We start from the raw sequence: 142,430 nt of genomic DNA, 5'->3' as shown, positions 1-142,430 counted from the left end.
CAAGGGCTCAGCGGCCGCGGGTCCCATCTGCGTGCCTCTACTCCCACCTACTGCTAAGAGGCTGCCACTTCCCCGGTGCTGGCTCCTCCCTGCCCGCCCCACGGCTTGGGGAGCAGGCATGGCTGCGGCCTCGGGCGTCCCTTCCCCAGGACGCCTCCCGTCTCCCGGCCAAGCAGGCGTGTGTGTCCTCAGCATAAACACCAGCGCTCTGTTTTCCTGTTATTTACTTCCCTTTTGACAAGCAAAGACAATTATCACTTCACTTCGTTTCCTTCTCATTGAGAAGGATGTCAGCTTAATCAGGGAAAATAAATCGCACATTTTGGGGTGCTTTTCAAAGCACACTGTTTCTCTCTGTGTGTTGCTAACGACCAGGCTCTTCTTCTCGCTTTGTTTAGGGGTTGGGGCTTTTGGTTTCCCTTTTGTTTTATGAATCACAAAGGGCCGTCTTCCCAGGGGTGAACAGAGGGTGGGCAGGGCAGCCAACCAGGGGCTTATGAAGACCTCCGGCTCCAGCAGAGCACTCCCAGGGTCCCCCACCCCACCTCTGGGAGGGTCGGGGTTCTGCTGGGACAAAACAGGGCTTGTAACCCCGGGGAGTCACCTCATGAGCCTGCCCGAGCGGGAGTGACGTGGACGAGGAATTCGAGCAAGCGCTGGTCAGCGTCGCCATTTCCGCCACGGGCACCGTTTCTTCACCCTCTGATCACAAGCCGGAACAGAAGCCGGAACAGAAGCCGGCTCACCCTTACGTGTGGTCTCCAGGGTTAGCTCATCTGGGAGAAACCCAATGTCCATTTCTTCTTCGTTCATCACAGGTCTGTAATCCACGTCGGGGCACCGTCTCCCCACTGAGGACCCCCAGCAAACGCTGCCCCAGAAACGAGACACCCATCTTCCCCTTCCCTGTGCTAATTAAATCCCAGTCGGTCCCCCGCCAGCCTCGGAGAGACGGGGACGGCAGAACTGCCCCAAAGGGGGCTCCGTTACGGAGAAGGGTCCGGAACGAGGCCTGTGGGAATTACCGGGCGGCGGAACAGCCCACGGACGCAGTGGACTCCGGGCGCCCAGCACGGTGCGGGGAGACCAGCGGGCCCTCTGGGGGACAGCAAGGGGGAGCCCGTGGAAGGAGCTCAGGCCCCGGGGATGGGGTGCATGCACCCGCTCTCCCACCCCAAAGCTCTGTGACTTGTTCCAGTGACGGGGACATTGCATGCTATGCTAGGGGACCTTCCCTAGGTCAACTGCAGGAGTCTACGAAGGAATGGAGAGTTGATAGATGGGAGGGGATTCTACCCCATCCCAGAGAGGGAGGGAGACAGGCCCCAGAACTCGGCCACCCCCAGCTCAGGCTGCGGGTTCCTCTGCACATGCGGGACCTTCCGATGACAAAGTGCGTCTCTTTCACACGTCACACCCTGCTCATGGCAAGTCAGCTGCCTTATCAGCTGACGAGACAATGGTTGACTCCAAGGCAGGAGCTGGCGTGTGCTGTCGGGACTCACGGGCAGTCTGCCATGTTGGCCTCCCCTGCAGTGACCCCCTGCAGGGATCTCAGGGTCACCTGACGCTATGGCGTTTCTACTCTCCAGACTCTGGGACCCAGCACCCACGGAAGCTGCTTCTCCACTACCCCCAGCTCTCTAAGGCCCCCTAAGTCAGAGGTTGGAGAGGCACAGTCCTGTCGGGAGGGAACGGGGAGGCCCAAGCAACACCTGCCGCGCGCTGGCTTCATTCACGGGGAAGAAGAGCCGACGCGGTCCAGCACCTGCCCCTCGTTCGCCGCCCCTACGCTACGCACCACGGTCCCCTCCCACCTCACCCCTCACAGGAGGTGCCATTATTACTCCTGACTATAAATGAGGAAAGAGAGCCCGTAGAAAACGCACCCCTAGACCCCCAAGTTGGGAGCGGTGGGCCTGACATTAAACCTACTCTTTTAACCACCGTACAGCAGGAATCTGCTTTTGAGTCAAGCATCCGTTACCCCATTTCCCCACTTGGTTGGGTCTGGGCCAAGAGGAGTCGCACGCTTTAGTCCTGTAAGAGGAAGTCGCGAGCGTCTCTGGCTTCACGGGGTGGACCGAGCACACTCCTTTACACTCGCGCCCGCAAAAACTCCCAAAGGAAGTGCAGTATCGATGTGTGGAAGGAAATAAATTCAGGGCCGGGTTAAGAAAATACGGGTGGAATGGTAAGGCATGCAGCAAAATAAAAACTTTAAGGGAGATTCTAAGAGGCAGAAAATAGCTCAAATTAAAACTGATTTCTCTCACACATAAACGCACACGCACACGCGTGCACACACGCACAGCGGAAGGTCCCACCTGCCCTAACAAGCACAGAAGACAACCAGAGGAGCAGTCAGAGCCAGCTCTCCGGAGCTGGGGAAACTCAAGGAGCAGAAGGAAAAGCAGGCGAGGGAGAAGGGGGCAGGGGGACCGGCGGCCCCCCACGAACACAGGGCCTTCCCTGCTCAACTTCTAGGTCACCGGCAGCAAGTACATGCTTGGCCCGGAGAGAGTGAAGGCTCCTGAGGTGGGCGATGCGTCTCCACGGGGAACCCCCGCGCCCACCCCACTGCAGGACGAGGAGGAGCCGGTGGTTACTGCTGAGGTCCTAGGTAAGGTCTGGCTAATGGAAGCAGAATGACACTTGACCATAAGAAATGCCCCATGGCCGTGAAGATCACAAACTTGGAGACACTCGCTCAACATGCTAGAGGGATGGCTTGATGGAGACATGGAAAACGGTTACCCCAAACCCCCCGACAGCAGCCAGCCTTGGCCTGTCATTGCAGCACCGCCGGGACCCATGAGGCCGGGCAAGCGGAGCTCAGTCAAGGGTCTGCTGGGGGAGACCCGTGTCAGGTGCATCTCCCGACTCCAAGGCCGGCGAGCACAGCAGGAGCATGGAGTCAGCCCCCGAGGGACCCCCGCCCCACAGAAACAAGCGCCGCCGTACCCCAGAAAGCTTCTTCCTGAACACGCACCCCCATGTACCACCGCCTTGGACCCACAGTCGCAGCCATTTTCCACATGGCCTCGTGAAACTGAGTTTGCAGGGCCTCGCTGGCTTCACCTGAGACACTGGCCTGTCTGTCACTGGGCCCCAGTGCGCTGGGCCACATGCTGCCAGGCGCCGGATGCTGTCCGATGACTAGCACTCATGTCCACCACAACCCCCAGGAAAAAGCTCTAACGTCCTGGGAAGGGACGCAGAAATGCCTCCACGGCACGCCCGCCACCCTGGCCGCCCTGCGTCGCTGGCTGTGGGCTGAGACTTGCATGGGCTTCGGCACCCCCCACCAGCTCCGGGAGGGACGGCCGACCACCCTCTATAGATAAGTGCTTTCCGTGCAGCGTAAGGCAACTCACTGACCTGAGGTTCCCTTCTGCTTTGTTTTCTTCAAAATGGTGGTTCAGTGCAGCGCTCCAGGCTCACGGTCCAATTAATACGCTGTTACCTTCTGCATCGCTCAACAAGCATTTCGGAAGGGAAGCCCTACTCAAACCAACTGCAATACCTTCTGTGATTCAGAGGGGTACTGCTCCCTCCCTCTGTGGCGTTCTCTTGGCCCTCTTGTGTTTCGGCTCACCCCCTGTTCTCCAACGCCTTTATCCGTTCTTCAAGGAGTTGTGGCTTTGCTTGATCATCGTAACTCACAGGGAACAGCCAGGTGTCCTCTGGGCCGTCTGTCCCAGATGAGGGTCATATTTTACGAAGGGCACTGACAAGCATCACGTGTCTGACTCGAACAGGGCGAATGGGCGGTCCGGCTGCCCTCCAGGGTTGCCCAAGGGAAAGGGAGACTAGTGACTGTATGCTGAGGACCTACTACGTGCTAGAGACCGTGGCAGACACTTCCTATAAGTCGTCCACTCATTCATTCGAAACGGCAAGGGTGGCTATGATGGTATTCAAAACCAGTCCCCGGGTATTTAAAGTTGTCGGCACTGCCATGTGATAATGCCAAGACCTGGGCGCGCAGAGGCCACTTGGGTCAGTAAACATGAAAGAAAACGAGACACGAAGAACAACTTGTTGTGTTCCAGGCCACAAACTGGAAGTTCAGAAAAGATAAAAGTAGATGTCCATCTACTTTTAAATACCTGTCTGATGTGTCTGAACAATTTATAAATATTCACCTGTGCCACTGGCCTTCCAAGACTTTCCATAACCACTTCTGCTGAAATCTTGGTTTACTTTTTAATGGTGCTTAGAGTCACTTACATTTCTTTCTTACGATCCACACGTATAGATCGCTTTTCTGCGCGTTTTCACACCCAACCCTGCAGGAGGAGGGGAGCAAGACTTTCCAGCTGTCCAGTTTGTCGGACTGATGGCCACGTTGGTCATGAGGGCTGTCCCCAAGCACTCTGGTCGCTGCCTCCTTCTGGTCACTGGGAAGACAGGCGTGTCGTAGGCCTCATTTTGTCCAGCGTCCACAGACATCCACGTGTCTCTTTGGGCAAAGCTTTACGAAGGAGGCACTGCTCTCTGAGCTCCACCCCTGCCGCCTGAGCAGTCACGAGGGCTAGTGTCACGGTGTGGCTCCCTCAGCCTGGGGCTCCAAGTGACCTCCGATGGGCAGAGGCGCCTGCTGAGCCGGAGGTCAGTAGGACAAGGGGAATGAAGCTCTGGTGGCCGTAAGTGACTAAGAGCGGGCTGCTTTGTTACCTCGGCATAACCCAGCCTACCCTGACGGACCCAGCAGCACGTGATGTCTGACCCCTTCAGAGGCGACCTCTGAACCGACCGCCTGCGTTACTGAGTGGAGGCGCTGGGGCTGTCCTGGGAGAGTGGTCCTGCAGGGCTAAGCAAGCGATGTGGATCCAGGGGCCCCCTTCTACGCTGAGAGCGTGAGACGCGAGAAGAAAGACACGCAGCAGAGGGGACTATATTTCCCTTCAAGGAGTGCAACTGTCTGTCCCCGGCACTCATTGGGCAGAAAAACCCAGTAATTTGCCACTGCAGCACTCTCTGGTCTCCCAAGAGCGAAGCGGAGGGCTCACTTTCTAGAAAAATATCGACCTTTTCTATCACGCAGACAGGGCAGTCACAATTTAACAATGATTCCTGTAGTTCATCCCCCGGGACATCGGCCGTGCAAGGGAGAATATTGATTTTTATCTTTTTAAAAAAGAAACTTGCTAAAATGAGCACAGCAGTGATGGTACTTTTAAATGTAGAAGCAGGTTGAATTAAAAAAATAATAAACAGTGAGTTATGGCCTCAGGGTTATAAGAAAGGGGAAGAAATGCTGAGCTGTCCGAGGGCAAACGCACCAAGAACTCACCAGCACCTCACCCCTGTGCTCTGGGACAGCCGGTGCTCCAACTACGGGTGCACCTCGGTCTCTCTTAATGAACTTGGCACCTGCCTCTCAGGGCAGGGGTGCTGCTGGGAAAAGAGGCCATCGGGCAGCTTGGAGGGACCACGGCCCACGCACAGCCGGTCACGGGGGCAGCAGAGGCAGGGGTCGCTGTGGCCCGGGAAGAGTTCAAGCGGAAAAGGCGCATCCAGGCGACAGAGGTCTCGCTACAGGGGTCTCTAAGTGAGCCTGCCCCTGCCCCCTGCTTTAGTCCATGCGTACAAATCCCAGTCAAGGACCGGCTCTAAATACGACGGTCGTTTCTGACGTTACTGCTTTCTCACGCCTCACTATGTTTTATTCTAGTTCATTCCAAAAAAAAGTACCATTTTCCAGGCCACGAGAATGTTACCTGGAATCTCTTACGGAGTCTGAGTGGTTACTCGCCTTTAGTATCTACCCCCTCAGTGGTTATTCACCTTGAATATCTGTTCTGTGTCAGGGGCCCCACAAATGCCAGTTGAATGAATGAGACACAGGACAAAAATGCATAGAAAAAGATAGCCACTCATTCAGAAATTCAGTGCATTTTTCATGGCTGCCTCCAATGCTGCAGCACCCGGGTTTCAGAAGTATCAACACTGTGCACTCCCCCATCCAAGGGACTACCAGCGAGGTGCCAGCATCCGTTAGCTCTCGCTTAGGGGTGGCCATTAAAGCGCCGGCTGACCCCTGAGTGGGACAGCCCCGGGCTGGTCATCCCTTCCTCATGTCTCCACATGGCCACCACACTGTATTCTATATCCACTCGCCGACCCTGAGGTTCCTAAGAGCAAGGACCATCTCTGACGCACCTTCCCATTCCCGGAGCTCCGTGTCCGTATGGCCCAGGACGCAGCGGGTGCCCAGTGCGTACCGGATGGATGCACAGATAATCAATCAGTGAACACGTCCTGCCAAGTGACTCCCACGGAGCAGAAGCTGAGAGGAGATGGGAAAGGAGAGGGGACGACCACAGTGCTGCTCAAACCTGCGTGGCATCCGAAGTCCCCGGAGGGCTTCTGAGGATGCAGCACGCTGGCCTCCAAACCCTGTCCCTGGTTCTGGAGGCCGGGGACAGGCCTGGGGATGGCCGTTCCTCCGCTCCCGGGGCATGCTGATGCTGCAGATCCTGCGGCCGGCTGAGAACTGCAGATCCAAAGGAAGAATTCGCCGTGGCTCTTCTGATGCCAGGCTGCTAGCTCACTGTGACCACGTGCTGACGCAGGGGAAACAAGGAGAAAGAACAAGAAAGAACAGCGAGAGGGCGCACGACAACCCGCCTAGCTACATCCCCAAACTGTGGGGTGGAGGCCGTAAAGATGGCGGCTATCAAGGCTGACTTCGTTACCACTCTTCAAAGAGAAGGATACAGGTTCTCAGGAGCTGAATGATTTGTCAGAGGTCAAATCCCAAGTGAGCCGGACAAGCACCATAGAAATGCTTGCACGTGAGCATTCCGGAACATGCACAAAATGTCCACTTCCGCTTTCATCATGGGCTCGCACAGGACACAACCAGGGCCCACCAGCAGGAAGACGAGTAAGTAAGTTGGTATATATTCCTATCAAGAAATGCTACAGGGCAATTGTTAAAGAAGAACTGCAGCTAGAAGCAGCCACACTGATGAATGACGCCAATGCTGAGTGAGAGGAGTCAGGCCACAAGGACACATTTGTGTGAGTGTGTTCGTACAAACTTCAGAGAGATAAAACTAACCTATCTTGGAGGTCAGAAGAGTTACTTCTGGGGAACAAGAAAAGCAACTGGGGGGACCCTACAGCAGTTTCTGGGGTGCTGTTGGTATTCTACTGCTTGACATAGGTCGGGGTTACAAAGTGTGCTCTTTAGTATTTTTGCGTTTTTCACCCCGGCCAAGTGGCTCAGTCAGTTGGTGCGTCATCTCGTAAACCAAAAGGTTGCAGGTTCGACTCCCCGTTGGGGCACATACGGGAGGCAACCGATCCATGAGTCTCTCTGACACCAATGTTTCTCTCTCTCCCTCCCTCCTCCTTCCTCTCTAAAAATCAATAAACATACCCTGTGTGTGTGTTTTGCATTTTTCCACATTATACTTCAAAATACAAGGTATTTTTGTCTGTTTGTTTTCAGTGGTTGAAAGGAAGAGACGGAAGTGGAGCCAAGCCTGAGCCGAGCTCCTGTGACAGGAGCTGGCACAGAAGCCCTTTGAGAACCCACAAAAAGGGGTGGCCAGCTCTCCGGTGGGCAGAAGGAACAGGGTCCCCCCCAAAGGCTTGTTCCAAACCCGCTTCCCAGGCACAACCGGCGGAGCGTGCACATCACCTTCCGAGGGCGATGCCAGAGCGCGTCGGTTATGAGAACCACGGAGCGGGAACACACCGGGACAGCACTGCCCTTCAGAAGATTTTATAGCAACATGTCTTAGGAGCTTCTCAGATAAAGCGGCTCAGTGTTCATCTCCACTGGGAGGTGGGCTAGGTGGGCGGGGGCGCGTCTTTCGGCTGAACGTCCTCTATAAAAACGTTTTCTCTTCGCATCTGTAACGTTTCTCACCACTCGGGAAGACTTAGGTCCGGACTCAGAAGAGAACGGATTCTTCTCCTAACCCCCCTTGTTCTGAAACGTTCTCACAAACTACGAGGAAACCCGACGGACCCAGGAGTGCTGGTGCCGAACCCATTCTCGGGAGGCGCTGTGCCGGCCCCGCACGGTTCTGCACACCCCGCAGCCCGCCGGCCCCGCGGGCCTCCGGGAACCTCTGGCGGCCGAGAAACCCAGCCTCCTGCCTGGTCTGTGGCTGTCAGTGGTCTAGACGGCAGGACTAGGGCACGTCCCTTTCCTACACTTCGTAAACCGGCACCTCAGCGCAGGTGAAGGCGGTCGTAAATATAAAAACCACCCGAGCGGAATGGCCTTTGATTCTTTGTTGATCACAGGCTAATTAAAGCACAAGCTGAACATAACTCAGTTCTTTAATGGAGGCGACCAGATGTGTTATTACGTGACCCTGCTCGGTATGAAGTCCGCGCGTAATAACTATAATTTTTTACTTAGCGCAGCAGCCCTGCTATACTTAAGGGTGTGGCTTTCTTTTGATTACAAGGCCCGCATTTTAAGGCAGGGGAAGAGGACGGCTGACTACTGAGGACATGGGCTCTGGGCCCCGAAACTATGATTAATACAAGCCCTGTCCGGGAGGGAATTCTCGGGGGCCCTGCATGCTGTAGTTACGCGCTGGGCCAGAGACACGTTTTCACTGCAAGTATAATTACTGACTTTTAAAAGTCACCTTTCATCCTGGCGAACCCCAGCTCTCCCTAACACGCCAGAGAGCCATTACAAATTACAGTTAGAGTAACAGCTCTGACCATGCCGCCATCACGGAAGAGGGACTGCGGAGACGGGAGCAGGGGGGTCAGCCTTGCAGGGGCCGCCCCCTCAGTCGGGAGGCCAGGGCGGACTCTCTGCCGTGGTGGGGGGTGCCCTGGTCAGCTGCCCTGGACCTGAGCACCTGGAACTGGCCACACGTTCCTGGGTGGTGCGTTTAGCAAGCACCGCGTACACGTGGGCATCCGATAGGCACAGTCCCCAGGGTCATTCAGTGCCACCAGCTCGGGGACAGCAGCTCTCCCGTGCCGTCCCCCAGCTTGGGACCCTTGCAGGACTCCCCTGAACTGCAGACTCATTCCCATTACCTATCTGCTTAGATGCCCCGGCCCACCCCGAGCACCTTCAATTCGGCATTTCAAAAACGAGATTTACCCGACTTCCGGGAGAGCCGCTGCCCTGGCCTCCACCCAGGAATCACAGTGCCCACCACGTCTGTGTTCGCCAGGTCGCCAGGCCTGTGCGTCACCTGCCAGTCCCCCCTCCGTCTCCTAGTCAGCGGCCACCGTTCTGCTGCTGCCCCTGGCCCACACCCTTCATCAGATTATCTCGTTCCACAAGACAAGGGTTCTCAGCCAGTGTCCATTACACGCGCGCACACGCACACGTACATGCCAGGGGACATGCAGTGATTTCTGGAGACACTGTGTGCGTGTCTCAGCTGGAGGCTGAGGTGGCACTACCAACAGCTACTTGACAGAGCCCAAGGGTGCTGCAAACACCCTACAAGGCACAACCCTGCCCCACCCCCCGCGACGAAGAATGGTGAGCCCCGAGTCAGCAGGGCCAGGCTGAGGAACCTGCCCTCACATCTCCCGTGAAGCGTGGTCTCAGCACGCACTGTCCTGCTGAGCCCCTCAGGTGTCCCTGCTCCCAGGACACCAGCCCTGAGCCACAGCCATCCCCAGGCAGGTCCTCACACCCCGGGGTCTCAGATTCTCTTACACGTAAAAAGGGGGACTCAGCACTGAGCTCCCCGTGAATCCGCGCTCCCTGACTCTACGATTACCGTGCTCTCAGCTGCAGGCACAAGGGCTGGTGACATCGTGTCTCTGGGGAATGCGAGGGGATAAATACAGCAGGTCTGCATTGATGGACAGCTGTTTGCAAACTGGCATTCAGTGTTTGATACTGTCTGGGGAAGTTAAAATATGATTTCATTTGTCAGACCATCTGAGTTTCCAAAACCTCAACTTCAATTTAACTGTCCATCATTTTCCCTTTTTTTCTCCAGGTGAGGCTCTGAGGCCTGCATGTTCTGCACATGTGCTCCTCTCCCTGTGCTGGGGCTGTGGGGACAGAGGGGACAAGGCGTCTTCTCAGGCTCACACAGTGACAGCGAAGACAAAACTCTCCCCAAAACAACACTCCTATTTGCAGGCCCACGGGGCAACCATCCCCACGCCTTCTGGCCCCACCTGGAAATCAGAACGATGCGGAACTGCCTGTCTTATGATGTCTGCATCCCCTCTCATTGGTAAACAAGCCAAGGAAGGCAAGAGTAAACGAATGAATGAATGAACGAACGAATGAGTGACGCACATGAGACACAGCAGCACAGCCCTGACAACTCGCGCTGGCCGTGAAAACACCGTCACTGACTGACTCAGTCACTAGCTAGTCAGTAAGGACGCAATGACGCAGGGAGACCACAGTGCGAACCCCGACTCTTCCACTTAACACAAGGGGCCGGGACGGACGTAAAGATCACACACTCCGCGTACAGAACGTCTCCTAAGGGTAAGAAGTAGCTTTGGTTTTTAAGTGGAAGCCTGAAGTTTGGCTGGAACCCAGGTGCTTTAGCCGATGTGGATTTAAAGACTGAATCTCTCCTAAGATAGAATTAACAGGTCTCCAACATTTCTTCTGCGTCTGCTTAGGCCATCTGAGGAATCTAGCTGCTGGAGAGAAAAATGTAGCCCGAGGCTTTGAGAACAAGCCAGCCGCATCATCTCATGTGTCCATTTGTCTCTTTGCGAGAAAACCCGCCGGCAGGCGGAGGGTTAAGCCGTATCCCTGCCACGTTTGCCCTGAACTTGCCCAGTCAAATTGCAACCGCATGGGCCTCCGTAATTATCTAATTGTTGGTGGTGTGCCTTTACGTAATTTATGATGCAGCATTAAAGGCTGACCCAGGTTTGAAATGCAGCGCAGTACTGCTGACACCCAAGCCCAAATGAGCAGGTAAGCACCCAATTAATGACTACGCTGCACGGCTTTCATTTCCACCTGACCACACTGCTACGCTAATCAGTTTTCTAAGCCTCCCACCTTCGCCATAACTGACAGGCATTTCTTCTGCATCCTTGTGGATAGCTCTCCACAACGACTGCCTTTCAGGCGGCTGCCCAGACCGAAGGTCAGCTGGATGGATTCCCGCCTCCCTGTTCCAAAGAGAGCGACCTCTGCAGCATGCCACGCTTCCATGGACAACTCTCCCCGTTCCCTCCGCCCATCGGCAGCTCCACCTGAACAGCAGCAGCTGAGCAGCAATATCAGAGTGTGTTTAGAGACTCCGATGTCATTACTTTGACTTCAGGACCATACATAGAAGACATTTAATATGTGGACACACTAATAAGCATCATCAGGGGAAGTGACTTGCTAATTGCCACATGTGGGAGCAACTGCCGTGCCTGACCCGGGCCTGCTGCCTCTCTAGGGCCTGCTTCCCTCGGCACGTGGACGCCAAGGCATCTGGGCCCCTCCCAGCCCCACCTCCTAAAGTCAGGTAGGAGCTGCAGATTCCTGCCAAGTACCCACACTCCAACCGAACTTGGACTCCTCATAACTACTTTCCCTAATATCTTCCCTAATTATACACCCACACTGGCCTCCTATTCTGGGTCACCAACCTTTGTACACGATGCAGACCTTCCTGTCCAAGTTATTATCGTGCTAATCATAAAGCCACCGAGAACCTATTCAACATCACTGGCTTTCAGATCTGAGCCCCAGATGCTTGTTTTTGTTTTTTTGTTTCTAATTCAACTTAATCATTAATCCAATATAAAAATCGCAATAAGAAGAGGGGAGACACCCTGGCTGCTGTGGGTCAGTGGACTGAGCATCGGCCTGTGAGCCAAGTGTCACTGGTTCGATTCCCAGTCAGGGCACATGACTAGGTTGCACGTCAGGTCCCCAGCTGGGGGCACGAGTGAGAGGCAACCACACAGTGATGTTTCTCTCCCTCTCTTTCTCCTTTCTCTCTCTCTAAAAATAAAATAAACAAATAAATTTTAAAAAATTAAAAAAAAAAGAAGAAGAGGGGAGAAAATGATGAGCAGCCCGAGCACAGAGGATTTTTAGGGCAGTAAGAACACTCTGTGTGGTACTGGAATGGCAAGGACATGTCATTACCCAGAGAAGGCACAACCCCAAGAGTGAACCCTAACATGAACCATGGGCTTGGGGTGAATATGTGTCCATGAAGGTCTATCGGTTGTACCCCATACACCAGCCTGGTGGGGGATGTTAATACTAGGGGGGGGTATGGGTATGGGCAGGGGGTACACGAGAAATCGCTGTACCTTCCTCTCCATTTTTCTGTGAACCTTAAACTTCTTAAAATAATACCTTAATTTAAAAATCTCACTATGAAAAATGGGGAAAAACAGAGCTCTTCTGGCAAGAACGGGGCTAAGCCCGTCACCACTTGGGGGCCAGTCAAGGGTGGACTGGCACCCACAGTTTGAAAGTCGCTGCCCTAAGGCAAACTCGGGTGGAGCAGGGGTCTGAGGAAAACAGCTTTGATTTCCTTCATGTCTCCTTTCCTTCTTAGGTGTCCAAAGTGGTTTCCCATTCCCTGAGTACTATTTTTACTTTTATTAACGTTTTGAGATAAGTAGGAGGAAGGCACCCTTGTCTGCTTTCTCGTGGGTGCTCCACAATCCAGCACCAGCTACATGGGAACATTCAGACGAGAACTTGACCCCCAGGCTCAGCCACTTCTGCTTCCACGGTACCACACGGTCTCACGGTGCGCATCTCGAGTCACGGAGATGCGCGTCAAACCACACACGACTGAGCCGCAGGGCTGCAGCCCCCTCATTGGACCTAACGCGTGGCCGTGTGAGTTACGGAGGAGGGGCTGCCATCCAGCCCAACTCCAGGAGACACCTGCTGGCTGGCTTCGCCTCTGACCAGAATGGCGTATGCATGCAGATATTTTAAAGAGTAAAATCGCCCAAGAAATCAAATTCCTTCCAAACTTAGTGGTAAAGAGATGCAGATAAACACAATCCTGGAAAAACACCGGCACAGCAGGGGCCCGTTCTCCCTGGCCATGGCCCACACAGAAAAGCACAAAAGTGCATACGCGAAGGAAGGACGTTTCCGTCCCAGGCTGTGTACATGCACCTGCTGGTCCATAAGGAAAGGCTTGTTTACTTCCCTTGCTTGCTTGCTAAAGATTTGTGGCAGAAACAAGACTACTGAACTTGCCCATGAGCCGTCATTAGGAAATCAAGCGCTTTCAAACTAGGAAGATGCAGAGTCCTATGCCAGCTGCCCCCACGCTAACAGAACCTGGCCAAGCTGCTGGGCTTGGCCCGAGGCCCCAAATCCTCACTGTACGGTGGGGTCTCAAGGCCCATCTCACTGCATACTTTGAGGACTTCATGAGAGGGTGGAAATAACTCACCGCGGTGTGACTTAGATCGTCCTAGAGCCTGACGCTGGAGGGAAGCTAGCACTTCAGGGGACAGAGCCCGCCCCCAACGCGGCAGTAACACGCCCAGAAGTCAACCCGCCACCCGTCACCCGTCACCCGTCACTGGTCCTCTGGCCAGCGTGCACCTGGCAGCCTCCCTCTTTTCTGCCCGTCGAGGCCCCTCATGATTCCCAACAGCTGCTTCTCACAAGTGCCAGCATCCCGCACACCTGCCTCCTACTGACACACGTTTGCCTAATCTGTAAAATCAGAATGTGTCCCTTCACACTATGGTCAAAAACTGCGGGTGAACGAATGATCCCTGGGGGTCACGGCATCTCTGGGCTCTGCTCCTCCAGCACATGACTTAGCGAGGCAGGGGTCCTAAGGGAAAGGGTGATTTAATCTGTATTGCTCTTTAATCCCAGGGCATCTTCTGACCTCCTGGCTGGCGAGAGAAAGTGCATTTTTCCTGGTAGAGTGGTCTACCGGGCCTCCATTAATCTACCACGTTTTACTATCCATTAGCGAGCATTAATCTAAAGGGGTGGATATGGGGCACACAGCCCACTGCTCTTGTCTTTTCTAATTTTCAATCATCAGAGGAAGTCTCCCCACCCCCCAAATGAAGCTTCGAAGAGTATAAAATGAACTGAAGAATGTCCGTCTATCTGTCCACATGGACAGACTGCTATTTGTGCCACTCCAGCTGGATGTGAAGTTGCTTCTCGGATTTTCCGTGCCACGTGCACAGCACAAGCTTAACCTCATCCTAGACAAACAGGGCCGTAACCCCCTTCCTGCCTCGCTGCCCATCCGCACGCCCCTCGTTTGGGATTCCCTCCTCCCTCCCCACGTGTTCTTGCCGGTTCCCACACTGACGCTCCGCCCCACAGCTCGTTGTTCCCTAAAGAACACAGAATCACAGTATTTACAAACCAGTTACATTGTGTTAGGCGATGTAAATAATCTAGAGATACCTTAAAGCGTATGAGAGGCTGTGTGTAGGTTCTAATGCAGATACGACACCGTTTTATCTAAGGCACTTGAGCACCAGCGGATTTTAGTAACCAAGGAGGGCCTTGCAGCCAATGCCCGGCAGACACCTCGGGTCTGTATGGCTTCAGTCAGCACATCCAAGGGGAGGGACCAGGTAGGCCAGGGCTGGGAGGCCTAGGACAAGGCCCATTTACCCAGGCGGGGAAGTCTGTCAACACCGTGACAGTGCATGTGGCTGCGCAGGTGCAGCCCAGCAGCCGAGCCCTGACTCCTCGGTGAGGAGAACGCCACCACCCGCGTGCTCGGGAAGGCGTCTGATGAGACAGAATGGTCCTCGGAAGCAAGATCTGGGACTCATTTCTCCGTGCAGCTCCCCCCAAGCCTGGGGCAGGGCCTTCTGCATTACAGAAGCATCATAAAAATTAGTTCCAAGAAGGAAATAATAAACAATCCTCTCCTCTTCTCCTGGTGCAAGAGGCACCCTTGGGCCACACCTCCATGTAAATTCAGAGAGATGACACCGTTGTCCTTGAGGTCATTCATCACGACGGTTAAAACCAAACCGAGCAAAGGGCCCTGGGATGCAGGCACCTCCTGCTGAACGGGTTGTATGTAAAATGATGCTGAACAGCAGCATCTGCCTTTGATGATTGTAAGATACACTATATTTAAGAACAAGGAAGGAACGTAACCGTTGAATATTCATGCATGGGAAGCCTTAATTAAATGAAAAGTCAATCTCCGATGGGACTTGTTTCCTTCGCAAACATGGCACCTCTTTCAGGATCTCTTCCTGCACGGGCTGCAAGGGAGAGAAGCCAGCTTTGTCCCCGGAGCCCCTGCGTCCTCGGCTCGGGGTCAGGGGTCGGGACTAGGATGCCGACACCGTGCTTTGAAAGGCACCTGAGTTAGACAAGAAGGGAGGGCAAGACGCAGCCAGGCAGTGCCCGGTGGTCCTGACAGTCCCTGGCACACTGGGCGCCACAGAGACCCCACTGCTCAGCGGACGTGGCCACTCCGCAGTGGGACGTCTCTGCGCAAAGAGTAGTCCAGGAAAGCGAGACCGGGAGAGGGTCTGTGTCAGCCTGGCTCTCCCAGCTCCCGTCTCCCTGGGTCCAGCCCACTGCCCAGCACTCCTGAGCTGCATCATCCAGTCCCCCATTGGCCCGTCTGTGGTCCAGACCCCACGCCCTGCAGGTGCCGTTCACCCAAAGCTGAGAATGGAGGGGTGGCTGTGAGGGGCGGAGACTCAGAGAGAGGGAGAGGGAGCAGCCAGGCCTTTGGGGAACATGCCCAGGCTCTAGCTCCAACCCACTCCATGCCCGCTGGTCCTGGAGACCAGTGGGACGCCTGCCCCGGGAAGGGCACAGAGCACGGAGTCCTCAGACCCTGCTGGGGCGATACAAGGCTGTCCCTGTGTCTGCCGGTCAGCGAGGCTGGGGCGGAGTGCGGATGGAAGAAGCAGCGGGTACTCGGGAGAAACGACCTGGGGTTCTGAAAAGGACTCACACCTTGTAGCCAGAGAAATCTTGATGTTATTAGCTGTGCAGCTTCGGGCAAATCACTTACCTTCTCTGAGTGAAGCGTCTTAAACGGGGATAAAAACAACTGGGGTAAAGAGATGTCATGCCAATATAGCACGTGGCCTGGCACACAGCTCTGGCCCCTTGTCAAACGTGGGTTCCTGCATGCTCCCGAGAGGGCGCACTGAATATCTGTTGGCCTGGGAAGCTAGGAGCCCGAAAGCAAAGCCCCCGCCGTCGAAGAGCATGGCACTGCCTATAATGACATGAAGCGCCCGCGAGAGCACGCAGGCACGTCCGTCAGGTCCTGCGCCCACCTTGCCAGTACGTGGGATGTCCCCCCACAGCACCCCTCGGCTGCGGAAGGCCTCAGAAACTCAGTGTGAGGACAAGCGGCCCTCCTCCCTCCTGCATCTCAAGGACAAACGTGACAGAAATGTAGGACCGGCGCGGATGCGTCAACGGCCCGCGTGACAGTAAAGCCTTCAGCCCGGCCATGAAGGACAGACTTTATGACGACACCCCCTGCACAGATGAGCCCTCAAATTAGTGTGGGGGCCGGGAGCCGCTGGGCTCCAAGGGGAGAGCGGCCGCCCCTCTGCCGCCGCCGCCGGCCGCGCCGCGAGGGCATCCATCACGGTAAGTGCCAGGGAACAGCGGCTCTGATGCCTCTTCATCGGGCCACCAGCAACCGAGGCCCTAGATTAGGGCTGACACGTGCTCAGTGCAAGCCGAGCTGGGCCGGCGTAATTAATTGGAGCGTCGCCAGCTTGACAAATTGGGGATGATGGATCTATCGGGTATGAATAGGGAAAAGATGCATAATCAGTCAAGGATTTAGTTAAGACAGCTTTCGTCTGCCTCCCTGCCATCGCTAAATCCATTAAGGCGCGGAAACACCAACTTTCAAAGGAGGCAATGCCCTTCCTGTGTTCAATTTATATCTTTTTGTTCTTGAATTTATGGGAGAAGTCAACGCAGACTCGCCTGACTTTAAAGGGAGAAGCGGTTTCTCTGGTGAGTTGAAAAGATAATTTGTGCCCCACGTCCTTTAGTTCAGTGGGAAATATGTGTGAGCAGACTTCGGGGGGACTGCATTATTAATTCTTTAAGGCATTTTAATGGGAGTTGAACCAAACAGGCCACTTTGCCTCTGCAGAGATGATTTAATGTCAAATATAAAAAGAACACAAAAACTTTCTCATCTCTCCCTGCTTTTTCAGGCCGCCACTTGGAGACTGACAGACCCAGCAGTAGGTGGGCGAGGTCTGCTTTCTTTTGTAATTGGCAAGAGGAATCATTTTATAACTCCTTCTGCATTCAAGGTGGGTCCGCTTGTGAAGTGAAAAGTACCAATTACGTGATTATCCAGCAAATTTGACAAACAATTAAAAAAAAAATCGAAGATAAATCAGGCCTCCCATTTAAAAAACAAAAAACCCTTTTGAATTGCTGACTGGGTTACCACGTGGTCGCGCCCCGGGCATTGCTGCCAAGAAGAAAGAGGGAGCAGGTTCATGGGCTCCCGCTGCCTGACCTGCAGGCATCAATTAGTTTGTGGTCCTTAAATCTCGGGATCTGTTAAAGTTTGATGTGAGTGTCAGGAATACTGCTCTCCCCTCCTACTAAGTAAGGAAGCCGTTCTGTTTGTTTGCTCCTGCTGTTTGGGGAACAGAAGCTGTCTGCGGCTTTCGCCGCCCAGGGCCCGCAAACGCTGAGAGCGGACTCTATCTCCACCCGTCCGTGGTCCCTCGTCACTGCTCGCAGAACAGAAGACTAACCCCAGACTCAGGTTACAATGTCATAAACAGCAGCACCTCAGGGGCGATCCCCCAGACAACTGAGCACACACACTGTGCTCACCCCCACTGAGGGGCACCCTTCTGGGCGCCCACGGGTCCCGGTCACCGGTGCGTGCTCCGGTGGGAGCGTCCAGGGGTAAGTGGACTGCAGCCCATTCAGAAAGCGCACCCACGTTTTCGGTAAGGCGTGGAGGGGCGGGATCAAAGGGAAGAGCGGACGGACCGGGCTGCCCCGAGAACAGGGTACAGGGGCAATGATCAGAGAGCTCCTCCGTCTGCCGCTTTTTCTGCCAGTTTGCTCCAGAAGACTCAGCCTATAAAAAAGATCCCTGTGAAACTCGCTAAATACCACTTTGGAAACGGGCTCTGTCATCCTGTAATTTAAATCACACCTGAGCTTCAAGTGGCAAAATGCCTTTCTCGCTTCCCATAAAAAACTTTTAATGTTCGATGAAACCTAAGAAGTAGGAAGTGTGGGAAAGGTGCTTGATTTCCCTTTTGCAGGTCTTTTTAAAAAAAGAATGTAGTCTTTTTCAAAGAATGAAGAGGCGGTCGCAGGCAGATGGGTTGTTTTACTGGGGTACAGGAGAGGGGGGTCCCCTCAGGAGACCCTTCAAGAAACAATTAACAAAGGAGAAGATGATTTCCCAGAGGCACCAAAGTTTACACTTACAAGGAAACTCACTAAGCAAATTGAGACCACCTTGGTCAAAACTTTACCTCCAGGTCTTTTCAAAATCTCTCTTTTTTTAAATTTGATAGTGTGGTTGCTGGGTTGCAATCTTTTGATTATTCTACAACCTGTTCCTTCCATTTTTGCCTCCACTAGCCTCATCTTCCCAGCCATTATAGGACAGGAAAGCTTCCTGTGTGACAGGAATCTTCATTTCTAATTAATGTGTCATCGTATATTAGCTCAATTAGTCCTTCTCATCGCCATAGGGCCAGACCCGATTTTTAAAACAGGGTCAGGGGAAGGTAGGAGATACAACCCAAACGTTGTAGCTCTGGGTGTGCAGCTGGGATTCAAACCCAGGTGCCCGGTGGGACCGAGCAGGAGAAAGCCCCCTCAGGCCCTCCACACGGACGCTGCCCGGACCACCCGCTCCCTCTGCCCGCTGCTGGAGAGCCGTCCCAGGTTTCTGGGTTTGGCAGAGACCCCTGCCCCACTGACTCTCGCACTGCCCTGGCTGACACAGAGCCTGTCCGCGCAGGAGCGGACCGGGGGGCAGTCACAGCCACGGCCCCCCGCGGCCCAGACAGTGGCCTCCTGCGGCCCCCAGGCCCCAGCTGGGATCCTTCTCCCGCCGGCAGCAGCCACCCAAACCTTCGTGTCCTAAAGCAGGCTCTGAACCAACCCATAAACGTTTTATCACTGTTACTGTTCTTGCGCCTTCAGATGGTTCTCCATGAAACCGGGGTTAAAAAAAAAAATACGTAACTCCATCGCGAATGGCTTGCGCATGGGGTCAGAGAGACCCTGTGACCTTGGGCCATCTACCCACACCATCTAAGCCCCTGTTTTCATGGGCTAACCCCAGGCTGACAATGACACCTTAGGGACCTCTAGTGGACATAAGTCACACAGCACTGCTCCAGCAACGTTTCAGGGGCTCCATGCATGTTCATCGCGCTCCACATCGCACATCTGTCCACATCCTATTGCAATCCCTCGCTCCGAGTGAAGGCGGCCAAGCATGCGCAACCGCACAGCCTCGGTCTTGCTGGGAGAGAGTGCTCAGCGTTCCTAGTGCCAAGCCCGTTCAGCATGATGACCCCAGCTGTCCCGGGCTCCCAGGAGCTGCGCGTGTGCCTTTTGGGGGGGGCTGTCTAGCTCCCTTCCTTTGGGTAGAAGAGAGCCCCCCAGCATCACACAGGTGCGACACAAGCAAAGGTGTCAGCCGCTTCGCACGTGACGTGCAGGCCGGCCAACCTGTGCTGCAGCTTCTGCGCAGTTTCTCACCTGACAGCCGCGCGTTTGGCAGGCCACGGGGCTCTGTTTTATTACCGGCCATTGAAAAGAATTAGTTAGTGACCCAGAAAACTGATATATAAGGTCCTTTTAATCACCAATATGGCTTTCAATTATACAGCGTAAACTTATTAACCTTTTTACTGCTGAGGCTTGATTTATGGAACGGATCTGCGTGGCCATTATGAGCAGAGACAGAACGCGTATTACGGGAGGTGCTGGCAGGAATGGTAAAAGACTGCTCTTCCCCCCACGGAGGCATACGTGGCGATGGCAGCCCCCTGCTCGGCCTCTAGGGATGCACTTTTTATCCACCACCGTTGGGTCATGCTTGAGTGAGGAACCCCCGCATGTCTGCGTGACCTTGTGACAAAGCCCCTCAGCAAGGCCCCGCCCCGAATGGACCCGCACCCAGACTCGCCCAGCTCCCTCTCCTCTCAGCTTCTATCATCAGACAGTCCCCCAGTGCTCACGACAGTAACGCAGACCCGCCGCTCAGGTGCGCTTTGCATCGGGGCAGCGCGGGGAGGCAAGGTGAGCAAGCAGGAGCTTTAGGGAACAGAGGCCAAAAGTTCTCCAGACCTGTCCTGGGACAGCCAGGGGGCTCCTGGGGGGGGGGGCCCGAAGAGGCCCGACAAGTCTCCAGCCTGAAGTGGGGAGGAGGCGCCCACTTCAACCAGAGACGGCCTGCTTTCGTCTGTCCCCCACAGCAGGATCTGCATGGTTTCTTTCGAAGAAAGACTGACAATGCCAAAATCGAAATGCGCTTGCATCTTGAATTCAACCCTACGCCTTCGTTCTGCAGGTGAGAAAAGCCAACATGCTCCGCCAAGGTCATTGGCGGGAGAGCACCCGAGCGGAGCAGCCCCTTCCCGTGGGGCCTCCCAGAGCACCCGCAGGGGCAGCCGGAGAGCCGGGGACCACACAGAGCCTTCGCGCTCAGGCCGAGCTGCCACGCACCCTCGCCCCAGGGGTCGGCCTGTCTGGGAAAACTGCTTCCATGCAAACAACAGACAAGTGCAGTTACTTGGTTTGCTGGCTGTTTGCCTCACGGAACCACTGCGTGCCCAGTTTTCCGGCAGCTTTTTCCCCTAAACACACCATTTGCTCCCCCTGCTTACAAGAATCCCGCCGCATGAGCCGTCCTGTGGGGTGACAAGAGGCCCGGCCCGTCACGCCCGAAGCCTACAGGGTCTGAGCTCGGCCCCAGCTCGGCCTGGCCTCTGCTGCCCAGCTGAGCGACTAAGACGGACAGCGACAGGTTCAGCGACCGCGCGGTGCCAGTGAGGTCACGGATGGGAGGCAGTTGCATTAACGAGGAGTCTGGGTCCCAGTAAGCGCTCAGTAAGGTTTTGCCGTCATTGCTACTACACAAGTCGCTCCCCCTATAATCCCCCCGGCCATTAACAATGACCCCAACAGGGACGACTGGGGTGATCCTTAAAGATATTTCACAAAACAACAGCAATAAAAAAAACCAAGAGCCTGCACAAAGCTTCACTCACAAATCAACATCTGTAAGGCAGGGAAATTATGGACTATCTGAAAATAATACAGTAAAGACAGTCAATGACAATTAAAGCCGAAAGAGTCTAACAGAGACTTGGAGATAAATCTGGGATCCTCTATGCTACTAATATCCATTTATTACAAAAAAATCCTGGAACCACTTTAGCCTAAGTGGACATCATTTAGTGCTGGATTACACGGAAATTCCACTGGAAGTATATATTAAATGCAGAACATCTACGTTAATACCAGGAGAATTTGGGAAGATTGATGTCATCGCAATGAATGCCAGATGAATATCAAACATGTCGCCTCAACCGCCTGCGTCCTTGGGCACAGCCGCCCCAGGCTCCTATCATGGCCATCACGGAGGATTTGCCACGGGGGCAGGAGTGCACCGCCAAGTCCGTTTTTATTCACTTAGGATGTACCATAAGCTGCACAGCTCCCCAACGCCGACTAATGAAGACACCCCACCACCACCGCAGAAAGCAGTTCCTTTGCCACAGGGCTCTAGAGCTTGGTAATGGGAAAGTCTGTAGAAGGAGGTAATTTCAGATTTCAGACGAAGCGCTGAAAGACATTTTAATAGCTCCAACATGGGGTGAACTTACTGGAGCAAAGAACTCGCAGGTGAAGAATTAGGACCCGCCCCATTCAAGTGCGGGGCTGCTAATGGCTCAGGAGTGGGCTATGTAGGGCAAAGGAGCTTTCTGTTAACACCCTATTCCAACACAAGTTAGCTGAGCTGGACATGAACTTCTCCTGGGGTCCCTTTCTATGCTAATTAAGAAAATACGGCGCTTCCTTTACAGGACTACGAGTAGATGTAAGGCCAAAGGCCCACTCTAAAATCTGGGGTCATCAAGAGCAGGGCGAAGGCATGGCTTTCCTGCTGTTCGTCATTTGGTCTTTGCGGGCATCACCCTGAGCCCAGGGTCGCCTGCCTCCCTACCAGGTGATGCTGATTCAGGTCGCCCGCTTACTGGCCACAGAAACTCTTGGACCTCCAGCGTCATCTTCTGTCAAACGGCGGTAACGACCTCCTGGGGTGGCTGTGTGGGTTAAATGAGATACAGCCTGTGGAAGCTCCTAGGACAAGTGTCCTCCTCACCGGGGACACAGCCGGGCTGCCTGGGCCTCTTCTGCTGGGGTTGCAGGTGCCTGCTCCATTGGACTCTCCTATGGCCTCAACACATCCAGAGAAATTGCTCCAGACGCGACCACCACGCTGGGCCAGCATGCCCGCCTCCAGTCCATGGCTTCTGCACAGGTTCTGACCCAGCATGTCCCCAGCGGGCCAGCCCCAGCCGTGCGCTTTCACGACAAAGGTCCCGGTTCACCAGGCAGGGAATCCAGACCAAAGTCGTCCACTGGACAAGGATGGGTAACGAGAAAAGCTGAAGGGGACCCTGAAGGAAGTCTGCCCCTTGAAGTGGGTCCCACCACCCATGACAGGCAGTGCCCCCTCCAGGGCGCCCCTGGGGCCTCAGAGGCCGGCCCACGGCCCTCCCCACATGTGGGTGCAATTCCCGTCATCACTAACAGAAGCCTGGTGGCTTGGCAAATATGAACCCCTGCCTAATCCTTCTAGCACAGTGAAGCGCAGTGAAGCCACAGTCACGGCAATGTGACAGCGAGAACCCACGGGGCGAAACCATGAAAATGCGCTGCGTCCCCAGAGAAGAGTGCGACCTGAGGTGCACAGCACGCCTGCCTGGTTTAAAGCCTGGATGAAAGACGAGGACGCCACACGACAGACGCCACAGCTGTATTCCTGAGGGAACAGCCTGGCAGGTGGGGACGGAGGGAGCAGGTGGACGTGGGCTGTAAATATACTATAACTTAAGAAACAACGGGGTGTTTTCCCCACAGGTTTCTGGTGCTCCATCACGAATTAAATATTGAAACTGCGGAAGAAGAAATAGCATGTGGCTCTGTGGATTTGGGGCATAAATGTAAATATTTTGTACCATTAACTGCAATTCACTTGAAAAACGCACGCCTGGTCTGGGAGCATTGAGTTGCAGGCCTATGAGCTGAGAAGGGGGTAGATTTAAGGAAAATATTAGCGGCTAATAGGGACATCCGTTTGTCTTTAGGCCGTAAGGGGGTTTGGGGTTTTGCGATCCAGAGCAGTATTTCTCGAGTTTAGAAAACTGATGAGCCTTTTAAACCGAATCGTAGACTCCCCGTAATAAGGATGGCAGTCAAAGTCCCATCCCGCAGAGCAGACAGGCTGCTGCCAAACACAGAAAATCAGCAGGCAAATCACTGGGACTTCTTGGGTGGTTCACACTGGGGAGCAGCAGTGGAATCATTTACGGCCCCTGTTCCCCGGGCTCACGGTGGGGAGGCACTTGGAACTCGCAGGCGCCGATTCTGGGTCTTGGCTGTAGAGTAGGACAATCTGTAATTCCGGGAAGAGGTGCGAGGAGTGTCTGGGACCACAAGTCCCAGGCGCTGGAGTCGGCCGGTCAGCGGCCCAGCAGGACAGACGCCCAGACTCTCCGGAGCTCCCTCGTGGGCCGCTCTGCTGCCGGAGCTCTCTCTTCCTGCTTGTCCCCCAGAAACCTGCCTCCCTCCAGCTTCCCGCGGGGCTCTAGGCTGCTTGTGGGGTAACACAGGAGAGGGCTCCCCGACCCTCCCATGTGGCACCCAGAGGCTGGCCTTGGAGTCAAAGCCCCAGTGCTCTGCCCTGTTCTCCCCTCACAGCTGAGGAGCACCCTTATCCTCCTCTGTAACCCTCCTGGGGTTTTGTGGGGGGCAGTACGCATACAGGATAATCTGTAATCTGAGTCAGTATTTTATCCGACGGGACACCGCGGGTTAGCGGGCAGACCTGTGCCTTACAGCAGGGGTCCGAGTGTGACCACACAGCGTCAGAGTGTGCGATCTGGCAGGCCAGCCTTCCTTTGAGAAATCGCTGGCCCCCAACTCCTGTGGCACCCACTGGCTGAGCGGCCTCAGGAGCTTGCCCTTGCGTCTCCCTGGCCCGCAGGAACCAGCCCAGTGAGAAGGCCACCGACCCAGGGAAGCCGTCTCCCTGCCCCTAGCAGTCCCAGACAGGGCCATTCTGAGTACACCTTCCTGGAACTCATGTGTGGACACAGGGGGAAGAAACTCTTTTCTGTTGTTACTTGCAGACATCAATAGCCATCTGCCCTGGATACACAGACCAAACTTAAGCCCAAAGGAGAGACATGCCCGCAAATGGAGGAAAGCAGGACCAGAGACTGAGAGTCTTTCTTTGTGCTCATGGTTCAAGCAGAAGCAGAAGGCAGACACTTGATGATGCTCTGCTGTCAGTGACCCATTTCCCTGGCTTCTAAGGTGTTCATGTGTGCATCCTCTGCCATGCCAGGGACCCTCCGATTCCTAGCCCATAATCACCCTTAGTCACAGTGACAGAGACCTCACATTTCCTGGTTTCCAAATTTATCGCAAAGCTACAGTATTCAAGAGTGTGGTACTGCCAAAAAGGCAGACATATAGACCAATGGAATAGTATAGCGACCCCAGGAACTAATCCTTTGCCTATGTGGCCAAAGGATTTTTGACAAGAGTGCCACGGCCATTCAGTGGGGAAAAGACAGTCCTCTCAACAAAATGTCCTGGGAAAACTAAGTGCCCACCTGAAAGAGAATGGATCTGCACCCTTACCTCACACCAGACACAAAAAACAATTCAAAATGGATCAAAGGCCTACACGCAGGAGTTTAAACCATAAAATTCTTGAGAAAAAGACATAAGGGAAAAGATTCATGACAATGGATTTGGCATGATTGCTGAGACTGAGCAAAGATTTCCAGTGACTTTAGATGAATATTATTTATCAGTTTTAGAAAATATTCAGCCATTACCTTTTTAAATATTGCCCCTGCTCCACTCACTACCATTTCCCCCTGGGATTCCACGTATGTGTTAGGTCTACAGACCGAGCCCCACATGCCCTGAGTGCTCTGTCCTGTAGCTTCTGTTCTTTCCTCCCCGCGTGCTGCCGCGTGGACATTTCTGTTGCCTGTCTTCCAGCTCAGTGACTCCACTTGCTACTACGTCCACATGCCTGTTGCTGATACTGTTCATTCGGTCCTAAAACTGACATTTAATTTGATTTGATAGATTCAAACCTCCGATAGATGCTCTATATTTTCAGCTATTTTCTCCAAGTCTCGCCAACTGCCTCCTAGATCTGGATCATCCGTGGACCTATTTCCTGTAACTGTTTTTCTCTTGGTTTTCAGGCACGTGGGCTTGTGTTTTGGGCATGTCTAGGAATTGCTGATTGAGTGGACGTTGTTTCTAAGACTTTCGGAGACCCCCGGTGACGCTCCCTCCCTGAGGCAGGCAGGTAACAGCTGACCATTTCAGTCTAACCAAGGCTGTGCTGTGCAGTTGAGGCCAAACGCAACCTCTTTCCTGTCTGCTCCTGTTGGGGACACAGTTCTCCAGTACTTGCCCCTGAAAGTCTACTGTCCTGAGTCCACTCCCCGTAATGAGTTCTGACTCTAACCCTTGTCGCGTGAAACTATGAAGACGGCTGAAGATTCAAACTCCGCTGTGTTTTCTTCTTCCCCAGAAGAGTTCCGCTGAGGTTTCTGCCTTGGCCCCAGGAAGCCTCAGAATTCACCTGCAGGAAAGCCAGCTGCCAGCCTGAGGCCTCCCCCTCTCCCCCAGAAGCTTTGCTGGTTTCCCTCGTCCATGAGTGCAACTCCCGGACATTCGGCCCCTGGCCGGCACATGCAGCCTACAAGTGAACCGACGCCGAGGGGCTGCGGTGGTCACCTCGCCTTCCCGGCCTTAACCGCCCTCATCGCCTTTGACTCGGCGGCTGTCCGGCCGTCAAACACACGATCTGTGCGTCCTACCTGCCCTTAGAGTCGCTCTCCACAGGAGTACAGCCTGTCACGACAAGCAGGGACCTGTTAAACTCCTAAACTCCCAGACCTACCAGTCTAAGTACTTCCTGCCTCAAACCCCCCACGTCTCACCTGCCTCCCCCCGCACGTCCATGTGCTGCGCCCCCAGCCCAGCACCATGTTCCCTACACGTCCCGTGCCTGCCGCACCCCGCCACGCTGGCCCAAGGTCCACCCCTCACTGCAGGCCTCCGCGCGCCTGCTGCTGCCCCCCTTGGACATGCTGCTCAAAGGTCTTCCTGGGAGAAGGGTCCGGCGTGATGGCAGAGACTCTTCACAGATCCCTGGGTTTGAGAGCTGGGGCGGAGGTGGGGTGACAGACCCCTTTACTTCCTCGTACTCCGCAGACGATGATGATCCACACAACCTCAGAAAACAAATGGAATGCTTTCTCTGGGCCTCAGTGCCCACATCTGTGAAATGGGAAGCACACTCAAAGCCTCCTGCGAGGGCTGCCTAGGCAGTGCGTTTCTAAGGGCTTGCCTGACCTGCCTGGGGCCTTCCCTCTGCGTTCTAACGCGCATCCGCCAAGAAGGAGCATTCCACCAGCGAGACCGGCTCCCGCTTCTGCGGCCCTGCTCCACGTCCCTCCTCTCGGCAGCGCAGCCTCAGACACGGCCACGACCCATAAACAGCCCCATCTTCAGCAGAGCCGTGACCCCGCGTGAGGCCAAGAAGATGCTCCCGTTACAAGCTGTTATTTCTTGAAGAGATGAGAAAACACCCTTAGACGCAAGGATGCCTTGTGTTTCTAAAATGCCCCGATCCCTCACTCACTGCAGAGCGGCTCTAATTGCTCTTTCCTTCTCGTGCCTTATGCCCACCAATGGGCTCCCCGTTTGAACGTAACTTCAAGTGCAAACGTGCCAGCAAAGAGATGTCTTTGGATCCCTTTAGTCCGGCTGTGAACATGCACTCAGCCCCCGAGGGCATTCTTGTCTGCCAAGGTTTACTTCCTACTCCGGTTTCTAAAAGGAGAGGCAGAATGTCAAAGTGTGACAGCAAAGCAGACAAGAGTCTGTCTTTCATAAGTTAATAAGCCTCACTGACCGCATTCCTTGACCCTTAAAAGGACATGAAATTAACGTGGGCAGACAACGAGGGCCTGCGTGCCCTGCCCCCGGGGCCCTGCAGGTCCACTTAAGCGATGCCAGCTTCCTTAGAGCTCCGTAAGCCAGCTTCTGCAGCGGGTCCTCTGTGCTTCCCGCTGGTGACAGCGAGTGTGACGGCCGCCCACGAACCTTCCTGACTTACGACCCCAACGCGGGTGAGCGCTGTTATCAGGGGGACGATCAGAGCCAGTGCCTGCACATTCCAGCGAGGTCCTGACTTCTGCAAAAGCCCCCACAGACCCTTCAGAATGTGTCAGCAAGACAGTCCACCGACAAAGGTCCAAAAGGGCCACTTATTAACCGCTTTTCAACCATCCCAGCCCTTCCAAAAACCAACGCTCACATCCCCAGTTCTTTAGCAGTGGAACCACATTTATGACCACTTTTTCAAGTGGCAGAGGGAGTGGTTTTGCTGCAGAAAGCGGGGACACTGTGCCCCCCCCCCCCCCCAGTGCATAGGCTGCGGTACTGAAGAGCTACCAGCAGGGGGTGCCCAGGGCCCGCGCCCTTTCTGCCTCACGCCCCCACGCGCGTTTCCCTGCAGTCAGGATTGCTGCAGGAAGGCTGGGCTCACGACCACCTCTCGCTCACGCGAGTCACTCAGCTCAACGGTAACCTCCCCTAAGTGCACCATCGCCAGGTCTGTGCATGGGATTTTTATGTAACTTAAACAATTTCCATTTCAGTCATTACTTAGATGCTTTTCATTACTCAGATGCTCTGCCCGGCATGGGAGGATGATCTCTAATTATTGTGATTATCAGAGCATACGTTTTTAGGGCTTTTTTCTTCTATAGGTGGTCAAAGTACTAAAAAATATTACTGGAATCACAAAGATGAATATGCAACATGCTTTACATGTGAAGAATATACCCTTTCTTTCCAGGGGCTAAGAGGGTTAACTTGAAGACATCTGCAGTCCTTTGAACAGTGGGGTTCTCATTTTTGTTTCTGATTTTCTCTTCTTCCCTCCATCACTGTGCCCTGAGCCACTCACACATCCCCCTGGGAGGGCGCCAGCTCCCAAGGTCTGGCAATCTGCAGGAACCTTCAGGCCCCGGCATCACGCTTGATCTGAGCTATCCTGCCCAGAATTCCATCCCAAAGTCAAGACCGCCAAAGGCTGCTTAGCAGAAGATCAAAAGGTCCTGCTTCCCCCTCTGTGAGCCCGATCATCTTATTTTTGGCCAAAAGTAATTCATATCAATTTAACATTTTATTGGGGAGCAGGCACTAGTTAATGTTCCTCCAAGGAACCTGTCTGGACCAATTTAATGGCCATCTTGCTTTAGGCACTTTCTGAAGAGATTATGGCCTTTGGATGCCAAAGATCACACGTGGGAGGGGGCGTGGGCGGAGCCCAGAGCAGGGAGAGAGATAGCTGCCCACAGCGCCCGGTGGCGCCTGGTTCCAGGTGCCCAGACGGACAGCAGAGCAAGGTCAGCCCCTCCGGCGGCCCCAGGGGACAACGCCAGGAGGGCTTCAGTGGTCGAGGCTCAAGAGGCATAGCTGCAAAGCCCTGGGAGAGAAGGTGGGCAAAGCTGGCGGGGAGCAGAAAGGAAGACCAAGCGCAAAACAGAGGGTCCTACGCCGTCTCCAAAGGCCGCGCTCGAAGGCCCAGGAGTCCCTCTTCCTGACAGCCACTGCTGAGCACGGGCACACTGCGAGGGCGGAGCGCTCTGTTACACCCTGGGTCTGCTAAGGGCACCCTTTCCACTGGGCACAGCGCTCCCCAGGGAAGGCGGGGTCCTGGCAGCTGCACCTGGACCGAGATGGCGCAGAAGTCCCTCAGCACCGTGTAGTCCGGCCTGGCCTGCAGTGCGTCACCACGGCTTTGTTTCAGTTCTGCTTTGATGGAGTCTTCTGCCCTCGTCTTTACGCCAACATCTCGTAAAAGTCAATTTATAACCCAAGAAAACGAAAATCAATCACTAAATGTGAACCCTCACTTGACTAAAAGTATTCCAGTCTATTTAACTTAATAAGCAACATATTTCCATGAGAAAAACCAGACAACATATTAAAATGACCTTACAGAGCTAAAGGGCATTAAAATATATGGAGTTTTTTTCTTTTAACTTCTTCATTGGAATTTGTTGTTCACTGGAAAAAGAAGAAAAATCATACATGCATACATGTATACACACATACATACATGCTCATCACATACACACCTCAAAACTTATGGAAACGTGAAAGACCTGCTCTGAGCCTGGTCTACAATTGAGGACTGAAAAGGAACCAAGAAGCACACACCACACTTGGAGCCCTGTCCTGGCCCGACAGCCTCCAGACGTAGCTGCTCAGGGCCCCTCTGTGTCCACATTTCTAAAAGCAGCAAGGGGCCCTGGCTGGTGTGGTTCAGTGGATTGAGCACCAGCCTATGAACCAAAGGGTCGCCGGTTCGATTCCCAGTCAGGGCACAGGCCTGGGTTGTGGGCCAGGTCCCCAGTTGGGAGCGCATGAAAGGCAACCGATCAATGTCGCACATCGATGTTTCTCTCCCTCCCTTTCTCCCTCCCTTCCCTTCTCTCTAAAGTTAAATAAATATTTTATAAAACAAAAGTAAAATAAGAGCAGCAAAAGGGGTTTGTGCCAAACTGAGAACAGAACTGCTCTGAAGTCTCCATGCTGCTGGTCCACTCGCTGGGCAACTCAGAACAAGAACATGACCTCTCTGAGCTGTTACTTTCTCATCTATAAAAGGGGGACGTGGTCTGTATACTGGGGTGTCGTGGGGAATATTCAACGAAAGAGCATAGTAGCACAGCCCCTCGCATCCTCCAGAGACCCACACATGGTTCCCGCGGAGCCCCCCCTGAAGTGAGCGGGCGCTGGGAGAGCGGACAGCCCTGCCTCGTCCCAGCCTCACGGGCAGCGTCTGCTGTCGGTTTTCCCACCGGATGACTCCTGTTGGAGCACGAAAAGGCTACAATCTGCTCTCAAGATCCATCTCTCTGTCCCCCCTCCTAGCACTCGCAGGCCCATTTGTAACAGCCCCTAATATGCGCCTGGATTCGATTTTCCTTACCCAGCTTGAAATCCTCTCATTCTAATTACCGTTTCAGTTTTCTTATATTTCTCCCCTGAGATGTCTCAATTAGTGTACTTTTTCATACCGCCTGTCACCTCAGAGCTGCAAGGTGGGTCTAACTCCAATCGAAACCGCGCAGGAAATAAATGAGGAGCTGTCCTGGGCGGCCGGGCCGAGGGGGCGGCTGCTTTACAAACGCGCGCCCCTTTAATTGATGATAAATGGACGGGGAAGCAGCCTTATGAATCCGGCCTCCCTGGTCCGGGTGCCATGCGGTGTCCTTCCATCACTCAGAGGTAAAGAGCGGGCCGGCCGGGCTCGGTCCTGGGCGAAGAACTCCCACTCAGAGAAAGAGAGCACGAAGCTCATTAACATAACTTCTGGTCAGCGTCGGAAATTAACTCTCCTCCTTCAGACCACGGCGCACACCGCCATTCGTCTTTTCTGTAATTACACTTAGAGGCAATTACACCTTGTCGTGCACCCAGCAAGTTAAGGGAAGGTACGCTGTCTCCCCTAGTCCATGACTCCCCCGCTCATGGCCCCGCCAAAGCCGGAAACCATGAAAGGCGTCTGTCCATCTGCGGCTTCCGCCAGCGCCGCGCTGCTGTCTCAGGCGTCCCTAGAAAGCGGCAAGTGTGTGGCGTTCAGTCCTTCACCCGCTGAGAGGCCAGAGTCCTCAGCTGACCCATTCAGAACTTAGAGACACACAGAAGGCAAAGTGGGAAGGAAACCCTTTGCCGCCCACCAGCCTCTGCTTGGTCCACAAGGAACACATCCAGGACAAGGCCCACGAGGTCGCGGGCCCTTCCTGCCTCGCCTGTGCGGTTTTTCGATCTTGCTACCATGTTAGATCTAAGTGAAGTCATTGTGTGCCCCCTTCCCACCACCTTAGCTCTCTATTACGACTAGCGCTTTAAGGGTCTTGGGGGAGGGGGCAAAGAAATAAGAAGGTGCACACAAGCTGGCAATATGCACACGTCCCTTGGAGCTGAGACGCTGGCCCAGGGCTCGTTAGTGGTGGCCAGGCTCAGCCCTCCTGGGAGCTGTGCACGTGGCTGGCTGGGTGCTGCTGCCTACACGCCACCAGGCAGAGGCTGAGCGCCCCCGTTTAGAATTCCATGGTTCCCGAGAGGATGTGGCGGGGTCCTCCACTAGTCCCACAAATTAGTCCCTCAAGCATTTCCAGGGGCAACTCCTCGGAAGAGTTTAGAGAAGGACAAAGGGGATGGTGGGCGCCCCGCCTGTGTCTCTCTCCTGCTCCGTCTCACCGGCCCCCACTTGCCTTCTCTCTGGCTTCACACTGTCACCCACGCCCAAGCCCACCCAGGCCCCTCTGGCCTCTCCCAGACCTCAGGAAATTCCGCCAATGGCGAGTGCGGTTCTGGCCGCACGAGCACGCTGGGGCTGCCTGAATCCCCACGGGCTCTCATGTGCGCTTCGCCCGGGGACGCACGGCAGCACGAGGTGGCATCCTCCTGCCGCTGAGCGCCGGCTCCCTGAGCACCAGGATTCCAACAAAGAGACCGGAGCTCAACAGTAAACACCTCCAGCCACACGTCTGCTGGGTAGCCGCTCGCACGGCCCTCCCGTGAAGCGACGTGGCGAAACGTACTAAGCGCAATAAAAACATGTGCTGTGAGACCTTCGTGAGGAAGCAGTCTTCAATTCAGAAGGACGCCCAGCACTGCGTAATGATGTCACCCACAGCGGCCGTGACACACAGGAAATGACCTTCGTGTCCGCCGGTGGAGAATGTGTCACTCGTACGTGGGATGGACAGTCGTTCGATGGATGAGAAAGAGCAAACCCCCGAGACGGTCGCCGCCCCTGGCTGCTGGCGTCCGTGGTCTCGGGCCCTTTGCTCTCCTGCCTGTCAGCGGGGCTCCCTGTCCCCGTCGCCCACCGGGACCCTCTTCCTCTGAGCACTGGGGTCTGCAGGACGCGCCCTCTGCCTGCTCTCACCCTCCCGTGTCCGGTGTCCCCGGCTCCCTGCCCACGGCTCCCCCCCTCTGCCACCCACCCTGTCGCTGCCCCACTGAGCATCAGACTCTTCCTCTCTGCCCCGGGGCAGCAGCCGCAGGTCCTGTGGGGACATCAGAACTCATCGGCTCTGTCCCCTGTGCCAGGGTCCCGAGCAGTGTCCCAGCGCGGGGCTGTGACAAGCCTAATTATTTTAAGAAGGGTTTTATCCTCATGCCCCTCACAGGAAAGCTTCAGAACAAAGTATGTCAAGCTTTGCAAACGGTGCTGGCATGGGAGAGAGAAAAATCAATTCTTTTATAACAATCTCCCATTTACCTCCATCCTCTTCTTCTCTTTTTGGCTAATTGGCCAAAAAGAAACTAAAATGAGCCCACTTTTCAAAGTTGCTCATTTGTGATGCAAATTTTTGCCATCTGCAGATTTTTTCGCCCTAACTTGACCCTGATCACACCCTTAGCTTCTGAATCCATAATACATTTCTGCTTACAGCTTTCTGACTATTTGTATTTGTTTGTTTGTTTGTTTGTTTGTTTTCCCGGGATCCTCCTTAGGAAATTCCTCGAAGCCCCTCTGCATCGGGGAGCAAGACGGTCCCTAAAGATCAATGGTCCCTCGTCTCCTGCCCAGAGCACAGCTCCTGGATCTGTGTGGCGTAAGGGGGAGCCCTTTCCACGCGCTTCTCTCCCCAAGCTGGGGCGCCCTCAGGGACCAGCTTCCCCAGACCCCTCTGACTCTCAGGACCGAGAAGAAGGTCTGAAGGGGCACAAACGCAGCAACACGAGGAGAGGATCACATGGAAGAGCGCCTGGACTTCTTACTGGAAACTGACAATGTCATGGAAGCCATTAAAGAACAAAAACACCACCAACAACAGAAGTCCCTTTTCAGATTAGAAGCAGCACGGTGAGATCACTGGCACCAGAGGGAAAAGGGTCAAGTGCTCCAGAGGGAAGGATTCTGACGCACAGCCCAGCCTGGCAGCTGCTGCAACGAGGCCCCTCCTCCCCCCGCAGACCCCTCCACCCGCCCCCTGCTCTCTGGATGGCTCAGCAGGGCCACACCGACTCTGCAGAAGTTCGGGCAGGTGCAGAACCCTAAGCCGAACCCGAAGTGAAATACCTGAAGTCCATTCTTAAAAGCCATAGGGTGAAAGTGGAAAGAACAGAGCTGTGGGAATTAAGCAGGTGCAGGTTCAAATCCCAAGTCTACCACTTAACAGAACTGTCACCCAGGATCAGTTATCAAGCTTCTCAGTAACTCGGCTTCCTCATCTGTAAAATGGGATAATAGCACAGGATCCACCTTTGCAGCTGCTGGATGTACTACCACAAGCCTTCAGCATCTGTTTCCATCCCAGAAGGCACCTGGGGGGAGCTGAAGGCTGAGCATGAAGATATCAGGTGAAGCAGAGGGAGAGGGCGTTGCCTCTGCAGCCCCTTCTGCGCCAGGAGAGTGTTCCTTCTGCACCAGTGATGGGACTGGGGCGGGGGTGGGGACAGAGTGCTGCTTCCACCGTGACTGGCCACAAGAGGACCCCTGGTGAGCACGTGGTCAGTATGTGGCCCTCCCACTCACGGTCCAGAGGGAAAGACAGACTCATGGCGCAGTGAGGGAGAGAAGAAGAACCTCCCACTACTGTGCTCATGGGGTTCATTCAAGCCACGCATGACTAGTTTTCCAGCCCACCAGAGTATAAATTGCCATATAGCTAAGGGTAGAGCTGAAATCACCAGCACGAATTCCATCATCATGGTCAAGACTAATCACTAAACTAAATCTGTGTAAATACCGTGATCACTAAAACTGCCCGAAATTTCCTGTTATTTTTCTTGTGGAAGTTACATAAAGGAAATAATCAGAGTTTCATTCAGAGATGTGTGTATAAAGCCAGGCTTCATCTCAGTATTATTTATAAGAAGAACCAACACTTGGACACAGAACATTAATTTTTACAATATTCCTGTACACCTCCATAGGATGGAGTAATATACTCTATTGCAACATCAGAAACCTACTTATCATAACAGCATAAAGTTGCAGGCCAAAGCTTATTGCAAACCAGCACGTAGACTAGGATCCCAGATTTGTAAATATGTGTTATATTTATATGCATTTCCAAAGAAGGAAAAACACACGTTCTCCACAGTTTCCCTCACAGACACCGGAGCTTCCTGGCTCAAAATGCAGGTTCCAGAAACGGGCTGCGGGGTTGACTCCTGATGCCACCCCTCCTGAAGTTCTTTAAATTCCCTGGTCCTCAGTTTCTCCCTATCAAGCAAGTGGCTGCTATTGGTTTCTGCAGTACTTCCTAGAGGCGTTAAATAATGTGCTTCTAGTGAATGGTTCTAGAAAGAGTATGGCACCTACTAACAAGCCCTTGTAAATCTTGCCTATCATTACAAGTTATTATTATTGTTAGTGGATTGCTGGTCATTTCGAGTCTCTGCTTCATCCTTCTTTATAATTGCTACACAACACTGTATGACTCGCAATCATGAAAACAAAATAATTTTTTAATCCATTTCTGTCAACAAGATTAAAGTCAATGAAGAGATGAGTGAGAGCTGCTTTGTGGTAACTGGCAGAGTCTGCTCTTTCCTGAGCTGGAGGCAAATGAAACACAGCCAGCTCCCGAGTCTGCAAAGGTGCATTCATCTACCTGCGGCCGATGCCGCCTTCCTGTCCTTACCGGCCTCATTAAGCACTGGGAGCAACGTCGTATGTTACAGCTCTATCTAGTGTCTGTTTACCTTCTCTCCCACCGGCAACAGCTCAGCAAGAGCTTGTAAGCCAATTCCCTTAACGACCTTTCCGGTTGGGAAGGTGTGAATCAATGACGTGGGGACTCAAGTGGCTCTTGCGCAGAGAGGGGGCACCGTGACGCCCACGCAGGCAGCCAGGACGATGGACGGGAGGATGAGTGTAGCGCTTCGTTGCCAGTGCGGGCCCTTTCTGGGTACCTCCACGCTCTCAGTTCAGGCCCACGGGCCACACATAACAGTGCCTGGAGGAAAGGAGATCTTTAAGGCCGTGCTGCATGGAGATAAAAGATTTATGGGCCCCTGCACCTCTTGAAAAGCAATAAGGAGAAGAAAGCAAGTCTCCGGAAGTAGCGAGGGCTCTGGAGATGCAGGACTCACTGGAAATGTGGGTCTTGTGTTTGGTGACGGGTCATTCGCACTAACTAAGTTATTCAAACAAGGACAAGTATTCACCCTCATTTTCTCAACTGAAAAGGTCATAAGGACACCAGTGCCTTTGATCTACTTGAATTAACGCACCTGAGAGCCCAGTCGGTGTCACGGTGGACATTCCAAAGAGATGCTCTTCTCAGCTCCCTCCCAGTCAGCCTCTCAGCATGATGCTTCATTTAAAAGTGTATTTGTTACGAATGATTTGGCTAGAGCAATAGATAACCTACCAGTGGCTTCAACTGATAGGGGCTCACATTTTTACTGCAATAAAAAGTCTAAGGTGAGTCACTCCTGGGGCTGACTTGTCTCTGCCCTTCTCTCGACCCTGACCTCATGGATGCAAGATAGCTGCATGGATTCCAGACATCACAAATACCCTCAGAGCAAGAAGAAAGAGAAGCAGGTGGTCTTTGACAATTGTCTCTTTTAATAGGCCAAAAGAAGGCTTTTCCAGAAACACCCAACTGTGGACTCTTTCTGACAGAACACAGACGAGCTCTGTGTCACACTCATTAGGAGAGACTGTGAAATCACGGGCTTATTTCATGCCTTTGCATGAGAAGGGGTCACAGGCTAGGAATGGTTGTCAGGCCAGGCCACCTACGAGGTCTTCCCAGAGGATTGGACATTTTCGGATGGGAACTACCCAAGTCAGTGGTAAGTAAAATAAAACTACACACATAAATAATAAACATCTCAAAGCCCAACAGATACAGCGTCCCACCTACCGTGCGGGTTCTGTGCTTCCTTGCTGTGTCGGTTCTCCAGCCTGGCTGCACCTTAGACTCGCCCAGGGAGCTGGTCAAACTCACCCACGCCGGGGTCTCTCCTCAGGCCAACAAACTGAGCGTGGGGCATGGGGATGGCAACTCCCGGGGGAAGCTCAGGCCCACCAGGTCAGCAGTCCAAGGAGAGCGCGAAGGGAACCACGAGAGGGCGCAAGAGATCACTCAGGCCTGAGGACTGCTCCTCCTCTGCCCGGGAGGCTGCAGAAGAGCAGGGACGGAGGTCTGGAGGCTTCCCCTTGACCGAAGCACAGGACCAAGAGCACAAAGGGCATCGGACCCTGCATAATGCACGCACATCCCAGAACCACTGACGGGGCCTTACTGAGGCCTGGCCATGGAACACGCATTGCTATTTAGGCTGCACTGCTCTGCTGCACTTGCAGGAACCTGGTAACCCAAACCTAGAGAGGCTCAGACCTGCTCGGGAGCTGCCCCATCAGCAGGGGCTCCGAATGGCGGGTGTCCTCTCCTGGGGACTGTCCTGGGCCCACCCAGGGGTGCCTGCAGCTACAGCAGGCTGACAGTGTCTGTCACCTCCCTTCAGAGGCAGCCAGTGGGCTGACACTGCCAGGGAGCCCTTCCCCCAGTGTCCTGCCGTCCTTCCAGGGAACAGAGAGGCACAGGGTGGTAACAAGCCTTGCACAGCACACAGTACTGATTCTGGTGCACAGGCACTCCACAAAGCCAGCAGGAGAAGATCTTATTAACACATGAACAAGTTTAAAAAAGAAAGCGAGGTTTCCAGCAATGCCTAGAAGACCCAGGAAATGGCCACAACTGACAGAGATGTAGCAGACGTGCTGGAGACAGAGGCTGACGCAGGCACAGTCCCAGCCCGAAAGTGCTGTCCCCAGAGGCTCGCCCTGCCCCTCACCCCCACACTGCTCAGCGAAAGAGGCGGGAAGCAGCCTACAGGCAGCCAGTCTGGTGCACTTGAACTCCAGTTACCAAAGAGCACCACCCACAGACTCTGGGAAAGTGTTCATGGTTAATCAATTCGATTGATCACTGTTTATTAAGTAAAAACCTGCTTTCTAAACAGGCCCTCCCTCCACGGTGTGTTTGCAGGCTGCTAGAAAATAGGAGACCAATTAGAGCTTTTAATTTAAATCCAGGCGGGGGACAGGAGTGTGCCTCAGGGGGCGTGTGGGCAGGAGGAGCCCCTCACCCAGCGCAGCAAGACAAATGCTGACACATGCTCCCACGGAGACCTCCCAGTGCCTGCTGTCACTCCCCCGATCGAGAAGCCACTGTGACCAGGTCAGATGAGGACCTCAGGAGGGCAGCCCACTGATCACATAGATTATGGGGTGCTTCAGTCACATTGGCGCTGCGAAATTGATCGGCTCCATTCAGCACCTTGCGAACCAGGATGGGAAATCGATGGCTGGCGGGCGGGTCAGGTGCTGAGATAAGTGACCACAGAGTATTTTCGTTATCTCTTTACAGAGAAGAACGGTCTCAGCCACCCCGAGGGCTCTAAATCTAAGCCAGCTGCACACTGCAGACCCGGTCCGGGCCTGGGCACGACACAGAGGTCAGGGCCGTTAGGAGACATTGGCGTCTCCCACAGAGGGCAGGTCTGTCCTGCCCAGGGAGAAGGTCTTCCCAAAGGTGGCCACCCAGAAAGGTCAGGCCATAGCCCCAGGAGTAGGACATGGCCACCTTGTCCAAATCGGCCCTCCACCTGCAGCCCGTGCTGGGGACTTCGCAGAGCGGCAGGGACCCCGCCCCTCGTCCCCCGAGCCTGCCGAGGTCAAGGCACCACTAACACGGATCGCCACTGAGTCTGCCCTCCAGAGCGGAGGGCCGTGGATTTCCTCTGCGTCGCCTGCCTCTCCTGCAGAGTCCCGTCTGCACCCCGCGACACCATGGGGGAGTGACAGGCTGCTGCCGCGCCCATTATTTCTCATTAAGTGCAGCTTCCAGGTCTCTGATGCCCACCCACCTCGGAACCCACTCCCCCGGAGCGAGGACACCTCAAAGGGCCCTAACGTGTCCCATCAGTCACAGACACGACACCAGCGAACGGGGGCCATCAATAAAGACGCAGCGCACATTTTTGCCTGCAATTACATCTGAAATTCTGCAGAAACAGATACCCGAGGCATCAGGAATCCAAATGAGAAATAATGGTAGTTGCTCTGAAAGGCACACGTCAAAGGAAACACAAATGTTCTAGGGACGCTGACGTGAGGATTTTAATTTCCGATGGATAAGCCCTCTTGAGGTTCAGACCTCCAGTGCCGACCACATTGGATGCAAAGAGTAGTATTCCGTACACGGATACAGGCTAGTCTAACGCGTCTCCAGAAACAGAAAAGAGGGACTCTGAAGGTTCCAAACAACTGTTCCCACGCAGTTGGGTCCACCTGTGGTCTCTGCCAGCCCACACCCAGGGCTGTACTAAATCTGTCCCTGCCTCAGTCTCGTAAGGAAATATAAAGCAAGTTATCACCCTTTGATCCCGAGGGGACAGGTGCTCTTCTCCATCGGGAACATGAGCATCAAAGAGCCTGGAGGGTGGGAAGGGGAGTGGCCCTGGTCACCGTGCTCAGCCGGGGAGCCGCAGGGCTCGGCCGGAACAGCTGGTGTCACAGCACCCACGGTTCTGCAGGAGCAAGGGGGCTCGAAGGGGAGCAGAGCTGCATCAAAGCATCTCGTAATTAGGTACAAATTTGGCTCACGGTTCAGCGGTTTACACAGATTGGTGGCGCTGACCTTCCGGCCTCACGGTGCCGATTTCACATATGTGGTCCCAGAGTGACCTCTAGTGTTAAAGGGGAAGGAATTTATTTTAAAGATAACATCAAAAATAACATCTCTTATGTAGCCTTACTGCCCCTAAGAAATCATCATAACGTAATGAGACAGAGATGTGATCGTTCTGTTTCGCTGTTTAAATCACCTTCCATTAGAAAATGTTCTACCCTCTCTCTCACGGAACCTGCCAAAGGACTTCACAGTTCAGCGATCTGTACCCTTTCTTCGTCTTCATTATGTGTTGAGGTTGTATGAAATATTATTTTAAAAAATACATTGCCTTGTGGTACTCTCTGTCCTACAGACAACTGATTGCCTTAGTATTTCTTCTTAATAATAGATTTCCAAGCACTGACTTGCTGGAACAAAAGGTATCAAATTTTTTTGAAAAGCCTTTTTTTTTTTTCATGTGGAGGAGGCCACCTTGCTAACACACGCCTGCCCTTAAAACACGGCGACCCACACAGAGTTCACAGGGACTCAGACACACGGCCCCAGCAGCCGTGAGGGCCCTCCATCCCGACCCCGGAGCGCCAGCCAAGTCCCTCTGTGATAAGAGGACTTGGAGCCAAACCATCTCTGAGACTGTCTCCTGCCCAGAAGTGCATCGCTGACGTGGGGACTTGGGACACGAGCTGCAGGCGCGCGGGCCTGCCAGCGCCCACGAGGACCCTGGGGCGTCCGACGGATGCCCAAACCGACTCCCGGCTGCAGGGCGTCACTGGTGCAGGGGACGGATGTAGCGCTGGAAAGAAGAGAAACCAAGTGCAAATGTGCAGGAAGTCCCCTGTGTCCTGCAGAGCCAACCTTTCACCTGGGCAGCCCCAAAGAGGCCACTGAACACCCATCGCCCGGAGTGTCATTTCCAAGCCATTTCATCCCAAATCCCATCTGAGTGGTTGGCGGGCACCTGACTTCTCCTTGCGCTCTCGACGCCTGCGGTGCTGAGAGCTGAGTGGCTGTCGGAGCAAGGACAAGAGCAATGGTTCCAAGAACACGGACAAGCCCCTCTCTTAACACCTGGCCTGCAAGGATGGTGGTGGCGACGAAGAGTGTCGTCAGCCATGAACTTGGGTCACGGAGTACAAAGGGGACTCAACTGAAGGAAGAGCAAGACAAATGCCCGGGGCCACCCATGCATGGACAGAGGTCACTACCTCCTTATCAGTTGTGTGGTCTGCCCACCCCCCCACCCCCAACTCACAGGTGGCCAGCAATCACCACTGAGCAGGGAAGGGGCGGCAGGGTCCCTCTGAGTGGTGGCAGCAGTGAGGAAGACGCTTCCTGGTGCCCAGGGAAAAGCAGGACTGGTCGCTTCCATGGTGAGGAAACCTGCCTGCAGCTCAGACCGGACCCAACTAGAAAGGCATTCCAAACAGTCTTCCTATGACCGGGAACGGTGCTGGCGGTAGCCCCAGCGTGCTCCCCCAATGTCAGGTGCAATATCAAAAATTTGGAAACCACACATGTGACCCAACAGAAGTCAGATACGTACAGACCTTCCATACAATGATGCACTAACCTATCTTTTAAAAGAATAATAATAAGAGAAAAAAAAGATGCTGCTACTGAAACAGTAAGTCCCCAAACTACAATGGCTTAAACAAAAAATTTAAATACTGTAAACAAAAAAATTGCAAAGTAAGAGAATGAGCTGAAAATATGTTCAAGAAGCCACGTTAAGTGGAAAAAGCATATTACCGGGTGGAGGGAACGGACGAAATGCTGGTGTTTCCTTTTCTGCAATGAGACCGTGGAAGAGCCTGCTCTTCTTAGCTCATCTGTATTTTCTAAATTGTACACTGCTTTTTTATGTCACTTCAGATTATTCAATTGTATCATTTTATCACTCCTTTCAGGAGCAAAGGAATCGGGACTGTGCTGCGTGCTCCCTTCGCGGCCACCCTCCCTCACCCCGGAGCAGCAGAGAACTCGCTGCAGGGGCCAAAGCGCTGACCCGGCCGACGGCCCGGCCAGAGCCCAGGCTGGCGTGTCGGGCAGGTTATGAATTAGTAATCGGGGGTCGCATGTCTCACAGCACTTTGGAAGACAGGAATGCCTCCTTGTAAGCCTCACAGAAAAGACTCTGAACTTGGAGCTTTGAGCAAGTTCAAGTTCAAAGAACAGACAGTTACCCAAGAAACAAACTAGCCTGGGACAGCCTATCTCGGCCCAAGACAGTATGAAACAACAAAAAAAGAAGAAGAAGAAGGGAAGGACCCAAGGGCCAGATGCACAGAATCCGGGGGAGGACCATGCAAAGGACGCGCCGGCCCCTGTTCCTTGGAGAGGGTGGCAGCATGGCTCAGGAGGAGGACGGGGCGCGTCCCTCAGGAGGCCACTGCACAGCGTGGGAGGTCGGCGGCACGCGGGCACCAGACACAATGGGCCGTGGCACACAGATCCAGGCACCTGCCTGATTTCTGCAGATGCAGCTCTGGGACCCAGAATACGTAAAGCAGGCAAGAAGGACCCCTCGTAACTCATAACTGTTGCTTCAGCAAGAATGTTTTCTGTCCGGGCGCACTATGCTTCACAAAAACATTTCTGCTAAACATAAGCACAGTGCTCACTTCACCTTTCTTTCCTGTTTCTGGAACGGTGTCGGATTGGCCCTAATTCTGTGTGCACCTGAATGGCAGTGGAGCGGGGGAGAAATCCGCGAGGCCTGTCCGTCCTGGGACCTGGACGCTGCGTCACAGGGGCCCACTGGGCGGCTGGGGCATGGCAGCAGCTGCGGGACGCGCTGGCAGGTGGCGGAGCCTCGCTCGGAACAGCCGCTCCTGGAGAGCAGCCCTGGAAACTGACTGCAATAGAACAACATTAACCATAAAGGACAGAGCCAAGGAAGAGGGGACATCGTTCCAATGATAACAGTCTTCCTAACTAGGTTATTCAAAAAAAAAAAAAAAAAAAATGGAGGGGGCATTTTTTTAGCTATGGCTTAAATATCCACAGAATTCCCCAGATTGTAGGAGAAAGCTGACTCTTCCTGGGAGGGAGGGGAACCCCATTATCATGGTTTTACACAGGGGAACTGGGACACCCCGTTCCCTAACGAGAGGGGTGAGGGACTCATGGGAAGCCAAGGGCTGGGTGGGGGTCCGGTCTCCCAGACCCTTACTTCTAGGTCTCTACAAATAGCATCAGACATTCTACCCCCTTCAATGAACTTTTGACTGAGAACAGTATTGCATTTTATTAAGTGATTTTTTTTTTTATGAGTTGCAAATAGTAGGCACCTGACCTGGAACCTCGGAGAGACTCACAGGGTCAAACTGCTGCATCACGTGACTCCCTGGGTTTGGGGTGTTACACCTGCGCACTACCTGATGCTGTGACCTTTGCCAGGCCACCTCACCTCCTCTGCGGAGTTTCTTCATCCGTAATAAAACCTCTCTCTGTGCCCTAACGCACAAGCAACATGACCTAGGCTCTCAGTGGCCCTGAGACATCTGTGTTCCTAAGTTCTCCTAGGGAGCCCACCAGCCTGCAGATCCCCCCCTGAATGTCCAGCTCTGCAGGTGCAGGCGAGGCCTGAGGAACTGCATTTTTATAGGACGCATCCCTGAAAGTGTGGGCGCAGGCGGTCCGAGGACCTCATGAGAGAAGAACCACAGTTTACGCCTTTTCCTCACCCGGCATTCTGTCGGCAGACAAACTGGTGACCCGCGGAGAAGAGGAGGGAACAGCGAGTCACAGCTGTGAGTCCACAGTGTTGGAATAAACTAGCGCCTTCATGGGCACAGGGGAGGTGTCATGTGGTAGGAAGTCATGAGCCTGGCAAACAGTAGGAGTTAAATAACTGCTGAACAGATGAGTGCTTTTTTTTTTTTTTTTGTACTTTAAAAAAGCATCTCCACATTCCCCTGCTCTAAAATAGTAAGTTACTTATTGTCGCACAGCAAGAACAATGACTCGGGTCCGAGGGACATGGAGTGGGTTTCCTAACAAACGTTCTCAGAGAGATTTCTGTGCCACCTGCAGTGAAGGAACCCAAAGCTGCCGCTTTCCAGCTTGCAGGTGACAACACTGAGCAGGAACCTGTGTCTAAATACACTGCCAGCCGCGAGGCCCAGGCTGACGTCACATGGGCATCACGTCTCATGAAAAGCCTGTTTCCTGCCATCAGTCACACTGCGGGCAGCCACAGGGGAAGAGCAGGAAAAGGACAGGAATGGGTGTGTCTGGGGGGGAGGGCCACGGTCACCTCGCTCTCCCTGGTGTCCCTGGCTTCTGGCCTCTTTGCTAGAACCCTCCACAGCCACAGAGAAGACAGGGAAGATGGGGCTCGGGGTCTCAACCCTGATATGACCGCTGTGTGGAAATAAACAAAGACCCACCCCGTGAGGAGCAGCAAAGGCATCCCAGAGCTTGTCACAGCGTGTCGGCCACTGTCCCCTGCATGCAGCCAGGGACTGGGAAGCTTTTGAGAGAAGGAAGGGGGTTCCCGACGGGAGGCCGGTGATGAGGAAGCTGGAGGAAGCTAACTAGGAGGGGGCGTCCTACAGGGTTGGTTACAGGGGCCTTTTTGGTGTCAGTCCTAAATTGGGAGCCGGGACAAAATGAGGGAAGGGTCCGTTACTGAACAAGTCCTGGCTCTCTGGGATTGTGACCAGACTTCGCAGTGCAGCTTCCTGCCAGAAGACACATCGCATTGACCACAGGGCAATCTGATGTCCGGTCTAAAGGAAAACCACCCAGAACCCATAATGCCTCTCGCGGGGGAGCAACTGCATTGACAGATACCTCGATTTGGACGTAAAAGGCGGTGCACCCCAATGCTCAGGCGGGTGCTCAGGGAGCCCCGGCAGGCCCGGCCACTGCGCAGTCCAGCCCTTGGACACAGGCAGGCAGTGCAGACAAAAGAAGCCAGAGCCTCATCAGAAACGACCTGTGTTGCACACGCTGTCCCTTCTTTCCCCGCGCTGTTTCACTTCCTGCTTGGAGAGAAACGTCCCTCGCTGCCCCTCACCACCCTGACGCGAGGCTCCGCTCTTGCAGCGGCTGCACACCAAACCCCGGGTCCCCGCGTGCGCGTCCGCAGCACCAGCAGCGTCACACTGACATTGCCCCCCACCCATCGGCGCGCCCGCTGTGTGTGTCACCAGCCAAATCAATCCAAGCCCGCTCCGCACGGGCAGATACTGAGACTAATAAATCATTGGCCCGCTCTCAGCCCACAGATGGTAAGTGTGGTTCAATGCAGGTAATTATTTAAAAAATGACTTTGGGAGCAAAAAATCAAAACATGGGAGTATGTGTCTAATAGAAAAGGCCTGCAAAGAGATTTGGGAGTTCTTAGGACTCCATGGAGCAGGTGAAAGGTCCCGGAGCCTGACAGCAGGCTGATTGACAGAATCGATCTCTTCTTCCCAGCAACTGCGCCAGGCCCTCGATTGGCTCCCCTCTGGGGCCCCCGTGCCAGGCGGCGGAGAGGCGGGAGCTGGAGTGCCCCCCCCCCACTTCAATGTGTTTGCAGAAGAAGCCTCCACCAGCCCATCAATTACCAAGGCTGTCAGCCCTGAGAAGGCGCCGGGACAGTGACAGGATGGGGCAGAAGCCTCCGGGGCTACGCTGAAAGGTTCCGACTAGACACGTTAACCCCCCCTTCCATCTCTACCTCCTGTCCTCTGATACATCCCCTCCTTTAGAAAATGCAGTTTTCTTTGCTCCTTTTAACTTTCACAAGGATGTTATGGTTTCTGCAAAAATGCAGCGCAGATGACGCATCTTCAGTCTTCCTGCCCTCACTTTGGGGATCGGTGCTGCGGGAGGCACCAAGCCCTCCCTGTCTCTAGCGCCAACAACAGGGCGAAGCTTTGGTCTTCTGAATTCACGGTCCAGAATCTACCTGCAGCCGTGAAAGAAATCAAGGGATGTCCTTTAGAAGCCTGCTGAAGCCTACACGTTATATCAAAAGGCATCAAAGCGAAGATAAGCACTTGAACTTCAGAAGAAACGCAGTCAGCATGTGGGCACCAAATCCCAGCACGGTGTGGCTCTCACGGACGGTGGGTGAGCCTAGGGGCCCCGGCAGCAGCGTGAGCAGGCCTCACGTTCAAGATCCTGATGAAACAGAACTTATTCTACTCCTGGGCTTATTCACCACCCAACACCTACAGGGCAAGGAGAAGGGGAGGAGAGCCAGTGTTTTTTCCAGAATGCACATATTCTCCCTCAGAGGCAGACAACATTCAAGTTCAGTGTACGGGGAGTTACAGTGACCGCCAACGGAAGGGCGGTTGGTTGAACTGTGCCCGAGTCAACCCCCAGAGGTAGTCGGAGGTATCTGCTGGGTGGTAAAGCTCTAAACCAATGCTCACTGGTACCAACTCTTTAAAATGTGGAGAAGTGAACACATGCACACAAGCTCACCCAGGCCTCTGGCTTCCCAGGGCCCACGACTCCAAGGAGGCCAGCAGCTCTGCTTAATTAGCACCTTTTCATACCAACGCCTGTCAAGGTGAGGTGCCCTGATCATGTAACCACAGGCGGCAGTGCCAGGCACCAGACGACGGGGAACAACGCGGGACAGACTCAGAGGCTCCCAGTGAAATGCTGCAAACAACCACATAACCTTGAGAGCTTATGGCGTTCCCATTCCATGAAAGGCATCACAGGGAGAAAACAAATGTATCAGCAGGTAGCAACAAGAAAACAATGTTGCTTATAAAGCAATTAAAACAAAAAGTAACAGCGGTTTGAAAACTTTGTAACGTTTCTCCCTGGCCACCGTGGGAGCACAGCTGGGAGAGACCCAGGCCGGGCATAGAGTTGTAACTCAGCGCAGTAATTAAGGGGTCGTTTAATTTGTTCATAGTGTACATCTCGCCTCTGGGGTGGGGGTGGGGAGTTGCTTGGGTCAAGACCTCAAGTGGAACTCAGGGTCACACCACAGAGGGTCATTCTCTCACCTCCCTGACCATCCAGGTGGAAATTAAAGATCCCAGGGTACTTTTCAAACTAGCACCCAGGTGTCTGGCCCCAGTTTCAATAAAACCCAACTTAATGTTCCCAGATGGGAGGGGGTCCTTCTCGAATACAGAGGCACGTCTGTGTCCAAGTCCACAATGAGGACACTGTCCTTGGAGCCCTGAGATGCCTTTTTACAACCCACAGAGGGCTCTGAGGTCCGCGGAGAGCACGCGATGCTGTGGAAAAGTCAATTCCATTGTAACTTAGAATTGAATGTATCCACCAGGAAACAACCTGTCACTGAATATAAGTGTCTTCCAGGGAGCAGATTCACAGGTGTAGACTTTACTATCAGAGGACTCAGATCCAAGAAAATATAAATTTCAAAACAGTAACATTCAATAAAAACGTAAATGTGGGGTTGAGTGTTCACGTTGTTAAAGGGTCTCCAAAAGTAACACTCAATAGCTCAGTTCCTATGAACTTGTTTAAGTCGACAATCAGCAATGAGAATCGTGAGGTCGTGGGCCTGGGCGGGGGGGGGGGGGCGCCGGGACGGGACGGGGGTTGGGGGCAGTGGGGAGGGAGTCACCGAACTGATATTAAGTTTCTTTGCCTACTTTTTAAACTGATCAAGGAGCTTCTGGAAGCACCAAAACTAGCATTAACTGAGGTATTGTTTAAGCCAAAAATGTCTTCCCAATATGATAAACTATTGTTTCCTACAGCATGAGAAGCTTTGCTGAAACTTGAATATAAGGAAGTTTTTTGTTTTTTGTTTTCTCTCAGACAGAGAGTTTTAGGGGGAAAAAACTCACCATCCACTCAGGCAGAAAGTGTCCTGCGTTACCCACTTCTCTCTGGGCCCCACCCCTGTCTCTTCCTGAGTTTGTGATCAGCTAAGGTACCCAGATACTGAGCCAGTGGACGCCTATCCAACGACTTGTCCCCAGAGCGTATTTACCCTGATACTTACGCTTTTAACTAAATGGAAATTTGTACATTGAAATTTTACACTAAGGTCACATGGCATGTATATAAAGCTTAGGGTTTTCCAAACCAATTTCCAATGCATCATTACACCGGTTCTGTGCAATAGCCCCGGGAGTGAGTGAGTCTGCACCTTTTATAGATATGAACATAATTATCAGAGCTAGAACTCACTTTTTCAAAGAGATAATGCTCATGTTTCATAAAAGGCTTATTCAAATGGAAAAAAACCACTATGTAACAAAACAAGAAAAAAGTCATGCTATTTGAATGTTCACACTAAAAAATACAAAAAGTAAGTAAGCACATGGGAAGACATCGTTGATAGAAATAGAAAGAATCAAACTGAAATAATCTGTCATTTCAGGCATCATAAATAAACAAAAGAACAAGGCAAAATCCAACACTGATAAAATCTCAGTGAAACTGTTACATTCATTATTTGGTGGTGACAAAATAAACTAGCATAATTCTTCTGAAAAAGTTGACAACATACAGTTCTTAAAAATAAAAAATAAAAAAAAATTCCATAGCCTTTAACCAAATATTCCCATGTGTCAAATGTATTCTGTAGAAAATAACTTAGAAGTCACTTGCAGAAAGATGTCCAGTGAAGCATTATTTACAATAATAAGAAAATGAAACAATACACCTTTATTTTAAATAAATAAAACAAAAAAGATTTGTTCAAATGACTATAAACATCCTCTTTCTCTCTCTCTCTCTCTCTCTCTCTCTCACACACACACACACACACACACACACACCACTCTACTTGGCAAATATGGGAGAGAAAATTCAGTTTCTCTATTCCCATCACCCCAGAAGACACTCCTCTGGAAGCCCCCCAAAACCTTCTGCAGGGTGAGAGGCCTCATTTCTTCCATTAGCAAACATAACCCCAATAAACATTACTTAGAGCCGAACATGATATTTGATTCCCTTGTAGAAAGGAAAATGTTCGTTTGGTTCATGTATTTGCTGGGATGTGCAGGCAATGCCTGGAGGCGGGAAGCAGGGTATTTAAGGAGGTTTTGCACCTTCAAGATCTAGCTCCTGACCTTCCCCACTTAGGGGACCGGAGGCCCCACTCAGCCCGCTGAATGCTGTGCTGAATGTCGATGTTTGACTTCCCAGCTTCACACATTTCTGGTCACTTCATGACATGTTTATTGGTCTTGACGGGCAAGGAGCAGAACAGGAAACCAGCCTTGCACCCATCTGACTGCTCCGCACGCAGGCCGGCCTGGGCGTCAGCTTTGCTCAGTTCTGCCTGGTGGCTACAGCCCTGCCTGGTCTTAACCCCTTCACGTCCAATTCGCTGTATAGTCTGTACCAGCAAGTCAGGGGCAGTTAACTATACAGCTTGAGTCATTAAACTGGGTTACAGATGAATATTATTTGGTCTGCGAGCAATTCTGTAAAAGGGTTATGTCTTGAGGACTACAGCTTATTGGCAGGGTTTTGCCAGGAAATGGCTAATTTGACACCTTCAATTGGGCCCTGGGGACCGGCCACCTTGTGTATGCAAGGCAGCGTGGCCTCTCCGGTGGAGAGCCAGGATGGTCTCACACGGCAGAAAGCGGCGATCACACAGGCCTTGTTAGCAGCGTCTTCGGAGCAAAGGCTCACTGTGCAGGGCTGGCGTTTTCCACTGCGTGCTTCTCAGGCAACTCACCCCAGGGACATCGGTGTTACGATGGGTCCCTTGCATGCGTCCTGTCCACTCCAGGCCTTCTGAAGGCGCACAGTGATTTGTGACAAGGCTACCTGCTTCACGGACTGGCCCGTTATTGGAAAACAGCTTCTTGGTCCCTCTAGATAAGGGCCGCTGTGAAGGGCGCCTGGGCACGCTCCGGAAACCTGCATGCAGACTGGGCAGTGGGCAGGGGCTCGGGCAGAGGTCCGGGGCTTCCCTGCGCCAGGCTCAGCGCAGTGCGGCCCTGTGGAAGGGCTTACACGGGGGCCTGTGGCGGGACTCACGCCGCCCAGCGAGGGTCACCTCCTCCTCACCCTGGGCAGCCAGCTGACCCCTTGCTCAGCCTCCCCTGCTGGCAGGCTGTGGCTGTATAACCGGGCTTCGGCCAGTGGGACAGGAACGGGAAGATGGCAGCTGCCCCGGCCCAGGCGTTTGCGCGGCGGCTGCCCTTCCTCCACATCCTGTCGCCTCCAACGGCTCAGGCAGAGGATGGCAAAGGGACAGGGCACGGGGGAACCAGCCCACGGCAGGAACTCGGACCCGAGTCACTGTGTGGAAGACATCCTCCCACCAGCCAGGAGCAGCTGCCACGGACGGTGCTGAACCGCTAAGCGTGTTTCTACAGAAAACCCGATCGGCTCTAACACAGAGCGGGGGGGGGGGGGGGGGGGCACATTTAAAACAGGCCTCATGTTTTAAACACAGTGTTTGTAACGAAGAGAAACATCCAGTCTGCATTCTCCTGCGACGCTTCGGAATTAGCACTTTTCAAAGTGGCGACATACCCCATCATTCCCAAAGGCCAAAATCCTAGACGACAAAAAGCATTTTATTTATAGGTCGGCTGTGGGATCTTCTCCTTCAGGCTTCGTACACAAGGGCAAAAAGTCTTCCTACACTATTTCCCTAAGTATGACATCCAATTTCCCCTTGAATATCTTCAGTTCCCACGTCCTGACAGCTTGCCGCACAAATTATCCTACTGTCTGACTGACCTTCACGGTCCAGACTGTTCTTTTCCTCCACGTCAGACTTCAGTTCGCCTCTTCCTCACCCCAGCAGATAGCTGGCCAGGCTCTGGTGAATAAAACAGCCCCCCAGGAAAAATCAAAAGCATGGCTTTAAATCACTAAAATTAGCATTCATCAAGTTCCTCCTGTCACGTAACCATCACAACAAGGGTATGGAACACAAGCTCAGCGATCTCCAGTCGACAGGCCTGGAGATTTCAAATGGCTGGGTCGCTGTGCAGCTCCAGGGGCGGAAACAAGCCTAGACCGGCCCTGAGGAGCACAAGCCCGGCCACGCCCAGGCCCCAGGGCTCCCCGCTGGTCCCCCGATGAGGACACTGTGGCCACAGGCTGATGCCCAAGTTCCTCAGCAGTGTGGGGACACAGCTTCGACATGAGTATCTGAGCTAATTTTTTATGCGACAATCTAAGGGAAAAGAGGACAGTGCCCCTGACTACGTAGTCAGGTATCACATGATTTAAAAATTCTCGCGCACCCCGGCTGAATCTCTGCTGTAAGTCTACTAGCTATGCAACAGTACTACGTCTAAAAAGGTCACATACAGACCTTACCTAAAAAGCACTTCAGGGCTTAAAAATGCTAAGGCTCCTCTGAGCCTCCGGGGCGTCCAGGGCTCTCTGCTGGGGAGGGTCCGGCCTCCGTGGTGATGACAGCAGCCTCAGTGAAGCGCAACAGACTGAGGCGGCTTGCCCTGGGCGCCCTTGAAAATGTCCTGGGACAACTTTTTGCAGCAGGAGAGATGGGGAGACAGTAGATTCAAGAAAATTCTGTTCTCCTTGCATGAAACAGGCTTCCAGAACCGATCAGAAAAGGAGTCGGGAAATTTTGGGAACTGTCCACTGGCCATGAGCACACCCTGTCCGGGCCCTGGAGGCATGAGACGGGCCCGGGGGACGGACTGCCTGCACTCCGCTCCACTCCCAGCTCACCTGTGAGGAGGAGGGAGTCCCCACGCCATCCTCACGCTGCCACACACAGTCCTGTTGACAGGCAGCAGGTCTTTGCCATAGTCCTCAGCCAAGGGAGAGGCATCCGCACCCACCATGCTCCCCGGGGACAGAAGCTCAGGTCACGGGGACAGGGCCGCCCAAGCAGGAGGAGGCTGCAGAGTCAGCGCCCGGCTTGTCACCAGGCTGGGTAACGAGGTCAACAGGAAAACAACCGGGAGGCATGTGCCCCGAGAAGCACAGGCGGAGCGGAAGCGGCCGACCTCATGTCCCCACGTCCAAACCCTGTGAGCCAGTCACCGGGAAACATGACGTGACCTTTCGGAGGCAGCGAGCAGCTCTGGGAGGGCGGCCGCCCTGCACTTCCCCCGAGGCTGCGAGTCAGTGGGAGTAATAGCCCAGGCTCCCCATCTGCGCTCCCTTAATGAAACGCACACACAGCATCGGGTCTGATGTAAGGGCGCACACACACACACCTGCATGTATGTACACACACATGCATGTATGCACACACATGCATGTACACACATGCATGTACTGTGTACATGCATTTTTACATTGACGTTAATCCCTTCCAACTTGACAGATCGTGCCCTGTATTAAAGTGTTCGTTCTAACTTCTATTTAAATAGTGATGTTTGGGATCCAGTGCGTATTTTTACGTGAGAAAATAATTGTGGCAGCGCCATCTCAACAGCACAGGGACCTGTGTGCTGAGGCGAGTGACAAAGCCCCCGGCCCCCGCCCTGCCCAGCCCTGGAATAGGCTTCCTGTCACCTCCTTCCCTCTCCACACACCCCGCGAGGACCAGGACCACAACCAGGGCATTTCCTGCGCGGCGCTGGTACGTTTCCACTTTTTGGCAAACCTGTTAACTCCTGTCCTTGGGTCCACCACTCAAGACAGAGGTGTTGCCTTGGAAGCCCCGGGCAAGTTCAATGAATAAGCAGGAAAAAAGAGCTAAAGAAAGGGTTTCTGATCAGGAAAACTGCTTTTCTGAAGAATGTTAGAGCAGCTCCACTACTCTGCTAAAGACTTCACAAAGGAGCTGCAGCTCTAAACGTTTTAGAAAAAAAAATTCTTTCTTGCAGGAAAACAGAAAATGCACTTGGAATCTGAAAAACACAGCCTAGTTTAGCAAAGATACTTGGGGGAGGGGGGCGGTGAGAGGCCCGATGGGCAATTCCCACGACGCCTCGTCTTTGTCGCTGATGACATCAGCGCCATGGTGGGCAGCTCGCGTGACGCAGGTGAGCCGCGTGGGTGTTGCACATGCGGAGTTCCCCGAGGACAGTGAAGGCCAAGATGGCACACGTGACCTCTGCTCTCCTTACAGCTTGGAACGACAAACATGGGAGCCGAGAGGGCTCATGGGGGCTGTGAAATATAGTCCCTATTGATTACAAAAGGCTGGGAGGAAAAATTAGAAAACGTAATCAAAACGTTATCCTATGAAACCGTGTCTCGCTGTTGGAGGTTGATTTTTGCAGGGTTAATACTGCTGTGGGTCACGCTGTAGGGATCTCTCTGCGGAAAGGCTTTGCTGGAAGTTTCCATCAAGGTTAGCTCAGCAGCAGCTCAGGCGGCCTGGGCAGGGGTGCGGCTGCCCTTCCACCGAGCCTGGGGACATTCACTGTGCGACGTTTAGTCACCCCAGAGACATCGCAATGCCCCCCCACGTAGGTCGGCAGCAGCGCGGCCTTGGGAAGAAAGGGTGAAATGGCAGCGTTGTGAGAGACGGTGAGAAATGTGTCATCCTCATTAAAGCATTTTCTGGCCTAAATACACTTTGTATAAGGTGTGGGGTGCAAGCACGCCCTGCCCCCATCACCCCAAAATGCACAAAGAGAGGCTTAAATGCAAGGGCTTTACTGATGGGATGGAACTGACCTGTCTGCTGCTGTGGCATCAACATCCATCACCAAACACAGCAGCACTAAATAAACAGTCTGGAAACGCAGCCCGGCGCAGGCAGGCCTCGCACCTCATCTTGTATGACTTCCGGAAGTGATACAGAAGAAGGTGCTCAACATTTTTCCAAGTGAGGAAAATACAGACAAAATGAGGCAGACCACGTGCAGAGCTTCATTCCCTTCCTGGACCATTTACTGAGGCATAAATCTATTGTGCATTTTATATTGTTATCGGAACTGCTGGAATTTAGAAGGAAAAGAATGTGAGGCTTGGGAATATGGAGGAGATGGAAAAACAGACAGAATAATAACCATAAATCCTAAAGCACGTGGATAAATGGAATGCTGATGCACTGAAATGAAAAGCCACAATAACGTGGTGTTGAAACAAATACACCCTCCTACATAATAGAAAAGGGGTCTCCAGGTTCCATTCATGTGAAAGGATCAGCAGATTTCTGCTCCATAATAATAACTGTTATTATTATTTATTAAGCACTTATCGTATAATGGATGCCTGAGGCACCGTCCATAAATGAAAAAGAAAAGGATTTTTTTTTTTAATCGGTGCTGAAGACCTCACGAAATAAGAAGAGTCTGTTTCCAATTTAGCAAAGATAGTCATGGAGCAATGCGCTCCATTTAATGGTTCCCATCACCACCAAAGGCAGCTTCGCATCCTTCCTGGCCTTGGGAAAAAGAATCAATCACGAGACCCGATGAGAACACAGGGCCACAGGGCAGTTACCAGGGACCCACTGGGCCTGTGCCTATCACAAAAGCTCTACCTTTATGAATAGCAAGAACTTATTCCTGGTAATAAATATTAAGAATGAATCACATCAGAAATGGAACTAAAGGTCAACATAGCCCCCACTCATTTCTTGTTTTAAGTTAGAAACAGCGTGTTAATATTTTAGCTGCATCTATGTTAGTAAAATTAGTGATTGCTTTGGTGGTGCCATTGAAAAACCAATAGAATTAAATAAATAACTTGTAGATGAAAAAAATCTGACAGCATAGAATAAAGATGAATGAATGCGTGGCAGGGGTGGATGGGCGGATGGACGGATGGACGGATGGATGGAAGAATGAGGGAGGAAGGACAGAGAGAGAGGGAGAGAATTCCTGGCCACTTAAGTCTGCCCCAGGGGCCTGCGGCATGTGGAGCATCAGGAGTCACCCAGGACATGCAACCCACCTCCCGACGTGCCAAAGGGTTAGCCGACGGGGCAGGTGTCAGACTGCCCTTCCTGCCACACGGTACCACGCAGACCTCGGTGCAGCCAGACACATCTCACTGGCCCATCAGCACCTCCGTTCTGTGGGTCTCCGTGCCCCAAGCTGTCCACGGACACCAGACCACACAGGCTTCCCAAGGAGCTTCCAGCCTCCCAGGGGCTCTGAGTCCTTTAAATGAGCGTCTGTCGATGAGTCTTGTCAGATCATGGAAATACCGGGGTGAGGAGGGAACAAGGAAGTGAAAGCAGCCCAACAATAGTGCTGCATTCTCTCTATTCAGTTTTGATTATGTGTCATTAACTGTTGGATGGGTTCCCACCTTTTCACTTCAAAGTGACCCCAGGAAGAAACGCATCTTTTTCCGCAGCTGAGGAGACCATCGAATGCGCTTGTGAACGCCTCTAATGAAAGACAATTACTTCATGTTGCCTTAGGCTCTCTCCAACCAACAGACTGGCGATGTCAAGTTCTCCAATTAAAAGGGACACTTCGGAGAAAGAAGAATGAAAACTTGAAAGGAGGTTGTTCAGCAGTCAGGCGAGTCCTCAGATCTCCCCACCGGCGAGCAAGGCCGCGAAGCGGGAACACGCTGACGAGTCCCGAGGCTCTGGGTTTGAATCCCCGATCTGCCACGTGAGCTGGACGGTTTAACAGATCATCCGCCTACTGGGCTTTAGCTTCCTGACCCTTCGGTGATGGATGTTCATAAAATTCAGCTGCAAGTTTCTTTTTCCAAAAAACTTTATCCAGAGCTTCAGTCTACCAAAAGATCTGTTATGGGTTGAGAAGTGTTTCTCAAAAGAATACATTCGCACATTGAGCCTGACCCCTCCCTCGGAGTGCGACCTTCCCTGGGGACAGGGTCTCAGCAGACGTAACCGTGTTACAGTGGGGCCGCCATAGTGGCCCTAATCCAGCACGCCGACCCTCTTAAAATCAGGGCACAGAGGCCCTCACACAGGGAAGACAAGGCAGAGACACGGGTGTCTCCAAGCCCGAGGCCACCAGGAGTAGGAGAGGGGCCATGACGGACCCCCAGCCCCGGCACCTTCAGAGGGAACACGGCCCCAGCAAAACCTCCGTCTGTCATCCAGCGTCCAGCGCTGGGAGACAATACACCCCACTGCTCTGCGCACCCACGGGCGGCGCTCTCAGTGGCAGCCCCAGTGCAGACACAGCACAGAGGCCCAGTCAGTCCTCTGCTGTTGAGAGAGCCCCTCCGAGCACCCTCCAACCACCCCGGGTTAAATGGAGGCCGAGAGCCCCGACCGCCGCCTCATCCCTCCAGCACAGCTCCCGTCTCCCGCGGCCGAGCCCTCGGCTCTGCGTCTGCATCCACACACGGGTGTTCCCTTTTTTGGCGTTTGAATGTGAAGTGTGCAGGCATGCAACGGGTGTCTTTGACATGACTGGAGTGAGGGCCACCGACCTGCTACTCTTAATTGTAAAACTTAACTGAGCTGAATATGCTCTGCTCTGCTCATGACGGATAACAGGGAAACCTATTTGGAGTAGTTTTTCTGAATCCTTGATAACAGAGGAACAGATATTAACAACTGTTTTTGTGACCTCTTACAGACTCTCTGCATCTCGGGGGTCCTCAGGGGTCCCGGGACTCCCCCCCCCTTTAGGAATTGCTGCTTTAGAAGATGCTCTAGGGGGGTAAATGTAACTCCTAAACAGGACTGGAGCCAGGCCAGGGGAGGCTGGGCGGTCCTTACACCTCGGATGCTCTGGTTTAAAACACCCTCTCCCTTTTCTCGCCTCCTACCCTGCCCCCTGCACAAGGAAACTGATAGCAAACGCACACAAACGGACACTCGGGGCGCGGCGTGCAGAAACTGATTTTCAGAAGTGACGTGCCCTGCTGTCTGGCTCGGCCACACCGTCTCAGCCACGCCACGACTGGGGACCCACACAAAACGCACGCAACTGTCAGCTGACCGGGTCCCTTGTCACGAGGGAAAACAACTTTCCCGAAGCCCCACCTGAGCAGGTTTGCCACTTAAGTTTCCTGGGCCATAGCAGGGTCGCGCCCACAAGCACCAGGCTGCCTGGAAAAGGACATTCTTTGGTCTGTACATTGAAAAAAAACGTGTTAGTAAAGAAAGGAAATGCATACGAGGTGGTCCGCCGGGACTCCTGGCCACAGTGCTACCCGAAAGGCCCCAAGAACGTGCCTCAGGAAAGGGGTCCCATCAGGAGTGGGGACCAGGGTGGGCCTGGGCCTTCTCAGCAGCCTCTCTGACGGCCCAGGGGCCGGGGACAAGCTTCACCCACCCGGCTCCGAAAGCCCCACGCGCGTGTGTCCCCACATAATTACTACTTCCTCCACAGATTGCACGTCCAAGTTTATCTTCCCTTTAATCCAATTTCGGCCCTGGAGCGGAGGGATTTCAGCAGAAGGGCTTCCTTAACCTTCCGCTATCATTAATTACGGCTACCGTGGGAGGTTCAGCATGCAACAAGCAGGTTTTTAAATAGAAATCATTTGTCTCTCAGCAGGGAGACTGGCGGCTCTATTTCCGAACACTCTGACCGCCTCACTGAGTCGTGGGGCTCACGGCGAGCTCCCTGCGTTCACCTCCAAGCAGGACAAATCCTTCCTCTTTGCTGCCCAGACCGGCCTGCTCTGCCACCTGCAGCGGAGGCTTCCGCTTCCTCCTTTATTTGCCAAACGGGGTTTACTAGCCGACAAGGCCAGCCTTTCCCTGAGCTCTGGGCATTTGGTCATGTTTCCTGGTGATTTCCTACTAAAAGAAATCCCCTAACTCATTAAAAAAAAATAGATTAATTGACCAGTTCAGTAACAAGTCGCCCCAGGACCCAATAAACTTTGCAAAGAATACATTTCAATTACAACTGTGCTCAGCGGGAACCCAGTGGGTAAGCCAGAAAAATCTTTCTTCTGCACACAGGAATTTTTATATTTTATTCTCCATTCATGACACTTTTTTGCCTCAGCGTGGGCCCTGGGTCCACCTGCGGCCCCCCTGTTCTATCCTGTCACTTTACCAGCTACGGTGACCCAGACTGCCAGCAAACAAGCCTACGAAGCCAACAGGGTGTCGGAAAGGGCCGTGCAGGGCTGCAGTTGCGGGAGGCCTTGCATTTGGGGCACTGGGGCCAAGGACAAACCCTTGTGCACAAACATCTGGGAAGCTGTCCAACTCCTAGCAGGGTGCAGCTGCAACATGCCCCCCACAGCTGCCAGCGGGAAGCAGGGACTTTGGTAAGCAGCCTTGGGGCACAGCCCAGAGACACAGCACAAGATGATGAGTCTGCTGAGAACCTCAGGAGAGGACGCTTCTTGGTGGAGCTGCCCACTCTAGGAGGAGCTGCTCCATCACCTGGAAACCTTGACCACCATCAAAATATTCCCCCTAAGAGGATACCAAGTCCTGTAAGAGATTTCACACAAGACCAGCCTCCAAATAAACTCGGCCCATTTATTAACGCACATCAACATGTCAGCTCTGACCTAGAACTCGGAGGTTGCCAACACCTAAGTCAAGGTCCTTGCCTGCCTCAAGAAACAAAATATGGCTTAGAAATAAAACCCAAGCCCAGCTACAGCGCCTCTCTCAGCCTCCTTTTCTTGGCTGTTTTCCCCTTGACACCGTTTTTCCCGTTCTGACTTCCCACACTGGGCACAGTTTTCAGGCAGGCCACGCACACCGGCCCAGCCATGAAAGAGGGGCATGCTTGTCTGTGATTTGCACTTGCTAAAGGGCCAAGCACACACCTTGGTCCATGCACAGGCTCGGGGAGGTGCTCATGCTTCTAGAAACCCACAGACCCTCATGGACCTCCAGCGAGGTGCAGCAGGCCCGTCCTTGCGATAGATCAGCAGCTCCTCCAGGTCATTAACCGCATCTCATTCACGTCACCATGCGCAGGGACTGGCACACTGTCTGGATGCTGGCAGGAACTCATCCCGGTTTCTCAGTCTCAGCACGATTCACGTTTGGGGCCACGTGACTGGGGTGTGGGGACTGTCCTGTGCACTGCAGGGGCAGCTCACTGCGGAGGCCGACGGGTCACAGACGTATGCCCGGCAGGCTCTCGGGTGGTCAGGGAAGCTCTCTGAGAGCATCGATGCTGTTGCCCAGGACGCGCCTCCTTAGAGGGGTCAGCAGCAGTCACGGCGGAAGCCCACTCCCATGGTCTCGGGTCCCTGAGTCCTCACCAGCTTCATTCCCCACCGCCCCTCCCCCTGCCAGACGCCAAGCCCACCTCCCAGTATCCCCCAGCCTGCTGCCTCTTCCTCCCTCCGCCTGGACTGTCCTGCCCCTTCACAGCTTGCAGGGCGCCTTCCAATGGCTCAGCAATGAACAGTGAGCTCACCCCCGGTCCTCGGGCTGGGGAAGCGCCTCCCCTGAACCCCTACCTGCGGTGCTGCTGCAAACACCTGCAGGGGGGCCGCTGCTCTGCCAGGGAGGCACACGTTTCGTGGAGGACTTGAGTCCCCCGTCCACGGTTAAAGCCACACAATGGACCACGGAAGAGCAGACTTCCTCCGCGCTCTGAGTCAGCAGCACAAAGTTAACTCAGTTTCTTTTTTACATCACTTAGAAAATAAATAAATAACTACCAGTTGATTAACTGAATTTTGGTTTTGTTTTGTTTTGTTTTTTACTGTTTATTTGGCACTATGAACACACAGTTGGAAGTCTTGGTTCTTGAGATCTTACGGTAATATTCTAAGCTACAGATATTCAAAATTACACACTGCAGTGGGAGGTATGTTTAAAAAAACATTAGTAAAACTGGATCTACGGCACCAAGTGTTACGGATAGTTTAAAATATTAATGCAGGTTGGATGCCAAGCTATTTTGAAGGCTCAACCAGACCTGTATTTGGCAGGAGCATTTCGCATAGGCAAATTAGGTACGTGTGCAAATATTTAATTATTAGTTTGCTGCTTATCCACTGAAATACAGCAGTTCACCAACTAGCCAGCCAGTTAGAGGGCCTATTAAAGATCTGCCTATATTACAAGGAAATCTTCTCTACCTTTTAAAATTCACCCATATTTTTGGCACTCTGGGAAAACAAGCAACTGCATTAATTATAGGAGCAAGGTAAGAAAAGTTGAAAGAAATCTCTGAATTCTAAATTCTCAGTGGGTTCCCAAGGGCTGGAACCACGCCAACTGTGCACACCTACTCTGACGTCCTATCTCTGACCTAGCTAAACGCGCTCAACCTCATTCTTCAGTTTGGGTGGATTTTTAACAATTGCAATTGCACATTTCATGTCAAAAATAAACATTTTCAAAAAGTTAATTAGCACATGGAAGGTCAAGTTTCATTATACATTAAATAGTAAGTGCCAACGTGTGTATAAACACATATATAGGGTGGGGCAAACGTAGATTTACAGTTGTTTGTCAAATACATAATACAAGAATAATTTGTTTTGTGTACCCACAACTGTAAAACTACTTCTGCCCCACCCTGCATATAACTGCATATTAAAGTATTATATTGGTTAGTAGAGTATTATATATTACATACATAGAGCACTCCATTGTATAGTGGAATACTATACAGCCTTGAAAAGGAAGGAGATTCTGGCACACACTCCAACACAGATGGACCCTGAGGACATCATGCTTAGTGAAATAAGCCTGTCACAAAACGACATGTCCTGTTTGGTCCCACTCACATGAGGTTCCCAGAGTTGCCAAATTCGTAGAGACAGAAAGTAGGATGGTGGTCGCCAGGGGCTGGGGCAGGGGGGAGTGAGGAGTTAGTGTTAAGGGGTGCAGAGGTTCAGTTCTGCAAGGTTCAAAGCTCTGGAGTCTGGCTGTACAGCAGTGTGAATACACTCAGCACTACTGAATTATACACCATCTGAGGAGGGCAAAGCAGGAAGGCCTGGGTTCCCAGCCTGGGTGTCTCTTCATTGTGTGGCTTCCACAGAGCAGAGCACTTACCTACCCTGTGCCTCCACTTCCCCATCTGACCATGGTAGTAATCACAGAACATACCTCACAGGGTTTTATGAAAATTAAATAAGGTGAAGCTTTTAAAAGGCGCCAGGCCTGCATTTCATGCTAAATGAATGCATGACCTTGGCCTCTGAGGCCACCACCCTCCTGTGGGCACCATGCCTTTCCCTGAAGGTGGGACCTGGGGGTGACTCTTAAAGGGGCCAAGGTAACGGGGTGAAGCACCAAGTAGAGCTGGCCCCTGCTCCCAGGTCAACATCTTCCCATGAAAGGAATGATGCACCTCAACTCACCCCATGAACGCTCTGACTACTCACCCACCCCATGGTAGTTGTATCACATTTCTACTGATTTTTCAGTCAAAACAGTTGTGTGCAGTTTTTAAATTTCAGTCCTAAATCCCACATGCTCTGCATGGGTAGCTTAAAAAATGTGAGAGGTCAAAGAAAATATAGGCCAATGAAAATAACACTGCAGACAGAAATTAATTGCGAAGCCTGTTTAATATGACAGGGGACTCCCTAAAATCCTATTACGCTGTCCCTGCGTTCCTTCGTCGCGGGCTCGATTCTCTGCACAAAGGCCAGGGCAGGCTCCCCAGTGCATTGCCGCATTAATTTGACATTTCTGGCACCAATTAACCTTACATTTCAGCTGTTTTCTAAAGATTGTCCTTTTAATTTGCGATAAGGTTATATATATTTTTCTATTGGTGTTCACTGGCTTGTGCACAAAGGCACGCGGAAACTCCAGCCGAGTTCCGGCCTGTTTGCAGGTAACACAGCCTGTCTGTAAGCAGGAGAGGTGGGTGCAAGCTGGTCTCCTGCTGCGTATGTCAGCGTGGGGACAGATTCTGATTCCAGGAGAGCTGGGGGTGGGGGTGGCGGCCCTACACGGGCACGGTGGGTGTTGTGAGCTGGGAGCCCGTGGTCTGAGTCAAGGTCACGGACACTGCCGTGTAAAAGGCACACTTGATACTGACTTGGTAGATCTGAATTCCCGTCCTACCTGGACCGTTTGCCCCCTGAGCTACCGCTGGCAGCATGGCTGATAGGGTGGAGCCTCAGCCCCAGATGGCACAAGGCCACCTCCCTCCCTGGAGCATTAAAATGAGAATCCAGCCAAAAACTGCCCTTCTCAGAGGAGACCTTCAGGACTCTCTTCCCAATTCAACTCTCCTATTGTCACAAACAGTCCTGAAGCAGCAGTCTGCAAACGACATGCCATGGCCCCATCTGGCCCACCGCTCGGTTTTGTAAATAAAGTTTTATTGGCACACGCGTTTGTTGCCTGTGGCTGCTTTCTCACTATAACGGCAGCGTTCAGAGTTGTGATGGAGACCTTCTGGTCCTTGAAACCTAAACTATTTACTGCCTGGCCCTTCATGGGTAACATTTGCCAACTTCTGTTCTAGGGGAGCAGAAAAGGTCCAGGAGGTCACAGGTCTTGGCGCCACGGCACCTTTCCTTCGCCATGTCCAGCTCTGGGTGGTGGCTGGACCCCCGAGGATTAAGGACAAGGAAGGATGTCTGTGAGTCCCCCGTCTCTGTTGCACCACATGGCTGGGGCTGTAGATAATACCCCCCCATTCAGCTGGGGGCCCGGGAAGTTAGAATTCTCAGTTTCAACCATCTTTGGAGCTACTCAGACAATGGAGCAGTGACAGCCAGAGGGAGGGGGGTCAGGGAGGTGGAAGAGGGCCGAGGGGGGTAAATGGGGACGGAAAGAGACTTCAGCGATGTGTGCACAACGCAGCGTGCCGACGATGTTTTGTTGAGTTCAACACTTGAAACCTTCATGGTTCTGTTAACCAATATCACCCCAAAACAGTCAATTTTTTTTTTAAAAAGCCAAAAAAATCTTTCCCAGTTTTTGGTGCACATAAGGATTAAAAAGCTATTTTTCCACACTTCAGGCATCAGATGCGGGATGTTAAAATACCCAGCATGGTGTGAACTTAGCTCTCAACACCAGCGCAGCTTTTCCGAGTCTGAAACCAAGTGGCTGAGAAACGAAGACGGGAGCCGCAAAAGGCAGAGCCAGCCTCACGCCGTGACAGCGGCAGCCGTGCGGGCAGGTGGGGCCATTCACACCCAAAGAAACCGGAGGTCCTTAGTGGTTCCGGTGCCCCACCCGCAGTGGGCGTGCATACACACACACGCACACGTGTGCACATGCACACACACCACATCAGTCACCGGACACTCAACTGAAGGGCTCTGCCCTCTGCGTTAATGTGGGATTCCACACAGCCTGACATCTGCATGGGGGGAAGGTACCAGGGAAATAAAGTTGCCCTCCTTCCTCTGTTAAAAGGAAACAGCGTGAGGACTGTGTGCCCTTCTGATCTGTCACACTGGACAACCCAGAGTATTGGAAATGGTTTCGATACAAAGTATCCGCTGTGCAGATGTAGGATCTGGCCTTGTGGGGCCTCTGTTTTGCTCCGCTTTTAAGTTATGGTCCGTCTTCCACGTACCTCTCTCCTCCTAATTTATCCCGTGAGTGCAGCGAGTAAATAAAGGAGACCATTATTTCAATCTTATTTTAATTGCATAGTTTATTTTAAGACTATGTTTACACTAAAATTGATTCATGCTTATGTTTAATTGAGTTAATAAAGAGCTCCTTTTTATAGTATTATTTCCAGCTACCTCTGGACTTTATAACTAATGGATAAGGAATGCTGATCATAAAAGGATGCTTCCCTAGGTCCTACCTATTTAAATACGGTAGTGGGGTTAATAATAATTAAGGCGTATTGGCTCAGCGGCATGCAAAAGGTTTCTACATGTAAGGGCACACTTTGTTGATGGTTCCCAGGGAAGCAGCCTGCGGGAGCTTTGCAGGAGGGGCACAGTGTCCACCCTGTGGCCGAGGGGTGGCAGGGAGGAAATGCAGCAGCTGCGGGTGCAAACCTCACAAAGCAGCTGGAGCCCCCAGAGACCTGTCGGCTTGCTCCCTGAGACCGGGAAGACAAGCAGTGCCCACCCATTTCCGGCAATTAGCACAGGAAGTGCGGACACACAGCAGGGACCCTCTGCCCAGGCCCTCTGCCCGCCTCCTTCTCCAGAAGGCCCCCTCGTCTAGGAGACCACAGCAGACCAAAGTCTGGGTGACAGCGTTCCGGCTTCATCAACCTTAACTAAAATAAAGCATCCATTTCCCAGGAACAAAGATTCTCCTACGCTGCCTTTTATGCAATGCAATTACCCCCGGTTCACTTTCTTTCCTCAGAGCCCCAGAGCTGGACCATGAGTTTCCTGTCCAATTGCAACCTCTGACCCCTTCGGCGTTTATTTGGTTCCCAGGCTGGAGCTACGGATCATCTCCTTTCTTATTTTAGCAAGTTTCACTCAAAGGGCAAAACATACAGGCCTCGAGCGCTGACCCTCCTGAAAATATTTAACGTCTGAATTAAACTGCAGCTTTGCCAGGAGAGCACTTCCCGTTTCATGTCCGAGGCTATCTTCCCCCAGCGCTGAATCGCATAGGTAAAGGCAGCGCTGATCAGCGGCGTCCCCAGAACATCACGCCATCAAGCGAATTCTTGACTTTTCCCCTTTTTTCCCAGCGCGGGTTATGAAGTGTTCTCCACCCTTCATGTCCCTGCGGGATTCAATTATTCTGGCAACGAGCGTTGCTGTTGGAAATGAAGATCTGGGGGCTGTGAGCACGAGCAGACCGCTGTACCAGGGCTGAACCTAGAAGCAATGAGGCAGAGATGCGGATGGAGGCAAGGAAGGCGGCCTGGACGGGGGCGTGGGACGATAAAATTACGCAGCCTTCTTCCTTTACTGCCCTTTTGGGACTGAGGCCGAAAGGCCCATTCCGTGCTTATTGACTGCAATGCGAATAACGGGGCAGGCTGGATGTGCCCAGAAAGTGTGTCTGGACCCCCGTCTCCTGGTGAATCCATCACGGGAACGAAGTCCCTATTTTCATGCAGAGCAGCGGGCTGGTGGCCGGGGCTATAGGAAGAGTAAAACCGAGCCACGGGCAGCAGCAGGCACCGTCCACGCTGTGGCTTCAGCGGCTGTGTCTGGGCGGATGGTCTCGTGGCCCCGGGCACAGCCGGACTCTGCAAAAGCCGGACCCTGGGACTAAAACTGGCCTCCGGGGGTCTGCCGGGGAGCAGCGGCACCCTAAGGAGCCGCGCTGTGAGAGAGAGCAGGGGGACGCAGCGGCCAGAGCGGCAGCGAGGCCGTGCAGACCTGGGCCGTGGGAGAGGCCGGGGGAGGGAGCAGCTGGGAGTCGAGAGGGGCGAGGCGACGAGCAGCCTGCACGGCCAGAGCCGCGGGTGACGGGGCGGTCCCAGCGGTGTGCCGCAGGGCCCCACGTGCCGGCCTCGCAGCTCGGCTTGCACGGCCGTCTCTCAGTGTGTGGCTTCGAGCCAGTGCCTGGGGAGCCAGACGGGGCTCTGGAGCTGGGGACATGAGGACGTGTCTGCCTGCGCCCGAGGGATGTGATGGAGAGGCGCTGGGGTGCAGAGAACACCCGGAATCCGCCCTCAGAAGGTGTCCAGTGTGCAAAGAATGCCACACCGCCAACGCCAGTCCTCGTCCCGTGGGTCAGATCTCGGGAAGTCACTCGTCTGCGTCACTGGAACTTGACACGCGTGACTCTCATCTCCCCATTCTCAGCCCTGGGGCCGACACCTCTTCTCTCTGCTTCTAAGAATTCGACACTTTATAGAGTCCACGGGTAAGTGAGATCGCACGGTATTTGTCTTTCTCTGTCTGGTTTGTTTCATTCAGCATAACGCCCTCCAGGCTCCTACGCGGCCACACACAGCAGGATCTCCCCCTTTTTCACGGCTGAATAACATTCCTGTGTGTGTGAGAGAGAGAGAGAGAGAGAGATCTCCCCCCACACGTCCACCCACTAATGCCTAGGCGGCTTCTGCCTTGGTCCTTCTTTCTGCAGGACGCGGCGGTGAATGTGGGAGCACAGACGTCTCTTCGAGACAGCACCTTCATTTCCCTTGGATATAACCCTGGAGTAGGGTCACAGGGTCACAGGCAGGTCCATTTCTGATTTTCCGAGGAACCTCCATACTGTCTCCACAGTGGCTGCACCAGGCTGCATCCCCACCGACAGGGCACGAGGTCCCTTTTCTGCACGTCCTTGCCAGCTCTTGCATTGATTTATCGACGGTATCCACCCTGACATCGTATTGTCAGGGGACGTCTTCCTGGGTTCTGACTGGCATTTCTCTGATGAGCAGTGACGATGAGCATCTGTCCCTGTAACTACCGGCCACTTCTTCTTGTGGTCAGTCAGCCCTGAGATCCTACAAAGCCCTGGATCGCTTTCCCAGTCCCCTCCCTCTCCTCACAGGGGTGCCTGCCTCCCACCTCTGCCTGCCTCCGGGGCTCCAGCTTTACCTCCTCCAAGGCAGACAGGGCATCCCCTCAAGTGAGGTGGCCTGGTGGTCCCAACAGCAGTGCTGGGTGGGAGACACGGGGCCCAAATCAAACAGAGAGTGAAGGGCCCACTGTTAGTCATTTCTCAGTGCCGGAGGGCGGGTTCCCTCGGGGGGGGGGGGGGTGCCCTCCCGTTGGTGTGCAGACGCCTGTCTCTTCCCTGTGTCCTCTCACTGTCATTCCCCGGGGTCTGTCCTGACCTCCTCTTACAAGGACACTAGTCAGACGGGATCAGGGGCTGCCCTCATGACCTCATTTTAACTTATCATTTAAAAGCCTATCTCTATATACAGGACAGGGCAAAAGCAGGTTTACAGTTGTGAGTATGCGAATCTCAGAGTTTATTCTCGCAATGCCATTTATTAATTATTGTGTCATTTTCCATGCGAGCAACTGCAGCCCTACTTTGGCGGCTCCCTGCCCAGTCCTGTCCTGCAGCAGGAGGGTCAGGATGGCTGCATATGAATTTGGTGAGGGACACGGTTCGGCCCGTAACAGGCGCCAAGTCCAAAGTCAAGGGTTTCAGCGAACCCGTCAGAGTCCAGGTGAAGGCCCCCGCATGCTCCCAGCCAGCACTCATGCTCCAACACCCAGCATGGCGGCAGGTTCCCTCAGCTCCATGCCCCTGTCTCCCCAAACTGCACCCGCCCACACTCAGGACCCCCGGCACAGACATGGCTCCTACCCGGCCCACCCACAGAGGCTCAGCGTGTGCCCCGTAGGTGCCAGGTGGCAGTAGGATCATCTCTTTTCGTCAGAATTCAAAGGACAGCAGGATCAAGGGCTGACACTAGGCAAAGTTCAAGGGTTAGTTGAAGTTAATTGAGTTTAATCATAGAATGGTTTTATCATTAGTCACACCGCTCCTCTTTCTATAGGGCGGGCCTGGGCTCTGAGGAAGAGGACTGTGTCAGGCCCGCCCCGTCCCCTGCCCCCCCACAGACACACGACAGGAAGCTGGCCCTTGCTCCTGGTGGCACTTCCCTCCAGAGAGAAGAAAATCACTCATGTGGGGAGTGTCCCAGGCCGACCCCAGCAGAGCCAGCCTCCTCCATCACAGGCCCTACGTCCGACCCACGGATCTGCAGGAGTTTTTAAAGTGCTTTGCTCTAAGCCCCTGATTAAAAATTAGTAAAGGTCAAGGTCATGGTCCCAGGGCCCTCCTGACAAAATTACTCTCTGGCTCCTTGTCTCCCTTCCCCCAGGATCCTTCTGCTGCCCTGTCTGTCTCCCTGTCTCCCGGTGCGCCCTGTGTCTGTTCGAGGGATGGGGACCAAGTGGACACACGGCCTTGGGTCACTCACAGGGGTGATTTCCAAAGCCTTGGCTAGTGGGCATACCGTCGGAACTTGGGGCGTCTGTGGCTCTAGTTGGGAAAGTTTTGCCTTCCCACAAAGCACCTCCAGCCCGGAAGACATGCAGGGTCTGTGCGATGGGACTTCTGCATTCAAGGCCACCTTTCCTGTAGGTTAGTGTTATTGATCACCCACACCTCAGGCTCTGACACATAATCAATAGACCCTCTGACCCAGATATGTGACTTGGCCTGTGGGGGCTTTAAAAACAAGAAGTGAACACGGCAGCTCTGGTTCACGCTTCTCATCCGCGAGAATTACATTTTTCCCCCAGAGCTGCAATGCTGTTTCTGCTCAAATCACCCCCGCCATCTGCGGAGCGCGTGATCACAGGGTTCTGTTCATTTTTCCTGCCGCGGAGTTCTGCAACCTCCCCTAAGCCATTAAGAACAAGTGACAGGCTGAACTTCGGGAAAATCAATGTATGCCCCCAAAAGACAGGACTCAGTACCATCGTTCCTTAGGAGGGGCCACCTAACTTTCTCAGCACAGGATGTAGGAAATGAGGACTCTGAATTGGGGACAGAAGGATAGGAACGGGACCGTGCCCCTACCAGGGAAGAGGACAGGATACAGATGTCATGGACACTGTGACCATCAGAAACAGAATGCTTACAGGTGGCGATAATGACAATGATCTTCAGGCTGAAGATCAGTGAGATGGGATGTGAGGTTGGGGTACAAACAGTATAAGGCTCTCAAAGACAAACAACAGAGAAAATCTCTGAAGTTACTTCTAATGCCACCTCCTCCAGGAAGTCAGCCCTGATACAACTCATCACCCTGGCGAGAGCCGGAACCACCTCCTCAGTGTGCCTGTGCTTCCCAGGCAGACCTGTGACACTTTCTGTGTGTGTGTGTGCGTGTGTACTAACCAGGCCCGGTAGCAGCCTGGTGTGATCTGTTATCAGGCTGGGGAAGGTTAATCTCACAAAGAATGCCAAGGTAATTCTAAGACATCTGGCTACCACTTTTCTCCCCTCAGTCTTGAAAAGGAAAAGAAGTGCCAACCACTCGACAGGCCATCAGTGGGAACACCCTGAGGACCACAAGCTGAGGAACCAGGACAAAGGCAGCCCCTCTGTGTAAGAGGGCCACAGAAAACACTAAGCCGCCCAAAACACCAACACCACACATCGGTCAGAGTCCGTGAGGTTGTGCTGCAGAAATAAACAACCGCAGAGTCTCCGCGGGTAGAAGGTTGTACCAAATGTCCTTCTGGTCAGCGAGGGGGCTCTGCCTACAGACCCAGGCTGATTGAACAGGCACTGTCACACAGTGAGCTGGTCAGGAGGGCCAGAGCGAGGAGCTCTGGAGGGTCTCCCATTGACAGTTCAATGTCCAGTCTGCGGGGGACACGGTTCGTGCAGAACCATGGACCCGGACTCATCACCGGGTACCACCTGATCGCGGAGGGCTGCGGAGTGCAATCCCAAAATGTGCCTAGAATGGGAAGGAGGGGAAGTAGGGCGTGAATCGCACTAAAGAACGACGCACACCGCAAGCGCTGAGACATCTGGGAAGCCTCGTCCAAACCAGCCCTGGATGGTGGGGCCACAGGACACCGGAAGTCAGAGGCCTCGGACCCCTCCCGAGATGCAGCTCATGGCGGGGGGGTGGCTATGGCAGAAGCAAGCCGTGGCTTGCATTTAGCGAAGGGTGGGGAGCTCAGAAGTGTCCTCACTGCCCTGCTCAGCAGTCAGCTGCCTTCGCGCGCCAAGCACTCATCATTACCACAACGCTGCCTGCACTGAGCAAGACCCAGACGGAGGGGCCCCCGGCATGTGCATTCTTGCACGGGGCTGACAAATCGCTTCTTCCCCTAATTTGGAAGGGACTTCAAAAATGCACAAAGCAGCAGGAATTCCTCTGAGCACATTCCTCGCCAGCGCTGGCTGGGTGTTATTAGCAGCAGCAATGCCCCCCAACCCGGCCCCTCTCGGCTTACAGGGGACTCGGGGAAGGACCTCATTTTCCAGGTCAAGCTCATTAGGGAGTTTAATTAGCAAGTTGCTTTCAGAATCTATGTGGAGCCCGTCCTCAGGGGCCTACATAAAACTGACTGCGGACCGCTGTTCCTCGCCGGGTAGAAAGTTCAGTGCTCCCCAAGACGGGGGCCCCTGGGATGCTGCTTCCTTTCTCCCGGGAGTATAAGCAAGGTGCCTAGGTGGGGGGCTGCCTGGAGGGAGGACTGCATACAGCAAGGGTGCTGGGCAGCGAGGGGATGTCTAGCATCGCTCTGCTTGCCCCTGGACCTTCCTGCTCGAAGCCAGGAGGCCTATTCAAGTCCCAAGACCACGCTGAGAGGAGACGCTATTTTCAGAGCGCACGTTGAAAAGGGGCCGCCTCTGGAAGGGGCAGCCCCTCCCAGAGCCTGTGGCGCCCACCAGAAACAGAACCAGCCCAGCTGGGAGGATCTGACTGCAAACCTGCCTCCCGCTGCAAAGGAACAATCTCACCCACGTGAGGCCCGCCAGGACCACAAGGCGACGCCGGACAAGCCCAAAGTAAAGAATGCTCCACGAAAAATAAATACGTTAATTAACTAAAATGTTTTACAAAGCAGAGGTACTACATATTCTTCCAAAACTTCAATGGCATAAAAGAAAGATTGTGGAAACGTTCTAGGTTTCACGGGGTCTAAAGAGACATGGCCGCTGAAGGCACTCTGCCTCTCGGCCTGACCCTGTACTATGGGAGGGGACGTTATAAAGGACGTCGAGTGACAAAATTAGAACGGGCGGTGCATTGGCGTGAAGGGAAGCCGACGGTGCGGGCAGGGGCCGTGGTTGGCACAGACAGCGTCACCTCTGCCCCGGCACGCACGCCCTGATGGACTCGGGGTGAAGGCCACGACCCCTGAGACAGACGGCCTCGGAGGGCCCAGGGTGGAGTTACCCTCAGAGCAAGTCGGGGCAGAGGGCGCATGGTGCTCCCCGCACTAACTCGCCGTCCACTTCACAGGGATCACAGCTGACCTGGAGTGACTGCAGGCAGGACGGTGGGCGCACTGGCTGGTAGCCGTGAGTGACCGGGCAGGGGTGGCCTGGGCTGGGACAGGGCCTGCTCCAACCCTCCCCAGCTCCCAGCACCTTCCAGAAGCTTCCCTAGGCTCCGGCACAGTGGGGATTGAACCGACAGCCCAAGAAGGGAAAGCGGGGGGGGGGGGGGGGGGGGTGATGACAAACTGGAAATCATAGGAGCGGATTGATCACCATGAACTCTCGGAAGCTGTGAGGGAGAAGTGCAAACCCCTGCGTGAGGAAGTAAAAGGCGGAACCTAGGGGAAGCCTCAGTCGGACTGTGTTTCAGGCGCTTACGAGGTATTAGGAGCTGGGCATGGGGGGTTAGTCCTGGCTCCCTCTGGAGCAGGAAGTTGGGGTGCGGGCATCCCCAGTGAGGCGGGACAGGGGTGCCGCTCACAGGGATGGGGCCACCACGGGGAGACTGCCCAGCACCAGGGCGCCCTCCTCCCAGCCGCTGCCTGCACTTGTACTTCACGCCCCTCCAAATGCATCCTGTCCTCTGGACCCTGTGAGCAGAGCCAACCACTTGCTCTGATCGGGGGTCCCCCCTGGTCCTGCCTCCTGCCCCCTGTACCTGTGGCTCAGCTTCTCTTCTTGAGAAGCAAACTGATCCTAAAGCGGGGTCTCCCTGCTGGTGGCCTTTCTCTGAAACCCCCTCTGTGGAACCAGAGCTCTTTGGGAGCTGGCACGATGACCCTGCAGCCCCGGGCCTGGGGAGTTGCTCTGGGGGAAGAGGGGGAGCCTCCAGCAGAGCAATGACCTGAGCACTGGGACCCTCTGGCTCTTCTTTGTCCTGAGAGGCCCTGGGGCTGCCCTCCCGCAGGCCAGGAGGCTCTGGGATCAGAAAGCCTGCTGGTGAACTCGCTCTACCCTTCCTTGCCAGGTGGCCTGGCTCAGCCTCTCTCTGTGCCTCAGTTTCCTCCCCTGTGGACTGGGACACACAGCCCCTCCCCCGTGGGGTGGGGGAGAGTCACAGGACACAGGAAGCGCTTCATCATCACCGCTGCTGCTGCATTTATTACTGCTGGAGCCTCAGCCTCCAAGGAGGCAGCCAAGAGTAGGGGCTGGGTGTGCCCCCCACCCCGGCACTCCCAGAGCACAAGCAGTGGGTGTCTAGCGAGCTCCCAGGCCCTGCGGCTGTCCTGGGCCCCGCCCCCGAGTCAGCCCACACCACAGCCTCAGCCTGGCTGGCCCTGCGTGCCCACAAGCCTCTTCATTCACGGGCCTGTTTCCTCAACCCCTCCCACGGCTCTTTCTCGGTGGGCCCCTTCCGCAGGCCCCTGGCCACTCCGTGGTGTCCCCCCTCGGCTGCCACGGCGGAACTGGCACACAGGCAGAGAGCGAGAGGGGTGCAGTCACATCGGGGGTGCCCGGGAATACAATGCTTGCTGCCACTTTTCCGAGCGCCCCCACCTGACTGCTATTAGGACCCATGCTGGGAATTCTGGACCCCAAGGGACCGTTCCTGGGGGGGGGGGGGGCATGCAGGCCACTGTGGGGGAGACTAGACTGTAAGAGTCCTTACGGTCTTTCCCGCCACCATCCACAGTCAGTGTCCCCTCTGGGCACAGCCTCCTGGCTGCAGCTCACTTCTCAGACATCTTAGGGAGCCAGGCCTGGGCTCACGAAGCCATCTTGTTATTTCACTCGGGGTCTCCGGCGGAGCCCGGCAGCGGCAGGGCGGCGGGAGTCCGCAGGAAAGAGCAACATCGCCATCCAGTGGCCGCGAGGGACAGCTGCAGAGGCGCGGGGCGTCCTAGGAAAGCTGGTCCCTGCCGGGCCGTGGCCACCGCACAGTGACACGGCCTCCTGAGCTCCTCAGCTAACACGAGCGGCTGCCGCTGCCGCATCATTGCAAAGTAATAAAGACCAAAACACGTGCAGAGTTTGCACCTATTTGGCTGAGTGTTGATGAGGGGCCTAACAGGGACGCTGGGATGGGGTTCTGGGGTCTCCAGGGCAAGTGCAGCCGGGCCGAGGCCCCTCAGCACTCAGGGCCCGCGTGGGCTAGAGCCACCACCCAGGGCGCCTGCCCGTCCCCTGCGGTTAGCAAGGCTGTTCCAGGAAGGCCTCACCCAACAAAAGGAAAAGATTCTTCTTTTAGGAAGAGACCCCAACAAGGCACAAGGCCTCAGCCCTGAGCGTGTGTCTGTGTCAGAGGGAAGGCTGGTGGGAACAGGGTTCGGGGCCACCCCAGAGCCTCTGATCCCTGGGTCTGCGGTGGGGCCGGGCGTCTGTATTTCCATCACGTTCTCTTGGGGACACTGACGCTGCTGGGCTGGGGCCTGTCGCTCAGGACTAAGAGTGATCCCGGCTGGGCTGCGTCTTCCTAGACGCCAGGCAGCTCCTGTCGTCCCCTCATGTTGCTGCACAGCTCAGCTGGCAGAGTTCTGGAAGCCGAGCCTGGCTCGCTAAGAGGAGAAGGCAGGGAGCAGCTGGGGGGCGTGCAGCGGGGGCAAGCCAGAGCTGAGCGCAGGGGCCTTCTCCCATCCACACGCTCTCCCAGCCGGCACCCACCGGAGACAGAGTCAGGGGCCTTCTCCCATCCGCACGTTCTTCCAGCCGGCACCCACCGGAGAGTCAGGGGCCTTCTCCCATCCGCACGCTCTCCCAGCCGGCACCCACCGGAGACAGAGTCAGGGGCCTTCTCCCATCCGCATGCTCTCCCAGCCGGCACCCACTGGAGACAAAGTCGGGGGCCTTCTCCCATCCGCACGCTCTCCCAGCCGGCACCCACTGGAGACAAAGTCAGGGGCCTTCTCCCATCCGCATGCTCTCCCAGCCAGCACCCACCGGAGACAGAGTCAGGGGCCTTCTCCCATCCGCATGCTCTCCCAGCCGGCACCCACCGGAGACAAAGTCGGGGGCCTTCTCCCATCCGCACGCTCTCCCAGCCGGCACCCACTAGAGACAAAGTCAAGCCCACACCCAGGCCTGCAACACAGCAAAGACTGTCAGTCCCAGCGCAGCATCGGTCATTCATGAGCTCAGGATGCCGACCATCCATGTTCACCGAGGGACAGACTTAGGTCATCCCACGTCAGGCGTGTTCGTGGGTTTCCCACAACATCTGCAGTAGTACTTGTACTGGGGGTGGTTCACGCTGGCTGGAGACTTACTAGCACGCACGGGAGGCTTCTGCACTGGTACCAGACCAGCGTGATTCCAAGACAGGGGCGTTTTCTTGGCCTTCAGTCCTGAACACGTGGAGGCCTGGCTGACACCCAGGCCAGCGAGACAGCTCTTTGCAGTCACGTGGACGGAACTGGAGAACGGAATGCTGAGGGAAACACGACAGACCCAGAAGGACAAATGGGGCATGATTCTGCTTCGCTGAGGAATCTGGAACAGTGAGACTCACAGAAGCGGGGGCTAGGGGAAGGAGGCTGGGAGCTCTCTGTGGTGTGAGGTCGCCACTCTGCACGATGAGGAAGACCCAGAGACCCGACGCACAGCGCAGTGCCTACAGTCAATGATGCTACATTATGCCCTTCAGTGTCATGAAGAGGGCAGACCTGACGTTAAGTGTTTCCCACGAATAAGAAGGGACACAGGACACTGCTGGGGATGACGGGTATGTCTGTTAGCCTTACACTGCGGTGCTGCCTTCATGGATGTGTGCATCTGCCCAAATCAAATATGCCATCACGTGTATACATTACATACATGCAGTCTGTTGCACATCAATGAAACCTTGATACGGCTGTTTTTATAAGAGAGAAAGAACCAGCCGGAATGACCTCTGGTTTCTCTGCATCCTGACACTGTCCAGCCTCCTAGGTTTTTGCCGGAAGACAGGCGACCGGCCATCACTAGGGACACCACTCTGTGCTAGTCCCGGGACAAGAGGGCTTTGGTCTGTGCAAGGCTGCCATCGTGTGGCCGCCTTGGGCATTTACCTCGGGAAGTGGCCCAGGAGCAAGGCGTCCACCCTCTCTGCAAGTCTATTCTAAGACGGCCCTTTTCTGCCACCAGCTGGAAAGCGGGCTCAAGATCCAGATCAAGAGGAAAATCAAGCTCTCATCCTGCCTTCTAGGTCGGCGCCTTCTCCTGGGCGTCTCCGGGCCCTACCACGGACCTCCACCCCAGGCGCACAGTGATTTCTCCTCTAAACAAAGAGCTTTCTTACCAGCGAGATGGGCAGCCCCCAAGCACCGGCCTGGTCTCTGCCGTGCCACCTCCCAAGGCCCGCCCCAATGCCGGGTCCCGGAACCCTCTCTGCACAGGCACCGAGCACGTGCTCAGGGAGCAGCAGCTGGCGTGTTTCCCGGTGGGAGGCGACGACGCCAGGGCTCTCAGCTTGCCCTGAGCCATCAGCAAACAAGGCTGAGAAGGGCTGAGCCTGCAGGCACCCCAGGCTCCGGGACTCACGGCACCTGCTCACCTGCAGCGAGGTTCCTCAGCCCTGGCATGACGCTGCAGGCCCTCTTGTCGTGTCGGGCAGCAGCCCTGGCCTCTGGCCACCAGCTAGCACCCCTCCCCCACCGGTGACAACCCAAAATGTCTCTGGACAGGGCGACATGTCCCCTGGTTATCCACACACCAAAGGAGCCATGTGCTCAGTGCCCGCCTCGTACAGCATCCAGGGGCCGCCGGCAGGGGACCCGCACGTCACAGACCACCAAGGACACAGAAGTTAACAAGCTCCACAGCCATGCCCGCCTTGTCAGGTCCCTGTCAGAGAGGCTGCCCTCGCAAAAGCCTGAAGGTGACATGTCTGGCGGGAAGAGCCCTCCATCAGATGGGCCAAATCCCAGGCACTGAGGCACTTGATGGCAGCGTCCACGTCGGGTGGACACTCACAGGGTTTCCTGACAGGACGCGCAGCGACTTTCTGACGTCGTCCTATTCAATACTGAAAAGGATGGAAAGCCCAGGCCGGGGATGCACAACTGGGTCCTGGGCCGGCGGACCTCCTGGGACGCTGTCTTCCCAGGCGCAGCCACGGGGAGGGTCTGTGCCCTGCGTGAAATGGCGGAGGCACAGCTCGGAGAGGCAGGTGGCCCGGGGACCCCATGGCCCCTCAACACAGAAACTTGGACATTGAGCTCTCACACTTCCAGGCACTGACCAGTCCCCCCCAAAAGAGAACTAAATCAAAGTCAGATTTCATGTTGCTTCTCAGAGAAAACGGGGACTGGAGAGGCTGTCTGCTAACTGCTGGCCCCTAGGGTTTCTTCAAGTACCAAGCAGGAGGAGTCCTTCCTTCCTGAAGGAGAGTCTCATCCAGGGCGCAAGGCATCGCGGCGAAGGCCCACCGCCACTGCAGACCCTGAGGCCACAAGGTAAGCTTCCGCAGGACCGTGGCCCCCGCAGCTCCATGCCAACCCGGGCCCGTCGCTAAGTACAGCCCGGAGTGCCCACAGGGACAGCCTTCTCCCCCGTCAAGACCCCTTCGTGGGCTTTTCTACACGCACTGGAGGGTCCAGTGGCGTCCCCCAGTAAGTCCCTTCAGACGGGAATGGCAGGACACACAGTTACCGAACACACTCATAACCACTGCAGCCCAACAGCACAGAAACCGAGGAAAACAGGTGCCACGGACCACATCAGAACCTGCACACGGCACCGCCGGGGAAGCGCACAGACAAGCCACAGGGCAGGACGACACGCCTGCAAGTGGCGTCTGGGGTAAGAGACCCACGTGCAGAACACACAGAGCTGTCGCCACGCAATAATAAAGACCCTCCAATGAAGAAACGGGCGAAGGATGTGAGCAGACATCCCCGCAGGGATGTGAAAAGGGCCAACAAGCGCCTGGAAAGGTGCCCTGTGTCTCAGTTGTCAGGGACGAGCACGTGGAAGCAATGGCACGCAGCCGCTCACTAGGAGGCTGGCTTCGCTCGGAGTGGCCGGCAGCAGCAAGTGCCGGCTGGGACAGGGCGACCCTCAAACCCTCACCCGCCGCCGCTGGGGATGTGAAACGGTGCGGTCACTTTGAAAATGAACATGGCAGTCCCTCAAAATGTTAAACACAGAGATACCATATAACCCAGAAATCCCACTCCTGGGTATATACACCCAAGAGAACTGAAGACACATGCCCACGTGAGACCGTGTGCACGGATGTCCAGAGCGGAATTGTGGGTAACAGCCGATAACAGAAACCCACCCAGAAGCCCGTCCACTGGTCAACGGACAGACAGAGGCAGTCTATCCACACGGAGGGTATCATTCCGCCATAAAGAGACATGAAGGCCTGGTACCCGGTACTCACGGACGAACCTTAAAACACTGCTCAGTGAAAAAGCAAACAGCTGCAAGAGGCCACACAGTGCATGGCTCCGCTGTGTCATGTGTGCAGAGCAGGCAAAGCTGCAGAGGGAGAAAGCAGATCCGTGGCTGCCTAGGGCTGGGGCTGGGAGGAGGGAGAAGGAGAAACTGGGTGCAGGGCGTCTTTGTGAGGTGCTGGCTGTGGTGGCGGCTGCGCGGCTCCATGAACGTACTGCAGACCAGGGCGTTCTACAACTGAAGTGAAGTTTATGCATCAACAGAGTCGATGATAATTATCGGCAAGAACCTAGAGAAACTGAGTGGTAAATTAAACGAGGGTGATTTAGAAAAAACAACACACGCATGTGCACACATGCTAGCTTCACCAACAGCCCCCACGCGCGCCACAGAGGAGAGACCCTGCACACCGCCCAGACCCAACGGGGCCAGGGCACCCCCAGCCCAGGGGCTTCTGTGAGCTCCAGAGCACCCCCTGCTGGCTCTGTGCGGTTGCTCACATGACCGTCAATGAATGACATCAGCACATCCGTTTGTCTTCCATGGAGACTTCTTTTATTGAGCAGAAACTTCACCAAACCCGAGACACTCCCATTGATTCACTTTCATGCAAACACAGAGCAGCAGTGATCTGTGTGGAACAGTACACGCTACCTGTCCACACCCACATCCCACTCTGGACGTTGGCTGCACAACAGGATGGATGGGCGGATGGACAGACGCACACATGCAGACAGATGAATGAATGAATGGACAGACAAGTGAGTGGCTGAGTAGGTGGGTGGGTGGGTGGATGGATAGATGGATGGGTGGATGCAGGGATGGATGGACACACAGACAGATACATGCAGACAGATGAATGAAGGGACAGACAGGTGGGTGTGTGGGTAGGTGGATGGATGGATGGACAAATGGACAGTAGATGAATGAATGGGTGAGCAGATGAATGAATGGAGGGATGGGCAGACGGATGGAGGACAAATGGATGGATGGACGGGCACATGGATGAGCAAGTAAGTAACTGGGCGTGGGGAACACAGTCCTTGGCTTCGCTCTGAATCCCCAGCGGAGATGGAGCACAGGCCCAGGCAGGGCTGCGTCAGCGTCTGAAGAGAGGGGAGGCCTGTGTCACGTTCGGCTCTGTCACCTTTGATCCGCCAGCCATTCCACTTAAGGCAGCAGTATGCTCCCAGGGCCATCAGCCCAAGTTCCCCTCCGGTGGCTTCCCCTCTGCACTGGTGACAGCTGAGGTCCTGTGGCCCGCCGGGCGCACCTCTGAACACCAGGCCCGACAGCAGTGGTGCGAGGCCAATGGTGCGCACGAGGCAGCGCTGGCCCCAGCTCTCAGGGGGCTTCTGACGTGACTGCGCTTCTCCGGAAAAGGGACGGGTCTCCCTGGAGTCCCCTCATGTCTGCAGTCTCGTGGGCACCGTGGGGCCACACTGCCACCTGAAGGCTCTCTGCCGTGCAGGCCGGCACGGGCGCGGCTCTCCTCGCAGCGGCTTTGTGCTGAAGAAAAAGGCACACTCGTGCGCTTCCAGTGCAGACGTTACAGGTTTGTCTTGAGTAACAGACGCCATATCAGGTCTAACAAGTGAGCTCTGGAACCTGAGCCTGGGAAAATAAATGCTCGCACCTCAAAGATCACAGAGGAAAACACAGCAAAGACAGATGGGATCCAAGGTCACACAAACCCACGCGCCCTGGGCCACAGGACGGGCCTCCAGGAGTTAGGAACGGGGCTGGCACACGCATCTGCTGTGACCCCGGCCAGCCCGGCATCCACCCCCACCCTCTAGGCCTCCTTCCCGTCTGGCTCAGCCCAGCAGCACCCTCCGGGCAGCCCCGCTGCGACTTCTCCCACCACACAGTCTTGCTTTTCCTTTGTCTCCTCCAGTTCTTCACCACGATCCTCTCCTGAAATCATAAGAGAAGCTACAAAGCATTTCAATTAACACTGGCTAACTCCCGGGCCTGCCTCGCTGGGTGCCCACATTCTGGACGAGGGTCCGGCCAGCCACAGGCACGCTGGCAGGTGTGTAAGCAGCTCTGAGCGCATCTGTACTGATGGGAAGTAAAGGGAGGCCCAGCCTGGGACCTGTGAGCAAGAACAAGACAAGGAAGCACTGCCTGAAAAGTTGGGGCTCGTACACTTGCCAGTAGACTTCCTAGACACAGCCCCCTGGCCATTACGTAACACGGGATGGAAGCCTCCTGCTTCCTCTACAGCCTTCGAGATTTAAAAGCGAAGTCAGGGATCTGCAAAGAGGCCAAGCACAATGCTCTCTGCTCTGTGGCCTGGCAGGGTCGTAGGTCAGCCCATCTTCCCACTGAGAACATGCGAGCCCTCCTCTGCTAGGGATGGCGAGAACTAAGGTCAGATTCCAGGCAGCTTTGCTAAAACAATGTAGTATTTCTAGCCTTTGATGTTCGATCTTCTATCACAGAACTGCCCACTTTCCAAACTAAGCAGTATTTCCCACCAAGTGCAACTGTAAGCTTTGGATTCGAAAATCATTATTGACCCTTTAGGGATTCAGAGCAAAAGGCCTTCCACACCGGAGAGTGCATGTCATCACCATGACCTTGTGGGGGCCAATGTCTGGTTTCTGGCCAGGCTTCAGGACGAGGCTATGGAATCCTGTCACTTCAAAGTCCTGCACAGTCCTGCTGAGCAACCGGCCACTGGGACACACGCAGGAACCGCCCTCACCTGTGGTCTGGTCACCTGTTACTCCAGGTTGTACAACAGCCAGTGCCACATGCACCGTCTGCTGTCTGGAGGGCAGGGGCGGGTGGGGGAGGGGGAAAGACAGATTTGTCTCTGCTTTTGTTCTGCTTAAGAGGCGCAGGTCCGTGGCAAAATCTGAAACTCAGATTTTTCAGCATTTCCTTCACAATGCAAGGTGACAGCTGATTCCCGTGCTCCTGTTCGAGCTTGTCTAGCTTAGAGACAGGACCATGTGAAGCCCCCTTACAGAGGCCTTCCTCACACCGCACACAGAGACGCTGGGCCCACGTCAGCGAGCCGAGGTGTTCCCTGAGCCAGTCCAACATGGTTACTGAGGACACGGAATAAATTCTCCTGCGTGACAGACCCACCCTGGGCCCCGCTGCCTTCCCTGCTCCTGGGCTGTCTGGGTCCCTCATCCTGAGATGTCCGCCCTTGACTGCTCATGTCCTCCTCAGAATTTCTGGGAGAGCTGCCCACCCCAAGCTAGAGAGCAGGGCAAGCAAAAGGGGTGGCCCCCGGGGAGGTGGACGACCGAAAGGTTAGCGACACACTGGGGCCCTTCCAGAAGCAGCGATCACTGGGTCACCGTGACCAGCTCCGCCGGGGCACCTGCACGCCGACACCGTTACAGCGCCCTCTGCAGGACCCGGGACTCGAAGCTGTGGTTCCACTCGAGCGATGCGAAGCCAAGATTCCTACCTTCTCTTCTGATAAGTGGGGCACATTAAATGGAGTGGGGTCTCCAGTTCTACACCCAGCCCCGCACTTCGCTCGCTGGAATTTCCTCTCACAAGCCAGCCCACAGTTACACGTGTTAATGCCGCCTCCCTCCACTCCTGCCCCATCAGCCCCAGTGCAGGATGGGACGGCCTTCCTGTCCTCTGCACCTTCCCACCCCCAAATCCCGATGCGGAGGTTTGGGGGTGGTCAGATCCCGAAAACAGTATGCAGTCTTTTGTATGAGTTGAAAATAGAAATGAAACACATTTTGCAATAAAAGAATAAAGATATTACTTAGTGGTTACCTATACAAGTACATTTCAAAGTTTACTTCCAGACTTTATAAGTCAGCAAAATTAGGTTGGCAACGTTTCATTGTCAGTATTTAAAAATACCAGCAGAGTTCCATTCTCAGCTTCTCTGTAACACAGCAGGAGTCCGCCCTGTACTATTCCTCACAAAAATGTACGCTCGGCAGTGGGTTCAGAGGCTGTCGGCCTCATCCCCTGCGTCCCCACCACCGCAGACAACGCCTGGTGTCGGAGGGGACTCTGTGGACGGTAATCGATTACATGAATGAGCAACTATAGGACTCAATGAGTGAGTGAGTCAGTGAGTGAGTGGCTGAACAAGAGAATGCATATCATCCATTATCATTTTTCTATCGTTCCTGGCACGTGCAGTCATTTTTATGTGTTATGGACTAAAATACACGGGTAGCTATTAAGGGCTTACTTGCGTTTTATTCCTAACCAATGAAAGGTAAATGAGTTTTTTTAATAAATGCACGAATGTGAGCGCATAGGTATACAGGTCAACGGCAAACAAGCCCCCGTTACCTACCAGGGCGCAGGAGAGCACAACGGCCACTAGAGGGACACACGGAACCTCTCGAAGGGCAGCGCTGGACCTAAAATCCACCCAGCACGAGCGTCCCCCAGGGCAGGGCGGCCGATGTCACAGCGCAGTGTGACGTCCGCCTCACCCAAAGAGCTGAGACAGGTCAGAGAGTCGCCCCACCCCCCGCTCAGGTATGTCACATCTCCTTACAGAGGCTCCCCTAACTTTCAGAACTTCACGTAAACAGAAGGAAAATGCTTTCCTTGTGGATGACAACTCTATCTATTAAAAATTCACCTGGAAAGAAAGCAAAACTGTAAGCTAAAGAATGAAAAGTTAATTTTTAAAGCTGCGCGCCACTACGTTCTGCCTCCAGCGCCGTTCCCGTAGAAGAACAGTGGACATGTTCGGCATCACAGCCTCCAGCAAAGAGTAGGGCACACACGCGCTCATGGGGGCGTCGCGGCAGATGAATCACGAGCCCCTGGTCAAGCCCCACAGGCCGCACACGTCACCGAGTGCAGCGAGAAAAGCATCCCCACAAACCCCTTCTCTCAAAACAGCAGAAGAACCCTATAAACATCTCAGGGCCATGAGAAGCCACAGATGTTACCAGAGGCGGGATCGTGGAAACTTTCGGAGACCTAATGCACAAATGGCACTGCTTCCAAAACAGATTTTTAACCATTTGGAAGGAACACCAACGCCCCTCCGGAACCCTGTAGCACGTCCACGCATTACTTTGGTATCAAAAACCATCGGCGCTGCTGGCTTTCCTGCCTATTTCCACGCACATGAAATCGTAGAAAACCTCCCAAATAACACTCAGAAATAAAAGGACAAACGACAGAACCAGAAAAGCAGAACAATCCAAGGAAGCAACTGTCAGAGTAACTGGCTAATTAGAAACTAGAACCGAATGAAGAGGCGTGGTGAGATTTCCAGGGAAGATTCCAGAATCTGCGTCGTGGGGTGACCTGTGGGAACAGCTAACGGGCAGATCTTGCTGATTTCCCAGAAGGCAGCCTCAGACCAGAAGTGGGGACACTACGGAGGGAGCCCGAGGAAGCCTGGGCTGTTAGCACGAGCTGACCAAACAGGAGCACAACGAAGCCGCCTGGCGGAAAACCGTCCTGCGTGGGCGCAAGCCCTGGCTGCTGGCCCCGGGAGACAGAGGTGTGGGTGGAACTGGAAACCAGCCCTGATTTACACAGGGAGTAAAAAGACAGTTTTTTTTTTTTTAATTACAGAGTTTCGTAACCTAATTATACGCTAATTATAATGATGACCCTCTTCCTTCAAGGGACTCATGCATGCTTCTGGAACATTCTCCGTCCAAGTTCCCTCATTTGCTGATTTCAAGAGAGCTGGCGAATCTCAGGGTGAGTTAAAGTGACAGCTCTGGCATCTGACTTCAGCGCATCTCCTCCGACCAGACTCTCGGCTCCGGAAATGACACCCCTCCCGGTGCCGTGCAACCCCCCTGAGAGCGAGCCAGCCCCCCAGTTACGCAGAGACGTCCCCCCCCGGGCCTGTGCCTGCGAGGTTTCCATGCTATCCCCACATTCTGGTGCACAAGCCGTCAGTGTTTTCCAGCCCAGCCCAGGAGCCTCGGCCTCCCAGACCAGGGTGCACACAGGGGCGGCGGGCTGCTTTGTGATGCTCCGTAACGCGCAGGGCGGGTCCGCCGGGTGCCGGGTCCAGGTGGCTGGCCTCCCTGCCCATTTACCTCCCAGTGCCCCAGGGCAAGTCACACACCACCTCAGTAAGGTCACAGTCACAGTCACAGCGCCCGGCTGCCCATTACTCTCTGTAAAGACCCATCAAACCTTCCAGCTGAAAGGCGGCGCGGTGGAAACCAGAACGATCACTATTCTCACCAGTAAACTCCACGGCCCTCTTCTCTGTCACCAGCTACAGTGTCAGGTGGGGACAAGGGCGGGCACCTCGGCCCCGGAGATGGCACTTGACACTGACAGGGGCCCAGACGCCGGGCGGGAAGCAAAGCCAGCGCTCTCACTGGCCAGGCTACTGACACTGCCGGAGCGTCCGCATCTCCAGCAGCCACACCCGCAGCTGCGGGGCCTGCGCGCACCCAGCCCTGCCCTGCGCCCTCCCCTGCAGGGCTGAGCTGGTAGCAGCCTGCAACGGGCTAGCCCTCCCCAGTCGATGGAGATGGAAGGGACGCTGTCACAAAGCGACTTGGACGTCCAGAGACGAGTGTCTCTGCTGCCCCGTGCTGGCCCCTGGCTCCCCGAAGGCCTTCCCACCCCTGCTGCCATGGGGCCCGCGCAAAAACACCCCCCTCAGAACCCCGCTGGCAAACTCGACGGCAGCCTCTGTGACACCCCACACTGAGGACAGCGTGTGTGCCTCTAACAGCGCTGCCCGTGTGGACGGGGACGTCTGCACAGGACATTACACTGTGCTGCCCATAAAAAGGGCCACGTGCTCATTTGCAGAACACGGCTTATGGGACGCAGCCACTTCCTCTTATTCTCCCTGAGGACAAGGGGACAGCATGCCAGCTTGTCACAGCAAACCCTGCGTGTCTTCTGAAATAATGTTTTTAACCGGCCTTCTGCTGGCCAGGGACATTCACCTTCTTTCGTGCTGCCATGACTGGCTCTGCTACAGGGAGCTCCTGATGTCGCTAAGCTGGGGGAGCTCCTCCTGGGCAGGAGGCTCAGACGGTGGTACATTCAGGAAGGGGAGATGGTGGGAGGATCAGATGCCACCACCCAGGTGTCACTGCTCCCATGCTCCTGCAGCCGTGGCAAACCTAATGCCTGCGTGGGCCTGACTCGGTTGTATGAATTAATCTGTGCCTGCCTCAGTGACTGAAAACAATAATGAGACCAAAGTGCACTTTCTGACGCCAACTCACGGTCTGGACGTCTTGACTGCTGAAGCTGAACCTGCAGCCAGATGCTGCCGCGCTGGCCCCAGGCTCCGGGGGGCTCCACCTCCCACAAGCGCCCACGCTCCTCTGGATGGGCCACAAGGAACTTCCTGCAGACTGAGGGGAGGAGCCCTGCGTGAGTCAGGAAGGCCACAGACCTGCGCGCCGGCCAGCCCACCCCGCGCCGCTGCTCTGATCCCTGCGACACACAGGCCACTTTCCCCGTCCTCTGTACCCATCCTGTGCCCTCTCCCCCCATCCCACCTTCGTCACTCAGGTGGCCGTAACACAATACCACGGACGGGTGCCCTGAACAGAAGACACATACTCGCTCCCAGTTCTGGAGCGTGGCAGTCCAAGATCAAGGAGCCTATGGCAGGCCTGCCTCTCTCCTCGGCTGGCAGATGGCCACCTTCATACTGTGCCCTCGCGTGGCCTTCCCTCTGAACCCACCTGGGTCCTTACAAAGACCTCTTCTTAGCAGTCCTGTTGGATCAGGGCCCTACACCTGCCACTGCATTTCACCCTCATGAGCCTTTAAATTAAGGTCCTGTCTCCACGTAAGGCCACACTGGGGTTAGGGCTTCAACATAAGAATTGAGGGGTACCCAATTCGCCCCCTAACATCACCCCACCTCAGGCACTGGCCTCCCTTCCTCCCGAGTCTGCAGCTCGTCCTCTGCAGACACCGTGACTCCCGAGTCCCCACCGTCACAAGGTGAGCACTCCGTGTGGCTGTGTCCCCCAAATGCAGCTGAGCAGGAAGCTGCTCCGGGCCCCACAGGTGCCCGTGGGGACCCCGTCAGGCCCTCGCCTGGCATTTTCAGTCCCAGGCATCAGCACAGATGGAGACCTAAGTGTTCGAAAGGGACAAGCCGAGCTAGCAGAGTTCTGGATGGAATGTTCTGGTCTCCGATCTGGACAAATATAACTCCCTAACACAGGGAAAGCCAGTTTCTAATTTAGAATTCTTGGATGCCTTGGAGTTTTGCACCAGAATGTGCAATACGCAGCGCAGCGGCCCCAGCCAGCAGCCCACCTGCTGCTCGCACCCGGCTGCCCACAAGCTGCAAGGGGCCTGTGCACACTAACGGGGGCCCCGGGCCCACACTGCAGCCACATCCCACCAGCAGCTGCCCCTGGGGTCAAAGGCTGTGCAAACTGGGGCGGTGGGCAGCTCCCAGGGGCACAGACCCAGGGACGGAGTGCACTCAGCCGCCACGAGCAGAAGCCTGGGGCCCGCCGCTCGGAGCCGTCAGCAGGAGTGGCCTGGGCCCTGGCGGGGACCCCCTCAGGGCGCCCAGGTCCCCACCCCAGGGCGAGAGGCGCAGCCACCCAGCAGAAGCTTCTAAAGCACAGGCCCCGGGAGGGAGGCCCGATGCCCAGGCCGAGGGGGGCCCGGTCCCCAGCCTCCAGCCTGCTCACCCGCCTGCCAGGCCCTGCCTTTTCTTCAGCCCCTGGGCACCCTGCGGCCGCCGGTCACAAGGGCAAGGTGATGAACTACAAGCGTCAAGGGCAAGCGCACAGGCACACGGGGGCCCAGCAGCAGATCTCTGGGTTCTGCGTCTCCCCGACATTGTGTTGACTTGTTTTTTATTTCATCTAAATCCCATTATTTCTCAGGCTGGGGAAGGGCTGGCCCTAGTGACCAAGCAGAACACCTTGTGTGCGCTGAAGCACCGCGAGGTTTCTCTGCAGGGAGAGCAGGGCTCGGAGGACCCGCCGCCCCAGAAGCATCCGGAATGCCAAGTAGCCATCCCGTGGTCCCAGCGCTCCTACCTGACCCCGGGGGCTCACCTTGGTACATGGCAGGAGAGATTGGCCAGCTGACGCCCAGGGCCTCTTCCTCTCTGAATGTCTCACAGAAGTCCCGCAGCATGGCCATGCCCAGCCCCTGGCGACGGTGTCCCCTCCTGACAAACACGGTGTCGAAGACGGGCAGCAGGTAGCATGCGCCTGTGCCGTCACCACACAGGCTGCCTGCAGGGGAAGCGAGAGACACAGACTGTGCCCGGGCTGCCCCAGCGGAGTCGGGGCTGGCTTCACACACTGAGCCACCGAAGACAAGCCAGCAGACACTGCAGACCCCCGGTTCTCCGCTGAGGGACTGATCGGCCCACACGCTAGTAAGAGCTGTGGACCCAGCTGCCAGGTTAAGGTGCTGAAATGCAAAGCGAACCTGGTGACTGTGCAGAGCGAGGCTACTCGTGTGCGCAGGTGAGACCCCCTAACCCTAACCCTAACCCTACAAATCCTGGCACCCAGGCAGCTTCTGCACCGCAGGTCAGAGCAATAGTATCTGTCCTGGCAGCTAACTGGTAACATTAAAGGAAAGAAATGAAAAGCGTTGTCCTTGCAAAGCCCTTCTGCACTGCTACCGGCAACAAGTCCGTTACGGAGAACACAGCACGACCTGAGAATCAAAGGGACGCGTTTTTAAGCCTGTGTGCAGGTAAAACGAAGAAGGAGGTGCACGTGCAGTCCACGCCTTGGGTGTCTTTCCAGGACAGCTGACTGAGTGACAGCTGCTGTGCCCGGGGATCGTCTCCACGTAACGCACGTGCGGAGGGACCTCTCTGAGGCCGGAAGTCACCCAGAGGGCCTGCGGGTGGCCCTGCCCTGTGCCCCTTACCTTTCCCTTTGGTTGTATAAAACCCAATGGCCGCGCCGTCCCGCCACAGAACTTTAGCCGCCTCCCTCCCGGAGAAAGGTAAAAAGAACATGACATCGTCATCCAGTCTCCTCTCCAGTCTTCCAAAAATAACAACGTTGAGGATGAAAAGCACGATCCTTTCCCCAAACGACTGAACCTTTGAAGGAAGAAAAAAAAAAAGACCGAACAAGCAAGATGAGAGAGGAAAATCGATACAACATATTATTTCTTTTGCACTTGAAACCCACCCACACTTGGGAGCCAGGGGCGTACTCCAGGTCACATGATCCTTCCCGAGCTCAAGACCGACCTGTGCATCCGTTTCCCTCAGAGGTTTCCCCGCGCAGTGACCACCCACCCGAGCCTGCCTCCAGGAGGGAGGGACAGTGCCAGAGGAGCCTCGGGGTCTCCTCGGCCACAGACACTGGCTGCAAGCACACAGAGACCCCACAATGAAGCAGCAAGTTGCCTGGGGGGGCGGAGCACATGGAGCATCAGCAGATTTGCTGAACGTGTCCAGAAATAAGCCCAGTCCAGCCTCTTTATCAACGGCCCCAGAAGTCTGGCCTCGAACGCAGAGCAAGCCACTGGGGAGAGCAGTGGTTACATCAACAGCAACTGGATTCCAATGGCTTGTGGCAGCTCCTGAGCACGTACTAGAGCCCCAACTGCAGAGATCTGCTGGGACTGGAGGCCCACCCCAGTTCAAGGCTGGAAAAGGGAACTGTCTGTCGCCCACGGTGAAGTGAGGACCCACAAAGAAAACAGGCCCTGGTCAGCGTCAGGCCCACCCAGAGCTGTATCCCTAACCAGCCAGGACCACGCCTGCCACCACCTGCTGCGATTCTCCGCGTTTGTACAGCCCAGGATGGCAAGGATGTAGCCCAAACGGAGGCCTCCGTCCCCACACCCACAGCAGACGGAGCTGATCAGTCCGTGCTCTCTGTGGCTGGGCCCGGATAGAGTCCCGGAGGCCCAAATGCAGCTCCGAGCAACCGCTAACACGTGGCCCCTGTGATGGAACCAACCCGCTACTGACAAAGTGACAGCATCGCTGCGCTGAAGTGTGACCACCCAGGGGTGCGGGCGTTGGTCACCCCATCCTGTGCACCGCCACAAATCAGCAACATCATTCCCGTGCTGTGACTCCCACCCGCAATCCTCACCACTGGCTGGGAAGGCCCGCGTTAAGGCTGAGGAAACTGAAGCTCAGCGATGGGGAGGGACGGCATTTACAGATGTGCCTGCCTCGTTCCAAAGAGGGCTCCCGACAGCAGGAGGAGGGCTCCGTCGGGGGCAGGCGGGCAGACGGGGGCAGGCCAGGGCTTCTGAGTCACAGCTGATACACCTGCCTGACCGCAGCCAGTGCCTCTCCCTGCAACTTCACCCATGAGAACTGGCACTTAGGGGAAGGGAAGTTTAATGTAAATATTCACGCTGGGTTTTACAGTTAGTACTTGACCCTGAAATTTGTATCAACGTCACCATCATCACTTGTGGCTGTGGCTTCTTGGCCCAGATCTGGTGGGAGACCTTTGGCAACTTGTGACCTCCTTGAGCCTCAGTTTCCTCGGCCGGTCAAGGGCAAAGACCACCTAAGTTGTGTCTAAAACAGTGGTATGTTTTTCAACTGTTCTGGTAAGAAAAATAAGGCAGCTCGTAGCGTCCTAGCAAATGGCACCAAGTGTTCAGTGCCAATCAACGTATTAATTGGCCCAGAATGTAAAACAGTTCACCTTTATCTGGAGCCAAATCTCAGATGAGAAAAAGATCGGCACAAACCACCCCAGCTAACTGAGGAGCCACGCTCATTCTGTGGCTCACATGGTGGCGGCCAGATCGAGCTCCGACTTCAGAAAAACGAGCCAGTCCCCGAAACGGTGTGATGTGGGAGGTGGTAACTGTCAGCTTATAAAACCAGAGGTTCAGAGGAACGCTCGGAGAGAAAAGCAGGCTGCATCTGGCAAGAGGGAAATATTTAATCAAACACTGGCAGAAGAAAAGGAGACAAAGAAAGCCATTTAATCTGCCCAATATCACTACCGGGGAGAAAGACAACAAGTGACATGTGATGCTGCTGCTTAGAAATGTTCCTGAAAACACAAAACTGAGACCCCGTCCTAATCCCTCAGTTAGGACCACTAATTACAGTAACAGAAAGGATATTAAGAAAGCTTTTTTTTTTTTTTCTTTTTTTTGGTAGTTGGTGAAAAAGAGCTGGCTAAAAAACAAAATGTAATTAAAAGAAAAAAAAGTCACACACACTCAGTTCTGTAAAAGGACAGGGCAGCTGTCCCCATAGATGGCTGGGGCAGGACAGATCTTTGCAACATGTGCTTTAAGTGGAAAGAAAAAGCATCCAAGTGCCTCAGTGTTCACAACTTAGGCCACATTTTTGGAAAATGTGGGGGTTTCCTCATCTAAATTCCTTAAAGAGCACATCAGACTCTTCCTAGCTGTCAGAACACAAGGCACGCGGCGCCTCCTGGCCCACCTTCAGAAGGGGGTTGGCAGAGCCACCCGAACGGTCCGTCAGGCAGCTGTTTGGGGCCATCACCCACCGGCTCACCCTCCGGCCACTGTGGATTTGCTGGACTCTCCCTCCCCTGCACCAGGAGGACCCAACCGTGACACCGTGAGCTGAGACCTCCAGCCACCAGGGCTAGGAGCCAACACTGCTCTGCTGTGGAAGCCCCCGGTCCGTGGCGCCTGGTCACAGCAGCGCTAGGCACGAATCCACGGGGGCAGACTGCTTTAAATTATTGACATGGTGATAGTACGAAGACTTGGAAAACCTCTTTGCAATGTCCGTTAAAAGTGACCCGCCTCACCTCCATCAGCCCTTCTCTGGCAGGGTCCGAGGTCCTCAGCGCGTCTTCGGTGGCCCACCAGGACCCCCTCAGGTACACAGCCACAACTGAGGAGAAAGCCAAGAGGAGAGGATGACATGCATATACGGGTCCGGCAGCCCCTGCTTCTAGAGTTGAAGTTTCCAGAAAGCATGACAGGTGGCTCACAGAGTGACTACTCCCCCTGGGAGGGGACGTCACAGGCAGCCTGCTGCTGACCCCAGCGCAGGATGCAGCCTAACACTGCAGGGCAAAAGGCCACATGCCAAAACCAAAACGCCACGGGAGTCCCACTGTCTGCCACAACTCGAGCTCCCCAAAGTTGGTCAAATCCAGCATTAGCTAAGGGCATCAAGGAACCATCTGAGAGCACCCCCAGCCTGGGGGCAGTTATTACAACTGACGGAGCTCTGTGGACACGTCATAATCACGCAGTGTCCGCAGTCCGTGTTCAAGTCCCTCCCGGCTCTGCATGCTGGGTGGGCCTGCACTAACGTACAATGCCATGTGTTCACCGTGAGGGTCATGCAGAGTATTTTCACGGCCCTAAAAGTCCCTTGTGCTCCAGCTACTCACCCCTCCCTCCCTGCAACCCCGATCTCCTTACTGTCTCTGTAGTTGTACATTTTCCAAAATGTCACGTAGTTGGAATAACACACTACTCAGCCTTTTTTGGACTGGCTTCTTTACCTTAGACACATGCTTTATGGTTCCACCATGTCTTTTCACGACTTATTTTCTCAAAATTCTTTTTAGCGCTGAATACTATTCCACTGAATGGATATACCACAGTTTATTTCTCCTCTGATGTTTTTTTATGCCCCTTTTATGGCCATTTTTATACCTGCTTCTCGAGCCAGGTGTCTGAGCCCAAGAGGCCTAGAAGCCACAAAATAAAAAGATACATCTTCCCAGTCCAACCCTTTTAGCTGTAGACGAGGAGGAAATATGGTACCATGGAGTACAAAACAAAGTCCTGGACACTTAATATTAAGCTCAAGACTTTAAAGGAAATTTTGTGGACCAATCAGGTTAAGCTGCCCCCTCCTTCTTGCTCTCTGAGCAACTCTGGTGGAAAACTCTGTGAAGACCAGGGTGACACTGGCTTCAGCCAGTGAGCAAACATGTGCTCTGCACAGCCTGCCCCTCCTCTCCAAAGACCAGCAGCACCTAATCCACTGTGTCAGGCTCATGTCATCGGTGATTCTAGCATCTCCCACGACAGTCCCCAAGCTGACAGAGCTGGCGGGGACAGAAGGGCCAATTAAATGCTTGACATCTGCCTTATGAATTCAACTAAATTCATGTTCAGAATGGCACCTACTGGAACATATAGGTTCACAGAGCCATAAGGATTATTTTCTCGCTTAACAAGATGAATCAATAAAGGATGTTGAATTTACTAATAGTGTGTTGCTGAAACACAGGTGTCTGACATACTCAGACGGTTTCAAGCATTAAAGGTGTCATGACTTGGTGTCTGAGTGATGCCTTGTCATTTTCACAGCGCGGGGCAGAGTCTTCATTAGTCACACACATTGTCACCAGAGAGACTGAACTGCTTTTTTTTTCAAAATGAAGCTTAAGCTGCTACATAACAATGACAGGGAAGTCCAACCAAATTTAACAGGCCCAAAATAAACTGTCCTCAAGACCTACTCCTGAGAAATCGGATCAGCCCCCTGCAGAGGGGCAGCTTCTGGTCAGACAAGCATGTTGCCCAGTCCCGAGGACACAGAAAGCAGGCAGGGTGGCAGAGCCCTCGGGGACGGCTGCATCCAGCTCGGTAAGGAGAAAGGACGGGTCCCGCGACAGTACGCACAACCAGTGGTAGGAGAGTTAAAAACGGAGCGTGCGCATCAGCCCCATCCACGGTTTTGCAAGAAGATGCGATTCCAGTCAGTGTGGCCAGATCCATGCTGGACTCATTTACTGCCCTCCTCCTTCTGAGTGACGGGTGATGTGGGCCACAGGGCAGGTGCCAGCAACGGATTTGCTTCCCTGACACTCCAGGGTTCCAAAATGAGTTAAGACAGCAAGGCCCCAAGGCTAACTCCCAGTACCCCGGCTTCACGAGGGCCTGGCATGAGCGACTGGATCCAACGCCGGCCTGTGCGGAGGGCACCGCCCTCGGCCTCCGGGGGGCAATGAGCAGGCCTCCACCCCTGCCCCTGGGAGCTGGCAGCCCGAGGAGGCAGCGCAGGGAAGGTGCAGGAATGGAGCAGGGAGCCAAAGCTGCACAGAGCCCCAGGGGAGGGAGCCCTTTCTGCTGGAGTGCTGGGAGCGCAGCCCTGGGGCGTTCCACCAGCTTCGGCCCCGGCCCCACCGGGTGAAACTCCCCAGGCGGGACCAACAGATGTGGGCACTGCAGGCATCGAGGCCCGTGAGCAGAGGCCCGGAGCCCTGCAGTCCAGGGCCACACTCCAGGCCTCTCCAGCGGTGGGGGCAGCGGGGAGACGCGGGGCTGCGAACCTCGACCCCAGCACGGGTGCCGGACCCAAGGCAAACACACAGGAGTGACAGCTTTCCTGTGCACCGGCAATGAACACGCCTGCAGTGAACACGTGGAATTTGAAATGAAAAAAACGCCATTTACGCTTGTACCCCCAAAGATGAGAGTTCGGGACAAACCTTAAAAATTACGTTCAAGACTCTAGTTTCAGGTGCTTACAACCGAGAGGAGGAGGGTGCCCGGGTCAGCAGCCGGGGGCAGCAGGTCATCCTGCTGGGGGCCGGACAGGATTCTGTGCAGCTACCGGAGGCGGGCCTACAAAGTGAGGGAAGAAGGGGACTCGGTGGCGGGAGTGACAGCCCACAGCGTGCAGGTGCAGGTGCCAGAGCCGGTACGGGGAGGGGGTGCAGGCCGGTTCGGGAGGCCTGGAGGCCGTACCCTGTGGAGGACTGGCAGCCACCACGCTTCAGAGAACAGGGACATGGCCCGACAGCCGCTTTAAAATAATATTCCCCACAACCACGTGCCCAAGCCCCACCCAGCGTCTGGTGCTATGCGAGGGGGCACCTCTGCTCATGCTTGCCCAGGGGCTTCTTTCCTCAGCTGAGGCTCAGCGGGGTCAAGAATCCTGCTCAAGGTCACGTGCCTATGAATGGCAGTGTCGGGCCTGGCTGGCTCCAGAGCCACTGCTCTGGCCACTACGTTCCACAGAGAGGCACGAGCACAGAGCCGGGGGCCAAACCCCAGGAAAGCCGGCAGAGCAGGAAAGAGAGAGATGAGGAGGGGTCAAGCCAAGACCTGACTTCGGGTGGTGAACACACAATACAATCTACACATGATGGATTATAGAACTGTACCCCTGAAACATATAGTCTTATTAACCCATGTCACCCCAATAAAGTCGATAATTTTTTTTTTTTTTAAAGGCTAGGCCTGGGCCTGACCAGCCTCTCGTGCTGGAGGCTCGGGGTACCAGGATGACGCACGGGCTTCCTAAGTCTCTGGAATCACCCAGTCAGTGAGAGACATGACCGGAGTGGAGTGGTGTTCTAGAAAGGGAACGGCTGGGTTATGCCCAGGTGGGAGGAATCTGTCCCTTGGAAATAAAATTTTTTTTTAAAAAGTTATTTGAGAAGAAGCCCTCTGATGGAGTGGGGAGGACAGACCAGGGGGGTCGGGGGCAGGGAGGACAGAGGGAGCCGGGGTGCCCAGCCAAGGCGCAGGGAGGGGCCGTCTGCAGCGCCGTGTTGGGGAGGCGATGCGCAGGGGGCAGGAAGGAGCCCCTAGGAATCAGGCTGGGCCTAAGGCAGGAGTGAGAGGGGAGGCCGGGCGCAGCCAGTTCTCGTGGAGAAGCATGCAGGCGCCTTCAGCAGGAGCAAGGGAGGATGAGGGGGATGCAAGAGTTTCTGTTTTGAAGTGCCTGCTGGAGACAGCAAGGTGGGGGGGCGGGGGGGCAGCGGGCAGCTGGACACACAGCCCAGAGCTGAGCAGAGACAAAGGAGGCTCGTGCACCATACCGTCCCAGAACCAGGGAGGGGAGTTCACTATCTCTCTCTCTCTCTCTCAGGTGCGTGCACACACGCACACACACACACACACTAACTCACGTCTACCTCCCCACACTGGCTGCAAGCTATTCATGTACTGGCCCATGATTAAAACCTTCCTCAATCACAACAGAAGGGGTTTCCAGTCCCCCTGCTGCCGGCCCAGCTTCCCCACCTCATCTGTCCCCTGGAGTCTGAGCCACCACTTCCCCATTACAAATCTAAGAAATAGGAGTGCCCCCAAAAAGAACATCACAGTTACACCAAAGCGACAGGCCATCTTCACAAAAGCACAGTACACGTAGGAAAACAAACCGCTGAAAAGTCCTGGCCGAGGACGGCACACAAACACATCCAAGGCGCTGCAGGGCTTCGTGCAGCGGCGGCCGAGCCTGTCAGTGACGCGCGGGGAGGGGAAATCACAAGCTGACACCGCGGCTGTCACATCGCATTATGCAGGCTGCCACTTCCACGCAGATGTCTTCTTTAAGGGGAGGCACTTCCCCAGAGGCCCCGGGAACCTGAGCAACTCTCTGCCACGCAGGAGGAAGCATCTGCTTGCAGCATGTTGGGACATCAGCCTCCCTGTGGGTCTCAAGCATTCAGCCAAGTGGCTTCCATGAGCCTAGACTTTAAGTCAAGAAGATGGGGTGTCTGGATCTGGAGGGACAGCCAGACTGCAAGATGGATGGGGGTCGGAAAGAAAGCCACACCAAAGCTAGTTTATCTAGGAAGGGAGACTTAAAATCAGCAAGGCGCACAAGGGCAAGGACAGTGAGTCTCAGGGCCAGGAAGCAGAGGTACAGATGGCCCAAGAGGCAGGCAGGACCCTCAGGCGCCCCGAGACACGCCCGTCCCCAACCATGGCTCTCTTCTGGACACTCAGAATATTTTCCTTGGACCTTCCCTGTTTTCCAGGTACCATTAGTCCCTGGGTAAGACGACATGTCTTTATTGGTGGCAGGCTGTTTTTCTCTGTGTTTAAACCCAACTCACAGTAAGTGCCATAAACTGACAGGGAACAAAGAAGGAAATCCCAAACAGGAGCCTGCACGTGTTCCTGAAAGCTGCAACAGCCCTTCTACCCGTGTGCACCACGGCCCCAGGAAAAGAGAACTCTCTCCGTTTCTAGCACGAATATCCTTCTGCCTATGTGAACTCAGGTCCTCTCCACCTGGGGGCCGCCCGACACCGGCCAGGGTGCAAGGCCACACAGGCACCTCAGTCGCCAGGGCGAGCAGGTGCTGGCATCAAAGCTGTTTCTGGCCAGAGCTCTTCGCCCAAACTGTCAAGCCTCGGCATACAAGCACCGTCTCCGAGGCGCTTGGTTCCATCAGTTGTCAACATTAAACCTGAATCGTGCTTTTTAAATCCATTAGTAACCACCCACCTGCCTTTGTGTCCTGGGGACTGACCAAGACCAGGATTTTATGCTGGGGTTCGTCACGATGCACAGTGCAAAAGCACACGGAGGAAGCGTCAAGTTCAACCTGAAAATGATAAGATCACCGTTTTATTCTTCCAGCATCAGACCAGCACAAGAAACACTTAACAATTAGCACAGTAATTGCTGCAGATCACCGTGCAGACAGGGGGATCTGACAGGGTGTGGGCAGCATGAAGTCGGAGCCCTCACCCACTCGGAACTAAACACGGAGGACAGCATGACAAAGGCTCTTGGCTGACCCCCTCCCAGCAGAGCTGCCCCTTCTCTCGTTCACCTGGCCGTCTATTCAGGTGATGATTAAACACTCACTTGGTCTCTCCCTTCCCTATGCTGCTCGGGCCTCCGCCTATCAGAGGGCCACACCAGCCTCCACTGTCCTCCCAGGGCCACTCTATGGACAAGCCTGGGTGCCCATCACGCTGCCCCTTGGGCTGCCTGCTGCTCTGGCTCAGAGAGCAGTGTGAAGAAATGCGTGGCCCCTCTGGCCCTGCAGGCTCAGCTCTGGCTCCCTGGCAGTCTCCACACAGAGAGCCTCGGGGCCAGGCACCTGCGCGCTTACGAATGAGGGAAGAGAGGAACACCGAGCAGTGTGCTCGGGGGTCTCTAACTAATGCCGGGACTGCCCCGGGGTGCTCTCTCAAGCACCCACATCCGCAGCCCTCTTGGCCCATCAAATCCATGGCTCCTGGCTCCCAGAGCAAAGGGTCAGAACACATTTCCTGGCAAAGTCTGTTTTGAAAACCAAGGAGGGTACAAGAAAATGGGAAGAGCATGTCTGCGCTGCGTGTAGTTCACAGCCGGCCTCCACAGCCTCAGAGAACTGCTCCTTCACAAGTCCTGAAGCCTGCAAACATCTCCAGGCACCCCCGTCTCCCGGTTGCCTAATGAAGGGGCCCCACGCCGGCCCTCCTGCAGCCACCGCGGGAGGCATGGCTCACCCACCAGACGGCGGTCACAAGGCCGTTACCAACCGCATGGACAAAGCGTGACAGCGACATGGACAGAGGCTTCTTACAGACACTCTTGTGTTCCTACTGTGACGGAGCGTTAGAAAAGCCCACACAGGAACCCAATGGAAGCATGTCAACATGCTGCAGCGGTAACTGTGAGTGGTTTTATTTTTTTATTTTCTCTGGCCTCAGCTCTAGTTCCCCAATGTTTTACAATGAGCATACACTGCTATGGCCAGAAAACTCAGCAAGTATGACTGCATTTCAAATGGGATAGGACCATTTCAAGACTGAAGACAGAGTAAATTGTGGAAAGAAAAGATGTTTAGGAAGGCCAGAATGACGTGCTGTGATATATCATTTCTTTTTGTTTGGAAAAATCTCTCTGAATTCAAAAAGAAAAGTTAAATCTGCTAAAAGCATAAGGGAGGCCCAACGCCATCCCAAACTAAACTCTTTCACCCTGGTAAGTGGTAGGAAATTGCGACCACGTCTTACCTAGCTGAGATTCTCTGCCCCAGAATGGCCAGGAAACCCAATGATCATTTTCACACAACTTTCTTTAGAAGGGGAGAAGCAAATAGGTATAAAGTCATTCCAGCATATCTATCACATTAAAACAACTTAATTTTGGTAACTGTCTTATTTTATTATGTCTTTGCTAATAACACTAAAATTATTTACATACTGGGAATACACTATTTTAGGTTTTTAAAAAGTAATGTAGGAGACTTCCAGCCAGGATGGAGGTCTAGACAGACACACTGCATCTCCCTCCACAACTAAGAAGGAACACAACTACCTCAAAACTAGAGAAAACCAGAAGTTCCAGAAAATCAAGTTGCATGGAGTCCAACAAACAAGGATGTAAAGAAAACGTACTCATCCAGACAGGTAGGAGGGCGGAGCTGGGGTGGTGAGGACACGGTGTGGTGGTGGCAGCAGCGGCAGCAGCAGCAGGCCAGCGGAAAGCGCAGTCACACGTTTTAAGGAGTCGGGAGGGACACCGGGGGAGCACTCCCAGTGCCTCACCAGACCACACAGCTCACAGTCCCAGCACCAGGGAAAATCAAGCCTCATTGCTTCTGACTGTGCAGACCAGTGGGGGTTGGGGCAGAGGAAGAAGCTGCTGGTCTCTCCGCAGAGTCCACTTGTTTAAAGGGCCCCCACAGTCACAGAGTGTCCGCAGACCCACCCACTCTGGGAACAACAGGCAGGGCAGCAGCTAGAGAAGCGTCAGTCCCATATAAGGGTGAGAGAAGTGCCTGGAAAAGGGGCGACTGCTGAGCAGGTAGCATTGTTCCCTCTCAGACCCCCCACCTCATATATAGCACCACAACAGGGTGAAATGGTTCACCCTGTACTGACGAATACCTAAGGCTCCACCCCTTACAACATAACAGGTGTGACAGCTCTACCTAAGACACAGAGGCAAACAAACACAGGAGCCTGTCAAGATGAGGAGACAGAGAAGTATGGCCCAAAAAGGAGGAATGGATAAAGGTACCAGTGGGAGAACTAAGTGATGAGAAGGTAGCCAAACTAACAGATGAGGAGACAGCCAACCCAACAGACGCAGAGTTCAAAACACTGGTAATAAAGATACTCACAGGCTTGACAGATATGCTTGAGTATGGTAAACGCATAAGGGAATAAGTGAAGGCTATGCTAAATGAAACAAAGGAAAATCCACACAAAATAAATGGTGAAGGGAAGGAAACCAGAGTTCAAATCAATGACTTGGAACATAAGGAAGGAAAAAACAGTCAACCAGTACAGAATGAGGAAACAAAAATTGAAAAAAATGAGGAGAGGCATGGGAACCTCTGGGACAACTTTAAACATGCCAATATCCGAACCATAGGGGTGCCAGAAGGAAAAGAGTAAGAGCAAGATATTGAAAACTTATATGAGAAAATAAGGAAGGAAAACTCCCCAAATTTAGTGAAGGAAATAGACATACAAGTCCAGGAAGCACAGAGAGTCCCAAACAAGCTAGACCCAGAGAGGATCACACCAAGACACATCATAATTAAAATGCCAAAGGTTCAAGATAAAGAGAGAATCTTAAAAGCATAAGAGAAAAGCAGAGAGTTACCTACAAAGGGGTGCCTATAAGACTGTCAGCTGATTTCTCAGAAGAAACTTTGCGGGCAAGAAGTATTCAAGGTGATGAAAAGCAAGGACTTACAACCAAGATTACTCTGTCCAGCAAAGCTATCATTTAGAATGGAAAGGCAGATAAAGTGCTTCCCAGACAAGGTAAAGCTAAAGGAGTTCATCATCATCAAGCCATTATTATATGAAATGTCGAAGGGACTTACTTAAAAAAAAAGATCAAAATTATGAACATTAAAATGACAACAAACTCACAACTATCAACAACTGAGCCTAAAAAAAAAAAAAAAAAAATCCAACTAAGCAAAACAGAATAGGAACAGAATCATAGGTATGGGGATCATTTGGAGGTTTATCAGCTGGGAGGAGGAGGGGGAGAAATGGGGAAATGGTGCAGGGACTAAGAAGCATCATTGGTAGGTACAAAATAGGGGGAAGTTAAGAATAATATAGGAAAGGGTGAAGCCAAAGAACTTATATGCATGACCCATGGACATGAACTAAGGGGGGTGGGATTGCTGGAGGGAAGGGGGTACTGGGCAGAGGGGAGCAAAGGGGAAAAAAATTGGTACTACTGTAACAACATAATCAATAAAATATACTTTAAAAAAAAGTAATGTGATCCATGAATAAGCGTGAAATAAAAGCAGATGACTGAAACGCCATCCTTCCTTCTGAACTGGAGGGCCAGCTTGCGTACGTCACCGCTATGCTCAGGTCACCCAGCAGCCCCCACGCTCCATCCAGCCCTGCTGCCAGCAGCCCGGTGCCCCGGCCAGGACCAAGCACCTGCTCGCCTTTCTGCTTTAACTGACACAAGGGGGCGCTAACAGCGTGTGTGCGTGCGTGCGTGCGTGTGCACGCGCGTGTGTGTGTGTGTGTGTGTGCAGTCACCTCCCCTGCAGATGAACCACCAGCAAACATCCCCGGGAACTGGAGTCTTCCAGGAGTTGATGAGAAATCTCGAGGAAGCCACACTATATAAACAGTACAGACCACTGTTTTAATTCACTCTGCAACAACTTCAGTATGATGAAATGAAACCCTTGCTTCCCCAACCAACTTTGCCTGCCAGATAGCAACAACTTCTGGTACGAGTGACACCTTACATGTACAAACCAAGAAAATCTTGTCTCAACAGATCAGCCTCAAATCTGAAAGAAAGGTGACTGGCTTGAGGATTCACATACTCCTTGTATTTACTGCGGTGGGGGAAAATGATTTTAAAAGTAACATGATTTCTCAATTTTACCCACAATCCCACTGTCCGAATAAACAATCCTCATTTGTCTTCATTCCCTCCTAGTCCACATTCAAAATACAATCTGATCAGTGCTCAACATCCTAACAGCTATCACTGCATTCTAACTAGTATAACATTATTCCAAATCACAGCATTTTAGAACCGAGCGAAACCTTAGAGATAAAAGACCAACCAATCCCCTCGTTTTACAAATGGGGAAACTGAGGCCCAGCTAGACATTACATACAGTATCTCAATTAATTCTCATAACCACAGTATGAGCCAAGGCTCGTCACTGTCCCAGTTTCAGAGGTGAGAACAAGATCAGAGAAGTTAAGACACTTGCTCAAGGTCACACAGCTGCCAGGTGGTAGAAGTGGGATTCACAAAAGGCTGTATGGCTCACTGTCTTGCAGAGCTGGACGTCTATGCAGGACTCCAGAATCCCAATCGAGGATTCTTTTGCTTCTCAAGGTGGAATTATTATAGTACTTACTCCGGAAGGTTTTTCTGAATCTGTAATACTCTTTCACTAACATTTGGTTTTCGAACAAGTCAGACTTTTCAGTACTCTATACCAGCAAGGAAGGGCAAGCGTACCTGCTCCCCCGTGGGAAGGACGAAGATCTGGGTCGAGGGCTGCGTGCCCTCCCTCAGCGTGGCATAGTAAGCCAGCGAGACTTCCCGATGCCCTTCGGGGTCATCTTCCAAAACATCTACCGGGTAACCTCCTGCAAGGGGAGAGAGAAGGCAATATGTTTTATCAGTTTGACTTGCTTAAGGGGAAGTCACTTCTTTCTTAAAGTTTTTTTTTTTTTAAAGGATTGAAAAGAATACTTGCTTTAAAAATCATGTTCACCTATTTCTTTAACGATGAAGAAGAAAACAGTGCAGCAGCAGACGGGGAAAGAAGAGATAAGGCATTCCCCGAGGCAGGGCAGGCACCAGGCCCAGGGAGCTGTGAGGGCCAGCGGAGACCCTCTCAGCCTGCTGCAGAAACTTCCTTTCCACATGCAGCCACCAGGTGGCTTCCCCGGGCCAGCTGCCACGGGCACAGGGACTGGCCAGCGGGGACCTTGAGAGCTGAGACTAGCTGGTTAGAATCTCGGTGACTTTGAAAAAATCCCTCTTCAGTTAGGATTTACCAGCTTACATGCATGTACTGATTGCTAAGCTTTGCCAATTCTCCTTTAACTGGGCTACTTTTTGTAAGAGAGCTGAAATGTTTGAGTTAGTATGACTTATGAAACTACACATGTACATTTATAGCATCTCTCCCTGATCGTTAACACTCAGATTGCTAGTGACCCCATTGAAACAGCATCTTGTACCTATCCCTGAAGGCCATTTACGTGTCCCCCCCGCTCCTTCTGCCCTGCCACCCTCGAGGCCCACCTGAAAGGCCAGCACACCCAGAGCCGTCCTGCAGCCCTGAGAGCAAGAGCTCGGGAGGCCCCGGGGTCCTGTGTTCAAACCCCAGCTGGCCCTCGGACGGGAGTTAATACCCCTTCACCGCCTCCCTGTCCTGCAGGACCTCACACACCTTGAACTTGGCCCTTCAGCCCCTCCACCCCCCACCCAGGAAGAGGAGGGCTCCTCAGGGCACACTGCGTGCAGCCTCCCCCATCCCCTGACCACGCCCCACGAAGACCCCTCCACAGACCCTTCCCACTCAGAAATGTGGGCAGGCAGTCGTTCAGCAGCGCTCTCTGCTCACACCGCAGCGTGGCACCCACATTCAGTTCCCCTGTAAAGTCTGGCAGTGAGGCACCGACCCCTATTCCCGCACACACAGCCTGCCGCACCCCACACCAGCTTGAGGGGCAAGGGGAGGCCGAGACTCTCAGCCTTCAGATTCCAATTAGCGCTCTTCCTTCCGGGGAACTGCCCCATCAGAAAAGCTCAGCGGCTCCCCTCTTACACAGAAAGTGTTTGCGCTGGCGCTCTGCGAACTGGGCCGGACTGAACAGGAGCCACGGAAGGCAGGGGAGGGGGTGGGCGCCAATGCCGGCTAGGAGGGAGCCCCTGCCCTTGGAGGAGAAAGGCCCCTCCAACCTGGAAGGAAGGAACACGCACGCACGCACGCACGCGCGCGCGCGACCCTACCTGCATCCCCGGGTGGAAGGAAGCCCCCCGCCCACCCCGTACACCGCAAGGGCCCGTGTGGGCAGTGCAGAGGGGCCCTGGGGAAGTAAACACGTCTGGGTGTCTTATGCACGGCCCGGGCCGGGGGCCGAGCCAGGCTGCCACACCGACTGTGGAGCTGATGGAAGGCAGACCCCAGCAGGGGCTTCCAGATGTGGAACGCTAACTGGCTGTAATGGCTTGCACTGAACAGGAAATATTCTCCCAAAGCCAAAAGAATGTAATCTTTTCAGTACAATGTAAAATGCTTTTATGCAAAAAAGGCCCCCAGTTGAAATGATAATTCATTGTAGACTGTAAAGAAATGGAAATTCTCCAAACGAACCCCAAATTTAAAGATTCATTGTAAGCATATGTTTGCTGTAGCCATCCAAGAAACAAAAGCATTCTTCTAGGGAAAATACTTCAATCATTCAGGATCCCTGTATCAACGCTTGAGGTCCCAGGGTCCCTTGAAAGGTGTGCCACACCCCCGAGCCAGGCCTGCTCGCCCCGGGGGATCAGCCCGCCACGGCTGGGGAAGCCACTGCTGGTGAGCCAGGCAAGGCCTCTGCCCAGGGGCTCGCCCAGCACTCCTCGGTCCTCCCTATGTAAACAGCAGTGCCAATCCATGAAGCCCTCCACAGGAGTCAGTGCTCTGCACTTCATCTTGGTGAAGCATCACAGCAGAATATTCTCTCCCAATTCCCCTTCGCCACAACGATTAGGAAATGCTTTCACTTTAGCTAAGCATAATTTTTCTCATATGACAAAAACTAATAAAGGTATTCTAAATTTCATTTGCCCCACTCTTAGAGCTTGACTGAAAGTCTCTACCCACTGGTCACTGCACGGCATTATGTCATTGGAAAAGCTGGCTGGAGTTTTTTTTACTAATGGGGATTGTCATTCTAAAATCACAAAAAGACCAGCTCTTGCTCATGATGACATGTGAAAAAATTTAACAATGCAAAATTATAAAACAGTATTCAACTTTTGTTTTTAAAATGGTTAAGAGTACTACCGCTTGTACAGAACTTTTGATTTGTACCTACGTGATGTGTTTTCTCCTTTCCTTCAAACAGGAACGTACTGTAAGAAGGGACCCTCGCTATAGAAGGAACCTGCCGCGGGGGTTCCGGGACTCCCTCTGAGCTCAGCAGAGGCCGAGGAGGCCGGCGTCTCACCAGAGAGGAGAGGACACCCCTCGGTGACAGGGCACAAGAAATCCCTGGGGCAGGAGGGTGGGGCCTGCAGGGAGGAGATTCGGGCCCAGCAGCCCAGCAGGCCCCGTGGCTAGGGAGGCCGCGCTTCCTGGCCCAGAGCCACGCGCCCGTGTCGTGTGCTCTGGGAGAACTCAGCACCTGTCAACGCAGGTTTCACCCCGAGCCTCCAGAGCATTCACCCCAGGCTGCCTTCAAACCGTGAACGACTTCTAACTTCGAATAGGATCACATTGCTTTTTCCTTTTTACACGGCGGATGCGTACGGTGGGCAATACCTGAACCCCACAGCGGTGTGAGGCCGCGCCTGGCACGCAGCTGGTACTGTGGAATCCAAGGTGAGCGCCCCTTCCACTGTGGCCTTCCCTGCATGAGGCCAGCATTCCTGGCCCCCCCAGCTATGTTGGGGTGGGGGTCAGGGGTGCTCCTGAGGCTCAGAGCCTGCTGCTGCGAGGGCTCCGTGCCTGTCAGCGAGCAGAACATTTGGAAATTCTGCAGCAGTGGAATCTGCTTAACCCAGCATTTACTTCCCAAACTCACGGAACCAGGGACCCCTTGTTCCGGGACACTAACTGACAGGTGGCAACACACACCTTAGAGAAGAGTGCTTTGAAATCATGTCAGAGTGGAAGGACCCCCACGGCCAAACTGATAGCCAATGCCCAGGTCTGCAGCTCACTGGGGGCCCCAGGGAGGGGCCGGGAGTCAGCAGAGCGGTCGCCACACAGAGAGGCAGAGAACAGAAGGTGAGGCAAACACACGCTTGGCTGTTTTCGTTGGTTTTTGATGAGCATCTGATTGCCAAAATATTCTTAGCGAAGAATCGGGGGGAAAAAAGTTGGACGACAGAATGCACAACATGTTAGAATGTTCTGAGCAGATCAGCGAAGCCGTCAGGGAACGGAGGCCGCTCCGGGAAAGATCTGCAGGTGCTGGGGGAGGCTTCGCGCCCGGTGACTGACAGGGAGCCGGGGCTCTGCTGTCACATACTCAGTATTGGCCAATTCACAACTTGTCACTGCCTTGGCTGGGAATACAGCCCTGGTCCCACATCTGAGATGGTAAAATATGCAGACGACTTTCTGCGTCGCCCACGCGAAGTTTATGTAACCCTAATTGCTTTTAATAGGAAGGCCTCCTAATCCGAGCTTCGGCGAGTCTTACTTTTAGGCGTGTGATACGAAGATAAAACTATCTTTCCCCCAGATCATGCAAAAGGATATGTGGTGGGACTGAAACACACTGCTCCTGGTGCATGCAAAGAGGTGTCCCACTTGGGGACAAATGTGGAGGCCTCTCTGGGGCGGGCAAGAGGAGAGAGATTCCTTGACGAGCAGTTACAGAGGAGGCGTCCTGCCTGACACGCTGCAGGGAGGTCAGGCCCTTCTCGCCCTGGTCACTACTACTGGGCCCTGTTAGTCAAACCCTGACCAGGACGGAGGAGGGCTCTGGCACATGCTCAGGCCCGGGGGAAGCCTGACTCTGCATCCTGAGTGCAACTGACCAGGAACTCGTGACAATACCGAGCCCTGGTGGGCGCACGAGCACAGGGGGCGGCATCGCAGCTGCTGGAGAAGCTGCAGGGACCAGCGGCCCAGAATGGGACTGGAGCCTGAGCCCACCCAGCACACGTGAGAGAGAGAAAACCGGCTCCTCCCCACCCAGGGCTTCTCCCCATCAGCCCCAGGATAACCGCTCTCAGGACCACGCAACCTGCGCTCCTTCGTGGGCTTCCCACACTGGCACCTGGAAATCACACCCCTGCATGCCCACCTGCTGCGCTGGAAACAACAGCACCTCTGAAGAGGAGGGAAACGGGGTTCTCTCTGGCTGCCCAGCCGGGTGCAGAGGGACAAGGGGGCTGAAAGCAGATGAGTCCTCAGACTCCAAGCCCAGCTCCAGATAAAGTCTCTGAACACATAAAAAGCTGCCATGAAATGGTCAGCACACACCACAGAATCACACACAGAAACACTGCAAATACTGCAATGATCCAGTATCGAAACGACAGATATTAAATATGCTAAAGAAGTCTTAATAGGAAATTTAAAGGGCCAAGATTTTTTTCAACTGCCCAGTAAAATTTTGGGGGAAAGAAAGCAGGTCTTCTAGACATGAACGTCTCAGACAGGCGATGAACTGAAACACATACACGAAGAAGTTACCCAGAATGCAGCGCAGAGAAACAGCGGCCAACATGGAAGGCAGGCTGGGAGGCGTGGAGAGGAGACCAGTGAGGTCCAGTAACGCTGTAACTGAGTTCTGAAGGAGAAAAAAAATACTAAAGAAGAGTCAAGATTTGAAGAAATAATAATGGCATTTAGTTTTCAGAATTAATGCAAGATACCTCTCCTCAGATTCTGGAATCCCAGCCAACCCCAAAGCAGGAGAAAGGAAAGGAAAAATTCTTATCTGAACACACTGTGGTCAAACTGCAAATTAACAGAGACTAAACGGTGGCCGTAGAAGCAGCCGGAAGGGACATCCAGACCCGTTCCTGCCATTTACAGCGACAACAGGCTCCTCAACAGCAGTGATGGAAGCCGGCACACAACGCAAGAACATTTTTAAAGCACGAAAGGTAGACGCCTTCGTCCTGCATCTTGCGAACGTGACTTCCAGGAATGTGAGTGAAATAAAACATGTTTAGGGAAGCAGAACCCGAGCGAGGTGCCTCCCAGCACACCCCCACTTTATTTCTAAAGGATGGGTATCAGGAGAAAAGAAAATGACCCCAAGAAAACGTTGGACAGGAAGGAATGGGAGCAAAGAAACTGAGACACACGGATACAATCCAGGCCAGTGCTGACCACAGGAGCAGCATCAGCCAACCTGAGGACACTGGAAATGTCGTCGTAGGCTGAGGAGCTATGTAACAGCAGCACGTAAGCTGGGACGGGGCGGCTGCCTGAAGGCTCGCTGAGGCCCTGGTAGGATGCCAGGAGAAGTGCAGCAGTGATTAATTTCAGAATTAACTGGCGCTAATATGCATATTAAAATTTCTAAGTTAGCCCCTAAAAGAATGACGGCACAGATATTAAATTTCAAAACAGGAGAGAGAAAATGGAATTAGGGCAAGAATGGGGGGAATCTCAATTTAAAAGGCAAGAAATGAAAACAAGATGATCTGTGTTCAATTAAATTATTATTTATTTAAATTCATTTTTATTTCAGTATTTAATGGTTATGATTAAAAACAGATATTCATCAACAAATAACTAGGACTATGTTTTTGGCAGGACAGATTTTGTTTTATGCATGTTTTTACCCAAGTATTTGTTAAGACTTTAATAATGTTTATTCAATATTCATGTATTGTGAAAATGCACTAAGCAACCTTTCCTTCTACATAACTTAAAAGATGTTTCCAAGATGTTCTAACAGCCCCAGTGTGGGTGACACATGTGCATTACAGAAACCACTTACTGGAAAACCTAAAGGTCAAAAGGGACAGTTCACGGGGCATCACACCCACCTGTGGGGAACCGCTCCTTGTGGTTTAGGGAATGGCAGCCCCGGCCTGAGCACGACCTGCAGCCGGCAACCCGGCTGTGCTTGTCTTTAAGCCTCAACAATGGCTGTGGGGGAGACATTCCCGAAAACCACTCAGAGGGTTTCCGTGGGAGTGGGATTCGAAGAATACTTGTTATGCTTTAGAACTTGCTCTGCTTTCCCTGGTCTCTTAGTTAAGGATAAACAATCTCCAGCAGGGAGTATATGAAGCCTGGTACCTAGTGCCCATGTGGGGTCAGGATGTCTGACAGACCCTGGCACAGACTGGCCATCGTATCCATTGCACTGGAACGTGTGATCGGTTATTATCAATTGTAACCTAGGCACCTGAAAGCTCCCATACGTATCCTTCTCAATAAAAGGCATAAGGGACAGAGGTCTGGCTGCTGGTCTCCACTAGAGAGGCAGCCACCTTCCTTCCCCCAGACATAAAGAAGTGTCCTGGGTAAAAGTCTGTTCCGCCGTGGTCACGAAGCCTCTGCCGGACAGAGCAGCTTCCCGCCGAGCCTGGGGGGTGTGGGCACCTCCGCCTTACCCATCTGCCCATGTGCACCCCCCACCCCCTCACACACACAGGGCACCAACGAGCCGCGTGACAGAGGGCGAGGGGCAGGCGGACGGCCGTGTGAGGGGAAGGTTCATATGACGGTGACGTCCCCCCAGCACGGGCTTCTCAGGCACTTACCGCTGAATGAAACATTCAGAAACTCTGATTAGGGTTTATTTCAACAAAATGCCTGGAAATGAACACGGCCTTCTCTCCGTGTCAGTGGAATTTGTGAGCAGCGGTTAAGAGACTCGGTTTCCAAAAAAAAAAAACACATTTATCTTAATTTCTGCAAGTCAAGGAAACCCAGCGGTCTAAGAGGTTTAGGGGTCCTGGGAGCCCCCAGCGCGCACACACAGGCGCTCCCCTCGGCCCTCCTGGAGCCCCTGCCCTGGGCCTCAGGTGGTGCCCAGCACCCGTTGGCTGGCTGCTCTGAAGGCGCCGGGCAGCACCAGAGGGCTGGGTGCCTGCACAGACAAGAGGCCATGGGGTGAAGCCGGAAGTGAGGGCGCTGCCTGGGCCCAGGACGGGGAGAAGGCTCCCAGCAGGCCAGAGAAGGCGACGGAAACACAGGCCTGGGTGTCAGCAGACAGTGGCCTCCGGAGGTCCCCGCACACACCGTGTCCCGCCCCCACCCAAGCTTCCTGATGGCTGGCCTTGGGACTGAACCCCCACAGCAGAGGATGGGGTGCTTTGCAAACCACCGCAGCCACAACATAGTAAGTGTTATTCTAAGGCCCCCGACCTTCAGGTGCCACTGGCAGTCGCTGACCTGCTACTGCTGCCCCCCAGCCAGTAACCTGGCTTTACAAGTCACGTGACACGGGGAGGCGGGGCACCTGACCAACCAGTGTGATGGACTTTTGCCCCGAAATTGGTTTCTGTACCACACGGCGCAGCAGAAAACACAGCCGTTTTCTAGAACCCTCTGTCTGGAACTTCCCCAGGCTAAGCGACAAACAGGAACGTCGTCAGAGGAGCCAGCTGCTGCCGGGAACCCAGCCCTGGCCGGGCCGGTCACCAGACCAGGGTTTCAAAGGTCAGAAAGGCAACACCTCAGTGCCCACTGCCCCCCACCCCCAGGCCGAGCCCTGTCACTCCGGCCGGCCTGGGGCAGGTCACGAAGCAGCTGTGTCTGGCCCTGCCTCGGGCAGGAGAGGGCCCTGCCTGACACAACCCTGGACGTCCGCACGCGGGGGAGAACCAGGGCCACCCACGGGATGAACACCCCCTCACAGCGAGGAATCACCATCTACGGAGCGGGGCCACGCCAAAGCCCGGGCCATCGGGCCCCGCCAGAAGAGTGGGGTCCCTAGAAAGACATTCTGGGGGGCACGTGGGCCAGGGGCACCCCGCCCAGGGGTGGTGGGCAGCCTGCATCTCCCCACGTCCTGACGCACCCACTCTGCAGGAAGGTCCTCCCAGCATTGTGTCCTGCAGCCGCGGGCCCGACAAAGCCGCCGCCAGCACCGGACAGGCCCCGAGCCTCCCTGCACTCAGGCCCCGCAGAGCTCCTGTTGGGGGTCCGGGGAGGGCAGGCACAGGGCGGGGAGAGCGGGCACGGGGCAGGGAGACCCACAAGGGGGCAATACATAGTCTGGTGGGGACAAGTCACCGACAGCTTCACAGCCACGCGGACTTGAAACCGTCCTGTCCTTTCCCTGCCCTCCTGACAAAGGGACGGAGGCTCTCTGACGGCCACAGAAGCACTGAGTGACAGTGTAAGGGTCCCAATGCCAGCCCAGACCCCTCCTCCACACCTGCCAAGTCCACGTCCCTCTGCGGGCACACCTGTACGACTTGGACTACGGGAGACCCACAATGGCTGATGGGTATTCGATATTTTTAAAGTTTTATGTTAACATGGTGTCTTCTCTGAGGAACTGGCTCATGGATTGCTTCCCTGCAGAGCCTCCAGTTTTGGGGGGTGGAGGGGAGGGCCCCACTTCAAACCTCGCCCTGTGACAGGTTCCTCACTACGGGGAGTCAGACCGCACCCCCCACCCCGTATGAATCCCAACACTGCCACCAACTAGCAAGGTGACCTTCGGCGAGTTACTTCATGTCAGTGCCTCAGCTTCTTCACCAGTAAAACGGGGATAATGATCGTATCTACACTTACTGGTTATTGCGGGACCCATGAAGGTAACGCCTGCAAAGGCCTTAGCATAATACCAGCACACAGCAAGTGCTCTGAAGGGTTAGTTTCCCAGAAATGACTGCAAGTCCCCCAAAAGCACAAGGGAAATGTCACCTTTCTCAGTGATGCCCCCCCACAAGCGCAGCCTTCTCCCGCTCCTTGCCCCAGGGCCCCGGGACACGCTGACCGACCCCGGTCCGCCCCCCACCGGCCTCCCTCGGCACCAGCTGCCTGTGGCCCCTTCCCTTCCCGGGCCCGTGTCTCAGTGGGGGCTGTCAGAACCCCCTCTGAGCCCTCGGCGCCTGGCTCCCGCCGCCCAGGGGACACGCTGCGCTGCCCTCTCTCCACCCGGCTGCAGGGCCCCCACCCGAGAGCAGGGCAGGCACTGGCTCCTCTAGGTCCCTCCTCCACTTGAGTCTAGAGTCCATCCCCTTGGTGAGTCACCTCTGTCCCTGTTCCCTCGACCCAAGCTTCAAGGCATCCTGGGTTTTCCTCCTTGCTTGGAGCTTTCCTGTCTAGAAAGCTCCGCTTTGTTTCCAGGGCCAAGCGTCCAACACCAGCTTTCCTAAACTGAAGCGCTGAACCGGCTTCCTAAATGAGGTTATAAAATAGGTGATCCTCACGAACATTCCAGTTTTGTGTGCCAACAGAAGGGGTGGGGGACAAACAAATGGCCTTCTCCGTGTCTACTCTGAATTGCAAGAACAGGCCCAGAGGTCAGCTCTGGTGAACACAGCATTTCATGTAATCCTTCCAAGGCAGCTTCTCAAGTCCTTGTTTTACAGATGAGGGAAGTTCAATGTGAGGGATGTGGGAGTAACAGCACCGGGCTGTGTCTGGCTCTCTTTTCCTTTCCCACTATACTCCAAGCTGAATGACAGCAACAGGTGGCCTGGTGGAACCTCAGGTCTCAGCATCAGGGAGATGAAACACACACAGACCCACATTCGGGGGGCAGGGGAGAGGCTGTGTGTGGCCCTGAGGCATGCCTCGAGTTATTGGGGGTGCTCCCAAAGCGCCCTTGGATAGCAAGCCCGCAAATGGACACACCAGTCAGACACACCCATATTGAATAGCCACATCCAGATAGGGAACACAACCCACATGGAAAGGTCACATGTCCTCTCCCTACATTTTGGCACTGGAGATGAGGGGGAACTGGATACAGCCTTATCTGCAGGCATAATTCTTAGTTTAACACTTTCTGGCTAACGGCAAAAGGCTTCTCACGTTGACATGATCGGCTCAAGCCTCTTTTGGAAATGGGCTATCAAAGCTTGGGCAACCGCTCAGCTATGCAAAACCCTGATCCATTAGGACCCAGCACATGTGGAAATGATTAATGGGCGGCTGCTGTGTGTCATCTGGGCCATCAGTAGCCATGAAAGCCACGGCGAATGCTGAGATAAATACAGGAAAATCCTTACACCGTTCAGGCCGACGACACTTTTCAGAAGATGAAATTAACCATCACGCTGCTGTAGGAAGGCAGTAGGCCTGGTGGAACCCACACAGCTCTGAGGCGGCAGGGAGGAACCCTGGCTCACGGGGCCACTCCGGTGCGGGCTGGCCAAGTGCTAGACCAGTACGTCCCTAAGTGGGCAAAATCTCCTTTTTGCACACAAAGAAAATGGCATCACAGAGTAAGTCACCTTTTCTCCTGCCCCAGTTCTCGCACGTATAAACTGGTAACCACACTCACTACCCACAGCCATGCCAGCCCAGTTCAGAGAGGACCACATAAAACAATAAAAAAGGAAGCAGCCCCTTCCCTCCAAAGACAGAGACACCTGCCAGTCTCTGAGGCAGTGAAAACTTGTATGAGAAGTGGAACTGACTCGGACAATGGGCTGGGGGTCACCTCCTGGAAGTCACTTGAAGCCAGAGGGGAAAGAGCTCAAAGGCACAGCTCCGAAATGCAGGGCACACAAACAAGTCCGCTAAGTCCTCACGTAAGGGCATGGAGAGTTCTACGGCTTGAAGCAGAACCCGTGGCATGAACCCAGTTTTGCCATGGGCTAGCTGCACCTCGCCCCTCCTTAGAATAAAACCACATTGTTTCCAGGGAAGACCAGCCGGCGACAGGCAGCCCCACCTAAGGGTGAGGGTGTGTTCTGAGAAATGAGTCCCGAGGCCATGTCCCCCGAGCTGTGCGGACGTCGGGGGCACACCCCTAAGCCTGCGCCCATGCAAACGCTCCCTGCTCTGTGGGACTTGCAGGAAAACCTCTGCTGGGTTGTCGCGTGCTTCTCCTCCCCCAGAAAGTGCTGGGCACGGCCCCACCCGGGGCTCTGGAGGCGGCGTGCTCGGGTCGTGCCCAGGAACCCAGGCTCCACCCCCCGCCCGCCCCTGCGGCGCACGGTGCCGGGGACAGACGGGACCCAGCGGGCAGCGGCCGCCTGCGTTAACTCGAGCTGCCTGGTTTCCGTGTCACCGAAGGGGCCACCACGGCGCAGAGCTCGCCAAGCCCAGGTCAGGCGGTCCTGACACCGGGTAGCCCCGGGGACAGCCCGGGGAGTCGGGGTCGGCTCCTCCCCACGGCGAGCGCCGGAGCCCACCAGCCCCGCACCGATGTCCCGCCCGCCCATCTCCGTCCCCTGCAGGCGGCAGGTGCTCGGTCCGAAGCCCTGGCGCCCATCAGGGGGTTTCCCTGGCCACGGAGAGCTGTTTCCGGTGTCGTTTTGCAGCGCCGGGGCGCGGAGCTATCCGGCCAACCTGCCCAGCCACTGGAACCCGACACGCGGGGAGCGGCCGTCGGCGGAGGGCTACCGAGGCCGGCGGGCCCGGGCTGGCTGCCGTGGCCCCCTTACCTGCGGCTCCCCTGGCCTCCCCCGCCTCCATGCCCGGCTCCCGCAGCGCCGCGCCGCGCCGCCCCAGCGGCCCGACCTCACCTCCGCGGCTCCACCCCGCCCCCAGGGCTGTGCCGGCTCCTTCCCCCGGGGCTGCCCGTGCCCTCCCCACCGGCCCTCCTCTCCCCTGCCCCCTGCGCTGGGGCCAGCCCCACACAGGCTCCGTCACTAGCGACTCCCGCCCCCGAAGAGTTTGCAAAGCGAGGTCGCCACTTCCGGGAGGTATTTAGTTCCCCTTAACTCTTTGGAAAAGGAAACTCTTGGGGGGACCCCCACCCCTTCCCAGGGCCCCTGGGCCTTTACTGGGCACCCCCTCTCCACGCCCTCTCCCACTTCCTTCTATTTCTATGGAAAAGAAAGGTGACCATTATCCCTTTTTTGAAAAGGTACACAGTTGAAAAATGAAAGGCCCACATAACAAAGGACATCCAGTCCCATTTACTGCCCGTTCCACAGTCCTTTCCATCCTTCCTGACAACTGTCAAGTTGCTGCTTTGGCAGGTAACTAATTCTTTTATTCAATGTTCAAGCTTGTACTCACTTGAAATAGCAGAAGTCAACACGAGGCCATTGTTTCTCCAGTATTTCTTCCTGTCCTGTTTCAAGGTGTTTTTTTTCACAGGGGAAGAGGGAAGAGCCCAGCTGCAAGGGTCCCCTGACAACCATCCTTGAGTCCCCTTATGGAAGTCTGAGATGTCACTTCCTGCAGTGACAAAAACACAGAGCTGCTTGGGCCACAGCATTCAGGGCACTTAACTCCTCCAACCACCAGGCCCTCATTCAACACACGTTTATTGGGCTCAACTATGTGCCCTGAGGAAGTGAGGCGGCTAGGCCAGTGGGAAGGGGAACAGCACGTGCAAAGGCCCTGAGGTGTGAGCAGACCCTTTTGGGCTCCTCGCCCTCTGTTCAGCCCCTGACAATCATGAGTGTTACTTAAGCTACCAGCATGCGGGGAGAAAGGCTTATTAATCTCTGCTTTCAAACATACTTCTTAAAGGCCTTGCTCCTTTTTTAAAAGATTTTGTGTTGTTTTTTAAATTACTCACATAATACCTGGATACATGTTCCTTCAGGAAAAAAAAAATGTTTTAATTATAGAATGAAAAGTCCCTTGCTTCTCATTCAGCTCCCATTCCCAAGTCCCTATTTAGTCAAATACTTCCTCTTTTCCTTCCTAGGTTCTGCGTCTTCTGTCTTGCTTTGGTAGGCTGACACTACCTCAGAATGAGAAAATAAACTTCTACATTTGCTTCCAATATTTTTAACCTTTAGATCTTAGTTTTAATTCAACCATAATGTATTCATGTATCTGGTGTAAGAAACAGATCTAATGTCCCACACCACTACGTGGTCCATTCCTTCCCCCACTAATCAGAATTACTTCCTATGTCATATATTAAATTCCCATACATGTTATGGCTGTTTTATTGACCATTTTTACTATTTCTACAGCAATCTCATACTATTTTAATTAACATAGTTTTATGAGGTGTTTGGGTGTCTGGGAAGACAAGCCCTTCTTATCAAATATTTGAACCTGCTAATTAAGGATATTGAACTTTGCCTGAAATAGCAGGTAATCTTGAATATTAATTTGCATATTAACTCCTTTAAAGTTTTGAGTCTTCCCATCCAAGAACATAAGCACACCCAGGGTTATTGAGGCTTTTTATGGGATTTTTTAGCTTCTTACAAATAGATCTAATATGTTTCCTGCTAGGTTTGTTCCTACGTATTTTTTATATTTGTTGGCTATTGTGAATGGGCTGTTTCTTTTCTCCAATTACATGTTCTAGTTGGTTATTACAGGTATATAAGAAAGCCACTGGCTTTGGTATATGCCAATCTCATAGGCAGCCACTTGCATGAGATCCAAATAGTTTTTAAAGTAGATTATCATAGATTTTCTAAGTACACAGTCAGATTGTCTGAAAATGCATTACTGCATTTCTAAACTTTGCTCAGACCTACTGAGCCACCTCGCACTCAATTCTGACACTAAAACTGCCCTTGACTAACCAAGAAAACAAGAAAAATATAATCTACATACGTAACCCGGAAAACGGGGGCCCCACAGTGGGGACTGCGTTCTCGGTGCGGCTCCCTTTCACGCCGGGAGGTCTGGAGCTCTCGCTGTGGCCTCCATCTGGCCTCCTTCATCCGCAAAGGGATTTCCTCAGGGTTAAAAAGGCAACTGCCCTAGCCATTCCCCAGGTATTCGTGAAATTTGAAAGAAAAATCCAGTATTTGGGCAACAGGGCTAGCAAGCTACTGGATTTTAATAAGTTAACAAATCCCTATTGCAACAGGTGTTACTTCTCAGTCAAGGAGATGTACTTCTTAAAAAAAAAACAAAATCAAAAAAAGGCTTAGCAAAAATCATTGAAAAAAATATGAGAAGAAAAATATAGGCAAACTCTTCTCCCATAAAATACAGGGAAAATATTACCTTATGATGTGTCATAGAAAAGTACCAGGAATTTTTAAATACTAATTTTTAAGCTATTAATTCATAATTCCCAGGTGAAGTTATTTTAAAAACTGGAATCTTCTATACCAGTTTTCCAGGGAATGTTGAAGAGAATTCTAACACTGTAATCTGGTCTCTAATGTACCAATTCCCCAACTGTTTCAAGACAGCTTTCAATGGTCATTTTAGAATATTATTAAAGTGTCAAAATTTTAAATAAGCAAATGCTAAAAGCATCTGAGAGCAATGCTCTATGAAAAAGGTTAAAAACAGGATTCTACGGGGTCTGAAGTCTCCAAAAAGACGGAAGTACAGCTTCGGGGCCCGTCCTTACCTGGGTGTTGGAGCTAAATCTTACCTAGGACAAGCAGCAGCTACATACATATCCACAGGTGAGAAAAATAAAATTCATTGATAACTGGTATTCCAGACTAGTAAAATCAGACGCACAATAATTTTTTTAAAAAAGGCCTACCACATTTTTTTCTAAATGCTCTACTTTAACACTGGGCAAACCTAACAAAAAAAAGACAAAATAATGGGTTTTTTTGATGGAATATTTGGAATCATTTAATCCTCATCTTGATTTTAATTAAAATCTATTATGTATTCAACTGAAAATGTGTTCATGTCTACCCAAAGGTTACTTTGTCGCTGTCGGAGACAAAGAAACTCTCCTTGACCCTGGTCTAGTGATCACACAGACAGGAGACAGATTAGCAAGAGAAAATGACCAAACTTCACTACAGACGTATGTATGGGAACCCCACATACACCAGAGAGTCAGAGACCCCTCACGTGAGAGGTTAAACACAGAACAGGAAGATGGGGTACATTTGGCGTTCTGAGCTAAGGGGCACTGAGAGGCTGAGAGGGGAAGGTCACTGCAGGAACCGCAGTGAGCTTCATCAGATATTAAGTAATTCAGTTTGCCCTGCCTTACTGATAAGTCTAAAAAGGTCATCTCTTATCATCTCTCATTATGGGTAAGGCCCCTAATTTAAATTCTCCCAGGTAGTTAGAAGAGGGGGCACAGGTTTCTTTTGAGCCTGCAGGGTCTTGGCTGCCCTAAGCTCGAAACCACAGAAGCACATCTTGGGGTGACGCCTCCTGAGCCCCTGCATCACCAAGCCATGTCTAGTTTCCTATAGGAGAACACTTTTATTCTGGTACAGGGTTTGGCAAACTATAGCCCACTGCCTATATCTGTACAGCCTGTGGGCTAAAAAATTGTATTTACATTTGTAAACAGAAAAAAATAAGAAGCAGCATTAAAGAAAAGACATTTGTGACACGTGGGGACATGAAATTCGAAATTCATCATCCATAAATGTCCATAATTAAGTATTGGCAGCTTGCACATTACGACAGGAGAGCAGAATGGTTGCAACAGAAAGCGCGTGGCCCAGGAAGCCTAAAATACTTCCTTTCCAGCCCTTTACCGAAATGGTGTGCTGGCCCCTGTTGGATGATTAAGCTGAAAAGGCAAAGGAATGAGGGAAGGTGAGTCTGAAAAGCTACCTTGGTAGAGTGACATTTTTAGAAAACGTGGCAGGACTTTGACAAGAGGCATTTTGGCTCGAGTTCTGGGTTGTATGATAACAAGGAGCAGATCTGGAAGCGGTGATGTTTGACACAGAGGAGAGCTATTTCTTTTTTTTTAATTTATTGTTTTGATTGCCAATGTTTCTCTCTGATTGATCTGTTTTCTCCACCTCCCAGGAGGAGTTTGACCAGTTTGATTAAATGTCACTCCTGTCATGGAACGTGTTGTAAGAGGGCTGTCTGGGCCGGAGACAAGACACAAACCCTTTAGTCCTTTTTCTTGTGTAAGCGGGAAGTCACAACTTGCCAATGAGAAATTTAAAACAAATCCCATGAAGTTTTGTGTTTGGTTCAAAATATGAACTATTTTAGGTCTTGGGATATTATAACCGTGGCAATCCACGTTTACTTGTCCCTGGGGGAACCGTGGGCTACGTCACTTGCTTTCTGGGTCACTGAGGGCCGCACCTTACCCCTTTAATCCCAGAGGCAAATATGATAACACATATTTTCCTCCCAGAACTCTCTTGCAAGGCAGATTACTGTGCTTTTTGGTAAATGAAACATCTCTGTTTAGTTGCCTGGTTCGTTCCCAGGCTTACCGTATTTCATCGGCCTACAGATCGTGTTTGACATCAGCAATTGTTAGAGACCACCTGCCTTCACAACGGAAAAAAGAAATCCAAGTGCAGATGTCAGACCTCAGAATCCATACTTCTCTGAACTGTTTTCATTGTAGAGAGTGAGAAGGTTTGTGTGTGTTTTTTCCGGGTGGGGATGAATACAATCATAAACATGTTACTGTAGCTAATGAAAGATATACCATAGCTCTCATTTTCTGTTTTACTAATTGCGAAACTAGAGGAAACTTTAGGACATAAGAAAATAAGTGAATTATGGGAAACTAAAAACAGCAGGACACATTCCAGTTTACATTAAATAAGAACGGATGTCACATCTTGGAGAAAGAAATAGAAATTGCAGCTTCGTTACTGAAGAAGGAGCATCAGTGTAAATAGAAAGTCTTAGCATTTGAGGAGTCTCTTTTCCTGAGGCATGATTAAGTTCACATCAGGAAATGCAAGTTAGCATACCCAGACTTCATCAGTTAATGCTGTTACCGGATGTGACCTGAGAGACAACCAGCCATCTTTACGAATGTGGACATTCCCAGTGGCCCAACCTTGCTTATGACTGTGATGGGCAGGCCAAGAAGTTTGATAGAACGAGGGAAGTGGCATGAACTTGGGGAGCCATCATTCAGCAGAAGGGGGTTGAGATATCACCAACAATGCCAGAGGGAGCCTGAGAAGCTGGGTAATGCTGTCTGCTTCAATCGCAAAACAAGGCCTCCTCCTGCAAAACAAGGTGGCTGGGAATGGCCACTGGGGACGTGTCCACTTCCCACCTGTTCTTCGCAAATGAGCCTGCAACCTACACCAGGGACCAATTAAAAGCAATGGCCGTTGCTTCAGCCTCCCAGGAAGGCATCAGGTGGCGTCTAGCCCTTGGCAGGGATCCCAATTTAAAGTGGGGGGACCCTTTTATCAGGGGACCAATTAAGAAGATGGAACCACGTCCCATCACGCCTTCTAACACAGGGCTCTCTGAACTTGGGGAAGCAAGCTACAAGGTACTGGAGAAGCTCTATGGTTTCCCCTGGCCACACTCAGATGGGGAAAGAGAAATATGTATTTTGCAAGTCATGTTAATCAGCTTTTTTAAAAAGTATTTTTAGTCTAAAAATGGGGTGTTTGTTTTAAACAGTAAATTCGGAAAGGTCAAGATGTTGCGTAACATGGCTTTGTCAAGAGAGGAGCAAGCCCCAAATGTGAGCCCTGTCGGGTTGAGGCTGACAGAATCACAAAGGAGGACGGCCTCCGGAGGTAGGGGGGATGCTGACCTTTAGTGGCACTTGGCAGTCAAGCACCGTAGGAGGTACCGTCCTAGGGCAGGGTGTGGGGATGGCGAGAGCTCAGCCTGCGAGGCCTGTGTGAGCCTTGGCCCGGCCCGGCCCCTCAGGGCTGCCCAGGGCTGGGGTCAGTGCCTGGAACTCAGGAGAACCCCGTCCACAAAGGGGGTGCTGTGATCATGCCCATTCCACAGAGAGGGCCAACGAAGGCACAGAGTAATCAGCCTGAGGACCTACAGCTAACAGGCAGTCGGGGAGTGGATGCAACCAGTACTTTTCTAAGATTTTATTTATTTATTTAGAGATAGAGAAGGGAGGGAGAAAGAGAGGACGAGAAACATCAATGTCTGGTTGCCTCTCGTGCACCCCCAACTGGGGAACCAGCCTGCAACCCCGCCATGTGCCCTGACCAGGAATCGAACCAGCGACAACGCTTTGGTTCACAGGCCGGGGCTCAATCCACTGAGCCACACTAGTCAGGGCACAACCAATGCTTTTAACCATGGCTTCACCTGTGGTTTGATTTTGGTTTCATTTTCTTTATTTTTTAAAACATACTTTGCAGAATCAGTTTCAAGAGCAGCCAAATTTCACCAAGTCATAATGGCCAAACACAGGAAGGACTCTGGGACAGGCGTGGAGGGACATCATGCTAAAGACAGGAAAACCCACAGGAACGACTTACAGGGTCGCCCGCCCAGTGGGCCCAGGACTGCACCGGGCTCAGCACGTTTCCATACCCTAATCCCAGACCCCTCAGTCCCAGGCAAACCCGGACAATCGTTCAACTCATGTCTGCATCAGGCTGAGCAGCCAACTGACCCAGACCCAAGTGGCCAGGACGTCCCAGATGGCGCTCCGCCCCCGACCTGTCTGTCACCCGCGGCCTGGCTCCTCCTGCCTTCCAGGGCATCCTCTTACCACCCTCCGCTCCCCTGCCCGAGTCAAGTCTTCAGCCTTTCCGGGCTCCAGAATGCTACGGGGGTGGGGTGTGGGCAGGACCGCCCCCCAGGAGCCAGAGGCCCGGTGGCCCTGTGGGAGGGGCCCCTGGCACTCCGAGTGCCCGGTGACCAGGCTGCGCCACAGCCAGCTGACCCCAGGAGGCGCACAGGCGCAGTCACCACTCGGGTTTCATGGAGCCCCAGCCCAGCTGCGTGGTGGTGACTGGTAAGGCTATTTCTATGCTTTCCCGTTTGGGGCTGCTTCTAGCCTGACCCTGGAACGCGAAGTTGCCCGATTCTGGGCACAGTGCGCTCCTGGAGAAAAGAGAGAGGCTGACGGTGGTGCCAGTAATTCCAGCCGGCAGTAACTCCCAGCGGCGCCCTGTTAGAAACGACCAGGGACAGAGAGGCCTTCCTGCTTCTGCCGTCAGTCACTTCGCAGAACTCCTGAGCGGCACACCTGGAGGTGGCCACATGTGGCCGAGGCTCAGACCTTGTCCTTCAGTCCATCAGGGAGGAAGCCAAGGTCGACATTTGTTGTGGCTGAGTCTGGGGCCCGGTGGGCGCACGTGGCCTCTACTAGGGTGCAGTTTCTTAGCAAGGAAGGAGAAGCTGGGGTCCCAGAGAGGACAGGGCCCTGTAAGGCTGGGACAGTCCAACTTCAGTGACCAGCCCCCAAAGGCACACACACCACCTCCCCCCGAGACTGGAGCACTTCGGGCCACTCAGAATACCCTGGGGCACCCCCGAGAGCCCCCAGCTGGAGATGGAACCAAAAGGCCAGCTGGGAAGGAATGGTGGCCGCCCCTCCTGCCCTTCACCAGCACACCCACACCCACCCCAGCCACCCCGACTCAGTGTCACAGCTGGGCCCTGGAGGGTTTGATTTCTTTACGAAGCCCTTTATTTTGACTCAGACACACTGGGCATATTTTAAGGTTTTGGAATTGTGTGGCTGCAGGCAACACAGAAGAGACCAAGATTCTTCCGTGTGGCACATTGAAAGTTACCTATCTTAACGTTTTCAGACTATAATCGAACTCCTCTTAACCCGAGAAGAAGAACATTCTTTGGAAAACCTTCGCTCTCCCTTGCTCTCACGGTGGTATTCTGGGTCTAGAGACCGAGTGGTTCAAATTACCCTGGAACTCCTAAGGCAACTGTGCCCCTGGAAAACGAACGCTTGTCACCAATGCGATGAACACAGAAGCGCCACAGCAAGTCTCGGACTCACACGGGCCCTGCCTGCCCCGCCGGCTCGCGCTGGCTGGCGGAGGCGACACTGTTTACTGAAGCGCCTGATCGTCAGCCGCAACCTGGGGATGCCCGCCGGCCTCCCGAGAGTGACCTGCCCTTATGAAAACTGCTGGGGACTGCCAGGGGCAGTCTTCTCGTTTAACTGGATTTGCTTCGTGTGTACATCTGGCCAAGACAACCGGCACGGAGACAGATGACGGGAACCAAGGGCTCTGACATGCTGCCTCGTGGCCGAGGCGTTCTGACGGCACCAGCAGGAACAATGCGACACTGGGGAAACCCATGCCCCTCCAAGAGAAGATTTCTCCAGCCCTTTCCCAAGGCCCACTCAAGGGTCTGCCAAGTTTAAAACAGGAGCTTTGATCTTGTAGACCAAGAGCTTCAAGCCTCCACTGGCCGAGTTGTCTTGCCTAATTTAAAGCAGATAAGAGATGGTCTGAACAGGATTCTAAAGCAGGATGTTATTTGTGTGTGTGTGTGTGTTGCTGCATTTTTTAGTGTTCCTATAGTCATCCCAGGAGGCCCCTGGTTTCTCAGTGATTCTTCCTTCATCTCCACACTTTCTAAACCTTTTTCTTTTGCTGGCAGCTCCCAGTGGCAGCTACAGATTTATTTATTCCACAGAATTCAGTCACTGTCAGAGGACACCACTCACTTCCTGGCGTAGGGCCGTCCTGGCCAAAGAGTCTCCATTCCTCAGTAAGGCTAGCCCCCTGTGAGCTGCACCTGTTAGTGGCTTAGACTCAGAGATTTAGAACCCAGAGGCACGGGCCTCTCCCGAGCTGACCCCACCTCTACGGGTCCGTGTGCTGGGTTTCTGAGGCCGATATTTAATCACAGATCTTCCCCATCTCAGAATCTGTATGAAACTGGGAAACATGCCACAGGACTCAAGAGCTGGCACTCAAAACCCCAGGTGTGCGCCAGGCTAGGCTGAGCCGCGCTCCGCCTGTGTCTGCAGCCGCTACCCAGCGGGAGGGCGGCCTCCCGCCTGTCACATGCCCAGGTGGCAGCGCTGGCCAGGCGGGGACCTGGGAGCTCTGAGCGTGGGCCACTCTGAGGAAGAGGTGAAGAGGCCCCAGGGGCCTGGCCCCTCCTAGCCACAACATCCCTTAGGCCTTGTGGTGGCTGATTTCATGTGTCAACCTCACTGGGCCTGGGGCACCCAGAGGTCTGGTTACACATTTTCTGGGCGTGGCTGTGGCGGTGTTTCAGGAAGTCATTCGCATCTGAATGGGTGACTTCAGTGGCCTGGATGGCATTCCCCAATGCTGGGACATCATCTAATCCACTGGGCGTCTGAACAGAGTAAAAAGGCCCTGGCAGGCTGAATTCTCTCTGCCTGACTGAGGAGCTCACGCGGTCTTCACCTGCCCTTGAACAAGGACCTCGACCACTCCTGGCTCTGAGGCCTCAGACTCGGACTAGAAGGTCCACCGCTTGCCTTTCCCGGCTCTCCAGCTTGCAGTCAGCAGAGAGTGGGACACCTCACCTCCAGAATCCCACGAGCCAATTCTTTGTAATAAATCCCTTTTAGACAGGTTTGTATCTAGAAAGGATAAGTGTACGCTGTTAGACTGGGGAACCCGACTAACGCAGGCCTCTCTGTGTTAGTCGTTCTGGGGGACAGAGTGGAGGCCTGAAGACAGGCACAGATATGGTGTCCCCGACCGAAGGGCTGCTGCCAGGGGAAGAGGGGTGCTGAGGAATGACGGCGTCAGGTGCTCAGAGAGATCAGGGCGGAGCACAGGCCTGGCTGCAGCCTGCCCTAATCCAAATGGGGACAGGCGGGAAAAGGGCTCAGTGCTCGGGAAGCACCTGCCAGGCGCTAGACACGGACTGTACTTTCCCTCCATGGCCTCACGTAGCCCCTACAACCAGGAGTAATAACTCTGACAGTGCAGGCCACCTTGCGACTGCTTTCCAAACGCTACGCCGCGTGCACCCACTCAACCCTCACCACAAGCCTGTTCAATGACTGTAACTCGTCCCCGTTTTACAGAGGAGGAAACCAAGGTTCTGAAACGGTAACTTGCTCAAGGTCACTGAGCTGGTAACTGCTGGGGCTGAAATAAAAAGGCAAAGCCTGACCCCCAACTCTGCGCTGGCCATTCCCAGCTGCCATCTGGGCCATGGCCTGAGCGTTGGAGGGGCCACTTCGTGATGTGGGTGCTGTAGCAATGAGCAACCAAGTGGGTGACAGTCACAAGATGGGACCTCTCCCCCACGCCAGCAGGACACTTTCCTAACCTGGCCCCAGGAGGGGGTTTACTGTCCTCCCCAAAGCAAAATTCTACCTATTTCTACAAAGTTTGACTTGATTTATTAGAAAGTGTCATTGCAATTAAATTACGAAATGGAACACGGTGTAAATGAGTTCCCAGCTCAGGGAACGAGCCATTCCATCCACCAGCCTCAGCCAGCAGCAGCGCCAGCTCTTGCTACTTCCCAGAACGAGGGCTCCCCACTAGCATCTCCCCTGGGGGCTCACCTTCCCCAGGCGCACCCCCACTGACAGGCGCTGCACACCCCTCCCAGCCGCTATGCCCCTTAACCCCCATGAAGTCCTGGCTCACCCACCATCCCACCCCCCTCCAGGAGTTTCCCCCAATCACTCCCCTCTTCCTCTTTCAAGGATCCTGACCCCCAGCCTCCAAAGCCTTCCCACCCTTGGTATGGTCAGGGGGTACCAGCAGCCTCAGTACCGCCCAGGGCTTCTGACGGATGCAGAATCCCCAGCATCTCCCAAGCCACATAATCAAATTCTGTATTCTAACAAGATATATGCGCACATTAACTAAACCAAAGCACACAATTTTTAATTTTTAACTTTCACAGGAATTTACACAGAGTGGTTCCCCCCGCCCCCCTTGCTGTCTCTCTCCTTCCCTCCAGCTCCAGGAAGCACTCATCTACTTTCTGTCTTCACAGATGACCGATTCTGGACATTCCCTATGAACGGAAGCATCTGCTAGGTGGTCCTTTTGTGACCAGCCTCTTTCACTTAGTATAATGTTTTCAGGACTCATTCACGTTGTTAACATGTATCTGTACTTCCACTTCTTTTTACTGACAAATAGTGCTCCATTGTACAGATGATACCATATGTTGTTCGCCCGTTTATCAGCTGACGGACGTTTGCGTTGTTCCCACTGTTTTCTTTCCTCTGCTGAGTGGTATTCTATCATCTGGATGAACCAGTCTGTTGAACAGTTGACCTACTAAAGGACATTTGCACGGTTTCCAGCTTTGGGATATTACAAACAAAGTTGCTGTGCACATCTGTGTACAGTTTCTGTGTGAAAATAAGTTTCCTCTCTCTGGATAAATGTCCAGGAGTGCACGTGGGTAGTAGGAAGTCCACTTTCAGTTTCGTAAGAAACAAACTATTTCCTGGAGTGACAGGACCATTTTACATTCCCATCAGCAATGTGTGTGTGACCTAGTTTCTTCCCATCCTTGTCAACACTTGGCATTATCAGTATTTCTATTTTAGCCACGGGACTAGAAGTGTAGTAATAGCTCACTGTGATTTGAATTTGCATTTCCCTAATGGCTAGTGATATTGAATATCTTTCTGTGCACTGATTTGCCATCTGTGTATCCTCTTCAGTGAAATGTCTCTTCATGTATTTTGCCTGTTTTCTAACTGGATTGCTTTTTAAATATTGAGTTTTGAGAGTTCTTTATACAGTCTACATGCAATGTCTTTGTCAGAAGTGTGATTTATAACTATTTTATCCTGGTCTGTAGCCTGTCTTTTTACACTCTCAAAAGGGTCTTTTGCAGAGCCAAATTTTTAAATTTCAATGAGGTCCAGTTTTATGAATCTTTACTTTTATGGATCATGCATGCTTTTGATATCAAGTCTAAGAACTCTCTGCCTAGCACTAGATTTTCTCCCTCTTTCCCCTTAAGAGTTTTATAGCTTCTTACGTCTGAGCCTATGATCTGCTTCTGAGTTAATTTTTGTACAAGGTACGAGGCTCACATTGAGGGGTTTACTTTTCTGCCCATGGGTGTCCAATTGTTCCAGCCCCGTCTGTGGACAAGGCTCTCCATCCTCCATGGGACTGCTTTCACTCTGTTCGCAAACAGCTGGGCATTTTGCATGGGTGCGTCTCCGGGCAAAGCCTGCATTTTAACTAGACACTTGGGCACACTTCTCCCAGGACCTCCTAGCTCAGTGGGGGAAGGGCAGTCAGTCCCATGCTCCTGTTGGGCTTCCCGCAACGCCTCACGTAAGAGAACTCCGAGAATGCTCCCAGACTGGCAGGGGCGCAGGCCTCCGAGGATGGGAATGCATGGCGTTCCAGGGGCCCCACGATGGCTCTGGGAGCGGTGAGAGGTTCCCAAGGAAGGGCAGGGAGCAGCCCCAGAGTGCAGACACCCTATCCCTCCCATCCAACCTGGCCTGAGCAAACCAGAGTCTCTTTGGTTTCAGGTTTTGGGCCCTTCCGGCAGCACCTGGTGAACCCCAGCTGGGAAGCAGTGAAGGTAAACACCTGCCAGGCCCAGACCCAGGAACGGAGGCCTGGCCAGTTCCTCCTTCGGCTGAGAAACCCAGCGCACAGACGCCTCGGCAGCCAGACCCACAGGGAGGGGAGGAAACAGCGCTCAGGGCCCTGGGGGCCGGGCTGGCGCCTGGTCCCTGGGTGGCTATGTGCCTGCCCCCAGGTGGCCATTTTGGCTGAGTGGTAAAAAAACAAGGCTAAAGGGACACTCCTGGGAAGGCCCGAGCCTGCCCCAAGAACTGGGTCCCCATGGCCACCACCCTTTTGGGCTACGGGGTCTCAAGAAAGTCACCCCCCCGCCCGGCCTCAGTTTCCTCTCTCATGAAATGGGGGATAACAGTGATGTTATAGGACAGTTCTGGGGAATAAAGGGATAACTATGTGAAGCAAGTAAGCATGTAAATGTACAAAAGCAGCTTTCTAAAGCATTGCGACTGGCACAGGTAAGTGCTAAGTGATCGGTTGTTATTATAAAGACCTTTATTTTTAGAAAGTCGCCAACCAGGAGAGCGCACATCCTGGGACAGTCCCTGAGAAGTCTCATTACTAGAGCAGATCACTTCCTGAAGCAGTTGCCTCATACCTGTCCCCACACAGGCGGCCGTGACTCCATCCGGGACGGTCACTACCATGTCTCTGTTGGATTAAGTCACAGGTGGGGCCTTGACTCTGTTCTCAGTGTGGCCCTGCACATCTGACAACGTAGCAAAACCTCTTGGAATCCTGCATTTGCAGCCACCAGGTCCCTGATTTCCTAGCCTGACCATACAGATGAGGGAAGGAAAGTCACAACTCTTGAGACAGTTTTTTCAAACAGAAAAATCTCAGGGAATCCCAGACGCACTTCCAGGCCTCACACTGCCATACACAACATTCCAGAGAGGCTGGGCCAGGGCTTTCCTGAGCTCCTGGGTGTCGGTAGCCTGTTCCTGAAAAGCAGAACTTTTTCTACGGAACTGTGTTTCTTTTCGCTGTCATGAGAATGGAAGAGTCACCTGGGTTCACATCTCGGCCCCCACAGATGCGACCGGCAGGACCCAGGACCGGTCAGCAGGTTTTCTGCGCCTCAGTGTCCGTACCTGTGAGGCGGGAAGGTTGGGTGACCATGGGAGCTCTCACAGGCAGGGCCCTTGGGCCGGACAGGGCACGGTGCCGGCGCTTCCAAGCAGAATTCGCATCACTAGGAGGCTCTTCCATCGGTCAGCCCTCTCAGCCGTGGAAAACAGAAGCTGGCTCTGGAGATTCACGCAGGAAATGGAATAATTAAGAGGCTTATTTGGAAACTCAGATCCTCCAATCTAGCTGGAGAGGCAGGCTGGAAGTGGAGGGGGCATTCTGCAGAATGAGGTGATGGCCCAGAGATAAAATTACACCCCGAAGTACTGCACTGAGAGACCGGCTCATTTCATGCCGGAGGAACACAGGGAAGAAAGAAGCCCAAGGCGAAGAGAGAGGGAACTGCCCCAGGAGGCCGCTGGGAAGGCCCAGGAGGAAGCGCCCAGGAAGGTCGGGCAAGCGGGACACAGTCATGAGAACCACACTGTGCCGGGCACCACGGCGGTTTCTCCTGCAGCCCAGAGACGCTGACACCGTCACCCCCAGCTCACAGGGGAGGGAACAGGCGCTCGGGGGCACATTCCATGAAGGGCAGTGCCCCGGTTCCAATCTCAGAGGGTCCTGGTAAGTGAAGCCCATGTCCAGCCCATGTGCCTAGTTCTTTGCCCGGCAGAGACAACAAACAGGTCAGAGGAAGAGGAGCACAGAGAAATATCAAGACCCAGGCCCCAGTGACCCGAGCAAGCGTGAGCAGAGTGGGGTATTCACACAGCAGGGCCGGCCTCTGCCGTGAGTTCACATCCACCCTCTTCGCAGCTCTCGGGCCAGGTGACAGCCTGCTCAGCCTTGCTCACAATGCAACTGCAGGCCGACGACCCAGCAGGAGCTCCATTAACAGCGGATGAGGGAGCAGCAGGGTCCCGGGTTGGCTGGCCCAAGCCCAGCTCTACCCCAGCCCCCGCTTGCATGCTCCACAGGTCCCCACTATCAGTTTCTGTCTTCTGCTGTCCCATTTTTTGTGGGGTTTTTCCTGCAGGACAGAGTCACTCCCCGTCTCTTAGAAGTTCTCTTTGCTCTCAACCTGCAGGAGAGGCTCTCTTCCCGGCCATCCGGGGCCGTCCCGTGTCCTCCGCTACCATGTGCGCAGACGGCACTCGGTGCCAACATTGTGACCAGCAGTGCCCACCGACAGTGTCAGCGTGCTGCCAGCAGAGCGTGCTCTCACTGTGGGCTCATCGTTCACGTGGGGCGCCGAGGCACGGGTCCGAGCCAGGTCACGTACGTGCATCTGACCCATTCCACAGACACGGAAATGGGCTCAGATGGGCTCTAACACACAAGTGCTCACATGTCCCCCTGGGCCAGTGTAAGCACACACTGTCTGTGGGGACCTGCATCGACATGTCCCTGTCCCCACAGAGGGCCTGGCCTGAAGCACGTGTCCCAGTGGCTGGGCGCCAACTGGACGCATGAGTGAATGGTGTTCTTTCCCGGCCTGCGTTCTCCCAGCAGAAGTCAGCTTGTCAATGTCACGGGCAATGTTTAATGAGCACTTACTCCTTGCCAGGCTTTGCCAACGGGAATGAATGTAATTACAGAGAGTGAGGAGGAGAACGCCATTCTGTACCTGCAGCACTTCACCACTGAGAGAGACGAGCTGGTGACAAATAAGAACGTGACTGCATTTTTGTCGTGCTTGCTCTGAATGGGAAAAGAGTGCTCTTAGAAGAAGGGAAATACAGAAACATTATGTAAATACTCAAAGTTCACACTGAAAAGAGGGATTTCCTTCAAACGGCCAGAACAGTGACTAACGCTGCTGCCCAACAGCATGTGCCTCGATATTTCACACCTCGCCGGCCTGCGGGGGCCCCTGCCCTCCCCCAGCACGTCTGAGCCGGTGATTCAGCAGTGGCTGCGCCATTACCTCCTGCCTGCTTCATACTCTTAAGCTTGGAGCCGGGACCACAGCTGACTCTTTCCAAAGCAATTGTGTCCTCAGCTCCTGTAGGAGCGCCTGGGCCTGGAAAGGCAGCAAGTAAACACGGGTCAGTTGGGCAAGACATTGTGTAACTGCGCTCAGAACAAACGCGGCCGGAGTGGCCGAGAGGTCAGGGCTCCTGCCGGATGACCGACTTGATTTGCAGGATAATTTCTCTTTCCTCAGGAGATGAGGCGGCCCCCTGCCTTTGTTACAGGTTGCTTTAAAAATCTTCGTAATAAAGAACAAAGGGCGGTCGGTAGATCCCAAGAGTTAGAGAAGCACTGAGCTGAGCGGCGCTAAAGGAGAAGGGAGGCCCTGCGGCCTGGTACCTGCTTTCCTGTCCAGGTAAAAGCAAGCTGATTCTTGGGTCCGCCGAAGCCCAAGATAAAACCTTTTCCTATGTGTGTAAATACAGGCATGTATACTTTGCAAGACAGACATTTTTCCAACACAGCCCACACCGGGGTTTGTTTTGTTTTCTTGATTGATATGGGAAGGCCTGAGACGATGATAACCAGCACGGGGATGAAATGAGACCCCCAGCATCTCCCCGTTGTTCACAGGGACCGCACCCACTACAGCGGCCAGCGCAGAGCCACCCGCTTCCTGGCAGCCGCTCTAACGGGTCTGTGGGCACTGGCCTCGAAGGCCCGATGGCCTTTTCCACGCTCTCTTACACCTCTCCCCAGTCTGATGGTTCACACGGCGATGACGGAGTTCCGCGCCCAGGGCTTGCTTGATGAAACCCACCCTGTGCTCTCTGGATCGCACACTCCATCCACCGGCGTGGGAGACACTGGCTGTTTTCCTTACTCTGCAGAGTCCAGACCGGAACCTTAAGGAAATCAGGGCTGCATCTGTGCAGCCACAAACAGGATGAAAACGGAACACACACCGTCCAACACCAGAGACAAGTGCACAAACAAACGTGACCCCGGAAATCACGCAGGTTACCCCATGCAGTGAAAGGCAAACCTGGAATGGAGATTCACAAAGCAAGCTTCTATTTCCTTTTCATTCCGAGGGTGGACAGAGCTTTGGGGGAAACCAACAAACAGAAAAAGGAAGCGACCGGGCATGCCTTCTCTCACCTCCACCTTCATCCCCACTAACATGAGAAGCACGTTTTACATCTTTAATACCTGTCAGCATTCCATTAGGGATGCCACACCTGGGATTTCAGAACCCATGGGGCCTCGTAGGCCTGCAGGCTGACATCTGCAATCACAGATAATTATGCCGCACCCCTGCCAGCCTCTCTGGGGTGTTCCTGACTCTCCCAGCTGTGGGTCCCACCCCGGGGCCCCAGTGCTAACACACTGCATGCATCTTCTCTCTGGGCAGAAAGGTGGCTGACAAAGTGTTTCCTCTCTTGCAGGCATTTTCAAAAATATGTAGACAGAGGCTAATGAAGCGGAAGGATCTATGATGGTGAAATGTCAGGCACAGGGTTCTCTAGAGACTGGGAACTGTTGGGGAGCCACGAGATGCATTTGGGGTAACAGTCCACAAGTAGCATCCTGCTGGGGTCACTGTCTCTTCTGCCCACTTATAAGCCCATTCCTGTCCTTTACTCATCTTGGTAACTACGTTCTAAGAGCTCACAATTTGGAGACAAAAAGTCCTGTAGCAATTATGTATTAAGCAACCAATTAATCAAGGTCATTTAATAAAGAGGACATAACAGCCGTAAAAACACACGGAGCCCAGACTAACAGACTGCAAGGAGAATGAAGCAGCCCACAGTCACGGTCAGAGAAGTCAATACCCCCTCTCAGTAATGGGCAGAACGTGCCGACAGAACATCAGCGAAGGTACAGAAGACAAAATGTCAACCCACTCAACCCGACTGACACTTCTGGAACGCCTCACCCAACATCAGCAGGACACCCCCTCTTTTAAGTGCCCACAGAACGTTGACCCAGAGACCATATCCTGGGCTATAGAAAGTCTGAATAGATTCAAAAGGATTCAAGTCATGTAAGTAAGTTCTCTGGCCACATGGACTTATTATCAGAAATCCACGACAGAAGGCTATCTGGAAAATCTCCAAACATTTGGGAACTAAACAATATACATCTAAATAGGGCGTGGATCAAAGAGGAAATCAAAGGCAATACTGGGAAGTGTTTTGAAATGAATGAAAATTAAAGCTCAGTGTATGAAGATCTTCGGCCCGCTGCCACTGCAGCAGTGAGGGGCTGGTAGCCCTGCACAGCAATGCTAGAGAAGAAGGCAGGTCTCCAATCACTGACCTCAGCCGCTACCTTAGGAAACTAGAAAGAGAAGAGCAAACGAAACCCAAACTAAGAAGAAGGAAATAATAAAGAGCAAAAAGCAGAAACCAAAGAAAAAGAGAAAAGAAACAATAATGAAAATCAAAAAACCCAAAAGTTGATTCATTGAGGAAAATCAGTAAAATTGACAAACCTCTAGCCAGAATAATGGAGGGAGAATTAAAAAAAAACAAAAAACTAAAGTATTCATTTTTCTCATTAATATAAATTCCTTTACCAGTGCCTGGCTTCCGGCCTGATCCCCCACTCCGACTGCGCCCATCGACGTCACTAAGGGCCTCTATTTGCCATTTCACCTGACCTCCCGGGGGTCCTGATAATCTCTATGTGACACAGTATTGGTATTGTTCCCAATATACAGGTAAGGAGACTGAGACCCAGGGTGACCGGATCTTCCTTTTTTCTCCTCTCACTGGCTTGAAGGGTTGCTGTGAGGACTCAATCGAATAACATAACCGGCAAGGACTGGGCTCTGCCTGTGCCTTTCCCCGAGCCTCCAACACACGTCACCTAATCATGGGTTCCCCTTACGAAGACCACGCGTCGTCCAACCAGCTCACCATCCCCAGCCCCGGCCACCAGGCAAGCAGGGTCCACACAGTCCTGCCTCACCTCCTCTTCCAGGGAAAACACCCACATTTGGTTCGGTCTGGATGTGCACTCCAGCATGCACGTGGGGACAGCCGCCACCCGTAACAGTGTCTCCCCGGGACCCTCTCCCAGCCCACGTACCGCTCCGGGTCAGACTGCAGCCGCCGTCTGAGGGAATGGCTTCCTGACGCCCCAGCACCGCGGGCCTGGCCGACGCGCGGACACGGAAGAGCGCGGGCTCCCTAACCTCACTGAATGACCAGCCCCGTCTGACAGAGGGGGCGGCGCCCGAGCGGAGTGGCTTACGGTGACTTAGTCTTTCTTCAGGGTGCACTTTTTGCTCAGTGGGGAGGGGTGGTGATGAAGTCCATATATGAAAAAAAAGAAAAAGAAACAACTCCATCTTGCTTTTAACAGTTCAAGAACACGCACTGGTCTTTTGTCCAATTACAAAGGAGCAATTACACAAGAACCTCCGAAGACCAGAGAAACGTGGGAAACACTGTAACTCACCACCTGAAAGAACGCGGATTATCGAGCTGTGTCAAGTTTGCGTTGTTGCAAACCCAGCCACTGCAGAGCTCAGTGGTGTCCAACAATCCCTATTTTATCCTCTCTCCCGGCTCTGTGGGGCTCAGCTGGGCCGTCAGCCCTCCTGCTGGTCTTGCTTGGGTTTCTCGTGTGGCTGGAGTAAGAGGGAGGCGGGGTCGGGATCACAGAGGCCTGACTGGGAGCTAGGACGGCCGGCTCTCTGCCCCTCACCACGTAGCCACGAACAGGCGTGCACGACGCTCCACACACGCCTGGCACTGGGCTGTTATGATTTTTAAAACCCCTGCCAGTTTCCTCAGTAACACACTGTTAATATCAATGCTACTAAGCTACCACTCTTAAATCAAGGCAAAGGTAACTGAAAGGAGTGGAGAGGTGTCATTACCTCAATTCCTTTGAGTTTCCTGTCTGGTCACCTTTCAGGAACTGAAAAGAACCTCAATAATCATATACTGCATCTGTATGATTGGGAAGTTTTTCTAAGTTTTTTATGGTAGTGACCATCCTGACGCTTGTGAGGTTCTGTTTTTAGTCTTTAAAAATAAGAAAGAGCCCTGGCTGGTGTAGCTCAGTGTGTTGAGCGTCGACCTGTGAACCAAAGAGTCGCCGGTTCAATTCCCAGTCGGGGCACATGCCTGGGTTGCGGGCCAGGTCCCCAGCTGGGGGCGCACAGAGGCAACCACACATGGGTGTTTCTCTCCCTTTCTTTCTCCCTCCCTTCCCCTCTCTCTAAAAATAAATAAATGAAATCTAAAAAAAAAAAAAAATTAAAAATAAAAATAAGTAAGAAATGCAGGTTGACCAGCATTTCACAGCTGGACTGATGCTGACCTTGCCATGCACGCCTGCAGATATGGCGTCCTGAGGGGAGGAGGAGCATGTCCCCTGGGAGGCACGGGACACCGTGCGGATAGAGGGGCCCTCCCTCTCTGGTTCACTCTTAACTTCTACAAAGCAGTTCAGCCCAGTCAGAGGGCTTTAGGATTATAGTACCCATTTTCATGATACCGATCCTCACATTATGAGCAAGGGATCTTCTGCTAACCCACAGATAGATGATGGCATGAATAACGCAAACCTGGGCAAACACTGAATGAACCTCTCCCACCCCTCGGATGAGCTCTGTGCCAGCCACGTTTTTGGCATAAAAACAATGACAATCTGGTGAGCTGGCCAAAAGAAGCGTGCAATTAAGAAAACAATAGAAAATCTAGATTTACATCCACTTAACAACAAAACCTACTTCAACTGTGTATCATGCCTCGACAGGAAGCCGTCAGCTCATGACAGCACGTGTGCATGCTAAACTCTTGTTACTAGGGGCACGTGATCAAAACCATTTGGAGACAACTGTTCCAGACAGAAGACTTGGAATTGTGGGGTCACTGTTTCTCAGGACTGGATTGGCCTCAGCTAACACCTGATGGCTGCCAGCTCCCTTCCAACCCAGCAGATCAAGAGTAACCCGCTATCACGGCCTCGTCCATCAGCATTCCCTGGAGACGCGTACGGGCCCACCCAGACCCTCAGCTGGAGCCCAGCATGAGCCCTGCAGTAGGGAGCTCTGTGTCCACATCTGATGACTGACGAATAAGCGAGGGAAGGAAGAGGGGAGTGGAAGTAGGGGTGGGAGGGAGGGAAGTTTGGGCACGCATCCAGGCCTCACTGTTCCCCGCCCTCGGCACGCTCCTGTCGCTCCTGCGAGCTCCGTCAGGGCCCCGTGTGCAGCCCTCTGAGCTGCCCCCAAAAGGCACGGCCTTCTGCACCTTATCCAGCCGGGCCCGGCGCAGCCGTCCGGCCAGGGCTCCTGCCATCACTTTCTGTTCCGAGTTGCTGCCTCTTCCAAGACCATGACCCTCCGGGGCACGCCCAGCCCTAAGCAGAGGACGGCAGTGCAGGTGCTTCAGGAGTTTTCCTGGACGGACTGAATGTAGAAACCGCTCCTGCTTCCCCGTGCTGGCCCCGATCTCTTGCTCGATAAGGGAAAGCAGCAGATTTTAGAAAAACAGCAACTGTTTTGCAACACCAGTTGGTGCCACAGGCCTGGTGGATTTGAGAAAATTCCGAGAGCAACTGGTGTCTTTTTTCCTTCCTTCGGTTCCTTTTGCTGAGCTGCCAGGTGTCCCTGGCGACCACATTCGGGATGACATGGAAGCACAAGAACGGGGGAAACAGGCAGAAGACCTGCCCCAGGACCTGGCACTGATGGGCCCACACAGGTGCTCAGCGAGCTGCACGCTGAGCCTGGGCGTTGCCCCGGCTAGAGCAAGACGCCGGGTGCCACCTCAGTGCGCGTCGCTATGCCAGGCTGTCCCCCCCCCCCCCCCGCCTTGAGCACAGGACACTCTGCATTTCTGGTTAAGAATGTGTGCCAGGCTGGATGGCACAGACCCCTGGCACTCTAGGTCTGCACAGAAGCTACACAATCTTCGCTAAAACAAATGGCCTTTCTCAGCAGGAAGGGTGGCGGCAGCCAGCGGCCTGCCGTCTGCTTGTGCAGAATGTTCTGCTCACTGCTTCTGACAGACCCCAACTCATCCAATGCTAATAAATGTCACTCTCAGTAAATCCCTTACAGGGCTTTCTCAAAGTAACGAGGGTTAATCATAAGCATCAATCTCTCAAACAAAGGCCTGACTATGTGCCAGGCAGTGTCCTGGACACATCTAGTGAGTCATGTCATTTAATGTTTGTGAAAAACCCTCTGCCTCTTAATTATCCCCATGTCACAGGTGATAAAACTGAGGCGCACCAGGGCTAAGTAACACGCCCAAACTCACGCCGGGAAAGGCAGCAGAGCCAGGCCTCAAGCCGACAGCTTTCTGGCCCCAACGCCCCTGCCTTTGCCTGTGACGCTATAGCTGGGATCTGGCTTGCAGGTAGACGGCCACCTTCTGGCTGTGTCCTCACATGTCAGAGGAAGAAAGGCTCTGATCTCTTCCTCTTCTTATACTAAGGGCACTAATCCTATCGTGGGGACCCCACCCCCACGAGCTCATCTGAGCCTAGTCACCTCCCAAAGGTCTCATCTTCAAATACCATCACATTAAGGGTGAGGACTTCTGCATCTGGATTTTGCTGGGGGACACATTTCAGTCCATAGCAACCCCCCCCCCCACACACACACACATCCCTGTACAGTGGACCCACACGTCCCTGTCGCTGGTAACGGGGCAGACCTACCAAGCTGCAGGCTTTGCCTTCATCAGGAAGGAGAGAGAGAGGCTGACATTCTAATCAGGAAGAGAAAATACACCAGGGAGATACAAGAGAATAACATCAAGGCAGTAAATGAAAAAGTTCAAGTTCATACTGGGCCACAGTCCCTTCTCTGCAATTCTGATATCCAAAGATCTCTAAATAATAAAAGTTTTTCTTAATGTACCTGGTGGCAAAAAGTGACCTAAAGTGACATGGGGCAACATGTGACCCCCACACTTCCCCCCACCTGCAGTGCATGTCCCCACTTCCCGGCTGGCTGTGGGGTGCAGCCCCAGACCAGGAGGAATTCCACAGGACCCCAAGGGGTGGATCCCAATGCCAGCGTGTAGCAAGGTGCGTTTGAGCACCGATCAGAAGCTGGAAAGGAACACCTGGTAAGAGCAGAAGCAGGACCGTTAAGTCTCCTGGGCATCGTCTTCCAGGTAAATAAAATGCACAGAGGTGTCGAGTCCAACGGCAAACACTCTCTACCGCACACAGGCTCTACAAGGGCCAGGTCTACTGTTTGGCTTTGCTGCACTCCCTGCCTTGGCGACAGTGATGCCATCAGGCCTCTAGAAAGCACAGGCTTAGACAGGGCTAGGGATTGAGTGTCCTTAGAAAACTGGTGACGCGGGCACAGGGACAGGCGTGCAGAGGACGACGGTGTGGAGACTGCAGCGACGCTGCCCTGGCTAAGGAACGTCTGGGCCACAGAAGCTGGAGGAGGCGGGGTGCACGACCCTTCTCCCCCAGGGCTCAGGGCCCGCACGGCCCTGCCTGCGACTTCACTGCGGCCGTCCGTCCTGCAGGGCTGTGAGACCATCCACTTCTGTCCTAACCCCCCGTTGGCGCCACCCGGCTATGACAGCCACGGAAACTCACACGAGGAGCCCCGCAACCCAGGCCCTGAACCCGGATCTCTCCTCTCCTCTCTCAACTGGCTGGGCGTGGGGCGGAAAGAAAAGGTCGTGGTTTAGGGACTGTGCTGCGGCCCGCCTCGGTCTGGGCTTCGCAAGCGGGCCGGCGCAGCAGCAGAGCTGGGGGCACGGGGCAGCCCCGCGCGGCTTACCCAGCGTCACTCACCGCTGTGCGCACTGACGCCAGAGCCAGGGCAGCGCCGTGCGGTTCGGGGCTGTTCTGCGGCCGTTGCTCCGAGCCAGGCCCCGTGGAGCTCACTGGGTAAAAGAAACCAGCTCCGCAGTGGGGGACGGCTGGGCTCTGAGCAGCAGCCCCGAGCTAAGGCAGGGTCTCCACACCCTCAGGACGCCCCCAGCCCTCACTCCCTGAACTGAGAGCCTGCAGACGGGCTGCGGCCTGCGCTGCCTCGGTGCCTGACCCCGCTCCCTCCTTCCAGGACGGGCCAAGCTGGCCTCACAAGACCTGGAACCAGCTTGGTCTGTCTGGCCCTCGGAAGGCCTGCCTGGAAGCCCGGCCTGCTTCTGCCATTGCGCCCCCGCCCACTGTCTGGCACGGCCAGCCTCCTTCTCGTCTCCCACCTCCTCGCCGTCAGGGAACTGAATTCACCCTCAGGGTGAGTCCACCCAACACGGATGTGGCCTTGGCCTTACCTTCGTTAGAGAGCAAAGCTTGAGCTGGTCGCGGGAACTGGGCTGCTGAGCGGTGTCTGGAGGACGGAGCGGAGCCCCTCAGGAAGGCTGAGCTGGTCGAGGACAGACCCGAGGCACCAAAGTCGGCCGGAAGTGCCCCCGCCGGGGACAGCAGCACAAGCAGACCCACATGTGGGTAGGTCAGGCTCACGTGTCTCCTCCGAAGCCCAGGGCGGGGCCCTGCCGTCTCCCGTCGGAAAACGGCAGGCAGGCCTGACATCCCCGCTGCCCTCGACACCCAAGGATGCAAACTCCGGGATCCCCTGCAATGCCAGGAAAGGGGGTCAGGAAGGAGAGAGCACGGGTCCAAACCCACCCTGGCGACGAGCACAGCGCCTGGCCCAGCGGAAGGACTTGGCCTTTTCACGGGCGCTGCGAGGCTCCTGGTTCAGTGTCTGCCAACAGGGAAACGCGCATCTCTAAGGTCTCACTATCCAGCTTTTTTCCCCTTCCGACCTATCTGCCGTTCCTCTTGCCCTTGAAGGGGGGTGCTCCCTGACCTTGGGTGTTCTCTCTCTGGATCTCCCCTGAACGCATGGCTTCGGCTGCCCTGCCCGCCGGTGTCCCCCAGAAGTCCCTCTGAGCTCCAGACACACAGAGCCAAGGGACCAGCTCTCTTGGGTACTTGAAACTTGGCAGCTGCAAAATCAGCCCCATGATACTCCCCAGTCCCCCCCTGCCTCCTCCTCCACCCCCTCGGGATGCAGCTCCGCCTCACTAGCCCCTGCCCTCTCAGAGGCCCCTGTTGGCCCATGGAGAAAATCCAGCTTGTAGCAAAGCATTCGATGCAATGTCTGCAGACTTATCTAGCTCCGGCTCCCGTCCTTCCCCCACGTGCCGGTGCTCCCGGACACAGTGGGGGTGGCGGGGTGCTTGCCAACATCCCTGGGGGTGCTCCCAGCTGCTAATGCTAAGATCAGAGTCCAGGAAGGCTAACTATCCAGGCCTGGCCCCGAACCGTGCCCAGCACCTCTGCAGTGCCCTCTTCCTGGCGGGGCGTCCCCCAGCGTCTTCATCCGGCTCACCCCACCTGTGGACTATGTCCTAGCCCGCAGGCTGGGTCCCATGCGCCTCTGGAGCACCCACGCTTTGACGGGAGCAGCTTCCCTGGCCCCCAAGGGGCAGGAGTTTGGGGTGCCCTCCTGGCCCCTCGCCCCTGTGTGAGCTCCTTGAGAGCAGGGCCCAGGTCCCCGGGAGTGGGATGGACGACCCCACATGCGAGCTTCTCAGGGATGCCCCCCGCATCCAGGGCGGTGACCCCGCCTGCTTCTCTCCGCAGGAGCTCGCCAAGCTTGGCCTGGGGAGCGACGTGGAGGCAGAGCTGCGGACCCTTGAGCTGCCCGTGGATTACAGGGGGGTGCAGCAGAGGGTCGTGAGAATCTGGGAGGATCTGCAACCGCAAGTAGATGAGGGCTGGAGAGCCAGTCAGGGGCCGGGGGCGGGCGTGGGGGGGGGGCTGATGATGTGACAGAGCCCCGGAGTCTGAGATCCCCTGGACCCCGGTTTCAGGGCTGACGGCTGAAGTGCACCCCACCCCGACACCGCACCAGTGTTGCTCCCAGAGGGTTTCATTCGGTTCTGGGCCTGCTTCTAAAAGCGTCAGCTGACACGCTGTGTAGATTTTGCAAGAAGATGCTGGAGGCAGAGGAGGAGGGGCAGAAATGGAAGCTCTGGTCCCAGCCAGGGCTCCAAAGATGGGTACCCCCTGCCAGGGAGGCCCCGGGTCAGTTCGGAGCCTCATGCGGGGCAGGCCGGCTGTGAGAGCGACGTGGGGGTCCTGAGACCCGGGAGGCGGGGGCGGCCCCCCCGGGGAGGGCCCACCCTCATCACACCCGGCCACTCCACCGGAAGCGACTACATAAAAAAAACGAGTAAAAGCAGCCCCCCCCCCAAATAGAGCCCAGATATTACCAAAACACCTCCAAACCAGGAAGACAACGCCCCACGTGTTTTGATAAAACGCTCAGCTATTTTTTTCTCAAGAGGAAAAATAATCAGTGCGGAACATTCTAACCGCATGGCATCGACCCTGTCAGCAGCTTCCTGCGTCAGCGGCTCAGCGAGGAAACGCGACCGCACGGCCACGCGGGTCCCCTGCGGTCTTAGACACCAGCCGGACCCCCCGGGGGAGCGGGAGGGGGGTATAAAATGAATATTCTACACGGTTTAAGAATATTTTTAAATGTCCTGCCGTCCTTTCGGCTGTTTTCAAACCCAGCGTCTTCATGAGGGGACGCGGGGCGAGAAAGCGCGTGCGCAGTTGGGGCCCCGCAGGTTTCGCGGCCTTGCTCGCCCTCTGCTCGGCCTTCCCGAGCTGGCTGGCCACCCGCCAGCCTCAGTTTCCCTAAACGCTCCGCCGTCCCCTGTTCACACAGCTCACCGTGCACGTGGGCTTGGACCCCGCCGCCAAGGCCGTCGTTCTAGAACAGTGCGGCAGGAACCGGGGTTATCGCGAGGCCGACGTCCGCGGCTTCCGGCCCGAGCGGGGCACGTGCCTTCCGGGTGGCCCGGAAGTGATCGAGTCCCGGGTCAGCATGAAGGCTGTCAGCCGGCGTGCGGCTGTGGAGGGCGTGCCGGTGGCGTTCTCCCGAGATGCGGGCAGGTGCGTCGCGTCGCGGCCCCGCGCAGGTAGGGGTGTCTGGCTGCAGCTCCGGGAGGTCCCCGATCCCGGCGGAGCGGCCACCAGGTGCCCCCCAGCGCGGTATCACCCCGGGGCAGCCCTTGCAGACCGATTGGTCCCCCGCCCCCCTTCCAAGCCCCCGCTCCCTAACACCGCCTTCGGGCGCTGGTAGAGGAAAGGCGTAAAGGCCTTATCTGGAACGTCACTCACATTTTGTGGGTGCTTGCTTTCTATTCATGGCGGCCAACGTTGTGATTGAAGCATTCTGATATCGCCCCAGAGGGAGATTACCGTACCTCTGTTCCCCCCCACTGTTGACTCCCAGTAGGTCGTCTCTGCTGCCCGCCCTCCCACCCCCAAAAAAGAATGAATGTGGACACCCGTGAGAGGGGTTCACGGGTTAAAGGTGTTGTGGCCCACGGGCCCGTGACGAGGCCATGAGGCCCAGAGCCGCTCTCACGCCATCTTGTTCCCAGTCGCGTGTTCTTTCCGAGGCCCCAGGCCCAACCCTGCGTTTCCCCGGGTGGCAGGCCTCCCGCAGGTTTGGGGGACCGTCGCCCCTGCTGCTGACCTTTCCCTGGCATGAGAGGCGGGGCCGAGGGGTCGTCTGGCGTCTCCTGCGGTTGCAGATACGTCTGCGATTACGCCTACTACCTGTCCCTGCACCATGGAAGCGGGCGCGCGGCGCTCATCCATGTCCCCCAGTTATCTGCGCGGCTCCCCGCCAGCCGGCTGGGGAAAGCCCTGCAAGGCCTCATCCGGGAGATGCTGGAGGCGGGCGAGGAAGCGCCTGCGCCCGGCCTGGTGCACAGAAACGCGCCCCTCGGGGGTTCCCGCCCTGGAGAAGCAATTGGGGGGCTGCTCCTTTAGAGACAGTCCAGCACTTCAGGCCCGTGCGGTGAGTTCAGCTGAGCTTTAAGAGACTTTGAAAAAAAAATGCTTGTAAAACAGTTTACACGGAGGAAAACAAACTGGGAGGTGGCCCAGCGAAATCACAGACTTGTTTTATTGTCCGAAGGCCGGAGAACACTCGGAGGGGCGGACGTTTCGTTAGGGATTAACTCGCTTCAGTTACGGTTTTCGTGACAATAAAATGAAATCCTCGTAATTTTTTTTTTTTTTTCTTTTAAAAGACGCCCCGCAGGCCTGTGGGATCCCGCCCAGATTGCTGGGACGGTAGACCTGTCCTGCAGAGCCGCACGTGGTGGGCTGATCCGTGAGCAGCTGGCCACGGGGACAGGACGGACAGGTGTGGCCACCACTCGGTGCCCCGTTTCTGACCTCCGTGCTCCGGAATCCAGGCGCTGGGGGCAGCTTCTGAGCCACGGAGTCTCAACTGTTTGTTTTCCCTTTTCCTTTTTAAACTTCTTTTTTAATAATAAAATACAGGTAACATAAAATTTACCACCTTAACCAATTTTTAGAGCTCAGGGGCATCATGTACTGTCACTGAGCAGCCATCATCACTAGAACTTTCTCATCGTCCCAGACTGAAACTCTGTACCTATTCACATCTCCACCCCCTCCCCCACCATTAGTCCACCTTCCGTCTCTAGGAACCTCATAGAAATGGATCCGCGGTATTTATCCCTTTGTGACTGACTTATTTCACTCAGTATGTTCTCAAGGTTCATTTATGCTGTAACATGCATCAGAATGTCTTTCCTCAAAGGTTGAATAATACTTCATTGTAAAAATAGACCACATTTTGCTCGTCCATTTATTTTTTGATGGGCATTGGGTTGCTTCTGCCTTTTGGTCAGCGTGAATAATTCTGCTATGAATGCTGGTGTGCACATGTCAGTCACTGATTTTAGGTCCTTTGGGTCTATACCTATTAGTGGAATAGCAATTTCAGGTGTACTTTTTTAAGGGCCTGCCATACTGTTTCCCATGGCAGCCGCATCATTTTATATTCCTACAGGTAGTATTTGGTCTTAAAACAAAGGTTAGTAGCTAGGTTTGTCTTTTGTCCCCTTTTCGTCTTTCCTTTTCCTTTCATGACACGGCACTGGCTCACAGCAAGGTGTAGCCTGTCCAGTGTTTTCTGGGAGCAAATTTCCCACTGGGAATCCCATCAGCGACATGTTGTTTGAAGGAAAGGGTGGAAGATGGCTAAGCTCTGCGAAATTTCTTGTTATCTCGGTGTGCTCACAACTACCATTTTTCACTTATGTTTAAAAAATCGTCACTTCATACTCAGACTCCTTCATGATAAGAAAAAGTCTCTACAACTTAACAAATGAACTTGGCAGGCCTTGCTTGTTTTACGATGAGCCCCCTAGCATACTTGTGCATTTGGACTAGACTTTACAAGACCCCCCTTTGCAAATGAAACTGGGTCGTTTGACATAAAAGAAATCAAAGTCACAGAGTAGCGTATCAGAGTCAGCAAGTGGGGGTGGTGTGCTGTGGCCAGCATGCGTAGATCCGGCTGCACGGTTGTAAGTGTGCAGAGCCTTCTGTATTTGTAGGCAAACCCAGAGCCCCTGATAGCCCCACCCCTCCCTTATTCTAGCTCCTGTCTCAGTGGCAAGCTGGGACCTCTGGGCCCGGCCCCTGTGCCATTTCAGACTGCTTGGTACTAAGCCATACACATGTCAAAATCTTTTAGGTGTCATTCAGTTGGAAAGCCCAGAGCTCTCTCTTAACAAGTGTGTCACTTCTCCCTCTGTGGCTTCTGCAATTCTTTAGGGAGAACCCCAAAAGCCCACGTCCCGGGCTAAGTGGTCTGCCATCCCCTGTTGGGGCCTATTTCGTTATGACTGAGCAGCAATTCTGAGTCAGTTGGAAAACCGTGGCTTAGCAGGCTGAGCACTGGATCAGACCTGTAATACCTGGGAGGCCCTGGACACATCTGCTGCTCTGCTCATCTGTAAGACGCATAAAAACCCTTCCTTTGCAGAGTTGTTCCAGAGACACAGTGAGGGATGGGCGTGAGAACGCGTCGGTGAGGAGACACCACTCTAAAAACATGCATCTTCCCGAGTCCAGGCTCTTGGCCGGACCTGGGAGGATAAAAATAGAAATGGCCCTGCTGAACTTGAGAGTCTTAAGAAGTGGCACAGGGGGGAGAGGTCCTAACACTCGTGAAGACCCAGCGCCTTCATCCTCAGAAGTCGCTACTCCTGGGGACAGGTGCAGAATGCAGCATTTGCCCGCCTGGGAACCTGGCAGAGGCACACTGGCCTCATGGGTCCACCCCGCCAGCAGCCCAGACATCACCTGAGCCTTGGAAACAGCCTGCCTTTTGCCACTGATCATGTAGGAACGGTCCCCTGAAGGCCACGCACTTCACAACAATGGTGAGAAAAATCCCAGAGTCAACCCCAAACTTGTGAGTCCTTTTCTTTAAAAAAAGCCTTTTGTTTAAGGTCCAAAGACGTGTGAGAATCACCTTAAGGCCTTAAGTGAGCCTGGCCTTCGATTTACTCCTGCTGCCTCCACTTTGCTGTTGAACCCTTTCCCCAGGGGCCTGAGTCTGTTCCTGCCGCAAAATTCCTCACAATCAGAGTTTAGCGAACAAACCGTGTGCCTTCTTTTTTTTTTTTTTCTTTTCACTGTGTGGTTGCCTCTCACTGGCGCCCCCAACTGGGGACCTGACGTGCAACCTAGTCATGTGCCCTGACTGGGAATCGAACCAGCGACACTTGGCTCGCAGGCCGACACTCAACGTGTGTCTTCTTGATGCGTCTAAGCTTCTCTGGTTGGATTCTAGAACACTGACAGCTTGCTTCCTTTAAGCACACATCCACAATTCCTAACATGGCCATCTCCCCTGGCAAAGAGGCTGCTGCCTGGATCATAGAGTCCCCGGGGCAGGCCGAGGTCATCACCTCCCAACGAAGGAACACTGCCGCACACCTCCAGCCAGCCACCTCCTGTGTGTGCTTATGGGGCTCTCCTCTGCCCCCGCTGAGCAGGCGCGCGGGCTCTGAGGTGCCAATGACCAACGACGACATGGAGATAAATGTGGAGGTCAAGTCCCTTGTCTCAGAGTCATCCAGATCAAGCCTGCCTTGGCCCGACTTTTGTCAGTGGAAGGTGTAGGAAAAGTCTACAGATCAGTCAAACTGAAGTACAGCCCTGGCCAGGTAGCTCAGTTAGTTAGAGCGTCGTCCCAGAACGCCAAGGTTGCAGGTTCAATCCCTGGTCAGGGCACGTATAAGAATCAGCTAATGAGTGTGTAGATAAGTGGAGCAACAAATTGATATTTCTCTCTCCCAAATCAGTAAGTGAAAAGAATTTTTTTAAACTATAGTATAGATTTCTGTATTTTAGGTATTCAAATTTACTTCTAGCTGATTTAATGGAGTGAGAAATAGCTTCGTCTTCACCAGCAATTTGCATGCTGAGAGGGTTTAGCTGTCAGAAATAAAGCAAAGCCTTCACGCAGAACACCTCCGAGTGACATGTGTGAACACACATGCCACACGTAGCTCAGCGTCCCTGCCTCAGAAGCCTGGAGATTTCTTCCAGGAGGACGGGAAACAAACTCAGGGGCCAAAAATGCATACAGAAGTATTTTATTTAACTTAAACCATGTAGTACTTTTAACTACTAGAAAAAAGCAGAGTAAGAGAAACTAAACTTGCCTTAGCTTCAGCCATTCAAAATAGACAAAGTTTCTTTTTTTCGTAATGTAAAGAATCCAGAGTATATCGCAATAACAGGAATAAGTTCTTAACAATGGAGAGTATACAAAAACATTTTGAAATTTTTTTTCCATCTACTGATTTTTTTTTTTTTATATATAAACAGAGGACATGTTTTTTAGGAAGAATTTATACACAGAAAATCATCTCATGTAACAAATTGACCTTATTAATTACCGTATTTTTTAAAATTTTCTTAAAAAACATTTTTTAAACAAGAAAACTGAGAAAATGCATTATCTGCGATGCATCCATTCCATCGCGCCTTCTGGTTTGATTTCATTTTTTAATTTTGTCCCAGAGGTAGACAAACTCTGGCAAACCTCTCACCCCGACCTCACCGGCTTCGAAAGCAGCCGGCGTTTTTGCCAAGCGTCTGTCCCACCTGTGGGTGTGTCTACGCAACGCGCAACATCCAAACGCAAAGTTGAAAACAGAAAACAAATTGTTTCTGGAACTTTCTCCCATGTTGTGCAAAACACCCACGTTTCCAACGATGGGGATTTTGTGGACTTGTGTCGACATGGCCCATAATCCATTGGGAGCTAGAGGAAATGGAGTCAATTTTTTTTTTAAATTTGTGTGTGTAGTTTTTATTACAAAGAACTTTGTTCTGTGTTAAAAAAATGTATCCTCGATGTTGCCTTAAAAACAAATATCCT

General features: G+C 53.8%; 2 protein-coding genes across 2 annotated transcripts; one reads left to right on the top strand and one right to left on the bottom strand.

Moving 5' to 3' along the window:
• Positions 1-78,290: 78,290 nt before the first annotated feature.
• LOC149992033 (protein FAM169B-like) lies at positions 78,291-110,596 on the bottom strand. The gene is made up of 9 exons (XM_090263643.1): positions 110,522-110,596; positions 98,765-98,895; positions 93,797-93,896; positions 88,390-88,475; positions 85,538-85,715; positions 84,703-84,885; positions 82,881-83,022; positions 82,547-82,555; positions 78,291-78,903 (listed from the first exon to the last, which is right to left on the bottom strand). Exons 1-9 carry the CDS (start codon positions 110,550-110,552, stop codon positions 78,699-78,701), a joined length of 1,065 nt encoding a protein of 354 aa, XP_090119769.1. The 5' UTR covers positions 110,553-110,596; the 3' UTR covers positions 78,291-78,698.
• Positions 110,597-117,588: 6,992 nt separating this feature from the next.
• PGPEP1L (pyroglutamyl-peptidase I like) lies at positions 117,589-137,983 on the top strand. Its single transcript, XM_090263822.1, has 5 exons — positions 117,589-117,657; positions 123,133-123,185; positions 135,773-135,895; positions 136,869-137,095; positions 137,743-137,983. Exons 1-5 carry the CDS (start codon positions 117,624-117,626, stop codon positions 137,981-137,983), a joined length of 678 nt encoding a protein of 225 aa, XP_090119948.1. The 5' UTR covers positions 117,589-117,623.
• Positions 137,984-142,430: the final 4,447 nt, after the last annotated feature.

Source organism: Furipterus horrens, unplaced genomic scaffold (assembly GCF_987537825.1).
Source record: "Furipterus horrens unplaced genomic scaffold, mFurHor1.1.pri manual_scaffold_16, whole genome shotgun sequence".
Lineage (NCBI taxonomy): Eukaryota > Metazoa > Chordata > Mammalia > Chiroptera > Furipteridae > Furipterus > Furipterus horrens.
Note: the sequence above shows the minus strand (reverse complement) of the source record. Positions and strands in the feature narration are given on the sequence as shown.

Excerpts from the sequence above, each read along its gene's own strand:
- LOC149992033 (XM_090263643.1), bottom strand. The coding sequence starts at position 110,552 with ATGGAGGCGGGGGAGGCCAGGGGAGCCGCAG. Across the intron at positions 98,896-110,521 it reads GGAGGCCAGGGGAGCCGCAG|GAGGTTACCCGGTAGATGTT; the intron begins GTAAGGGGGCCA and ends CTCCCCTTGCAG. Across the intron at positions 93,897-98,764 it reads TCCTTCCCACGGGGGAGCAG|GTTGAACTTGACGCTTCCTC; the intron begins GTACGCTTGCCC and ends TATCATTTTCAG.
- PGPEP1L (XM_090263822.1), top strand. The coding sequence starts at position 117,624 with ATGGAGCCCCAGCCCAGCTGCGTGGTGGTGACTG. Across the intron at positions 117,658-123,132 it reads CAGCTGCGTGGTGGTGACTG|GTTTTGGGCCCTTCCGGCAG; the intron begins GTAAGGCTATTT and ends CTTTGGTTTCAG. Across the intron at positions 123,186-135,772 it reads CCAGCTGGGAAGCAGTGAAG|GAGCTCGCCAAGCTTGGCCT; the intron begins GTAAACACCTGC and ends TTCTCTCCGCAG.